Source organism: Esox lucius, chromosome 17 (genome assembly GCF_011004845.1).
Source record: "Esox lucius isolate fEsoLuc1 chromosome 17, fEsoLuc1.pri, whole genome shotgun sequence".
Classification (NCBI taxonomy): Eukaryota; Metazoa; Chordata; class Actinopteri; order Esociformes; family Esocidae; genus Esox; species Esox lucius.
In genome coordinates, this window is record NC_047585.1 from 11,315,113 (window position 1) to 11,426,450 (window position 111,338).

At 40.0% G+C, this 111,338-nt stretch overlaps 4 protein-coding genes and 1 long non-coding RNA gene across 8 annotated transcripts; 3 read left to right on the forward strand and 2 right to left on the reverse strand.

Annotated features, from left to right (window-relative positions):
* The first annotated feature begins 19,882 nt into the window (after positions 1-19,882).
* On the forward strand, positions 19,883-32,833 carry tspan2a (tetraspanin 2a). Of its 2 annotated transcripts, XM_010866553.4 has the most exons (8): positions 19,883-20,120; positions 22,213-22,312; positions 29,609-29,706; positions 30,174-30,248; positions 30,353-30,448; positions 30,535-30,600; positions 31,255-31,338; positions 31,556-32,833. In XM_010866553.4, the coding sequence occupies exons 1-8, from the start codon at positions 20,052-20,054 to the stop codon at positions 31,619-31,621; spliced, it is 654 nt and encodes a 217-aa protein (XP_010864855.2). In that variant the 5' UTR covers positions 19,883-20,051; the 3' UTR covers positions 31,622-32,833. The 2 variants fall into 2 exon arrangements, with proteins under 2 accessions (XP_010864855.2, XP_019900014.2); XM_020044455.3 differs by lacking the exon at positions 22,213-22,312.
* A 1,005-nt stretch (positions 32,834-33,838) lies between these two features.
* slc25a55a (solute carrier family 25 member 55a) lies at positions 33,839-38,659 on the reverse strand. Of its 2 annotated transcripts, none has more exons than XM_010866555.3 (10): positions 38,546-38,659; positions 37,576-37,696; positions 37,231-37,356; positions 36,431-36,486; positions 35,220-35,310; positions 34,992-35,110; positions 34,685-34,874; positions 34,405-34,559; positions 34,218-34,293; positions 33,839-34,117 (listed from the first exon to the last, which is right to left on the reverse strand). In XM_010866555.3, exons 2-10 carry the CDS (start codon positions 37,596-37,598, stop codon positions 33,958-33,960), a joined length of 996 nt encoding a protein of 331 aa, XP_010864857.2. In that variant the 5' UTR covers positions 37,599-37,696; positions 38,546-38,659; the 3' UTR covers positions 33,839-33,957. The 2 variants fall into 2 exon arrangements, with proteins under 2 accessions (XP_010864857.2, XP_010864856.2); XM_010866554.3 differs by having other exon boundaries at positions 34,685-34,877.
* A 2,528-nt stretch (positions 38,660-41,187) lies between these two features.
* Positions 41,188-42,751, reverse strand: tshba (thyroid stimulating hormone subunit beta a). Its single transcript, XM_010866556.3, has 3 exons — positions 42,695-42,751; positions 42,351-42,545; positions 41,188-41,876 (listed from the first exon to the last, which is right to left on the reverse strand). The coding sequence occupies exons 2-3, from the start codon at positions 42,507-42,509 to the stop codon at positions 41,595-41,597; spliced, it is 441 nt and encodes a 146-aa protein (XP_010864858.2). The 5' UTR covers positions 42,510-42,545; positions 42,695-42,751; the 3' UTR covers positions 41,188-41,594.
* A 2,236-nt stretch (positions 42,752-44,987) lies between these two features.
* On the forward strand, positions 44,988-84,077 carry slc5a8l (solute carrier family 5 member 8, like). Its single transcript, XM_029114177.2, has 15 exons — positions 44,988-46,212; positions 47,134-47,199; positions 47,482-47,533; positions 47,833-47,900; positions 48,298-48,452; positions 48,548-48,688; positions 48,797-48,926; positions 79,916-80,004; positions 80,270-80,382; positions 80,541-80,608; positions 80,691-80,777; positions 81,018-81,211; positions 81,530-81,639; positions 82,739-82,824; positions 82,937-84,077. Exons 1-15 carry the CDS (start codon positions 45,856-45,858, stop codon positions 83,060-83,062), a joined length of 1,842 nt encoding a protein of 613 aa, XP_028970010.1. The 5' UTR covers positions 44,988-45,855; the 3' UTR covers positions 83,063-84,077.
* A 1,105-nt stretch (positions 84,078-85,182) lies between these two features.
* LOC105023675 lies at positions 85,183-92,135 on the forward strand. 2 transcript variants are annotated; one of them, XR_828990.3, is made up of 5 exons: positions 85,183-85,261; positions 86,488-86,539; positions 86,819-87,108; positions 90,980-91,065; positions 92,094-92,135. It is a non-coding gene; the product is annotated as an uncharacterized LOC105023675 (long non-coding RNA). The 2 variants fall into 2 exon arrangements; XR_828989.3 differs by having other exon boundaries at positions 87,022-87,108.
* The last annotated feature ends 19,203 nt before the right edge of the window (positions 92,136-111,338 follow it).

The following is a 111,338-nucleotide window of genomic DNA, read 5'->3' on the forward strand; positions in this document are numbered from 1 at the left end:
GCACTGATAATGGGCTAATATTATGTTGACTCAGTCACATTTTAGTAAAAATAGATATATTGCATAGTACAAACCAATAGAAAAAACGCATTCAAGATTCTTCTCATGCAAGGGTGACATTGTTTGGTTGACATTTATTCTGGAGACAGTCCTGAAACAGTTGTGTGGCAGCACATCAGCACACCTCAAAGAGACCAATGCTTAACATTATGCCTACAAACAAACCTGACTTAGACTCAGTGGACTCTCAGGAACATGCTGGGGGGAGTGGGTGAAAGCATGTATATTTTGGGCTCCTAAAGGTTCAGCGTTAAAGTCCAAGCCTTGCAGTAGACAGCAGCTACATCTCTGATGCAGGGCCTTAAAGCCTGATTGCGGCATTCTGATTGTGTCTGGATATCTCAAAGAGGGTTGTGCAAATTGGCTTAGCACTATCCAGAGTGGATGGGGTGAATGTGGGACAGGTTAGCCTCGCCATGTCCCTCTTCAGATATTCAGTGTGCTGGGTCGGCAAGCTCAGTTGCAGATGTAGGTCAGAAAACGGGCTCACTTTGGGGCACGTCCTTTCCAGGAAATGAGCACCAGCAGAGTGACAATGTCTTCAAACCTGCTATACCTGCTGGGACATAACTGCACATTGGATTTCACAATGTTCGGGAATGAAGAAAACAGGGTTAAACTTTCAACTGCATGAATAAGAAAATTAATGTCAGCCTAAAAATTCTCATGTTTTCTTAAGATTTCTTAAGACACTTCAAGACCTTGATGTTTTAATTAGTTTGTAGCTCTAACCGTATTTATTTTTGTGACATGGTAACATTGTGAAATAGAGCCCGCTGACCCTGAAATAATTTATTTGTAGCTCTGGCGGTGAGAGTCATGACAACAAGCATGTTACCTAGGCTGTTAAAATTCAGAAAACGGTTCAGTTTGGGTAATACAGACATTTTCAAATTTTTTGTCTTCTCCGGAAACCTTTCTGCCTGATCAAACACCACATTCCACAAGTCCCTACTACAAGTACTTTTACATTGAAAAAACTGTAATACATACAGGGGCCCTAAAACTCCAAATAAAATTACAAATTACGACCATCTAAAAACAAATCATAAGCTATGAAAAATAACTGCAGGAAAAAATAAGTTATGTATTTGTTAGTTTCTAGCTCCAACTGACTGATTATTAATTATTAAGGTAATAGGGAAATAAAGCCTGGTGACCCTGAACAAATGTGTATGTAGCTCTGGCTGTGAAAGTCACAGCCAAAATCCATGAAAGCATGTTCCCTAGGCTCTGAAAATTCTGAATGAGGTTTGTTTTGGTTACAACAAAAGTTTTCACAATTTTTGCCTTCTCCAGAAAAGTTTTAGTCTGATCAAACGCCACATTCCACAAGTCTCTACAACAAGCACACAGAGAGCTATTTACAACAAGACGTGATGATGTCTCACTGTCTCGCAGACACTCGACTTCTGGGAGCATTTAGGGTGAAGCCTTTAGAAGGTTATTGCATAAAAGTGTTTTATGGGAATACAGATGAATAGAAACATGTGGCATAATTTTTGAGGTGCCCTGGTCAGCATTTTAGCCCATGCCTTCAATGAGATTTCTATCTCATACTTCAGAACAAATGTAGTTCTGTTTTTTCCACAGAATCTCCGTTTGAAGAAGAATGAACAAGGCATTCCTTAAATTAAAAAGTCACTGTAGATAAAATGTGTCTTAGAGTGAATCTTCCGGAAAGCTTCGTAACTCACGTGGCGCTTTATTTTACCTCCATGGGCTGACTTTCCCGAAAGCCACAGTGAGTTTCTGCCATGGAAAAAAATCAACAATGGATAGAAATAACATGGAGACAATCTTTAAGGTGGCGTGTTGGCTGCAAAGCTTTCAGAAAACTGATTCCAGAACACATTTTTTCCACTTTTTATTTTGGTTGAAAGCTTTTGTAGCTAGCGTTGCACAATTATTCCACCCATGACAATATTATTACTATCATTTTATTCATGACTGAAACAAGTCGATCCTTTCAGGAAACCCCACACAGTTCTAAAGACACAAGCACTTTTATTGTGGTCCAGCTGTCCTGGCCAGGTCTGGGCTCGGAATATCCTCCTGGCTGCGTGAAGCCTTTACACAAGATAAAATCTCAGCTGGATAGCAATCCATCCACCTCCAGGCTGTGAGCCCAGGTTCTGGGCAGGTCGGGTGTAAACACAGACAAAGGTAATGTTGACCATGGGAAAATGAAGTCATATCTGTGGATAATACCACAACACTTGTTTGTAGGTTGAGAAAAATACTTGTTTTATATGTATGAGTGTTCTGTGCACATAAAAACCCATGACATTTGTTCGACATGTATTCATCTAGCATTGAAGCCTGTGATTAATTTTAGTCAAGTGTTGCCTAATCCTAAGCTGGAATGAACATACTGCTCCGGAAAAAATTAAGAGACCACTGCACATTTTTCTTTCCTTTCCACATGAGTCCAAAAGAAATGTTTTGAGTGAGGAACAGAGAAGTTCTAATTAAAAGACCACTGCAAATGGAGCACTTCTGTTCCTCACTCAAAACTTTCCTTTTCAACTTTTTTGGAAAGGAAAGTAAAAGGTGCAGTCATCTCTTTTTTTTCCGGAGCTATGTACATCCATCCATCCATCATCTTCCGCTTATCCGGGGCCGGGTCGCGGAGGCAGCAGTCTAAGCAGGGATGCCCAGACTTCCCTCTCCCCAGACACTTCCTCCAGCTCTTCCGGGGGGACACCGAGGCATTCCCAGGCCAGCCGGGAGACATAGTCCCTCCAGCGTGTCCTAGGTCTTCCCCGGGGTCTCCTGTGTGTCCTAGGTCTCCTCCCGGGTGACCGAGCTTCTCACCCTATCTCTAAGGGATCGCCCAGCCACCCTGCGGAGAAAGCTCATTTCGGCCGCCTGTATCCGGGATCTTGTCCTTTCGGTCATGACCCAAAGCTCATGACCATAGGTGAGAGTAGGAACGTAGATTGACTGGTAAATCGAGAGCTTCGCCTTGCGGCTCAGCTCTTTCTTCACCATGACAGACCGATACATCGACTGCATTACTGCAGAAGCTGCACCGATCCGTCAAGCAAATTTTTTTGTCCATTAAAATAATATAAAATTGATCACAATACATGGTAAACATTGTAATGTTGTAAATGGCTGTTGTAGCTGTAAATAGATGATATATATATATATATATATATATATATATGTATATCTGTATAGGGGTACCGAGGCCCATTATCAGCCATCATTACTCCCGTGTTCCAATGGCACGTTGTGTTTGCTAATCTAAGTTTATCATTTAAAAAGGTTAAATGATGATTAGAAAACCCTTTTGCAATCATGTTAGCACAGCTGTAAACTTTTGTTTGTTTTTCAATTGAATTGTTCACATTATAGGTCACATTAAAAGTGGAAAAAGTTCTGAAATTATTTATCTTTGTCTCATTCTCTTACGTCACAGGAACCTGGCATTTTAACAGGGGTGTGTAGACTTTTTAGATCCACTGTATTTAGGGAAGAAGCAGTCTGCTGGTATTCTGTCTATAATGGAGTGGCCAGCACAGTCACAGGATCCCCAACCTAATAAGCTGTTGTGGGAGCAGCTTGACTATATGGCACGTAAGAAGTTCCCATCAAGCCAATCCAACTTGTGGGAAGTGCTTCAGGAAGCATGGGGTGCAATCTCTTCAGATTAACTCAACAAAATTACAAAATGCCAAAGGTCTTCAAGACTGTATTTGCTACAAATGGAGGATTATTTGATGAAAGCAAAGGAAACAATTGTTATTTCAATTAAAAATCATTATTTCTGTCAAGGATTATTTTTCCTATGCATTTTGTTGTATTTCCTATTCAAACTAATTTCATGTATGTTTTCATAAAAAACAAATATATTTCTAAGAGACCTGAAACTTCTGAATGGTGGTGTGCATCTGGGTCCCTGGGACCTGAGGCATGCTGATGTAATGATCTTAGAATTTGTAGAAGTTAAAGTTAGACAGGACACTGATCCCAAAGCCAGAAATATATGGCCAGAAAAGCATTGGTGTACCATCACATTGTTTCTGGGTGGCTTGTTATGTTAATGTGAAAGGAAATAGAAGTTATGTTTGGAATATGTAAATAAGTAACACCTGGTGAAAATGCAGTCAAAGTTTCGCTAGTAAAGTGTCTCTGTTCTACAGTATAACCTGAAATAAGGTGTCTTGAATGCAACTCCTAGTTCCCATCAACAGTGACTGTAGCTGGATGAATTTTAGGCACTGTGCTGCATTTGAATTACATTCTACGTATTATCATCCCAATGAGATGTTTAAAAGTTTAATATTTTAAGGGACTTTTCATAGCTCATAAAGAGCTTAACTCTGACAAAAGATTTGCCTATGTTCGATAGGAGACAGCAAACTACACATCAACACTGCCCTCTTATGTACTTTATGAAGAACAACAATCTTCCAGATGTTCGGACTAAGACGGACCACACCATCACATTTATACGGTCATAGACCACTGGCAAGATTCAGGTATATCACGAAAGGACAGGTAAAGACAACTACAAACCCTCAAAGTTTTAACTATATGCCATGATTTATTTCAGGGAATATTGAAAAAGACTTAACCCTGCGGTCTTGGATTTCCTTCCAAGCCAACCTAAAACCCTGGATGAGTCCCTATAGGAATTTAAAAGGATAAATTGAAGTACACATTTTTGAGACGTTTGAGTTGTCAACTTATGTTACTAGTTGCATTGTCTTTTGTAAGTAAACATGTTGTTTCACTTCCCATGTACCAACTCACTCACCACACACATGCCGTTAAGTATTTGTGCTGTTGCCAGTCTCTTCTGTCAGTCTTGTTTGTTTGTACATTTTGGTATTACTATTACCCCAGCTACATTCCCACAGGAGAGCCTCTTGCCAGGTTTTCCTTGTAGAGTTTGTTCTTAGTTGACATGGTTACATTTTTAAAATGGGTCTATTGTTAACAAACCCAGCAAACAGTTGCTAATGAACACTGGCCTGCTTTTGTAGAGACATCTCTGTCAAAATAAAATCTTCCAAAAACATGTTTTAACATGATACAGATGGTGTTGGAATGATACATGATACAAGGATATAGAATAGGTAAAGACAACAGACAAGTTGAGGATTTGGTCTAATCACTCTGACTGTATTCCCCTTCTTAAACATTTATATACTGTTGACTTGATAGTTTGTATAGTTTTCATGATTTACATTTTTAAAAGGTAGTGACATAATTAGTACTGTGTTAGTAGTGTTAGGTGGGTGCATTGTAACAGTGCAGAGGAGTGGTTGTCAAGGTATGTCCAAATGTCTAATCAATGTCTTTAGTGGTGAAACAGAGAGGCATGTCCCAGGCTGGAGACACTAACAGGATTGTAACTCCCTAATGAATGGTGTAAAATACTGCTCTTTCTTTGCTCTTAATTTTTTGCTTGATTTCCACACAAACATGTTAAACACTATTTGAAATAACAATGAGGTTGGCCTTAACTGGAATTGTGTATGAATTTGAATTGTGAATCATTATTTTGACTTACAAAAGAAAACTCTGAAGAAAAAATGAAATTTCTTTACTCAGCTTACCTTTCTTTTAGAAGCTTTAGGGTGTCATACATTGTCAAACAAATATCCTCTTTGAAAAGAGACGGTACAAAAGAGTGTTTTATGTTTGTAGCTTCAACTATTGGTCCTAGTGTCAGTTTTGTAGGAAACATTTCTAGAAAGACAATGAAGTAATTTGTTTGTAGCTCCGGGTATCACAGTCAAAAACCACAAACACTTGAGTCTTCTCTGTTTTATAGCTCAAAAGAAAATACATTTTTAATCTAGAATAAAGATACAAATAATATTCATAAGCACAATCATGGTTTTGGTAAAAAATCTCAAGTCCTGTATATAAACTACACTACAAATGCAAGCACTGACCATCCATGATACACAGTATAAAATATTTTGTTACATCAACATTATTTACAAACATAGTTGAAAAAGCTATTTTTCTAGGTTCCAGTTGAAGAATATATGGATATATTCAGTCAAAGACATATTTGCTTCCTTCCTTGTAAAATTCAACAAAAGTGAAGGCAAAAAAGAAACAACAAAAAACACATGCTCTTATTAGTGGCATAAACATAAGAGGGAGCTGTGTGAAGTAGTCAATCAAGCACCTTTCCGGTGTCATCTTTTTGCCACTTTATCTGAAAACAAACATTTCTTTTTTGGGTTATAGCAGGGTTTTTCCTGTCTCAAAATTAGGCAAAGGTGGTAACCCCACCCCCGCACTCCAACGCACACACATCTGTGATATACTGTACAAATCTGTCCTGTTGTCCATGTCCACTTGAGCAACTAATGCACCCTGCAATGTGCTCCTTAATAGCAATCAAAATACAAGCAATACATCTATTCTTTACATATTAAAATGTTACAGATTTTATATATTTTTTTAGACCTTTCCTAAACCCCCAAACACATTGACTCCACAATGCTTCCATCATACAGAGCATATCATTCCCTATTCATTATGTTTGTGCCACCTGAAAACATTTAGCCATTGAGCATCAAAACTATGTTTATTAGAAGATCTAGGAATCACATATAACATTAAATCACGCATCAAGCTAAATAATTAATCACAGTCAATATTATTGTTGTCAATTTTCATTGTTATAATACGTTCTTGTTAATTTGACTTGTATCAGAGCTGAATATATTACAGCCTTGTTCCTTAGTTTTTTCCCCATTCTTGCCTTGACATCACGTCATTCGACTCCATTCAGGTGTACTAGGCTCTGTTGCTTGTAGCATCTTCACATTCTTATATTTATATTGTTAGTGACTTAGAAATTTTAATTTTATATTTTACAATTGGGTCCTGTATGCATGGCCGCCAGATCATTGCCTGTAAACCATGAATACTCAACAAAGAAACCTCTCAAACGTTACTTTCTGTATACAACCCAATTTGTAAATCGACCCACCTAAGCCCATTAAGAATAGCCCAGTTGTGGGGAAGCCTATCTATCTGGCAACTCTGCCAGTATGAAAGATATTTCCTCTTACAGTATGGTCACATTCGCTGCAGTATTTTGCTGATAGCTAATTTAGTGTATTGACCGCAAAACTATGTTTTGCAACTCAAATGATTTTTCTTGAGCTGTTTTTACTATTTTACATTTGTGCCTTTGTTTTAAAGTTAATCTTAGTTTAGATGTTCTCTATATGTTTATGGGTTGTTTTGCTGCTTTTATTTTTTATATGCTTTGGTCTGTCTAGCGGCTGTTTAAATGTGCTATATAAATAAATGAACTTGAACTTGAACATGATGGAACCTCCACCAAGTTTTACTGTGGGTAGCAAGTGTTTTTCTTGGAACGCTGTGTTCTTTTGCCGCCATGCATAACGCCCCTTGTTTTGACCAAATAACTCAATCTTTGTTTCATCAGTCCACAGCACCTTATTCCAAAATGAAGTTGGCTTGTCCAAATGTACTTTTGCATACCTCAAGCGACTCTGCTGGTGGCGTGTGCAGAAAAGGCTTCTTCCGCATCACTCTCCCGTACAGCTTCTCCTTGTGCGAAGTGCACTGAATTGTTGAACGATGCACAGTGACACCATCTGCAGCAAGATGATGTTGTAGGTTTTTGAAGGTGGTCTGTGGGCTGTTTTTGACCGTTCTCACCATCCTTCGCCTTTGCCTCTCCCAAATTTTACTTGGCCTGCAACTTCTGGCCTTAACAAGAACTGTGCCTGTGGTCTTCCATTTCCTCACTATGTTCCTGACAGTGGACACTGACAGCTTAAATCTCTGCGATAGCTTTTTGTAGCTTTCCCCTAAACCATAATGTTGAATAATCTTTGTTGTTAGGTCATTTGAGAGTTGTTTTGAGGCCCCCATGTTGCCACGCTTTGTAGGAGAGTCAAAGAGAACAACAACTTGTAATTGGCCACCTGAAATACCTTTTCTCATGATTGGATGCACTTGTCTATGAAGTTCAAGTCTTAATGAGCTCACCAAACCAATTGTGTGTTCCAATTAACCAGTGCTAAGTAGTTACAGGTATTCAAATCAACTAAATGACAAAGGTGCCCACATTTTTGCATAGCCTATTTTTAACATCTGATTTAATTTCATACAACTTAATATTGCTACACTAAAACTCTTTGTCTGGGAAATACTCCAGTACTCAGCTTTTATTAGAAAATGAATAGCATGCCACTGTGATAATTTTCTGTGACGACAGAGTAAATTATTTTGCAGCCTCAGAGGGGTGCCGAAACTATTTCATACCACTGTACATACACTATTGACATAATTTGAGTCAATTGCAGTTGTACCTTTGGATGTATTTTAAGGCCTACCTTCAAACTCAGTGCTTCCACAGGTCTGGTTCAACCATGGGAGCAATTTTCAAATGGCTGAAGGAACGTGGTACTGACTGCAGGTTGCCACTGCACATGGGGACAAAGATTGAATGTTTTGGAAAATGTCCTTTGGTCACATGTAACAAAAATGTAACTGTTTGGACATAATGACCATTGTTATAGTTGGAGGAAAAAGGGGGAGGCTTGCAACCCTAAGATCACCATCCCAGCCGTGAAGCATGGGGTGGCAGCATCATGTTGTGGGGGTGCTTTGCTGCAGGAGGGACGGGAACATTTTTGGGCAGAACTGAAAAAGTGTGTGTGAGCAGGGAGGCCTACAACCTGACTTGGTTACACCAATTCTGTGAGGAGGAATAGACCAGAAGTCACCCAACGTATAATGGGAATCTTGTAGAAGGCTACCTGAAAAGTTTGACCCAATTTAAACAGTTTAAAGGCAATGCTACCAAATACTAATTGAGTGTATGTAGACTTCTGACACATTGGGAATGGGATGCAATAAAATATAAGATTAAATAAATCATTCTCCCTACTATAATTCTGACATTTCACATTCTTAAAATAAAGTGGTAATCCTAACTGACCTAAGACAGGGAATTCTTACTAGGATTTAATGTCAGGAATTGTGAACAACTGAATTTAAATGTATTTGGCTAAGGTATATATAAACCTCCGACTTCAACTGTATATTGAGGATCATAATCAGGGTAGGGATATAGTCAGGGTGGTGGAATCAGAGTAGATAAAATCTAAAGATACCACTACACTTTCTGCTTGATTTGTGTTGGATCAAGTCCACCAGTTAACACAGAAAAGCAAGCTACCCAGCAGATCATCCTCTAGCGTATTGTATAACATGGTAAACAGCTTAAAAACCAAAACAAACAAGAAAATGCTGTCTATACAGATTAGTAATACAGTGGGGAGAACAAATATTTGATAAACTGCCGATTTTGCAGGTTTTCCCACTTACAAAGTATGTAGAAGTGTAAATCATAGGTACTCTTCAACTGTGAGTGACGGAATCTGAAACAGAAATCCAGAAAATCACATGATTTCTAAGTAATTATTTTTGCATTTTATTGCATGACATAAGTATTTGATACATCAGAAAAGCAGAACTCAATATTTTGTACAGAAACCTTTGTTTGCAATTACAGAGCTCATATGTTTCCTGTAGTTCTTGACCATGTTTGCACTGCAGCAGGGATTTTGGCCCATTCCTCCATACAGACCTTCTCCAGATCCTTCAGGTTTCGGGGCTGTCGCTGGGCAATACGGACCTTCAGCTCCCTCCAAAGATCTTTTATTGGGTTCAGGTCTGGAGACTGGCTAGGCCACTCAAGGACCTTGAGATGCTTCTTACGGAGCCACTCCTTAGTTGTCCTGGCTGTGTGTTTCGGGTCGTTGTCATGCTGGAAGACCCAGCCACGACCCATCTTCAATGCTCTTACTGAGGGAAGGAGGTTGTTGGCCAAGATCTCACGATACATGGCCCCATCCATCCTCCCCTCAATACGGTGCAGTCGTCCTGTCCCCTTTGCAGAAAAGCATCCCCCAAAGAAGGATGTTTCCACCTCCATGCTTCATGGTTGGGATGGTGTTCTTGGGGTTGTACTCATCCTTCTTCTTCCTCCCAACACGGCAAGTGGAGTTTAGACCAAAAAGCTCTATTTTTGTCTCATCAGACCACATGACCTTCTCCCATTCCTCCTCTGAATCATCTAGATGGTCATTGGCAAACTTCAGACAGGCCTGGACATGCGCTGGCTTGAGCAGGGGGACCTTGCGTGCGCTGCAGGATTTTAATCCATGACGGCGTAGTGTGTTACTAATTGTTTTCTTTGAGACTGTGGTCCCAGCTCTTTTCAGGTCATTGACCAGGTCCTGCCATGTAGTTCTGGGCTGATCCCTCACCTTCTTCATGATCATTGATGCCCCACGAGGTGAGATCTTGCATGGAGCCCCAGACTGAGGGCGATTTGCCGTCATCTTGAATTTCTTCCATTTTCTAATAATTGCGCCAACAATTGTTGCCTTCTCACCAAGCTGCTTGCCTGTTGTCCTGTAGCCCATCCCAGCCTTGTGCAGGTCTACAATTTTATCCCTGATGTCCTTACACAGCTGTCTGGTCTTTGCCATTGTGGAGAGGTTGGAGTCTGTTTGATTGAGTGTGTGGACAGGTGTCTTTTATACAGGTAATGAGTGGAGAACAGGAGGGCTTCTTAAAGAAAAACTAACAGGTCTGTGAGAGCCGGAATTCTTACTGGTTGGTAGGTGATCAAATACTTATGTCATGCAATAAAATGCAAATTTATTATTTATAAATCATCCAATGTGATTTTCTGGATTTTTGTTTTAGATTTCGTCTCTCACAGTGGAAGTGTACCTATGATAAACATTACAGACCTCTACATGCTTTGTACATAGGAAAACCTGCAAAATCAGCAGTGTATCAAATACTTGTTCTCCCCACTGTGCATCTTATGTAAGCAGCAATCTTTCCATTGGTTTAAATGTAACACATACTGCTATGTAACCAACCTCACACACTGTAGTGGGATGTGAAGGTTAAACCTTCTACATGCTATCGATTCTAAAAGCTGTCTGGATGTTGTTATTGGCTCCAAACAGAAATGAAATAGAAGTAAAATCATGCTGCCACTAAACAGTTTTTTAAAAGGATGTATAAAAACAGGGGGCACCAGGAGGGCATTTCCCACCATAGAGGCATCCCATGAGAGCATATTGTCTTGCATGTAGGAGCACTTACAGACCAACACATTTTCTAGCATATAGGGAGGACACTGCCATTCCAATGGAGAAACTGTGATGCAGTGCCCTCTAGGGTGCCCCTATTTGTGAGGAAATGTGGTTAAGTGCCCTCCAAGGTGCAAAAAAACATGATGAAGTGCTCTCTGGGTGCCCGTCCAGTGGAGAAAACATTATCCAGTGGGACACTGTAGAGAGCACTTTATCATGTTTTATCTACCATGGGGGCATCCAAGAGGGTACTTTATCATGTTTTATCTACCATGGGGGCATCCAAGAGGGTACTTTATCATGTTTTATTTACCATGGGGGCATCCAAGAGGGCACTTTTGATGCACTTTTTTCTGACATGGGGCACCAGGGGGGCGATCACAAAGCACAGTCAGGGCAATAAACAAAATACCACAAAGCACAGTCAGGGCAATAAACTAAAGTTGTGTGCAAAGGTATGGAAAAGTTGCAAATTTGCATATTGTCCTCACACAAAAAAGATAGATTGTGAGGGAGGCAAAAAATCCAAGGCTCACAGTTTAAGAACTGCAGTCTGGTGGAATCTTGGAGTTAACAAGTCTCAAAATCATCTTTTAGATGCCACATCCATGTCAACAAGCTCTGTGGAAGGTTTTCACAACAGAAATCTTTACTGAACCTAACCCACAAATTGCACACCCTGAACTTGGCCAAGTGTTTTTGGAACAACAATTGGAATCATGTGTTGTGGTCTGATGAGAAAGAATGTAACTTTTAACATTGGCATATTTGGCGACAAAATGTGACTGCATAGAAAAAGCATCTTATACCCACAGTAAAAATGGTGGTGGTTAGTTGACGCTTTGGGCCGTTTTGCAACTAGTGGTCCAAGGGCTCTGGTTAAGATCATGGCATAATTTATTCCACCAACTCCCAGGGTGTTTTAGTCCAAAACCTGATTGCCTCTGCAAAGAGATTGAGATGTGGTGAATGAACCTTTCAACAAAGTAATGACCCAAAACACGCATCAAAATCAATGCAGAAATGGTGGCAGGACCACAGAACCAGTGTTTTACAATGGCCATCTCAGTCTCCAGACATGAATACCGTTGAAAGCATATGGCCTGAACTGAAGAAGGCAGTCCGAACTGCAAAATATATTTCAGTGATTTAGGTCAAGATATTGCTTTAAATATTACAGTCTGGCATGTGTTATTTAATAGCTGTGTTCGGTCCATCATATTTTATGATCACTGTGTGTGGCCTGGAACTACAAAAAAAAAGACCATAAAGAAAGGCTGTTTGAGTATTTGGGAGCACAAGTGTGTAGGCGCATACAAGAATACATAAATAAATAACAGTTACATGCATGGACTAGGCACATAAAAATCAGTTTGCACTATGCATGCAGAGAGAATAGACTTAGATGAGAATTGAACAGATGCCTATTTCTGGTTTCCCTGATTTCCAGTTGTTCACATTGCCTGTGGCTGATACATTAGCACTCCTCCCAGAAGGTTTCGGTTATGTTTCTTGGGAGGATGAAACTGCCAGATAGTGATGTTGTATTTAAGAATTGTAAAACTAGATTTGTACAAGCAAAGAATATTAGTCAGTCTTAACAGAGGTGTTTGTAAGTTTGCAGATTTAATTTCATGCTTTCGCTTTGGTTTTATGTTGGACTTTTTTACAATCACACCAATTTATGTATGGACATTCTTACGATCACAACAATACGTACACTTAACCTTTTGGCTCCATATGGTCAAAGATCCCACAAAAGGTTTGTGTCAACCTTGTCAGACTTAGGCTCAGTGCTGTCATCTCAAATGTGCGGTTCATGCAAGACGACCAAAAATGTAAATACATGCAAGACGACCAGAAATTTTCAATTAAATACAGTTGTGCTCAAAAGTTTGCATACCCTTGGAGAATTGATTATATATGTACCATTTGTAAATAAAACATGAGTGAACAGGCAAAACACATATTTTATTTCTTATGGGATTCACATTCAACTGTAGGTCTTAACAGAATGGTACAATCATAGAACAAAACATGGCAACAAAGAAAAAAATCTACTGACCCGTGTTTATAAGTCTGCATACCCTTAGTTCTAAATATTTTCTGCTGTAACCACTGGAGGGTCACCTTGGCCTTGTGCTTAGGGTCATTGTTGTGCTGGAAAGTCCAAAAGCGTCCCATGTGCAGCTTTCATGCAGAAGAATGCAAATTGTCTGCCATTATTTTCTAATAACATGCTGAATTCATCTTGCCATAAATTATTTTCAATTTTTACAAGATTTCCCATGCCTTTAGAGCTCACACACCCCCAAAACAACAGTGAGCCACCACCATGCTTCACAGTGGTGATGGTATTCTATTCACTATAGGCCTTGTTGAACACTCTCCAAACAAAGCGCTTATGGTTGTGACCATAAAGCTCTATTTTGTTCTCGTCACTCTAAATTACAGTGTAGCTGTGAAGCGTGTCAAGGTGTTGTCGGGCATATTGTAACCAGGCTTTTTTGGCATTGGTGCAGTAAAGGCTTCTTTCTGGCAACTCGACCATGCAGCTCATTTTTGTATTGTCGTATTTTGCTCCTTTAAACAATCACACCATCTTTTTCCATAGCAGCCTGGATTTTTCCTGAGGTTACCTGTGGATTTTTTTTTGTATCCCGAATTCTTCTGGCAGTTTTGGCTGAAATCTTTCTTGGTCTACCTGACTTTGGCTTGGTATCAAGGGATCCACGAATATTCCACTTTTTATTAAGTAATTGAACAGTACTGACTGGCATTTGCAAGGCTTTTGATATATTTTTATATCCTTTTCTATTTTCATAAAGTTCCATTACCTTGTTACACACGTCTTTTGAAAGTTATTTTCTGCTCCCCATGTCTCAGTATGAAGTCTGCTCAGTGCAATTCACCCTGAATTGCCATTTTCACCTGTGTGTGTTACCTTCTGTGTCTGTAACAAGGCCAAACATTCAAGGGTAAGTAAACTTTTGATCAGGGACATTTGGGTGATTTCTGTTATCATTATGATTTAAAAAGGAGCCAAACAACAATTTGACAATAAATGGCTTCATGTGATCGCTATCCTTAAATAAAAGATGCATGATCACTCATATTTTAAAAATAAATTCAAAAAATTCACAATTTCTGCCAAGGTATACAAACTTATGAACACAACTGTATATTGTTCATCATTAATGGTGCCTTCACAGATGTGCAAATCACCCATGCCATGTGCACTAATGCACCCTGAAACCATCACAGATGCAGGCATTTGAACTTTACGCTGATAACAAGTCAAATTGTCCATCTCCTTTTTAGCCCCGGAGGACGTAGCGTCCACGATTTCCAAGCATTTCAAATTTAGATTTGTCAGACCACAGGACAGTTTTCCACACCTCAGTCCATCTTAAATAAGTTCAGGACCAGAGAAGGCAGCGGCGGCTCTGGATCTTGTTTATATATGGTTTCTCCATTGCATGGTAGAGTTTTAACTTGCTTTTTTGGATTCAGCGACATACTGTGTTCACAGATCATTGTTTTTGGAGGTGTTCCTGAGCCCATGCAATGATGTCCACTACATTATCCTTTCACTTTCTACAGCAATTGGTGTCCTCAGTTCCCAACACAGAGTACTGATAAAAGAAGAGGTAATGCAACATGGTGGTAAACATGCCCCTGCCCCAACAGGTTTTTAAAAAAATGTGTTGCTGGCATCAAATTCAAAATGGGTATATATTTTTTCATTAACATTTCACAGTTTCAACATTTGATATGTTATCTTAGTACTCTTTTCTGTTGAATATAGAGTTTAAATGATTTGCACTTCATTGCACTCTGTTTTTCTTTACACATTTACAAGGTTGTAGCAAAAAAGTTTCATATTCATGGAATTAAGTAAGCTACTACATTTAACCTTTGGAAATAGTCTGTGAACTTCGTCCTTTTACTGCTTCCAGCTAATTGTTCCATCTGTGGCGTTCAAAAATCCACCCTCATGAAAAAAACATCCCATCATGTTCCAAGTCGAAATTTCAGTTGGCTAGATAGTTTTCTTTGACTCTGGCAAGTGACCACATAAAAGAACCATTTCACAGAAAGTTAGCTAAGGTTAGCACAGCTACATAAATAATTTACTTGCTTAGTTAGCAAACATCAGTTTAAATATACTAGAATACCACATCTCTTGGAATGGCTGCATAGATAGATAGTAATATACTGAAATTTGCATTATTTACATTAAATGAAACTTAGCAAATTAGTTGGGTACTGTCCAAAAGATGACCATTGACACCTTGAAGAAGGAGGGCAAGACACAAAAGGTCATAGCTAAAGAGGCTGGCTGATCACAGAGCCCTGTGTCCAATCACATTAATAGAGAGGCAAAGGGAAGGAAAAGATGTGGTAGAAAAAAGCTTACGAGCAATAGGGATAACCGCACCCTGGAGAGGATTGTGAAACAAAACCCATTCAAATATGTGGGGGAGATTCACATGTGGGGGAGAGTGGACTGCAGCTGGAGTCAGTGCTTCAAGAACCACCACACACAGATGTATGCAAGACATGGGTTTCAGCTGTCGAATTCCTTGTGTCAAGCCACTCTTGAACAAGACACAGCATAAGCGTCTCCCCTGGGCTAAAGACAAAAAGGACTGGACTGCTGCTGAGTTATGTTCTCTGATTAAAGTACATTTTGCATTTCCTTTGGAAATCAAGGTCCCAGAGTCTGGAGGAAGAGAGGAGAGGCACAGAATCCACGTTGCTTGAAGTCCAGTGTAAAGTTTCCACAGTCAGTGATGGTTTGAGGTGCCATGTCATCTGCTGGTGTTGGTCCACTGTGTTTTCTGAGGTCCAAGGTCAACGCAGCCGTCTACCAGGAAGTTTTAGAGCACTTCATGCTTCCTGGTGCTGACCAACTTTATGGAGATGCAGATTTCATTTTCCAACAGGACTTGGCACCTGCACATAGTGGCAAAGCTACCAGTAACTGGTTTAAGGACCAGGGTATCCCTGTTCTTAATTAGCCAGCAATTGCCTGACCTTAACCCTATAAAAAATCTATGGGGTATTGTGAAGAGGAAGATGCGATACGCCAGACCCAACAATGCAGAAGAGCTGAAGGCCGCTATCAGAGCAACCTGGGCTCTCATAACACCTGAGCAGTGCCACAGACTGATCGACTCCATGCCACACCGCATTGCTGCAGTAATTCAGGCAAAAGAAGCCCCAACTAAGTATTGAGTGCTGTACATGCTCATACTTTTCATGTTCATACTTTTCAGTTGGCCAACATTTCTAAAAATCCTTTTTTTGTATTAGTCTTAAGTAATATTCTAATTTTCTGAGATACTGAATTTGGGATGAAGAGTCCATCCTCTCTCAAGGAGTGTGGTTCCAGAGCCCAAGCCGTGCGTAGAGGTGATCCCGACTACATCTCAGGCTCCTTCCCCGCCAGCGAGGTGACGTTCCACATCCCTAGAGCTAGTTTCCGTGTCCAGGGATCGGGTCGTCTAGGCCCCCGCCTTCGACTGCCGCCCGATCCTCTCTGCACCGACCCCTTATGGTCCCTCCTGTGGGTGGTGAGCCCACGGGAAGGCGGCCCCACGTCGCTCGTTCGGGCTGAGCCCGGCCGGGCCCCATGGGGAAAGGCCCGGCCACCAGGCGTTCGCGTACGAGCCCCAACCCCGGGCCTGGCTCCAGGGTGGGGCCCCGGCTGCGCCATACCGGGCGACGTCACGGAACTCAAGAACATTTTCATCATTAAGGGGTGTTTTGAACTTGGGATGGTGGAGAGTGCTTGCCTCAAGTGGAGGAGTTTAAGTATCTAGGGATCTTGTTCACGAGTGAGGGAAGGATGGAACGGGAGATTGACAGACGGATCGGTGCAGCTTCTGCATTAATGCGGTCGATGTATCGGTCTGTCGTGGTGAAGAAAGAGCTGAGCCTCAAGGCGAAGCTCTCTATTTACCGGTCAATCTACGTTCTTACTCTCACCTATGGTCATGAGCTTTGGGTCATGACCGAAAGGACAAGATCCCGGATACAGGCGGCCGAAATGAGTGAGAAGCTCGGTCACCCGGGAGGAGCTTGGAGTAGAGCCGCTGCTCCTCCACATCGAGAGGGGTCAGCTGAGGTGGCTTGGGCATCTGTTTCGGATGCCTCCGGAACGCCTTCCTGGGAAGGTGTTCCGGGCCCGTCCCACCGGGAGGAGACCCCGGGGAAGACCTAGGACACGCTGGAGGGACTATGTCTCCCGGCTGGCCGGGGAACGCCTCGGTGTCCCCCCAGAAGAGCTGGAGGAAGTGTCTGGGGAGAGGGAAGTCTGGGCATCTCTGCTTAGACTGCTGCCCCCGTGACCCGGCCCCGGATGAAGCGGAAGAAGATGAATGAAAAAAGGATGAATGAATTTGGGATTTTCATTAGTTGTCAGTTATAATCATCACAATTAAAAGAAATAAACATTTGAAATATATCAGTCTGTGTGTAATGAATGAATATAATATACAAGTTTCACTTTTTGAATGAAATTATTGAAATAAATCAACTTTTTGATGATATTCTAATTATATGACCAGCACCTGTAGTACACTCAATGTACTGACGTCATACCCATACATCACACCTAGCGTTGAACCGTGAGTGAAACCAGGATGTCCCCAAACTGACCAATGGCAAACATCAGTGGGCGTAACTTAATTTTCCGGAAGTCCCATATTAACTGACCAATGGCGAACATCTGTGGGCGTATCTTAATATTCAGGAACCCCCATACTAAATAACGCCCCCGACTTGTGGTCTGCAGATATTCCATATTGTGCATTTTTGCGCTTCTGCAGATACCTGTTATACCCGTTCTGGGACGTCCGTATAAATACAGCGCACTCTATGGCGCTGAAACTAGTATATTTTAGAACAGTGCCTGGTGTGAAGTTACGAACGCGTTAAGATCTCCAAACTTGCTTTCAGTGACCATAGATTGGAGCACATGATTGTAAATTCAGCGCATAATAACGCCTGTTGTATTTAAAATTTTAACTGCTGCTCATTGGAAGTACCAGAGCTCAGCTCCCCCAAGTTTCCATTCTGACCTCAGCTGAGTTCAGCCATGTTCCTTCAAAATGTAACCCTTGATTGTAGGGGAGCCTATTGTTTTAAAACATACATTTTCCTGAAAATAAAAGTTTGAGAAATTATTGTATTTTCAATTTTGCTCAATTTAATAAACGATGCTAGGAGCCTAAATCTTGAGTTGGCAAAACCATTGGATGAAAATGTATTTCAAGTGAGGATATACCAGAGTTTGAAAGAGCATTCTGCCATACAGTCGGCAGAGGTTGCTGTTTACCTCTCCACAGCCCAACTAACTGGTTATTAGTATTGGGTGGAGATAGCTGCGACCTTTGCTGACACAAATTAATAAATGAATACCCCAACACCTAATTCCAACGGACAGTATGTCCAAACATAAGATATTTGGGAAACTAGTCTCTGCCCCAGAGGAAACTGTAATCCATGTTTCAGTTCTCTTTAAACAGCTATTACAAGCTAATTTAAGCAACTACTAGCTAAAAGCCTATGGAAGTTGTCGCCATGAGAGCGGATTTTATTGACCATATCACCTTAAGTAGCATGAAAGCAAATATATTGTCGATTTTAAGGGATTTTGAAATAAAATAAAAATTACATGCCCTGATGACCGCATTGATTTTTAGATGGCGTTGGCTTATGTTTCCAAACAATTGTTAGGCTTTTAAAATAAAACTGAACCCTTGACTATAGAATTTATTCAGTGAGGAAGCATATAATTAATATGGGGAAAAAGTCAAATCAACTTAAGCTGTCAGGTAATTTGTCAGAATCAAATCCATTTTTATCTTTCTAACTTATTTCCTCAAATTGTTTTCTCAGTGAATGTCATCTTTTATATTTGATGGAAATTCAATACCCAATTGTTTGATTCATCAAAACATGTTCAACCACATTGTGTCCTACCATTTAATATGAGTTGGTGAGCAACATTTCTTTACAGCAGACTCAACCTTGAGTGAAGATGAGTTCATGACAGTGTTTTGGGCATAATGAAGTATTTATGGGACTATTTCCATATTAAACAGATTATATGATTGTAGATAAAAGACCATAGGAAACTATGCCTCAAAATTGTTTATAATTAAGATGTGTTTTAATATATTAATATAGATGTGTTTTTGTCATTAGAACTATAGCATCTTGCTGTAGGTATCTTAGTCTTGCTTACTTTTGGCATAATGCACTCCGTCTTGAGTAAATAGTTGTTAGAGTAAACATTTGCACTCTAAGTTTCTGGAAGCAGGAACTGTAAACATCATCTGCTATTGAACCTAAGCCAGGTGTATGCAAAATGGCAATGTATTCAGTGACACTGCTGAATTTGAAGAATATTAAGCTTATAATAAACATTTCACATATCTAAGCGTACAATAACAAATGGAACTTAATCAGTATCACTAACGTGTAGCCTAGTGGTAGGTCTGTAACAAGAAACAAAAACAATGTAACAAAAGAGATGTAAAATGGCAACGTGTTGATATGAAACGTTGATTGGCTACTAGCCTTTTTTAACTTAATTGGGGTGCAGTATTTTCGCCACGGGGTATTTGATTAACCTCAATACCATCCACAAACCAATGACTGAGGTGGGAGGTTCCAAACGCTGAGTCTCACCAATGTTGTAGTTTGAGATTGCAGCGCGGGGAGTGTGGTTGATGTCCAAAGACCAAGTCCAATCATTTCTAACCGAAACCGAGTCTCACGGTGTTCCTTTCATCCTTTAATTGATTCGATTAGAAACTGATTCAAATACATTTTGAAATCATGAGTAAAGTTCAAGGTGGGATGAAATGCGTGAAATATCTGCTATTAATTTTCAACCTCATATTCTGGGTGAGTGTGGATTCTTTATCGATCTGTCAATAAAACATGGTTGTTTTTATAATGATTGCTTATTAATTGCTCATGGTATTTGCAGCAAGTGTCTCTCATATACTGGTTGTATCTGTATTAATTGTATATTCTTCTGTCAGTCGGGACAGAAAGTAGCTACATTTCCTCTAGGTCTGTGCAATATCGTTCGTTTTTGGATTTCTATCAACGTTGGCTAATCGTTATCTCATAGTCTTAGCCTACTTTGGTGGCTGGAATTCTTAACAAACCTCTCTTCACGCTTTCTCTCACACTATTTGACACTGACAGACGCGAGGATAGGTATGCCCGGGAGCACAGATACTAATCAACGTATTCGTTATATTGTGTGTAGCCACATGTCTTCGAGGAGGTTATATGGTAAAACCTATTATGAGCTGTCGCTTTACTGTAGATAACTGTCATTCTAAGCTCCATTTTTTTTTTTTGCTGGACTGAATTCATCTGAAAAGTTCAGTGTGGACAAAAAGGGTGAATTAACCTCCACATAAAATGTTATCTGAGTTATTAGTGTGAGGGTTCATGTAATGGTACGATTTAACAGCTACAGAAGCATGCACAAGATTGTTGTAGACAGTAGACGCTTCTGATTTATACACCCCTTAGCCTCTTGAACTTGTCACAGAACTGCACTTTGTTTCTATACTTCCAACATAGTTACATTGGCGTACCACATTTCCTATCCCCTTCCGCGAACAATTTGTCATTGTTACGTGACTTTCTATCAGCCTTTTCCGTGGGAAACTTGTTTTGGCGTCAACATAATGTTGTCTGTTGTTGTTGTTGTTGTTTTAGAATAAATTATGTCCACAGGCCCTGCAAGTTCTGAGAATATCATGGTTGCCCACAGTTAAACATTTTACCCAAATAATATAGGGAACAATCAATGCTCTCAGCTGTACCGACACAATTGTTTTTTTACAAAAAAAACTTAACAGTTTTAAAACCAGTTTTAGCATTGTTTTCCAAACATCAAACTTTTTGACCAATTTGAAACAGTTCTGACTAAACAAATGCACAATTTTCTAATTATGATTGGAAGGCTATTACAGTTACTGCTACAGAACGTTGGGACCGGAGCTCAGAATGTGGGGACCAGAGCTATCTGCCATTTATAAGACAATTGGTTGTCCACAAATGAGTTGTGTCACTTTGTCAGACAGCAGCCCTTTGTGTCCGGTTAAAAGACAAAAAGCCACTACTGTACGGTGAGCCCAAGATTTTAGTTGGGAGAGGACATACTGTGGGCATGTGAGACTGGCACAGCTTGTGGCTGAAAACCACGGGTGGTCCTGTCTGGGTTTTAGCTGTGCGCACATAGATCAGTTTACCCACTGCTTATTACCATTTGAGGTTTCAACAGAACACTGACCTTAGTGACTGCTCTGACTGCCCCACAGGCCTAAGTCCCCAGTGGTTAAAAACATACTATTTAGCATTTACTAATTTATTACATCTAGTTAATCTTGTTATGTTGTAATAATAAAATAGATTTTACAAGGTGTATGGATTTTATTAGGACCCTGTGGACACAGGGGTTTAGGATGTTGTGAAGCTAATTCATTTCAAATTCACTTTTCATTGTTATGAGAACAGCCTTTTCTTTATGTTTTTCTTTCAGAAGGCAACTTTTTTTAGTGTTGAGTGTTCACCCAATCCTCTACAAAGAGCCAGGCAGCGCATGTGACATTGTCACATGGAGTCACGGCAGACACCACCTTGTGTTATTGGGTTTTGATCAATTGGCTGTTCTGGCAAAGGACTCATGGTGACTAATGCTGTGTGACATCTTCACACACACACTAGTCGGTCCGTACAGCATCTTTAGTATGCAACATGAATGCTTTAGAAAAAGGGTCTGTCTGACAAAATGTACATTTGTGTCAAATATTACATTTTGCGCCAAATGGGTTTATTGATTTCCAATGTGGTGTGCCAGGGTATATTGCCTGTGTTGATGATTCATTAATTCATTTATTTCTGTAATAGTTTTTTCAAGGAATATTGGGTGTATGGAAATGCCTGATATCTTGTATCCTTTTCTTCCTCCCAGCTGTCTGGCTCATTGGTGTTGGCCTTGGGATTATGGCTGAGGTTTGATCCAGAGACAGTCCAGCTTTTGAATGGTGAAGCTCCAGATACATTCTTTATAGGTGAGGCTAGTTCATGGGTATACCTACCCTCCACACAAGCTCTATTGGGTTAACTATACTAAACTTGGTTATCAGTCATAGTCAGTATGGCATAAAGACAGTGTTGCAAAATTCTGACATCTACTCTGTTTGACAAAGCTTTAGCAAATGACTGAACACGGCCCAGTGACGTAAAACGTTAACTAGTAGTTTTCTAGTAGTCTACGTTATTAAATGTGTGGGTATCTTCCTACTTTTTTGAACCCGACTATTAATGAACCTGCTATTGTTCATTTCCCATAGGAACCTGCAAACCATGACATGAACATTTAATAATGGTTGAGAGGTCATTCTAATATGAGTCTGCACCTAAAGAGGGTCCCTTTGCAGGCCATAATCCTAGGTTTATTCTTGCAACAACAAACACATTTCCCACAAGCTCCCTGAAATGAAGGTGCACAGCGGGACGTTTCTCCCAACCGTCCAATAAATTGAAAAGTTAAATATCATATAATAACATATGTTCCCTCAAGTCCCAATCAATATATAAGCCATTGTCTGTTCAAAGAGCAAATCCTCTGTTACAAGTGACCTCTCAACATTCAGTGTGAGGTAGACTTCAAATCAGTGATCTGTTCAATTTAGCTTCTCGCTCAATAGGGCTTCTACATTGACATGAGTTGAATGCAGCCTATTCTTGTTACTCTCTTTTACTTGCATGACCTAAAATGGTGACTTCACTTGATCAGCTCTTCACAATGCTTTCACCCAGTTGGCTGCTGCTCCCATTGGGCGGGCTCTGAGGCTACTGTCTCCTAGCAACCACCACTCCCATCAGCCAGAGGAGTCATGATATCATCAAACATTGCATCATTCATTGCACATTGTGATACTGGGATCTGATGCCTCTCTTCAATGACGGTTATATTAAATGTAGTTGCATTAGACCTGGGTATTGCCCAACCCTTGTGGGTTTGTGTGTGTTATCTAATGGCATAATGTTTGCAATGTAAATGGGAATGATGACACTATGTCGTTGGTTTAGGCTTTTTATGAAAATGTCACACCAGCTATTGACATAATCTATGGAATTGTGTCGCTGAATGTGGTATACTTAATGTACAGTATATGGATCCCCTGTCCTTTTGCAAACAAATGAAGCAAGCATTGGAAACCCTGTAGCATATATTGTAATTTGACCCCTGGAACTTTCTGCCAAATTGAAGCAAAGTTAAAACTAGTAAAATGCAATGCACATTAAAGGGACATTTAGATTTTACAACCATGTTAAATGGCTCCTCACCTTGAAAGTAGTTTATGGGTCAAGAGAAATGTTAATCCATGGTTTTATATACAAACATCAGAAAAGATTAGCCACTGCTGTCCTATCCAAGAATCTATAGAATCAACGTGAGCATGTTCTTTTTTTATTTTTTAAGGGCCAAATAACCTTTCAGTAACATCAAACCAAATATGGAGTTGTTTTCAAGTGATTCTGAGATTTTATCAAATGTACACATGGACACTGCAGCTAAGAGGATAAAATCAATGAACAACAATATATTTAAATATAGAACAGCAGCAGAATTAATACATATAACTCAAAACTGTATTGGTTGCATCCATAATTGTTTGTCAGGATCAATCCCATCCCATTACGAAAACACCATATCATAGCACCTATATTGAACGTGCTTTGTCCTTATTCCTAGGAAGGCTTGGGAACAATATACAGTTGGGTCTGGAAATAATTGGACACAAATTTTGTTATTCTGTCTGTTTGTATATATTCACATTTAAATAATGAATATGGGCTTAAAGTGCAGTCTATCAGCTTTAATGTAAGGGTATTCACATCCAAATTGGAGGAAGGGTTTAGGAATTACTGCTCTTTAATATGCAGCCCCCTCTTTTTCAAGGGACCAAAAGTAATTGGACAGTTGACTCAAAAGCTGTTTCATGGACAGGTGTGGACTATTCCGTTGTTATTTCTTCATCAATTAAGCAGGTAAAATGTCTGGAGTTGATTCCAGGTGTGGCATTCACATTTGGAAGCTGTTGCTGTGAACCCACAACTTGCAGTCAAAGGAGCTCTCAATGCAAATGAAAAAGGCCATCCTTAGGCTGCAAAAAAACATCCATCAGACAGCTAGCAGGAACATTAGGAGTGGCCAAATCCACCGTTTGGTACATTCTGAGGGAAAACAAATGCACTAGTGAGCTATGCAACATAAAACGGCCTGGACATCCATGGAAGATAACAGTGGTGGATGATCGTAGGATCCTTACCATAATAAAGAGAAACCCCTTCACAACATCAAGCCAAGTGAAGAACACTCTCCAGGATGTAGGACTACAGAGGGTTCACCACAAAGTGTAAATCATTCATAAGCCTCAAGAATAGAAAGCCTAGATTTTGCCAAAAAACAGCCCAGTTCTGGAACAGCATTCATTGGACAGATGGAACTAAGATCAACCTATACCTGTATAGGTATGGAGAAGGCTTGGAACGGTTCGTGATCCGAAAGCATACCACATCATCTGTAAAACATGGTGGAGACAGTATGATGACATGGGCATGCATGGCTTCCAGTGGCACTGGGTCACTAGTGTTTATTAATGATGTGACAGAAGACAGAAGCAGCCAGATGAATTCTGAAGTGTATAAGGATATACAGTATCTCACAAAAGTGAGTACACCCCCCACATTTTTGCAAATATTTGATTATATCTTTTCATGTGACAACACTGAAGAAAAGACACTTTGCTACAATGTAAAGTAGTGAATGTACAGCTTGTATAACAGTGTAAATTCGCTGTCCCCTCAAAATAACACAACACACAGACATTAATGTCCAGACCACAGGCAACAAAAGTGAGTACACCCCTAAGTGAAAATGTCCAAATTGTGCCCAATTAGCCATTTTCACTCCCTGGTGTCATGTGACCTGTTAGTGTTACAAGGTCTCAGGTGTGAATGGGTATCACAAAGGAAGAAACCCCAGTGTTTGTTGATGTCCATGCATTCCAGACTTCAAGCAGTCATTGCCTGCAAAGGATTCTCGACTAAGTATTAAAAACAACATTTTATTTATGTGTTATTGTCCAATTACATTTGAGGCCATGAAATAAGGGCTGTGTATGAAAATGGTTGCAATTCCTAAACGTTTCATATAATGTTTATGTTCAACCCCTTGAATTAACGCGGAAAGTCTGCACTTCAATTGTATCTCAGTTGTTTAATTTCAAACCCATTGTTGTGGCGTACAGAGCCAAAATTCTGAAAACTGTCAGTGTCCAAATATTTCCGGACCTAACTGTACATTATCTTTGGAAAGCCTCATAGCAGTACTCATACTGCCACTGTACAGAGGAAACCTGACCAGACGGAACATTGAGAGTTGCTATATAGGGGCAAGGTGGCAGCATTCCCTAGGGATGATTCACTTTCCATTCTGTCACCTCTGTTCCTCTGTATCTATGTAAGCTGAGACAGGACCGTGGGGGAGCAGCCAGATTCTACCGAATGAGCCGGCTTTCAAGCTAAACACCGGAACATTTCCACTCCCCACTGATAACATCCAACAATAGGAACAGTGTAGAAGTGCTTAGGTATTGCAGCCGTCTTGAAGCAACGCTTTTACATGTGTTTGGGTGGTGTTGCCGGATTTGTTTAAAGCAAGGTGCCTGTTTTGTCCCATGGTGTTTTCCAGAGCCTGAGCAGCAGATGAGTCTGCTCTCACGTTTCTAGTTTCCTCCCCCAGCCGCGGCAGGGCTGCTTCGGTTCACCTCCAGTCTTTTATTTTTTATTTAGCAACGAAAACAACCTCCTTGCAGCACAGATCCCCATGTGGTTTAATTAGGCAGCCATAGATGTTCCTGCCTGTGCAGCCGACTAGTCTCTGAATCCGTTGTCAGGAGGGATTTGCCTGGTGTAACGTTATGCTCTTGAGACACTCCCTGTTCCCCTGTCTCAGGGCAGGGCAGGTAGCAAGGGCTTGGCCCAAGGGGCTATGGGGGAGCGCCACAGGGGGGGTGAGGTGACATTGTCCTAGGCCCAGTCATAGTGCTGTGGTGACTGTGACACTAAAGCAGATAATGCCCCGGCAGAGCCTAGTTTCTGTCAGGCTTTCTTATGTGTCCAGAGGGGTATGTCGCTCAGGCAGGTGTATGAACAGGTAATGTATATGACACTGGACAATGTTTATAGATGAACATTGTGGGAAATCAATATTTTTTTCAGTTAATGCATTTACCACACACACTAATTCAAAGTGACTTACTGTAGTGAGTGCATACATTTTAATACTGGTTTTATACTGTTCCCTCCCCCATTCCCTCCCCCGGAATGGAACCCACAACCCTGATGTTGCAAGCACCACGCATTACTGACTGAGCAACCCGGAAGCACATGTACTGTAGAGGTACATCTCATAACAGTAAATTCATTTGGATGGCCTTACAGAGAAACACATTGTTGCAAATTCAGAAGCACTGGCTTTGTTTAGCAACAAATGGCTATTCAGGGTTTGCAAAATGTATTCAAAACAACCAAGAGTCACTTTGAATATTGTTCAGTGACGAGTTTGAACATCAAAAAACTGGAGGGGAGTTCAACCGGGCCGTGCTTGCAAGAAAGCCTTCTAACATGAAGCAACGGGGGGTGTTCACAGTTTAAGCAAAATTGTAAATTTTTTCACGGTAGATGTCAGAGACTGACAGACATTTAGAGGAAACAGCTACATTAAGTTATTTCATCCAATGGTGGCAACGTCAACTATTGAAGTGAGGGGTGTACTTTCCCCCCTGGGAAGTCGCATTTCAGTAGATATTCTATTGCGTAAATGATTTCACAATTACATTTGTTTTGTGTGATTTGTTAAATTGGTTTACCATTATTGTTAGAAATCAGCCGTTTCGTATAGTGGTTGTAATAATTATCGCAAACCCGTTTGTCAAGGGAGAGAGAAAGTATATTATTTATTGCAGCATTAGAAAGTCTTGTTCCTGAGGTGACGGACATCTCATCTCACTCAATCTCTTCTCACTGTAATGTTGGTTACAAGCTGATATATACATTGAAGGGTGTGTCTACCTAGCAAAGATCAGGTTTCCAAGACCGTAACCCCCATGCCAAATGGTCAATGTAAAACATTCCTGGGGTTAGTAGAGCAAAACCTACAGAGAGATAATCTAAACAGAGAGGTTTCTGTTGTTCTCATTATCTAGGCACATTCACCTACAATGAAACGTACATTCACATTGTAATTGTTAATGCTCAGATTCCACATTACCTACAAATGTGATTTGAATTTAGCTTAGATATTAATGTCTAAATATGTAACAAGATAAATGAAACATGTTCCATGGGGAGAACTTTTCCATGTTACTGCACTATGAAGTTAAATTATTATCATCAGCTTTTATTTTTTGTACACATTCCTCTAAATTCGGGGTGCCAAAACTTTAGGACAGATAAAAATGATCTCAAATAAACGCTTATTTAAAGACATTTATGTCATTTATGACTTTATTGAAAGAGATTTGTCTTTTAAGAGAACTGGGTGTGGTTTGAATCCATGCTGCAGCAGTACATGTACACCAGAGACCGGAGCCTGGACTACTTTGTCATTGCCGAAGACACATCTTTTTACTCGGGCTTTTACTCGGGCTTTTACTCGAGCTGGCACTAAATGTCTTTGCTGCTCTGTTGTCTGTGTCTTATGTGTATCTATGTTAATTCTTTACCTGTAAACTTCATATATTTTGCATACTTTATTTTGTCCTGTACAGCACTTTGGTCAACGACAGTTGTTCTAAATGTGCTTTATAAATAAAGTTGACATTGACATTGAAACAACTGAGGCCACATATACTGTTGGTTTAGAAAGCCACCACAGACTTTTCTAAATTTATTTTTGTTGCCTTACAGACTGAAATGAAAACATCAAAATCTGACTTTATTTACTCACAGTAACCCACAATATCCAAGTAATACATTTTTTTATTAAACACTCCTGTAAAATTCCCTATTTGGATAAGTGAACACCCCCTTGAGTTTATACTTGGTGGAACCTCCCTGTGCTTGAATTACAGCTGAGTCTCTTTGAAATATTGTGCAATATTTTCCCATTCTTACATGCATAATTGTTAAGTCGGGGCTCTGGCTAGGCCACTCAAGGACATTAATCTTGTCCTTCAGCCCCTGTTCGGTTGCTTTCAGTGTGCTTTGGGTCATTGTCATGTGTCTTTGCGATGAAGTCCCGAGGCTCATTCATAGTTATCATTGGCTTCTTGGTAGCCTCACTGATCAATTTACTGCTTGCCCGGTCATCCAGTTTGGAGGGACAGCCTGATCTATACAAGTCCTGGGTGGTGCTGTACCCCTTCCACCTCTTAGTGATGGCCAAAAATGTGCTCCAAGAATGTTTCAAAATTGGTGGGATATCCTTTGCAAGCAATTACCTAAAACCATCTTCAGTTGTTTTTGGTTTTCAGGTCTTTTTGCCTTCCTAATAACTATGGCACAAAACTGTTTGGGGTCATTGGCTTGCTGTGATGAAGCACCATCCAATGAGTTTGGAGGGATTTGCTTGTACTTTATCAGTCATTGTTTCTTTACAATTACTAATTCTGTAGCTGCTGTTAGCTGTTGGGTAAATATGAAGGCAAGTGAACCAGTAAATGAGGAAAAGTGAACCAGTGGCAGCTTTAGAAGTCCAAATCATTAGAACCCTCCAACATATTCCACAAGTGTTATGCTGCAGATCCTGAAAAGTGTTCCTGATAGGTCTGACATTTATTTATTTATATTTTTCATTATGGTGTGCATTAATTTGTCAACCACCGTAGAGGTCTTTTGTAGATCAGACCTGAAATACCAGAAATATCTGTCAAGCCAAATTTCCCAATACTTTTTGGTACCCTGAAATAAGGAGGAATGTGTATAAAACAGTGACACAAGTTTTTGTTGTTCTGTTTGGAGTTTGTTTGCATCCTCGTTTTGAGCTGTCAATGTCTAGTTTAGATCCCAAGTATTGATTTTTGCATTTGGAGTCTGTTATTTTGTCAGACAACAAAAGGACCAAAGATGGGTTAATGCAAGTCAAGATGACAATCATGATATGCATAAATACATATGGACTGTATGGTTTACTTTAACCTAATTGCCAAATTTCAAATCCATCTCAAAGAGAAATGCTTAACTAATTACAGAGGGCAATGTAGATTTTTGCATAGTATGTTCCATTTGCCTAATGCTGCCACCTTCTGTTGATTCACTGAAATGCATCCTGCCCATCTGTGTTTTTCCGTTAGCCGTGTACATCCTGATTGGTGCAGGTGGGATCATGATGCTGGTGGGATTCTTTGGTTGCTGTGGAACTTTGAAGGAGTCACAGTGTCTCCTCGCCTCGGTAGGTAATTATTGGGAGTTTTACAGACCTAGAGGCACCCAGACTCCGGTTCCTTGCACAGGATATCAAAAGCGGGTCACCTGTTGTCTCGTTCCATTAACATTGTGCTTATTAAATTGACTGAGAACATGTTTTCATTCACTGAAACAAACCTGGGAGGAGTTAGGATTTACACCCTTGCTCAGGGACAGAATCACAGATGTTTTACTTTGTTGGCTCAGGGATTCAATTTAGTCTTTTGGTTGCTTGTCAGATGCTCTCACTTATGATACCTGCGGTCCCCTCATTGTACATTTCATAGCTCACGTGTCAATGGAATGGAATTATAACAAAGTCCAACCCAACTGTGTTGGATGAACACAGGACCTCTCTTGCATAAGCAAACCAGCATACTAGCAAAACTAAGCTGCTATTTACCATATGTGCAGGGGACTGATTGGATGAAAACTGCCCTCTGTGTTTTGTAGTTCTTTGCCTGCCTTATCGTTATCTTCGGTGCAGAGGTTGCTGCTGGTGTGTTTGGATTCATGAACAAAGAGAAGGTAAATCTACTGCAATCAATGTTCTGATAATTGGTCAAACTTTAATGAAAGGCAACCCCTTGTTCATACTACAATCTCCAACAAATTTTAAATCTATGTTTTAGATCATCGATGATGTTCAAAAGTTCTACAGTGAATCTATCATGGAAAGCTCTGAAAGTTCCAACCGCACGGCCATAGTGGCCAATTACCACACTGTGGTGAGTAAAACAGCATTTTCTACTGCTCACATTGTCGATGTGTTTCTGGATAATTATGTATATATATATCTATTTTTTTTTTGTAGCTAAATTGCTGTAGTGACTCCACGTCTAACCTTTCTCTGTGTACTGATGCTGAGGATGACACCAAGGTACGGCTTGTCTTTGTTCTTCCTCTGTGCAGTATCATATTTCCCTCTAGGTGGCAGTGTAACACCACTCACACTAGTTTTTCTCCTGCTCACTGCAATTACTGCAGGCTTATTAAGGGTACATATTACAATAACACAACACCAGTCTAATCTAGAGTTCAGGTGGGCTACGCGCCTCCGCAAACAAAGGATAGGAGGGATGCTCAACAACAGGGACAAAAAATCTACGAAAGTACTATGGAAAACTACCAAAAAGGCCTAGTTTGAGGCAAGGGTTAGTTGGAGCACACAACAAAACAGGCAGGAATCAATCTTTTTGTAGTATATATGAATAGGAATCAATCCATGATAGTATATATGAAGTGACTGACTTTTCGATGTCCAGCTGGTGTCTTCCTCAGAGTAATGTGGCCATTGTATATGGACTGCTATTTATAGCCTAGTGGCCTAAAGAGACAACACCTGTGACATTTACTTATCTAATCTAGTTATAGGTACGGTAACATCAGGGATGATGTAGGCTCTACTTGGCCCTAAATGTACTCTTATTTGTAAAGAATAGTGAATGGTTGGATGAATAATGTAATACTAATAATATTCATTGTTGTCATTGCTGTAAGTCTCATTTTTCTATATGCTATTTGTGTTTCAAAGGACTGTCTCGTTGCGATAATGGACTTTTTCAATGAAAAGCTCAACATTATTGGTTATGTGGGGATTGGTGTAGCAGGTGTCATGGTAAGGCTCCATTACATTGTCTTATATGGTATTTTAGCATTTATTAGGATTCCCATTTGCTGCTGCTGAGGGAGTGGCTACTCTTGTTATGATTTGTTTTGTGTGTCGCCGAGTAACACACAGAAATCTGATAAAGATTTTGGTCCAACTTGGTCCAATTCCACTGCATTACTAGCTTATACTTGACTAATATTGATTTTTGTCGTTTTTTCCTCAGATCATTGGTATGATTTTCAGCATGGTCCTCTGCTGTGCAATTCGCAACAACAGGGAGGTGATCTAGAAACACCCAGACACTTTCAGCCCTGCAGGCTGACAGACTCACCAGCCCTGCCCAATCACAATGCCTAAACAGTGAGGGGTTTATCAAATGTGGGCTGGAGGATTGGGGAGCTTTCTTTTAACACTAAAGGTACAAGTCCAGGGGTCCTTTGGTAATTCGGGTGTGAGAGCACATAACCAAAATATCACCATGACATCCCCTGGACTGAGGCCTAACCTGTGTGGAGCCAGTAGACCGGATCACCTCATTCCCCTTTGGCATTTCTGTTACTTAAATAACTGGTTCTCCTCCAAACATTTGGCTCTCTACTCTGAGAAATACATTTCTATTTTCTGCATTCCCTTCTAACGCTGCTAGTGTTCCACGAAGATGTTAAGTTTCCCACATTGCTAGGAATTGGATGGCTGAGGAGCATTGTTGTAAATATGTTTTTGCTGCTGTTTTTAACAGTATTTATTTATTTGAGGTCATTGAAAACCTAAGCTTAAGAGGTCAATTGTGTGTTTAGTGCTACTATAGTCACCAGTTGTGTGGTTGTTGAAATTACAGTTAGATAACTTCTCCAGTCTTTTAAATAACTGTTGTTGAAACTTGCACCTTTGAAGCATCTTAAATGCCTAATAGACATGCCCAAACAATATATTCTCACTGCAGCTGCATATGCTATTATTTCTAACAACCTGTATTTCTTCCCTTAAAAGCCCCATCTGCAAATGACTGCTCTGTCAGAAGTAGTTGAAGTGTGGGCCTAAAATCCTAAAAGAGCCAGTTTCAACTTGACTGACATTCCAAATTACTGTTATCCTCAATATTTCTCGGTCAGGGAGGCAGCTACATTTTATGACATGCTGTACTGTCATCCTGTAATTGTCTCCCCTTCTAAAGTGTAGATTATTCAGGTATTTGTCCTGTAGGCATTCAAAGTGAGAACTGTTTCAGCAAGTCAGGATTTTGTTCAGTCTGTATCTTGGGGGTTTAGGGTTACAGCTCAAATTCAATAAAAGCTGCGTGTGCCTGCTCAAACAGGTCTGTACATTAATTGGGCAATCTGTCACTTTAGTGATACAGACCTTGCTGTATATATCGTTTAAATTGTTTTATATAGTCACAGACCATGATGTAGATTCAGGTTTTACTAAGGTCAAAGAACACTGAATGCATGTTCATTTTTTTAGCGGTTTCTTAATTCTGTATAATAAACGGTAACAAGAACTCTTCCTATTCTTTGTTAATAAGTGATTGCCTGAGAGAACTTAAAATTAAGACCATTCAACAGAGAGCAAAACACATTTAAAATGTTTATTTGATAGACACACAACACATACAGAACTAGACATAAAACCTGATGTAACAGTCATTTCCTGTGTTTGATGACTTGAAATGATTCAGTTTGGGAGGCTGTCCACTTTGATGCAGTAATGCTTCAAAAAAAATGTCCATTGTCTAAAATAAGTCAGATGCATAACATTCATGGGTATATTAAACCAGTTAATTCAATTTAAATTGTGACCTACTGTAAAAATGAATTAATAGAACAGGTTAACTTATATACTGCATCATGTGAATGACTCAAGTTTTAAGAATGTAAAACACTGATTTAACATGGGTAGCTAACCATCAAATGTTATAGCCCTTATGTGGTTGGTCCCTTGACATCAATCAAGACCTGGGTGGAATATCATAGGTATTTAAAACAAGGTTAACACAAAAGCTGCTTTTAGTCCTTTGGCCTCATCCATTAACCACAGTAAAATGAACAACTCAATCAACTTAATTCACATGAGTGAATCTGAACTACTGATGGCTCGTCAGGATTTACACTTTGAATTGACTATAGAATCTTGAATTCCACACCATTGCTCTCAACAGCACAAGTGAAATAGTAACTTATCAAAAATAAATGATCCAGACAAACAAAATTAATGAAAAATGCAAACTGTGAAAAAGTGGTAGGCTGTGTTGAAGTGGTCCCTGCCTCTACACCCTCACAGAGGGAGCGAACCAGGAGAGACTTCTCCAGCCAGCACCACTGCTGCAGTTCAGTCCCCAGTTCAGCAAACTGACACTTTTAAGTGCAAATGTTGGTCACAGCCCATTAAATAAGCCAGGGAACCATTTGGAGGAAGTGAAGTACAGTCGTTAGACCATACAGGAAGAACAGAGTTATTTTTCTTCTGCCTTTTCTAGGCACCAAAGCCACTGACACCTCAGTCATGCTTTTTTTTTTTTCTTCTCTTGTGGTAACCTACTGATGCTGTATAGCTGCCAGTCTTGTCTTTGCGGATATGCATCCGGTGTGAGAGACTCCCACAAACAGCCAGACGGTGCCCCCCATCTCACACAAACAGGTAGTTGAGTGGTGACTGGTCCAATATGAACTCTCCAATGCCGATGAAGTACATAACTTGTGCGATGCCGAAGAGAGGGGCGATGACCAACGCCCTGCAGCCTGCTCCCTTCAGGAAGGCTGAGGGTCCCTCCTTATGCATTATCTTCCTGCAGAGACAAAATAAAACACTCATTACATCAGCTAATGCCAGTAGACCTCACAAAAGAGCAAGCCAAAAGGTGGACATGAAAATGGGTGACTCCATACCTGACGCAGTCAACCACACCGTTGTAGCTCTCCTCAGTCACACCTTTATTTAGAGACTGCAGTCTTGTTTTCACAACTGAAATAGAAAGCAGGAACTTAGTTTCCGCAGAAACTAGAGCCGTTTACAAAAATACACAGCACTAGGCAAAGTACAAATTGATCACAAAACGAGTGATTCCCAACTCACCATCACAGGGGTTGACAGCCACGGCGGCGGTGGAGCCGGCCAGGCAGCCAGAAAGGAAAGCCCAGTAGAAGGGAGCCGCTTCGTCTTGAGAGGGCTGGCCCAGCCGGTTTAGGTGGGCAAACAATGGGAAGTAAACCACAGAGAAGGGAACGTCCCTGAAATGCAAGAAAACAAGTCTCTTCAAGTACTATGTTCTTGTTTAATTCACGCCAGCCCCATCCACACGTAAAAAATATATATCAGGCCTTTGAATTTATACGAACATGTAACAAGGGCTCACCTCATAAGGGTGGCCCCAAGGCCTTTATAAAGACCCTGGATGCCCTTTGTGTGCAGGAGCTCTCGGGCTATCTGGGTGGCAGACACCGCCCTGACGGCAGAGCTGGGCCCCACATTGTAGGACCTGCTCAGCACTGTGTTGGCGGCTACAAGCTTTGTAGTGGACATTATGGCTGGCTTTCTCTGCTGAGCTGCTGAGGGTAAGACAAGGGAAATTAATACACTTGAACAAAAGGCATTTGCCTGTTGCTGTAATCCTGTGTTTTACACCATCTACTCACAGCCCAGATGATAGTGTACTTGCTTACCTAGCCTTCCTGCGTCCTGAAGTTGAATCTTGAGCATTTCCATAGGAGTTGTAATGATAACCTGACACATGCCGGCCCCGCAACCAGCCAACATCTCCTTAAACACGGTCAAGCCCTTCCTGCTTGAGGAATCAAAAGATTAGAAATCATGTGGGATTGAATGGTCTGAATGATTACATAAGTCTAAATCGAATGTCTTCAATAGTTAAAGTGTAAATGGTAACGTGCCCATTTTTGTTGAGATGCTGCCGGAAGAAGTCATTTGCGGCTAGTTTGATGGCCTTCTCAGGGGTGACCAAGGTCAGATTGACAGCAGCGCCTAAAGACAAAACACATTTACCATCAGTCCAAGGTTAAGAACAACGAGGAACACGGCAACATGAGTAACTTCAAGACAACATGAGTAACACGGTAAACAGAAGAACAAGTCAAACTAGAAGAACAGGAGAGGAGACCAGAGGACACTGAAGGGGATGCAGAGAGAATGGAGTTACACAATTCTATTGGAAGGGGCAACTTTAAGATGTAGGCTAGTCTACACACCAGAGGGAAATGGATACATGAGAATGAGCGTAGCCTTAGCCGCTACTACAGGACAAAATGCTTTCCCAAGAACACCAAACAGCAATGGTCATAAATATTAGTGGAAAAACAGAGTGGTTACAAGCATTAGTGAGGACAAAGTAGAGTTGAAAGGAAAAAGAATGTTCACATATGTAAGAAAGGAAGGAAGAAAATATGTAACAGGTAAGACAAATATACAATGTTTGCCTAATTGAAATACAGTAGTGCAGTGTTGTAAGAACCATTAAATGATTTGCCTCCAGCGTGGCTGCGCCATATCGGCTAGCCTCTCAATATCCCAGGGGGACCCAAGTCTGTAATATGAAAAACACAGATGCAAAAAACAAGCACACAAGTGGAGCCTGTAAAACGAGCTCCAACCTCCTCTCCACATACACTATGTACAGTCAGTTGCTCATCATAAATGTGCCAGTGCTCCAAACAGTATTCCGCAAATGTAGTAACTAATTTCACTGAACATTGGATAGTGTGTGACCAATTAAAGGAGACCATTTCCTTTTGAAAAGGATTTGTGAATTGTCAACTGGCATTCATTCAACTGAAATAAAAACAATATTTGCAAAGGATGTAAATGCACATCACACTCAGTACACTAGTGACACAATGTTGAAGACAACATTGGACTGTCTCTCAAAATCAGTAATGAGCAACTACTCCATTCATTGTTTGAACAGCAACTTGACTGCTTTAACTCTAGGTGAATAATAAATCCCAATGAGCTTTTGCAACAAAAAAAAAATATTTAAAAAAACCCACATCTAGACCATCTTCGTTTGCAATGTCCCTAATAAACCCATTTGACTAGCTACATGCTATAACCACAGATACAACTACTACTAAAAATGAACTCTTACCTCTATACATCCCAAAAAATCCTTCTGATCGAACGGTTTTGACAAGGCAGTCCATCCTGAGAGAAAAGACATTTAATGAATGAATGTTTGATAACTAATAAGATTAAGAACCCAGTTCAACTACTGTAGATAAAGTGACAGTGAGAACTGAAGAGCATCAAGGGGCTTAGAATGGAGATAGCAGCTGAATGGGTGCACAGAGCAGATGGAAATTTCCACTCCACTCCCACATTCCCCTGGCTTACTCAACAGGGAAAAATGGGACAATGACGCGCCAGTCAGTCGCCAGACATGGGAGTTGAAGCCTGGCAGTAGTTTATGCTACAACAATGGCAACCGCGTTGTTTGAATTACAGCCCGAGGATTAACCGTGTTCTTACTTAATTACAGCCAAAAGAAAGCCATACATTGAAGTGTATTATTTTGGAATCACTTAAGTAGCACTTTAGCACACTAAATAGAATAATTCAGTGTTAAAATTGACTCATTTCCTACTCTAGGATACTTACAATAGATAATTGGAAACAGTTTTAGTACAGTGAAGATATTCTCTTAATCTGTCACATGAGTGAGTCCACATTAACACTGAATGATACATATTGCCATTTACATAATACTTAAACTATTTATTGATATGAGTGTTTACAAAATACACTTAAGTATACTGCTTTTTGGCTCCGGTATCCCATTCTACATTAGGACACTTCACATATATATTTAGTAATGTAACGAAGTACCATAAATAAATTGAATTGCCAATAATTAAATGACATGAAGGCAAAAAAGCATGAACAACATACATGTTTTTGTAGACCTGCTGGCCTTGCCTCTGATTCTGTAGCCTGGTCTTTACCAGGTCAATGGGAAATACACAGGTGACTCCCACAATGCCAGCAATACCACCGTTAATCAGTTTAGCAGGAAGGCTGAGAAAAAAGAAAACTGGTTGAGGTTTACAGAGTGACCACAAAAAAGCAAAAACACAGATGCCCCTTTGAAAACAGTGTACTTCTGTTGTTAATAAAACTAAACAAGAAAACCCCAATATAGGCCTACCCAAAAAACTGAATTGAGAATAAAAGACACAGAACTGCAGGTTGTACAGTAAGAGGAACTTTAGAGAAAACACCACAAAGGGACAGTACCTGATCTGCTGCTGGGGTGCCATGGTTGTAGTAGATGTAGAACAGAGCAGTAAGATTGTAGTAAGTGGTGAGAAGAGTATCAGCCAGGAGATCAAGTGACAATGAGCTGCTGTGCAGAGTTCTGGAGGAGAAGAGCAGGGGGGTTATATATAGACAAGCCTATCAGAAACTTGATTACACATGCCACATTATACCAAATGAACACAAAGCCTGTCCTACACACAAACATGCTTTTGGATAAATCTACGCCTACTCACACATCAAAAGGTCAAGAGGGTATAACGTACTAAGCTTACACAATGGCTCTTACTACGTCACTCACGTGGGCGTGTAGCTAAATACCACATGCCTATAACCGGAACTCATGAGACTAAGGCATCATCAGCTCGGTGTCTACGATTAAGCAGCATTCCGGATAGGGCTGGGTTTGAACACGATTTAACTCCAGTAACTTTCCTAGTTATGTTACGCCCCTCATTTTGTGCGGCTCAAATAAAAAAAAAAAATTTCACTTACATTTACAAAGATTCAACCTCATTTTTTTATTGACGATATTTAACATTGTTTTAATTACTAACTACAACCAAGTCACTAACGTTAACTACAGAAAATCTAAAAATTAACGACAGCTATAGTACAGTTCCGTAACTAGTTATCGAAAGTAGCTACAGTAGTTAGCTTGTAAGCTAACATTTACCGGAAACGAGTCATTAAAACTGTTACTTCTAACTACTGTAGTGTTACAAACGGCAGTTTAAAACGCAACGTTAACTTATTACAAGTAACGACATTGTTTCGCGAACTCGTAGTCTAATTAGTAACGTCGTTGGCGCTAATTAGCTGGCTAGCTACAGTTGCGAACTTCTGCAATTATTTCAATAAATATTGCATTGATATAAAATAAGCAATTGTGGCATGCTACATCAATACATGTAGTGGGTTCAGAGTTACATTAGCAAATTATACTCACTTCACGAAAATATCAGATAAGCGTTAGAAAAGCAACCGCAGGTTCAGCCTTACTCACTTCGGATTTTTTGCCTTCTAACAATACTGGAAATTTCCATTCAATTTTATCTAAAGGAGGGGCTAAACGCTGAAAGTACATTTCCAATCCATCCAATCGTTGTTTGTAGAATTACATTGGACTCACACGCTCCTCCCCCGCTATTGTTCGGGACAGAAGAAATATAGAAAAGACAAGATATAAATGTCATTGGTTAATGAATAGCCGAACAAATATAATGCTCCCGCCCAGTAGACGATCGACCTATTGCGTTCATATTATCAAACTGTGTCATGCTGTTGCTTAACCGAAAGTAATGGGCGTTTCGAGTCTTTTCGGTGAGTTGGCACTTCTGGCTCCGTTCACATGAAGAGGAAGGCTTATTTGGTTCCCGAACGGCTTGGTTAAAACATTTTACATATAACCCCAAAACCAAATAAAACTACATCTCCAATGTAAAAATGAAAACTTTGGCTAGAATTGTGTTGCAGTGTGAAATACCTGTTCAAAATGGTTAACATCAAACCTGTCCAAACTATTAGATTATGTATTTTTACTGATGTTAACAAATGCATGTGGTGCACAAAGATCTGTAGTGCAGATCTCCAATCTTTAATTCATATTTTTGTCATTTATCTTTGAAAGAAGTGTTGTTGATGCAAAAAAAAAAAAAATGAAATCATGGAGTCAAATGAACGGTTCCTTTCACCAATGTGATTTGATTACCAACGTTCACCAAAAAGAGCCGTTTAAAAAGAGCCGTTTGTTTGCGAGCCACCCATCACTACTAACGAATCGTCACATCTCTTGTAAAATACATTTTAGGGTATCGAGAAGCAAATATGTTCAATGGTAAAAAAATACTCTAAGTGGAGGATGTGACTATAAAATATCACATAACTGTGGTGATTATTCTTAAATTGTGCTAATTGTTTTTCTAAGGCTAATTGACTCCACTTCAGTCCTCATCCTCCTTATCCCAGAATGACAATAACATTGACTAAGTACCAGAAAACCCCCTGACTTGCAGTATTGTAATGATCAGTTGGTTTCCAATGTAATTTCAGCAGTACAAATATTTTGTCATAACCACAGTACAATATATGGTCTCAAATACATGGATTTCAGCCAATCAGGGTAAACATTTCCATTCGGGAACACAACCAAAACAAAACTACACAGGTTTGTTTGAATGCCCATAGCTAACACAATTCTCTCTGAAAGAATGCTGAGAAGGCAGATTCCATTTTGAACGATTTGCTTTATTCATTACTGTATCAGGGCTTTGCTCTTCAAAACACTACTCAATCTGGTAAGTCAGCTAGACAATTGACATCATTGTCATTTGATTATTTAAGAGTAAATCAGGTCAACAGTATCATATTCCAGTTTGTACAAAGTAAATTGGAATGCAAATAGAAAACAAAAACACGTATAATCCACTTGTCTTATTGTATTTCTTTAATATTATAGTGAAGCACAGCATCTATCAATCAAACAAATGTTTTTCATAAAGGCCTTTTTAAATCAGCAACTGTCACCAAGTGCTTATACAGAAACCCAGCCTAGAATGGCCACTGCATGCTAATATTAAGGCTTTTCCTAACCACAAGGAAAAAAGTCAATGAGTCATGAATTGTCAATGATCCTTTCAATTTTAGTTATCCAGTAGGATCAAAATGCAATTTTAAGGTAGTGGTAATGTAATAGTAGCACGATTCAAATGACCTCTCTGTATACATGTGTACTGTAGCTCACTTGCTGAGAGTATGGTCCTTGCAACGGCAGGATTGTGGGTTCAGTACTCATGCGGGGTAATATATATATTTTTTGGGTCATGTGCTAAATTACTTAAATGTGAATTAATCTTTTGTGGTGTTGAAGTTATTGCTGGCTGATATTACATTTTAGTGGTCATTTCCAGTCTATGCCTCCCCATCACTCCCACAGCACTGTAACTCCCCTCTGTGAGCCATGTCAATGTGAAAACAAGGGAGTCAAAATTATTTTCACTGTTTCCCCCTGTGAACAACTTAATTATATACCCAGGCTGTCTCCCCAAACACTTAATAATTTTACGACCACATGATCCTCCTGTTATTAAATTCTACAAGACCAACGTTTTCACTGGGAGCACTTTGGATATGATGTACACCGATAAAACTTTATGAAATCCCATACAATTATGTACATTACACTATAAAGATAAGGTTCATCTGAGATTCTCATTGTTGCTTGAAGAATCTTTAGGTTTTAGGCACTGACAAGAGCCCCAAAAAATGTGGGGTTTATACTGATAATAAAAAAAGTATATAATCATGTACGTGAGTGCACTTGCTGAAATAAAATCAACAGTAGTTTGTAACACTGTTGTTTATACTTTTTGAGACAGAACTTTGTTTCAAGGTTTTTAGAATTTAGAATGTTTTGGTTTTCCATCATACTAGATGTTTCAAATAGATTTACCATTTATCCTCACATGAACAGGATTACCAGATTACCAGGATAACAGAGGTGAAGTCAGGAAATAATTGCCAAGGTCTTGTGAGTCACCATGTTATTGCCATCAGTGCCTGTAGTGTATGTGTTGAGTGTGACGGCATGCTACGTTCCTGTGCAGTATGTGATTAATTCAGATTAGTGACAACTATTCACAGACTTCAGCTTTAATCACAACTCATTCATAGTATTGGTTCTCCACAAACAAATAGCTCAGTGACTAAATGGTCAGGACATGCAACAAGGGATAAACCCTCTAGGTAGATAAATACCAAGATAATCCGCGATTGTAAGCGAAACAGTAACAAATAAAGCACAGTCACGTATTTAACACAGAACGGGCAACCTGTAACCAGTATCCTCACTGTATCCACTACAAGCACATAAATACAGCGTTTACAACACGGATGTGGCCATATTGTTGCCACGAAGAATAGGCTATTTGAACAGACCATTCTTAATGCCACCTATATTGGTTACCATGGCCAACCTATCCGAGAATGGGAAAGCTTTGTCAGTTGGGGTGGATGTAGTTGTTCAGGCCAGCGTATGGGAAGACGTGTCTGAGTGGCTTTGAACACCTTGCGCCGTCTCCACTGCCAGCCTTGTGGGCGCACTCGTCACTGTTTGTGTTGCAGGTGCCACAGTGGCAGCTAAGGGCCACGGGGTAGGTGAACAGAGGGTCGGCACGGAGCGGGCAGCCAGGCAGTGTGACTGTACGATACTCCACTTTGTTGTAGGTACAGCCTCTCTGGATTAGGAACCGTGGTCCGGCCATCTCCTTCATGTTACTGTCCTAGTTATCACACACACAAACACACATGCTGAAGTAAGGTCTGCTGTGGCCCTGCATGGAGCTTGGAATGCCAAGGTTCACGATTAGATTTCCACTAGGTGCCAGTATTAAAAAATCTGAAAATGTAGGCACTCACTACTGTATGTTACTCAGGATAACAGTGCCTGCCGAATTTTGTGTAATGCTAACATGCCAAAATGTTTATTATTAATACATACATATATATATTTTTTATACTTATATTTTAACATTTATTCTCCATTGCAAAACATAATATGCTATCATTTATTCATCCTACTGCATTGTATGTACTGAACTTGTCTGAAGCTAGTAGTATGCTGAAATTATCTTTACCTTAGTTATACAATACAAAGGTAAAGAATAAAGCAAACATTTAGGTTGATAAAAACGGAAAATGTAATTAATTTATGCACTCCTTCAAAGGAATAATGTCACGATTAAAGCCTAACTTACCCGTGAATAGCAGAACCCCATACAAATGGTAGTGTTAATGGCCACACAGAAGTCACATTCTTGTTTCTCCACATATAGGGTGTATTCATTGGGCACACAAATGGTCACAGCTTGGCTGAACAGCAGGCAAAGACCACACATCACCACAGATGATTCCATTTTGCAAATAGCAACAACTTTCCGTCACACAAGAACCTGCGAGGAATAGAAATAAATAAATCAACCAATCAAACATTCTGCAGTTGGAAAAAAAATTAACAAAATCCTAACTAGTACATCTATGAAATCAATGATATCCAGTATATTTAAATAAAAATAAAACCATAGCATAACAGGAGCCACACCGATGTTCTTGACAGGTCAACTCTGCTCACTCAACTGGTAGATGTTACTACCTCCAGGTCTGATGATTCTGTTTCATTGGACCTGGTGGTCTTTATACTTGCAACCTAATCCACATTGACCCTCCAAGACCCTTATCTCCTATCTCTGACAGAGGGAAAGCAGAAAACTTCAGGCCACTTGTGAAAATTACATTAATTAATAATTGGCATCCTCTACAACTACTAAGTCCTACCAGGAAAGTGCTATAGGGTTATAACCTGTAATAACCTTACAATTACCTTGTTGTTTTGCATGCAAATTCTCTGCTGTAGTATGTGGCAGTCCCCACTGGAGGGCATTAGAGAAGCCGATTTCAAAGGAAGACAAAGAAAAAATAAGAGTTGGACTATTTTAAAAGAAATATACACATATTTTAAGTTACCAGTGGCTAAAGTTAGATTACATTTTTAATCACAGTTTGAAGAAAACTGAAGTATGGATTAATCTCAATTAAAGTTTTGAAAGAGTGAACTACTCCTTTAAGTACAGAATATGGAGTTCCACCAATACACCAAAAGAGAAAATTGCAGATGCAACCACAATTGTACATATTCACTTCTTTCAGAGCTATACATCCCACAGCACTCAAAGGCTAGACCTATTTTTATTTTATTTTGTTACATATCCTGTGGAAAACTACATCATAAAAAAGTGTGTTCTTGAAGTATGGTCGAACACGGCCATTTTTCCATTATTTATTGAAATTCACAGTTTAATGTTTTCATTTACTATGAAATTAAAACATTAAAAAATAAACAATTAACAGACAAACAAGGTATAATGGAATCATATTTAATGATCAAAGTCAAAGACTCATCAAAGTAGATAAACCCTGCATAAGGAACCAAAGATTAAAATGTTTTATTAATCGGTCCTTAAGACCTTCCAGTCTTCAGCAGTCCACTGGCAGTGCTTCATGGCCCAGACAAGCCTCTTCTTATTTTGCATACTGCCACTCAACTTTACATTTCCATTGTATTTGTTAATTGTCACTGGACCTGTCAAACCTGCAGCTCAAAGACTTCTCTTCACAGTTGAAACTGGGACTTGCTTAGTTCAACCAGTGTTCAGCTGTGCTCGAAACTGTTGTCTTGTGAGCCGCTTATGATGCAAACTGTTGACTCTCAGAAACTTGACTTCTGACTTATGATGGCAATATACTACTTCCTGCGGAACAATACCGTCCAAATAATGCATAAGATGGTGTAGTAACACAGTCTGTTCCAACACTGCTTTTAAAAAACACTACTAGTTCATTGGTTACAGTATACTAATATAACTTCTTTTTTTACCTAATCCTTTGCCAAAGTAAAGATGTGCATACCAAATTCTGGTCTTGCTACAATTAATTTCTAATAGAGATTATCCGTCTTTATTACATTGACTTTGGCCTATTAGCCTGATTAGGATCATAGATACAATAAGATTACATTGAACAAAATGAAACAAGTATACTTGTAGCAATGAAATAATAAATGAACAAGCTGTTCCGGGTTCCTCGGCAGTCATTTCAAAGCCAATGAAATGCATATATCTGTTCTCAATTTAATCTGGACTCTTAGATTACAGAACTGGTTACAATAGATCTTGTAGTCAACAATAACTAGCTTACATAGATTTCAGATGTCAAGTCCCCCAGTTCTATCAGGCTAAGGTATTTGATTTTAATTTTTCATGTTGTCTTATCCAGTCTAATCTGGTAACAGTTTCTTAACATTTCAGTACGTGGCATGTATGTCCAAATGCAATGTTCACTTTCTTGTTATTTTTACACATTCCAGGAAATGTAATAATCTACTTCTTCAATGGCAACAGATAACAAAGTTAACCAATATCCAGCAATCTAACAGCTTTACACCATGCCTCAATGAAGCTCCTTATCCAAGTGTTTTCATTTGAAGTTAATGATTTTAGGGACGATTATCCCAGGCTCTCAAAGGCGTGTGAAGTTTATTTTTTCCACAGGCCTACTGTATTCCTCCCATTTCAAACTGACATAGGGATAGTGAACAAAATCTAATAATAGTTCCGGTGGATTCAAAATCCTCTACCTTTTTTTTCACCCTACCAACAAGTGCTTAAAATATTTGAGGTTATTTAGTTTTTCTAAACTACTGGCTTGTGCAATGGATTTTTATTTTTTATTGGTGGCTGAACTATGACTGCAAGACTTGCTACAATGTGGCTTCTGTTTCAAAGCCGACTTTGTATCTCACCCATTCTAGCAAGTCAAATCATTGTGAAGGTTAGAGTGATATGCCTTGGAGTGCTGCAGGGTTTCTTTGTGCTAAAGCTTTGTCATGCATAGACAGGTACAATAGTGTCAGTCTGACCCTGCATGCTGTTCAAGTTTACAAGAACAAGACCAACAGTTAAAAAAAGTTTTTAATTGGCTGGAATCGGTCAAACACACTTGTCATGTCTGATATAAGGACCATTTCGTTTTACAATCTCAGAAGGCGGTGCGCCGGCACTTTTGTATGTTTTGTCGTTGCGTGATGATTAACTAACAGTGTATTTATGGTTAGCTGACACTAAGAGTAAATTCTTCAAAGCTTCTGTAGTGAAAAGTGGAGCACAAGGTATTTTTTTAACGGGAGGATGATCTACTGGTAGTTCTTTCAGCTTTGGTCAAACTCAAGTAAGGAAGGATTTAACGAATAGGAATATTGGACATTTGTTCTCAGGATCCTAGGGTATTTATATAAAGAAATGTATTTTCACTATGGACGTTAATTGTAAGTTCCAACAAACTGACATAATTTTAACACCTGATCTGTATTAATAATTGTTGACTCATAATTTATCTGCAATAATTTGGTTCTCTTTGAAAAAGCGTTTTTCTCAATCTTTCAAAAATAGTTTTCATTTCAAGGATTGACTTTGTACTTTCTTTTTAATGTAAATATCAGCGTGACACCTGTTCTGTAATTCAAACACCATTCGCATGCATCGAAAAAAATATTGTCCACTGAAAACAAAGGAAATTACATTTTAGCACAATTGCCAAGCAGTCAACCTGTGAAAAAAAGATTCGGACAACAAGTTACATTGGTTACATAGTAAAGGTTGACATTAGCTTTAGTCCCTCACTGATCGATCTCTGACGGACGTATTAACCATGGCAACGGGTACTGGGGGCCCCGTGGCACCGTTCTCTGTGTGGGACTATGTGGTGTTTGTGGGCACGGTCCTGGTGGCGGCAGGCATCGGCCTGTTCCAAGCCATCCGCGGTCGCAAGAACACTAGCAGCGATGAGTTCCTACTGGGGGGGCGTCAGATGACTGCTGTGCCCGTCGCCATGTCCCTCACTGCTAGTTTCATGTCTGGCATCACTGTAATTGGCACGCCGGCCGAGGCCTATCGGTTTGGGGCGGCCTTCTGGATCTTTGGCATTTCCTACGCCATTATGTCCACCATCACCGCTGAAGTCTTTGTTCCTCTCTTCTACCGGCTGGGCATCACCAGCACCTATGAGGTAATGAACCATACCTGGGTCATAAACAACACTGAAAACATTTGAGGTGCAACTAGCACACTGTTTATTTGGGGACTATTCTACTGGGTCCTCTGTACCAGTCAAACAACAAAGAGTATGGATATCATCTGAAAAGGGGATAGTGGATAGAACATAGGAGATAGTGGATAGAACATAGGAGGTAGTGGATAGAACATAGGAGGTAGGAGATAGAACATAGGAGGTAGTGGATAGAACATAGGAGGTAGGAGATAGAACATAGGAGGTATGGGATAGAACATAGGAGGTAGTGGATAGAACATAGGAGGTAGTGGATAGAACATAGGAGGTAGGAGATAGAACATAGGAGGTATGGGATAGAACATAGGAGGTAGGGGATAGAACATAGGAGGTAGGGGATAGAACATAGGAGGTAGGGGATAGAACATAGGAGGTAGGAGATAGAACATAGGAGGTAGGGGATAGAACATAGGAGGTAGGAGATAGAACATAGGAGGTAGGGGATAGAACATAGGAGGTAGGGGATAGAACATAGGAGGTAGGGCACAAGGAATAGGGTACAGGCCATAGGGAAACTTAGACAATAAATTAAAATGGATCAGCTGTGAGGAGACAATAAGAGTGGGTGTGTCATTGTATTTCAGGCTATTATTTATCAATAGTTCACATTACGTAGATTTTGATTGACTTACCTTGTATAAACAGAATGACATACTGCTGCGAAAGCAAATATACATTTACATATCAGATATATTTACCACTTGGGCAAAGCAACCATTTACAACCTCATAGAAAACAATGTTGAGCCTGTAGAGCTGCAGATTGACAAACTTTCTTTCTCAGTACTTCCTGACTAGGAACATATTATAGTATAGAAATTAAATAAACTAGTTTTGCCTAAAATGCTGCTTTTCTCTGCAGTATCTGGAGATGCGCTACAACATGTTGGTTCGCACTATTGGGACCTCCATGTACATCTTCCAAACGGTAAATATACAGTTCACATTGCTATATCATAAATAATGGGGAAAAATCGTACATTTAAAAAACGATGTTATGTGCATTATTATCATAAGGATATGGAAGAAATAATCCCCATAACACAAAAAAACTATTAATTAAAAACATTTGCAAAATCTGCTTTTCTCCCTTTTTCTCCCTACCTGCTGTTCTGAAGCCATCTGGTCATCCAAGCTAGATATTCTACCTTATGAATGTGCATCAAGCATATGTTTCCATCAATCAACTAATGGCTGTATTTGTTTCAAGGCCCTGTACACAGGAATGGTTATCTACGCCCCCGCGCTTGCTCTTAATCAAAGTAAGTAATGCTTCATGATTCACAAGAATATAATTAACTGTGTTTAGACTGAGGATCAATGGATATATTAGACAGATTTTACATTTTCCACTGATGAAATTGGTCTTTGATTTGACGATAAAAGTGAGGACTATCCAAATAAAGTATTACCATGATATTGTTTCATCAAAATGCTTAGGAACAGATTCAAACAACATCAGTATTGCTGGGCATGATTCATGTGTTTCTACTATATCTTCGTGGAAGAGGACTATTATTTGGTCAAGTCACGTCCACTGGTCTGTGAATGTGTGTTACAGTCACAGGGCTGGACCTCTGGGGAGTGCTGGTGGCAACTGGGGTTGTGTGCATCATCTACTGTACGCTGGTCAGTGGCTCATCTAAAATCCTTTTTAACATTTCCAGTCATTAAGAATCAATCCAGAGCAATTTAGGGATTATCTGTCAGGCTCAAGGAAGACAGATATTCCGGCATTCGATCAAGCAACCTTTCAAGTACTGATAACATGCTCTACCCACTAGGATACGCCACCCACACACCCAAAATCATCTCTTTCAGGTTATGACAATGTACACAATGACGTTTTGTAATCCCCCATGACTTGAGTGTCCTAGACAAACTCTATTCCCCAATTGCTCAGGTCCAGCAGGGGATTTCCTGGTCAGGTCATGTTTGGGAAACACACCAGAAACTACGCATGAACACATCTCGTGTGCATGAAAGGCAAACACATACTGACTCAGTGTTGGATTGGGGTTCACAGGGAGGTCTGAAAGCGGTGATATGGACAGATGTGTTCCAGATGCTCATCATGTTAGCAGGCTTTGTGGCCGTCATCGCCAGGGGGGCAGTCGTACAGGGGGGCCTGGGGAAGATCTGGGACGATTGTTACCAGGGAGGCAGGCTTGACGCATTTGAGTAAGTACAATGTCCGAAGTCCAAGTTTCAACACTATCACGTTATGAGCTTCCTCAAGATTCACCTGAGCTTCCACCTGTTATCTTCTTCTGCAGTTTTGATCCGGACCCTTTGAAGCGTCACACATTCTGGACCATCGTGGTCGGAGGCAGTTTAATGTGGGTGTCCATGTACTCCATCAACCAGTCCCAAGTTCAGCGTTACATCTCCTGCAGAACTTTAACTCAAGCCAAACTGTGAGTAGCTATCCCCTCCACAACGGTTTGGAGCCTTCATGGCATTTGGTAAAATCTGTAATTGAAGAATCACGTCATGTCATTCCGTTTGCTTTCTCCCTCCTTCAGGTCACTGTATGTCAACATGGTCGGTCTCTGGGTGACTGTGAGCTTAGCGGTGTTCTCCGGCCTCACCATGTATTCCATTTACAAGGACTGTGATCCACTCACTAATGGTGATGTAGGGGCGATTGATCAGGTACATCTAAAATTAACAAGTGTTAACATGGTGTGGAAGACAACTGTACATGGACACCATAGATAAAGCATAGCTTTGTTTAATGGTTTACATGCACATGGGAAAAACTCAGTTGCTAGCTGGGTTTCTCTAGCCAATATGGAATGAGATTATCCTTTGTATCAGGAAGGACAATAAAAGAGATAACTATCAATAACAGTGGTAAAAGAACAAAAGGAAAAGGTGTGTCATCCTGGCAGACACCTCCTCCCACCTAATCAAGTCGTAAAGATACTTAAGATAGTAAATAACTAAAGTACATTTCTTTTTTTGTTTAACACATTTTATTGATTTTTGCCAGTAAAAAGACAATTCTGAACAAAAAGCAGTTCAAATCTTGGCCGTACAAAAGTGCAGTACAAGTGGTATAGAACAGCAATAATCAAAACACCCACCCCACCCTCATCCAATCCGTCCATCCCAATCCCAACCCCATCCAGTCCAAACCCTACAGTCTTTCCTAAGAAATAGGCACATTAATATGTATAGTAAAGTATGTTACTATAAAGTAAATACCTACAAGCATAAACACAGTTTAAAAAATAAAAATAAATAAATAAAATAAATACATTCAAAAAATTTAAAAAGAAATTACAATTAAAAATGTAAATGCTGTAAATTAGAAATAAATAAATGCTAAATCACAAGGGTGAGAAAAGGGGAGATGAGGGGGGGCGGGGGGGGTCATCATCTAGTCAGTTTCCTGTATGGGTCTTTGTAAGCTCTCAAAGTATGTCATGAAGGGGGTCCAAGTCCTTTCAAAGCTCTGTATGGAGCCTTTCAGTGTGTATCTAATTTTCTCCAGTTTCAGGAAAAAAACAATGTCTCTCATCCATCTACTGAATGTGGGTGGTGTTTGTTCCTTCCACAGGAGTAATATCTGGCGTCTAGCAAGCAAAGAGGTGAATGCTATAACAGCATAAGCCCTGCCTTTAAGAGATTTAGTTTCTTGTGTAAAGCCAAATATGGCACATATTGGGTTTGGAGGGATGTCTATACCAAACATTTTGGAGTAGGCCTGAAATATGTCAGCCCAAAATGTATTGAGATGGGGGCAAGACCAGAACATATGTATGTGGTCAGCTGGCTGACTTTTACAATGGGGACAAGCAGGATCAGCACTAGGGAAAATCTTGGCCAGTTTAGCCCTGGTCCAGTGTACTCTAAAAGGATTTTAAGTTGAATTAGGCTGTGTCTGGCACAAGGAGAGGAGGTGAGTACTAGGCCAAGTGCTGCCTCCCATTGATCCTCTCTCATTGCTTCCCCAAAGTCATCCTCCCAGAGCTGTCTTATTCCTTGCAGCGAAAGGGGAGAAATGTTGCAGATATCATTATAAAGACTTGAAATTAAGCCTTTCCGATGCGGAGATAAAGAGAGGAAATTGTCTATTGTATTATCTGTTGGAAAGTATGGGAAGGAGGCAACATTACAAAATGTCTTACTTGGAGATATCTAAAGAAATTAGACTTTGGCAGATCGAATTTCTCAGAGAGTTGTGCAAATGACCCAAAGCTGCCCTCAATAAAGAGATTGGAAATAGATGTAATGCCTTGCGCTAGCAGTAGTTAGTGTAGGGTATATTGTGTCAGAATGGTGATTTATGGCCCTAGGGGGTGGGACTTCCATATTGATGTGACAGGTGGGCGGGACATCCGGTTTGCATGGGTGGGACTTCCGGTATGACGTATGTTAGGGTGGGACTTCCTGTATGACGTATGTTAGGGTGGGACTTCCGGTATGACGTAGGTTAGGGTGGGACTTCCGGTATGACGTATGCTAGGGTGGAACTTCAGGAGTGACGTATGCAAGTCCGGTGACTTTGTGATTTATGATTACATTGATGTGTCAGTGTTTGATGTTTTACAATGCCTGATGAGCAAACCAGACTAGTGTTATAACAGGTGGGCTATGTTTGATGATTAACAAATGGGGCTTAGGGTTCCGGAATGTTAAATTCCCAGGCAGTAAATAAGTGTTGTGTCAGCAGTAAGTTGTTTGGTGTACAGCAAATGGTGTTCGACAAATATAAAACCCGTGTTTTATGTTCTGACAAGTGTTGCAACAGCTGGCATACAAACGGTGTTTGTTAACCTTTCATGTTTTATGGGTTGACTGGCGGGGTATGTGTATTTAAACCACGCCGACATCGGGGTTGGTCATTCAGTCTTGCCTGAGCGAACTTACCTACACATTACATAACATGGAGGATTGTGCTGCTATCAATGTTTTGGGTGAAACACCGGTGAAAGCTAACAGCTTAAACGCAGCTCAGCGATTTGGTAAGAAATTGCAAATGGACCGCAGAGATGCAATCAACATGCCAGCCCCGAAGAAACCGATGCAGAGTTTAACCCGAATCCATCAATTACACCCGGATATGGTGGCACAGGAGTGGAAATTGGACGATGGTCGGATCGGGGGATACATCTTCAACCCAGAGCAACCGGAGGTTGCATTTTATGAATTACCCGAAGGCCAAGTGTTTAAGGCTGGTGTGACTGATCAAATGGTTTTTAATGGCAGTTTATGGGCCACCTTTCGAAAAGTGTTTTATTTGGGGCCAAAACAAGGCCCACATAATACAGTAGATGTACTGTTTAAAGTTGTCGATGGGCTGAAAGAGTATGACTCTGTCAGATTGGAGTTATTCCCGGAAAATATCGGCGTTAGTTTGTGACTGCGGACTGATCGACTGACCTAAGACCCCGAAGCCCCGCCTTAAGCCAACACCTTCATCAGCACAGCATAAAAACCGACAGACCGCCGGTGACATTCAAGCAGTCGTAAGAATTTACGAAACATGTCTCAAGATTACAACCAAGCGGTGATTGAAGAACCCAAGGCTGAGGACTGGCTGTGTGACGCCTGGGATGACAACGCTGAAGCCTTCTACGGAACCCCCGACCCAGACAGCTCGATTCCACCGGCATACCCGCAAGAAACTACCATTGGATTGACAGGGTTGGTGATCAACTAGGTCCTCTTAACCTGTCATACCTTTCAAATGCTAACAAGAGTTATCACAAAATGGACAAACACCTTGCACCAAAAATTTTAAAGATCATCAAAGCAACAATGGGTATGATTCTGGAAAACGTTGTTGGGGCTATTCTACACAAAGCATGCATCGGATGCGAAGTGGACCACCCGAGCCAGACAAGACATTCATGTCTCGAACCGCCTGAGTATTTTTTTGAGGCCCATTATGATGACATTGTGGCGACAGTTTTAACACCGCGACTGAAACATGTGTTGGTCAAGGCTTTGAACGCATCTGGTTTTCACACACCGATGACTGATGTTCACGAGGCCGCTGAGAACTTTCTGCACGAGCTCAAGTTGGAGCCGAACATCACACAGAGACTGAGTGAGAACAGGGATGAGTACATGGACAAATTTAATGAGGATGTTGTCTGCGACGCAGCGGGGTCATGGTTTGATGAAAGCAAAGAGTCTGTAGTCTAAGGCCGGGGCAGCTTCAGTTCTCATGTTCACATGTATATAAAGAAAGACTATGAGAAATCTGAATGTTTGTGTAACTTTTCTGAATGTATTGGTTGTGTAATTTCGAAAACTCAAATAAAACATTGTTAAACATGTATTAATTCTCATTATTGCTCGAACACTCTACGATGTCTGAACAGGTTATGAAAAGTATTTACTATGACCCGGCAAACCCTGGTGCTTATGTGGGTAGAGAGGGTTTGAAAAGAGCATACTTGGAAAAAACCGGGGAGAACCTCAAAAATGGTGAGGCCGATGACTGGCTGCTTGCCCAGGATACATACACGCTACACAGGCCTGTAGCTATACATTTTAAAAGAAATAGAGTTATTGTTCATGATATAAATTCACAATTTCAGCTGGATTTGGTTGACATGAGTGCTTACAGTGTGGAAAACGATAACATGAAATTTATGTTAACATGCATAGATGTATTAAGCAAATACGCATGGATTCGCGTGCTGAGAAATAAAAGCGCTATAGAGGTAAAGCAAGCATTTGAAGACATATTAAAAGAAGGAAGAACACCACAAAAAGTCCAAACGACAAGGGGAAGGAGTTTTTTAATTCACATTTTGAAATGTTGATGAAGAAGTACAACATAAAACATTTTGCTACAGGAAATGATGTCAAAGCGAGTATCATTGAGAGGTTTAATAAAACAATTAAATCACGAATGTGGAGGTATCTGACAGCAGCCAACACTCACCGCTATGTTGAGGTTATTCAAGATTTAGTTCGTGGGTACAACCATAGCTACCATCGGTCTATTAAGATGAAGCCTGCTGACGTTTGTGAAGAAAATGTTAGATTAGTTCTCAAGAACCTGTATGGCACAACATTAACGAGAAATGGTAATCAAAGCTACAAGTTCCAGGTTGGGGATACTGTGAGACTCTCAAAGCTGAGAGGTGCGTTTACAATAGGCTATGAAAAAGGGTACACAGATGAATATTTTACAATAACAGAATGCATTCCTCGGGTACCTCATGTATATAGAATAAAAGATTACGATGGTGATGTGATAGTTGGGACCTTTTATGAACAGGAATTGCTGAAAATAATCGTGGCCAAGGATAAAACTTTTAAAGTGGAAGCAGTTTTGAATGAGAAAGTACAGAAAGGGAGGAAAATGAGTCTTGTGAAGTGGCTTGGTTGGCCTGAGAAATTCAACAGCTGGATACCATCGGAACAAGTGGTTGACCTAGAAACTGGATAAAACTACAGGGTTTACAGGATCACGTCATTTACATTGACTGCGATCAGCATGGGTGACGGTGGCTTCTACATAACGATGTCTATCCAAGCAACACAAGTTCGTGCTATACCACTAAATTTGCCAAAGGTATAGATTTGAAAGGCGATTGGGAAGTATCTTTGATTGAGTTCCAATACCCGCATACGTGGAATACTTTTACACGGGGCGAAAACGCATTTGAACTACATGACTTGAAAAACAACAAAACTTGGAAATATGAACTCGACACCGGTTATTACAGCAGCATATTAAAACTAGTGATAGAGCTCAACAGTCATATAAAAACACATGGTTTATCGGTGGGGTACGATGAATTTAAAAATAGAGTGTTTCTAAAAGGTGAACCACAGTTTAGTTTGAAATTTAGCGCAAAACTGGAACAGATATTGGGGTTAAAACCAGGCGAGCGGTGGCCCGCCACATGGTACGGAACATACCCCACAGATATTCTGGCGGGGTTTAACACCCTATACATCTACACAGATATAATTGATTATCAATGTGTTGGTGACAGTCATGTCCCACTGCTGCGAACTGTACATATTACAAGGAGAAAGAATGAAGTTGTCACAGTGACGTACGACAAGCCACACTACGTACCTCTTAGTAAGAGACAATTTGATGAGATCTGTATTGAAGTAAAATCTGATCAAAACCAGCTGGTTTCATTTGTAGTGGGGAAGGTGATTGCAAAATTACACTTCAGACCCATCAAACAATCTTTTAGAGTTTAAGATGCAGCCGCAGAAGCTCTATGATGATCCTCAAAGGTATGTTGAATACTACACAACACAGGCCGGTAACGGTTTACCAGGGTATCATGGTAGCTCAGCAATGTATGGGGCCGGTCTAGGGGGGCCTTTTCCGAGGGCTTTTCCGGATGGCAATACCTTTGTTGAAGCGCGGGTTCTCCATAGCAAAACCACATCTGAAGAGTGCGGCTAGGAATATAGTCGGCGATGTTGTCAACAGTGTTATGTCACAACAAACAAAACAGCAGGATGGTTCTGGATTGATGGTTATGTCTCGAGGTGTTAGAAAGAGACCACCTGGTAGGCGGAGCCTACCCAAGAGTAAAAAACGCAAGAATGAGACAAAAACAAGAGCCAAGGTTAAAAGAGGACATACACCCCGGAGGACACTCAAAGGGAACACAACAAATCTGATTAAGAATATATTTTAGAGAGATGGCACTCCTACACCGTATGTCTGGCGAATGTATGAAGACAGAGTTGGATTTATTCACAGTTCCATTCACACAGACATCTATCGAGAAAAATACATACATTGAAATACCGACCCTATCAGCAATATCTGACGCAGCCCCTCTGGAGTTCTTTATTGCCGGGAATGGCGAAGACTACGTTGATCTAAACAATACTTTGCTGTACCTACGTGTAAAAGTCACTAAACCGGACGGAACTAATATTGATGCCGGAGCACGTGTTGGGGTTATCAACTATCCGATAGCCACCCTATTTTCACAAGTGGATGTCTCCTTGGGTGATCGTTTAATTAGCCAGAGTAGCAACACATACCCCTACCGAGCCGTTATAGAGAGCATTCTGAATTATGGATGTGATACATTAAAGACACAGTTTTCAGCTGGGTTGTTTTACAAGGATGCCGCAGGTCACATGGATGTTACGGACCCTGCAGGCGAGAACGATGGACTTACGAAAAGGGCAGCCTATTCGGCGGATAGCACAACATTTGAAATGATCGGCCCTGTTCATAGCGATATCTTCTTTCAAGAGAAACTTATGTTAAACAGCGTTGACATAAAGGTTAGGATGGTGCGCGGTAAAGATGAGTTCTGCCTTATGGGGGTCGGGGATGTGCGTTATCGTTTGCATATACTATCAGCATCACTATTTGTCAAGAAAGTGTCTGTTTCACCAGCCGTGAAACTTGGACACGCTCAAGCGCTACTCTCAACCAATGCCAAGTACCCAATTGAAAGAGTGTGTATGAAGACATTTAGTTTACCGGCTGGGGGTCGTGTTTGTAACCAGGAAAACCTATTTTTAGGACCTCTGCCAAAATGTATTGTAATCGGATTGGTGGACAATGACAGTTTTACCGGAAGTTACACAAAGAATCCATTTAATTTCAAACATTATAATTTGGAGTTTATGGCTATGTATGTAGATGGTCAGCAATTTCCTAGCAAACCATTCCAACCAAATTACACAACAGGGTCAGCAGTGCGTGAATTTTACCAATTGGCCTTAGCTTCAGGAAAACACCTAAAGGACCAAGCCTTGGCTATTGACAGGTCGGACTTCTTACACGGCTATGCCCTTTATGCATTCAACTGCGCGCCAGACGAGGAATGTGGTCAGCACATATCCTTGATCAAATCAGGGAATGTACGACTTGAGATGAGGTTCAGACAACCACTACCCCACACAATTAATTTAGTTGTTTATTCAATCTTTGACTCCATTATCGAAGTGTCAAACCGGCGACAAGTCATGGTTGACTACTATTAGGAGAACTGTGTGGAAATGAATACCGCAGAGTTGACCAGTGTGGTGAACCAATTTTCATCTAGGACCCATTTCTATGGTGTGCTGGCAAGTGACCAACTACCTAGGGTGCCTGTCCGAGATGTTGCATCAATGATGATTGTTAATACACACCCAAGCAATCACCCTGGGGAGCACTGGCTGGCTATTTACATAACGGATGATGGCATTGGAAGGTTTTATGACAGTTTTGGAAACCCCCCGGATTTTACATATTTTCCCAAGTCAATCAAGGCCTTTCTGAAAACCTGTGAGAATGTGGAATACAGTTCAAAACAAGTACAGGACCTGGTTTCAACCACGTGTGGACAGCATTGTTTGTTCTTTCTCTTTCTTATGACAAAAGGTCTGAGTTATAAAGATTTTATGTCTTTTTATGCTGATGATTTACGAGAAAAAGATTCCCTAGTCTCAAAGTTTGTAGCTAAGATGTACCAGAGTAAGCGTGATAAGCAAATGTTTAATTGCATACAACATGCTCAATCTTGTGAAACGTTTAATTTGTGCCATGGTTGTTGAAGAAATAGAAAAGCCAATCACGTGTATGTCAACTTTATTATTAAAAAATAAAAACATTTGTAAAACCACATCAATGTTTACATAATATTTTTCATACAACATTTATTCAAGATAAAACAAACATACAATGTATCACAAATCAAATAAAAACATTAAAATGGAAGCCATTTTGCGGGGTCCGTGGTATGAGATTCAAAGAAAGCTTTGGTTGTTTGAAAACCAGTTGCTGGTGGTGTGGCTAAATCATCCATTGTGTCACCAGACGTTTGTTTATACAAATTGATTTTACGTCTTACATGCGCATTTGGAATAGTTGTAAAAGGCATGTTGAGACATGCCATGGCCTCTAAAAACACACCCCACCCCAACGGTCTTCTGTCGTCAGCAATTTTATTGGTAGCTGTCACACTTTTAACAAGATCCAATAGGTGTGAGCCCTTGATTATCTCTCCTTTGAAAACAAATTCACCATTTGAATTCCATGAAGTCAAATCTTTAGACCTGTGCATTCTATTAAGAATATATTCAACATTCTTTCTACGCTTCACAGGCACATTATCCAAAATTTCATCAACAAGGTCAACATTTCGGTCAACAGTTTGCTTATTCTCAGTCACGTTTACTACAGCAGACCCGGTCTCAGACCCAGGTAGACTTAAAGTCAGGGTGTTTGTATCAAGCTCCCCCTGGCGCACAACAGTCAAAAATCTTTGTAAAATGGCAGAGTATCTTTTAGCTTTCTCATGTAAATCCATATCAGGCTTCAACAGTATATTGCGAATCGATGAGTCCAAATCATTCTCAACAGACTGTCTTACATCGGTGCTAGTCGTTTTGGATTCTCGCAGTTTTTCCAACTGATGTTGTGGCACCAGAAACATTTTCTGAGCATGCTCCATGTTGTTTAACCCTGTCTCGATGCAATTAGACTGGTTAAGAATGGAACTGCAACGCTTAGTAACGGCAGTAGAAAACCTCCAGATTGGTTGATGGTTTTTCTTTTCCGTGCAACTGAAGTGTTCTTTCTAGACATGTATATAATTTTGGCTTTTTGTCTCTTTACTTTTCGGAGCTGCGACTCGGTTAAGGGTATATTACCGCGCCTTAGATTAAGCGCTATTTCACAGAGTGATAGAATGAGGTCGGTGGATGCTGATTCTAAAATAACTTTTCGTTGACTTGCCGGTGCCTTAAATATCATTTTCAAAAGTGGTAAATTTCTACGAATGCGTTTAGACATGATCAAACTTTCTTAGGAACGTACATGACAGGCCAATCCCCTGAAAATAACCCTGTTCTCAGACGGTAGTCTTCTGGTGTTGTAGCTTTAAAGTCAATAAGTAAATAACCAAAAGGCGGATGTGTTGCATCTTTAAAACTCTCCATGAAGAATCGAGAAAGACCGGGGTATATCTGTCTGCCTAAAATACTAATCTGCTGATTGTCGCGGGGGTTTTTAAACAAGATGAGGTAGTTTGTGTTCAAATTAATAGTTCTACTAGATTTGCCTTTAACAAACATGTTTTGGACGAGGTAAATTGCACTCAGGTTACGGTGGTGTGAATATTGTGTGAAAACTCGCTCCATCTCCAAACTCTCTGATGCACTTTTCATTAAATCGTCAATAATTAAAAGGTTGTTTTTCTGAATCGGTAGCAGATTGTCATCACACAGCGATGTTGGTAGACCTTCTATGAAATGTATCTCCCTTACTTTCAACAGTTCGTCATACAGCGGTTGCCAACATGAATAAACCCAGACGATATTTTGAATTTCTTTGGAGAATACAACCTCTGCATTATCCAACAACATCTTTACAAAATATGTTTTACCAGAGTTACTGGGGCCACTAATGACACAGCTGAACGGGTGTTGTAGTCGCGGGTCAAAACCGCTATCCATCCTAGACTGTGGTTTAGTACCCATAAGGCCTTGTGCTGTAATCAGGGAGCAGTACACCCTTGTTGTACACAACTCTGAAACGCTTAGACACTACTCGGTTTTTCAACGTGAATGTTCTTTTATCTCTAGCAATTGTGTCTGCATTAGCAAGGACATGATCATCATCACCGCCCTCACCCCGTACAAAGTTGTCAACCAGTCGTGTCAGCGTCTCCAAATTAACAATGGTTGTGTTGTAGCTGTTGAGCGTAATGCCTTTTGCTTTGAGACAGGTCAGACCTTTAACAGTTTTGTAACCATATGTCTTTGGCCCACCACTAACAAATTGAGCTATGCTGTCACCATCCGGTAACTCATCGGTCAAGTCACCCAAGAACGGGTCCAGTGGGGGGACCCAATCCCCATGGCGTGTGACAAAGATCACGGAATCAGTGTCTGTGTAGAGTACACGTCTATCCAACTTTTCCAAGAGTGAATACAACTCGAGTCTAGCATAAGCTGTTGTGAACGCGGCAATAAATATGTTGCCGTTACGTGGTTTGATTGGTGTCTGTTTTGTGTAACGCCACTGTACCATCTGAGATGAACGAGAAATAACCAACATCTATTTCACTGGAAAAAAGGTAGTGGCTAAGCTCCTCCGGATCTGTAATTAACATTGTGTTCATAAGGTTAGTCCGCTCACCCATCTTACCCCAAAGACTATTCATTGCCAATTTAGCTAAAGATCGCCTAGCACTGTTTACAACAATGTTTTCCTTGTCAAGCTGCACACCCTCCTTTTCATGATATTCACGGATATACCGGTCTTTAGCCTCATCGTCAACCACAGATGGTGGGAAGCCACTAGCTTCCTGCTTGTGCTTCAGGAATGTTCTCATGTAATCTGCAAAAAGATCATCTGATGTCCTGGTGAAATTCCAGATTTCAAATATTTCCACAATGCGATAACCTTTCTCAACAGCTTTAACCAGCTCAATAGAAACCCAGGTACCGGTTAAAGATCTTTCTGAATCAGTATGTGAACAATCAGTTACCTGGTTTTCAGACTCTGCACATAATCTACACAATGGAAAGAACAGCTTACCGCCAACCCTGTGTGGTAAAACGGGGTGATAAAGGCCTTTCGGTGGACACACTGTAGCCTTAACAATACCAAAGTAAGTGTCTAGGGGTTTGAAATCTCGAAAGATTATGTCTGGATGCCCAATCGGAAAAGTCTTTGTCTTGTTGGAGAATGGGTAAAGACTACAGACATCGTTATACTGAATAGTCTCCCCTTCTCGAGCCTTAAACTTCAGATGAATCGCATTAGTACGACCACCAAAAAGAACATCCCGAGGGTCAAGGCACTCTGGAGCACCAAAGGTCTTCAAGAAAGCTTTGACATCTGCGGATGTGTTTTTAAGCCGGTTCCACTCACACTCCCTTATGTATTGAACATGTACGTTGTGTTGTTCTTTCAAAGCCTCTAGCTTTGTCAACCATTGCTGGTGCATCAACCCATACTGAATCTTTGTCATTGGATTGATGCTGGTTGAACAATGACACTTTGGGTGACCGTGCCAGAAACAACCTAGAAATTCATAGACCGTGCTAAAACCATCACGTTCAGCATATCCATCAACGTAGTAGGCACCGATTTTCACTTCAAACCCGTTCAGGGCGTGGTGTATTGATATATTCTTATCGGAGGCCACATATTCAAGCCACTGGATTGAGCTGTTTGAGAATGTCTTCTGACAACGGTTGTAGTTGTCTGAGGGGACCAATGCAATGGTGTCCTTGGTGAGGAATCTGTTGCAAAAGACTTTCATGCAAGCCGAAGCAATCGTAATTGACCGGAATGGGTCAACACCACAACACTCCAGGAACTCGAGTCTGTAGCGCATACAACCCTCTCTCAAGATGACCACATCATTCACGCTTGTAAGCCTTTATTTCATCCTGCATGACAAAGGGGTCTGCGGAAACAGTTGCATACCATTGCAAAAACTCATCTTTTTCTTTAGCCATCATGGTATTCACGCCATAGTAATGCGGTTCCGGATGGGGGCCAACATAGTTCTCATTCTCCTTGATGTTAAATTTGTAAGGAAAGTAGCCTTTTTTCGAATCCTTAAAACCCATAGCACGTGGCAAGGCTGACAGCTTCATAGGTAGAAAGCAATGACTATCAATGTATCTCTGATTGAATGTGCTGTCTGTAAAAATCATGAGCTTGCTACCATTAGCAATAAGTGTCGTGCCAATACCATTGTTAGCAAGGTACTGCATCAAGATGTAACCATCGAAACCTTTAGAGTTGTGTGCTATAAATGTGTAGTCATTATATTTCGGTTGCCTAAACTTTTGAAAAAAAGCAGTGACACAACCATCTCCGGCTGAACACCACATCTTGTTATCAAAGCTTATTGCACACACAAAATTTGCAGTGTGTACACCATTCACCGGATTGGCAATAGTCTCAAAATCATAAAATATGTAGCGCTCACTGGGGTCCTCGGGCTTGGAGGGTTTTATAAAACACTGATGATTCATTTCAAAAGCCAGATCCACATTACAATTGGGGCACATGTTAGCAATGCACCGATGTGCTTTATAGTTGGTAATACTGACATTGTAATAGCGACCACAATCGACACAGTATTTCTTCTGGTCACACCTGCTAACCCAACGATCCACACTTTTGTGGTGCTTCAAACGTTTATGCTGGCTATAACAAAAATCTGAATAACATATCCTTTTACAGTCAGGGCACTGCTTTGTGTTACGGGGTTGGGTATGACAATCTTCATGAAGACAGACACTACAGCTATGTTTACAACCATGATCACCACGTGTGTTGAAACCGGTATAGCACCAGTCACAAACATAAGACACACCCAGAAAACCCTTCAGATTCATGATACCGTAGAAATGGTTATCGTGTAAGTACATAAAGACAGTTCTAGGGTGGGTTTCCTTGTTGTTTTGAAACTTGGTAAAGTGACCATCCCGTGTTCGGTGAAAGACAACAATTTTACACCCTGTCATTTCTTCAAACCGAACAATATCTGTGAATGACACACATTCATCTAACGCTAAACCAGCCCCCTTATGTAGCTCACGACCACTAACCAGGGCCTCGGGATATGTGTACTGCGAGTTCAACATACCCATCAAACAAACAGAAAAACACGTAGAATCATTATTCACAGCCACATATAAATGTCTTCTTTTTTTATTGATAATCTGATCTATCAACAATGTTTGAGCTTTACGTCGTGGGGCACCAGTTCTAGTGATTCATCAATCATAAGCTCCGTATTACTCTGCATAACACTTTCAAGTAAATTACCAAACGTGCGTTCATTATATTCATCCGCTCTCATGGTCACATGTACGGGATCTATCAGAGATTCACCAATCAACTCAATCTGCAGACGATCACCGGGCCCTTGTACAAAGTCTGAGGCTCTAACAATCAAAGTATCCAAGCCTGCCATAATACTTGTGTAGAATGTGCCAAAATCACCAACTTCACCAGTATTTTGTAAATGTATCAACTGTCGTAATTCAACATTGTCAAACGCATTACGCTGTATAACTCTAACATCGCCATCACTGCACTGAGTTTGCATCAGAGAGCTCGAAGAAGTGTCAACTAGATCGTGTGAAAAATGGGGGCTACTAAGCTCGGTTAACAAGCCTTGTATCTGAGGATTATTGTGCGCATCGCTGTGTAACAAAGTAGCGGTTGGTTCATTTGTATTTTGGGGTATGGTCGATTGATTATTTGTAGAGGTTGTTGGCTGTTCCGTGTCTGGACTGTCGTTAGCATTATCTTTCGCCATTTCTCTGGTTTAACGTGTAAATAACAATCCACTTTTCAGATTTAAATATTCTAACTCAAACACACATTTACATACAGCGCAGTTTTGAAGAGTTGGCTGTATTACCTTCAGCTTTCAAGCCTGAAAGAAAACAAAAATCCCCTCACGCTGTGCAGCCACAAGGAAGGGTATCCGTAACTGACCCCATTGTGGTAATGTACTTTGTATCATCACCCGGCTGTCCTCAATCTGTTGGAATATATAATGTTGTACCAAGGGTCAGTATGCATAGTCATAATTGTTAATAACACTTTAGAACAAGACTAAAAATGTCTGTAAATAATTAAACTTACACAAAGTATCTGCTCAGGTTGTGTAAGATCACAGTCTAGCCACCCAGTCCAACTGACGCTGGTCACTTGAACTAAATACAAATAGGATTAACAAGCGTATACAGGTAATTAAAGCTGATTAACAATAATGTCAAAAGTCTACTTACCAAGATTTGGAGGTCCAAAAATGTGTTTACCAAACACGGTCGGTGTTCAAATCCGCTCAACCTAAACCGCAGATTTAAACAGGCAATATGAAAGACAGCTAAAAATGAATGGATTGCGCAATTGTAAAATTGATTTACAAATTCTTAAAAAGTTGCATCACAATTCAAATAAATTACTTCAAATAAAATAACTTGTACTTACAACAGAAACGATATACACCACGCTTGAAACAACCGCTGTCTTTTGTGGATGCTGCGGGGTTTAATTACTGTCTTCACATCGCAGCCGGGGCTCCTACAGCAAGTCACGCCTCTTAACTTTGTCATTGGTTACATGTCATCGTTCTTCATGTTAGATTCAAATTGATTTAGAACTATACATGCTGCAATGATACAAATTCAGGATAAAACTTAACTATTTAGTTCTGATATTTGTAGCCATTTGGCAACCAAATATATTGTTATATCCTGTCTGGTAGAACAGCCGTTCTCGTTAATTTTCGCGGCTCAGCCATGACATCACGTCATAGAATTGTATATATTAACGATAAACTCATCTGCTTACATATAAACGCTTGCTATTGTCACCATATCGCCATTAATCAGTTCAACATTTAACAAACATAGGACCATAATACAGCAATACAAAATCAGATTTCACGAGTTGTTCATTAAGAGAATGCAGCACATCTTCACCCGGAAGTGACAGCATAACCCCATACTAACACAAATACTATAGTATTTTTTTTAAACCAACGTTGCCTATTATTAAACATTTCTACCAATGTGTAGAAAACAATCTTGCGTTGATCTCTGTTGTACAATTTCAAAAAACGCCTTTACGAATGTTTTAATTACCTATCCTTACCTGTCAACGATTCCCCGTTGTTCATGCAAATTTATACGCGACCTTGCTGGTAACTTTGTAACGTTTTGCCATATAATGCAACTTAGCAGTTAATGCTGACTTAACCATTTTTATTACAAAACTCAACATTGCTCATACATACACTTGTTTTTATTTATAACAATATTTTAAAACCCCCCAACCGTTACACAATCCACCTTTGCGAAATGTGTGGTTGGCCCTGGGCCATGGATGTTCCTTCAAAATAAAAGCATTGCTCATGCGATGTTAATTTGCTGTAATGCTGTGTTGGACTACAAACCGTGAGACACGGGAAGGCTTCTAACCTGCATATACTACAGTTTGTATTAGTGGTTATTTAGGGACCATTACTACCGGGCAGATATAATCTTGAAGCCCAACTCTTGTTAAAATGAATATTGGGCTGAAAACTATCCGAACTCGTAAGTCCCGCCCCATCCCCTTCTTTATATCTTACAGAAAAACATGTCTCTCACATGTAACTCCGTGTTTGTGGAAAAACACCACATTGCAAAACATGGAAGTTTACATCTGTACCACAAGGCATTGGAACCCTGGCCTCCTTTTGTTTAACACCAAACACCTTACCGCCGACACAACAATTATTTACTGCCTGGGAATTTAACATTCCGGAACCCTAAGCCCCATTTGTTAATCATCAAACATAACCCACCTGTTATAACACTACTGCTAGCCATATCCCAAAGGCTGAGTCCAGGGTAGAGGGTGGGAAATTGTGACCAAATTCTGATTGAATTAAGAACAATGGGATTTGAGGAGAATTTGCCTAGTGGAGCAGGAGGAAAAGATGCACACAGCACAGAACGTAGGTGAACTGGGCTGCTTGTGCAGTCCAGGTGTACCCAGGGCTCACTCCTATCAGGTTGGTATTTTTCTGTCCAAAACAAAATTTTCTGAATATTACAAGCCCAGTAATAATAAATAAAGTTGGGTAGTGCTAAGCCCGCAAGTCCTTTGGGTCTCTCAAGAGACTGCCTTTTGATCCTGTGTGATTTACCATTCCAAATGAATGATGTTATGCTCTGGTCCAAGGTTTTGAAAAACTTTTTCCTTATTAAAATGGGAATGTTTCAGAAAAAATAAATACATTTTAATGAGGTTAGCGCAACCAATTACGGATAGTGGTAGATTCGACCATCTCATCATATCTTGTTTACATTTATCAAAAAGAGCACCAATGTTTTTAACAAACAGTGATGAAAAGGTGGGCGTGATCTCCACCCCAAGATATTTAAATCCTTTTTTAACTATTTTGAATGGAAAAGTAGTTGGGGGAATTTGGGTTGCAGTCTGATTGAGGGGAAACATCTCACTTTTCTGGAGATTAATTTTGTAACCAGATAGTTTCCCAAACTGATTTAAAATATTAACAATATGAGGAACAGAGGTCATAGGGTTAGATGTATACAGGAGTAAGTCATCGGCATAAAGAGATAATTAATGCGTAAGCCCACCTCTGCAGATTGTCTCAGGGCGATGGCTAGTGGCTCTATGGCTATAGCAAAGAGGAGAGGGGATAGGAGGCAGACCTGACGAGTACCTCTACCAAGGGAAAAGTATTCGGACTGCTGTCCATTGGTAACCACCACAGCCAGGGGTTGAGCATACAGAAGTTGAACCCAAGATATAAACGCATTGTCAAATCCGAATTGTTTCAGCACCAAGAAAAGATAGCGCACCTCAACTCTACTTGTAGTGACTCAGTCAAATGCTTTTTCAGCATCGAGTGAGATCACCATTTCAGGAACAGATGCTGAAGGGGAATACACAATGTTCAGCAGTCTTCTTAAGTTCGAGCTAGAATGTCTGTTTAAAATGAAACCAGTTTGATCAGTAGATATTATCCGAGGTAAGACCTTCTCCAATCGGCCAGCTAAAATTTTAGACAGAATCTTATAATCACCATTTAATAAGGAGATGGGACGATATGAAGCACATTGGAGGGGATCTTTACCTTTTTTTGGAATTAGTGTTATGGCAGCTTGGCGTAGAGTTGGTGGAAGCCGTCTAGATGACAATGATTCATTGAACATGGCTTGAAGCAGTGGAGAAAGTTCAGGTGCAAATTTTTTATAAAAGTCAGAGGTGAAGCCATCTGGTCCAGGCGTTTTATTGCTTTTTAGGGATTTAATAGCATCTAAGATCTCAGCAGAAAAAATATCTCCTCCTAATGAAGAACTGTGTTCAGATTGGATCAAGGGAAATGCAAGGTTGTTAAAGAAGCTGATTATTTGGGGAAAGTTTTCTTCAAATTCAGAGGTATAGAGGTCACTGTAATATTGTTTAAAGGCGCTACTAATCTCCAGGTGATCGGTCACAATTTCGTTATTTGTATTATAAACCTTAGGTATAAGGCGAGAAGAGGCAGTTTGACGGGCTTGTTGGGCTAAAAATTTGCCGGCCTTGTCACCTGATTCATAAGTATTATATCGGGCCCTTGTGAGTAGATATGTAGCCTTGTCTGTGGTGAGTGAGTCATATTCCGCTTGTAAGCGTAGTCTTTCTTTATAAAGAGATGGAGATGGGAATGACGAGTAACGTTCATCAATACTACCCAAAGCCTGAGAGATGTTGCCAAGTTTGGCCATTCTTATTTTTTTCATTCTGGACGAATATCCAATTATTTGTCCTTGAGAAAAGCTTTAAGAGTCTCCCATAAGATTGAATGGGATCTCTGGGGCGACATTGGTTTCTAAAAAATACTGAATCTGGGATGAGATTAAATTAATAAATTCCTCATCAGATAGTAGGAGTGGATTATGTCTCCAATGGCGTGAAGGTTTGAAACAATTAGGTAATGCCATTTGGAAGGAGAGTGCACCATGGTCTGAGACAGAAATAGTGTGATATTGACATGACTCTATATTTCCCAATAATATTTTATCTAAAAGAAAATAATCGATACAGGTGTAAGTATGATGGACCCTGGAGAAAAAAGATAAGCCTTTTTTTGTAGGATATTTAAACCTCCAGATGTCTGAAAGACCAGTCTTTGTACAGAATTCATTGACCATTTTGGCAGATTTACGAAGAGACTGGGGTGTATTGGAGGATCTATCCAATGTAGAGTTGAGAACGCAATTAAAGTCACCTCCTATTATCAGGTTGTATGTATTATGGTCAGGTATAGAAGAAAATAGTCTCTTAAAGAAAATGTGATCATCAAAATTTGGGCCATAGATATTGACAAGAATGACAGGGAGGGAGAATAACTGCCCAGTTACAATAATAAATCTCTATTACTCTATTACTATCAGCGATCACCTCCTCTGCCTGAAATGCAACATTTTTGTGTATAAGGATTGCTGTCCCCCTGGCTTTAGCATTAAACCGTGAGTGAAACAGCTATCCCACCCAGTTTAAGATAATTGACAGAATAATTTTTTATATGAGTTTCCTGTATAAAAGCAATTTCTGCCTGTAACTGTTGAAGATAAGACAATATTTTCTGTCTTTTCACTGTGTTATTCAGGCCCTTAGCATTAAGAGAGACACATTGGATAGAGCTAAAAAAGAAAAAGGGAATACAGTCCAACTAAAAGATGCAGGCCGCCATAGCCATCAATGGGATAGCGCCGTCTGGACTGCTTTGAAGCAATAATTAGTGTGGAAAGTACAAGAAAGAGAAGAGAAAAAAAATAAAACCACACTGTTGACTGACACGTCAATTGTGCCAACAGATCGGTGAAGTGGGCTAATATGGCAATCAGAGCTCGCTTACCAACATAAGTCCATAGACTGTAGCATTTAGCTTAGGCTACTCACCCTATTATAGGCCATTCAAAAAAAATGATGCGGTTTCTGTCTGTATGGAGCTATCCAGGTCCGGTTCAGCTGCACTTTTCAAAAATGAGGAGGCCTCGTCGGGTTAGAGGAAAATCCGCCTCTGCCCGTTCTTGTTGGTGACCTGGAGCTTGGCGGGGAATAGCATCCTGTAGGAGAGCCCAGCGTTTTTTAGCTGAGACTTAACTGGAACAAATGCAGCTCTCTTCCTAGAAACTTCAGCACTGAAGTATTGGTCCGCCAGTTGATTTTGCTTTTTAGTGGCCTTCTTCATGTTATAGGTTAAGTACAGCGTTTGCACAACTAATTGTGTAATATCAGACGGATATGACTAGGATTTTACCAGGATTTGAACAGAGTGATCCCAGTTTGCGACCTACTCCGCCATGCGTCAAACCGGAAGTCCTAAAGTATATTTCTTCCACAATTTGCCAAATTGAAAATTTTGTTCAGTTGGTCTAGGTTAATAACAACTAAACATAATATCAGTAACAGTACAAATGTTCATCTGGAAATGCTGCCAAGCTAATGTCTCTGATGATTCACTCAGTCATGGCTCTGGTGGTTCACTCCATCATATCCCGAGTCATGGCTCTGGTGGTTCACTCCATCATATCCTGAGTCATGACTCTGGTGGTTCACTCTATCCTATCCCGAGTCATGGCTCTGGTGGTTCACTCCATCCTATCCCTATCATGGCTCTGGAACGGGACCCTCCTGGACTGCCCTTTGGAATCAAACCCTCTGGGAGCGGAAGCTTCTTGCATTGGGAGACATGGGGCCAGGTTGCAATATACTGTCACTTTACATTAGAATTGCTAGTCCAAATCACCTGCTATGAACCACCCCACCTAGGAGAAAATTCCACCATCACATAGTCTTCAGCATTTCTGCCCAGGGACCTACAAAGGCTTTTCCGGGACAGCCTGTGCACTGGTGTGTAAGGCTGTCAACTCACTGGGCAGTACTCCATCAGCTTTGTGTTGTCCACACAGAGACTCCACCAGAGAGGGAGTGGGAAGTGGGGTGGAGTCAAGTACATGGGACAGAACATAAGTATCTCATGCAGAAATAGGCCAGTATTCACTGCAGCTATTGTACATCAAATGTAAACTACTACTAACATGTACCCCCAACTGGCATCTAGACAAAGTCAATGAGGATATTTGCCAAAGGTTGCCATGGGGCCAAATTATCCAAAAGGATCATTTCCAGAAGTCTGAAGAATAGCTGGTAACCCTGGGGAATACCAGTCTTTGACAATCTGTTACACCATTCTCCTCTTCAGCAATAAAGGTCAACCCATGCATCACTGTAAATACAGGAAATAAAGAATGAGGCAGAACCAATTTATCGGATGGATTACAGGTAAACGTACAGGCATAAAATTTGCCTGCAATACATTTGATACTAACAAAGCATTCTACATTTTGACACCAGAAGAAGTCAGCAAACCATGGTATCTCCAGACCATGCCAAAATCATGCAAAAAGCCAAATGCTTTTCATGAATTTGTGTAAATGTCAACACTAATATCCTCAGCTCAGATACAGGCTTGAGTGAGTGCAAATAGTTCTGCCTGCTATGCAGAATAATTAGGAGCAATTTAGTAGATTCAGCAACCTCAAAATCACTACAAGTAGCATAGGCTGATTCCAATAAACCATCAAGGCTTGGTTTACTACGGCATCCGGACAGACAATAGATGCCCTGATGAGTTATACAGATGTGCAGATTAAAGAGTAACCCTATAATCTGCCGATGCCAGTAAATGATTCCCCCTAGGCAAATACCAGATTCCCCTCTCCTACATTATTTTTCTCATCCAAACATGGGGGCTCTGTACCTTTAACTAATTTAAACATGTATAGGACCAAGTACACATCAGTTCAAGAATTTCCACAACACATCCACATAGCACATGAACTTGGGGTTTATTATGGGTGTCTTCTGTAAACCAGAGGGCTGTAATACGAAGGGAGTTCCACCTACCCAGTTTTAACTCTGAGTTATCATGGACAGTCAGGGTTGACAAACTCTGATCGCCTAAATTGGTGTTAAACAATATTACGACTGTGATTTACATGTTTGTTAGTTGACTCAGCGTTAACTCAATGGGAGTTTGTATGCGTTTGCCTAAAAGAGGCTAGGTTTTTGCACAATGGCTGGTGCTCAGTATTCTTCCCTGGAAGAATGCACGTTTATATTGTCCATTTAAAGAAAGGTTAATGGCTATATGTAACACCGTGGCAGCCAATAAAACCAGGGAGACTTGTTGGCAGTGCATTGCCGACAGAGGAAATTTGTAAGAGTGTTCTTGTCATATGTTCTCTATTTTGAGTTACAGACTCTTCTTTTACTAGTAGTAGGATTGAGATGCTAGGACAAGTAAAATAGTCTAAATATGTGAAAAAATAATTCAATTATGGCCTACACATGGGCTCCATCTCTGAAATTTACCCATTACTCACTGTTAATGATTCAAGATCTACTCCATAAAGCACCTAGGTTGTTGGACTACCTGTATGAAATGTATGATCAAATACCTGAATATTAATGTTGTGAAATGACTTCCTATTCACATAACCCCCCTCATGTTCTCCCAGGGGTGCTCTAATGGGGGTATGTGTACAGTCAATTGCACCAATCACCCTTGGGATTCCTATGGAAAGAAACGTGTTCTGTCGCCTATATATTCTAGGCCCAGCCAATCACTTGTGATTGCGTAAAAAGCTAATCTGATCTTTAGAACACTTAAATGGCCAGGGAACACAACAAATGCATCAAGCAGTTTAGTGAGAGCAAGCACCACTTGAGAACTGCACAGCATCGCAGATGAAATACATGAAATGTCCGCTTGCAAAGCAAGGCATAGTTCTCTGTTCAACAGTGATGGTATTACTCTGGCGAGTGGCACTGGATATGTCTGGCCCTATAATCCTGCAAAGATACGGAATTCCCTCAGATTAATATCTTTGTGAGATAACATCATTGGGGTGAACTAGAGGAGTTACAGTGGATATAAAAAGTCTACACACCCCTGTTAAAATGCCAGGTTTTTGTGATGTAAAAGAATGAGACAAAGATAAATCATGTCAGAACATTTCCACTTTTAATGTGACCTATAATGTGAACATTTCAATTGACAAACAAACTAAAATCTTCGAGGGGGAAAAACCCCTGATAATAACCTGGTTGCATAAGTGTGCACACCCTTAAACTAATTCTTTGTTGAAGCACCTTTTGATTTTATTACAGCATTCAGTCTTTATGCCTCTAACACCTATGGCGTCAAAACAGCAAGCTTGCAGAACATTTTGTGCTGCTACGCAATTACTCCGAAGGCATTGATTCTCCACAGATGTTGCATGTTGCTTTTATATAATGGAGAAGAGAAACTTTTTCGCTGAGCATATTTGGCGTCAAGTAGATACGTACGTTAAAATGACAAGATTTTTGATTTCCAGTTTGGCGGTCAATATATCATTAAAATATCCCATGTAATTATCTATGAAATAAAAAGGGGAACAATTCCGGTTTTACGTATTTTGTCTAACAGGCACACTGTGATAGACAGAGAAAACAATATTACAGAAACACTACAGACAGGACAGAATTGTCCAATCTGAACAGCCATTCAGTGGTCCTGGTGGTCAGGGTACAATAAGAGCAAAAGAGAACATAAGCAAAACTGAACAAGAAACCGGGCAAGCCTAGTTCAGCCGGCCCACAATAAAAAGAGATGACTGTTGTTGCCCCCCCTGGAGGTGAACCTCGGTCTCCCCCGTGAGAGGCTGGGTCTTTAATCACTACGCCAAAACCCTAAGCCACTCGTCCTTGTTTTCCCCCATGGCCCTGCAGTAAGCAAGGAAGCATGTTCATTTATATAGCACAATTCATACATAGAAGCAATTCAATGTGCTTTACAATGAAAAGAAAAATCTAAAAATGCAATAGAATAAAAAGAAAAACTGTCAGATTTTTCCTATTCTCTAACCACCCTCCAGGAGGACTCTCAACCCTGGTATCTCAATGCTTGCACTCCACCGCTAGGTTGAACCCATCAGTCCCTCCTCGAGATAATCTCTGCATCAGTGTCTTACCTGGCTATCTCCAGGGGGACATTTATGCCATGTCATTCTCAATGAATTACAGTTCCCAGAACTGTTTACTGCACCACCCCGGTATCTCAATCCTCACGCTCCAGCGCTTGGATAAATTCGTCAGTCCTTTTGTGAGATAATACCCTGCATCAATGTCTAAACAGCAGCACAAGAACTTGCATTATCCATCATCATTAGATTGTTACATTTACACAGAGGTTATTCCTCTGATAGCACCAGAACTTGCATTACAGAAAACTTTTTTTTTGGTAAAACAGAAAAATTGAATAAAAACGAAATAAAAACATAACTGAATAAAACATAGAATAAGAAAATAGAAATAGAATAAAAACACAATTAAAAAACATTGCTGCAATTCAATGTGCATTACAAAGAAAAAAATACAATAAAACATAATAATAAAACAAAATTGTGGTTAAGTTTAAGCAGTCAATCATAGGTGTGCGAAAAGAGTGTTTTCAAACTGGATTTTAAATTTGAAATGTTTGGGGCACATCTAAGATCTTCTGGTAGTTTATTCAAGTTGTGTGCTGCATAACTGCTAAACGCAGCTTCGTCATGTTTAGTTTGCACTCAGGGCTCTACTAGTTGACCTGAGTTCATGGATCTAAGAGCCCTGCTCGGATTATACTCTTCAAACATATCAGAAATGTTTTCGGGGCCTAAATCATTCAGTGATTTATAGACTAAAAGCACCACTTTAAAATCTATTCTGTAACTGACTGGAAGCCAGGGCAGAGATTTAAGAACTGGAGTGATGTGTTCTGTTCTCTTGGTCCTGGTTAACATTCTAGCAGCAGCATTCTGAATGAGCTGCAGCTGTTTTACAGTCTTTTGGGGAGTCCAGTTAAGAGGCCATTACAGTAGTCAACCCAACTAGAGATAAAAGAATGAATGAGCTTGTCCCTGTCTTTCTGGGACACCAAGCCCTTGATTCTGGCTATATTCTTAAGATGATAGAATTCTGTTTTGGTGACCGCTTTGATGTGACTGTTGAACGTGCGGTCTGAGTCTGTCAGAACACCAAGATTATGCACTTGGTCCATTGTTTTTAGGGCCCGAGAATCCAGCTCTTTAATAATACTAGTTCTCTTATTCATGTTGCTAAATACAATAATCTCTGTTTTATCTTGGTTTGATTGTAGACAATTTTGGTTCATCCAGGTATTTATGAGCTCTATACAGTGACAGTCTATTGAGCTGTCAAAGTTTGAGAGCCATATATAATTGAGTATCATCTGCATAGCTATGGTAGATAATGTTGTTGTTTTGTAGGGGTAGCATATAGAGATTGAACAGACTTGGTCCGAGAACTGATCCCTGGGGAAATCTGCATGTCATAGCCACCCTATCAGATTAATGTTTGCCAGTAGTGACAAAGTAATTCTGGACATCTAAATAAGACCTGAACCAATTAAGGACTGTTAAATTTTCCACCCTATCTAGAAGTTTTCTATGATCTACAGTGTCAAATGCAGCACTGAGATCTAATAGTACCAGAACTGTATTCAGGGAATTTATTACTCCCTTATCCGCCTTGAACGCAAAGTTCACCATTCATAAATGTTTTATTTTCGACGAGTCGAGGCGGGGCTGCAGCTGCACTTGCCGCAATCTGTCATGTTTTGGATCCCCGGTAGCTACAGTACTGTACAAAAACCAGTACTGTCATGTTTTCAGAATTATACCATTGATGGCCTCGATAGAGAGAGGATATTGGTTGCACCTACGCTATAGTTTGGTAGGGTCACCATTCATTTTAAAATGTTCAGCAGACAACCCCTTTCACCCATCACCAGAGTTTGCATCAGATCATGATCTCCGGTTGATAGTACAGATGCACGGCCAATGTCTTAGAGGCTATTGAAACAATGACACTTTTCAGTGTTAATAATGCATGTGTAGTCAGTCGATAGGAACGTTATTATGATTGCAACCTTATCCTTAGCATAGCTGTAAGGAACCGTCTAGTGAAAATAATCTGTTGTACAGTGACCACCTATAGGTTTTGGGGATTGAAGTCTCCTAGGAAACAGTAGGCCTATACAATTTGGATCAAGATCACAAGATCAGCGAAGACAGGGTCTGGAGATACTGCGTGACATGGAGGACATTATGTTTGATACATGCTGGAATGTCTAGATGAACCCTGTCCATTGCTGAAACTAGATTTGAACTTTACAAGTAAAGTTACTGGGGCTTGCTTCAAGCATGTCCATCTGGTCATGCTTCCAACTTGGACAAATGTATTAATTATTACAAATTGTACTCTTAATATGTTCACCTGGCACACCCAGAAGAGGACTGGTCACCCCTCTGAGCCTGGTTCCTCTCTAGGTTTCTTCCTAAATTTCGGCCTTCTTATCGAGTTTTTCCTAGCCACTGAAATTCAACACTACTGTTGTTTGCTCCTTGGGGTTTAAGGCTGGGTGTTTTGCAAAAGCACTTTGTGACAATTGCTGATGTACAAAAGGCTTTATAATTACATTTGATTGATTGACTGATTGATTGCCAACAGCTTTGCACACTATTTGCAATCTCTCTGGTACTGTATGTATTGTATATGAGACCCAAATGTATCTGAAAGGCAGGAGAATGCTCTATTTCCACCCAGGCCCACCACATTTTTTTTTACTTGTTTGTCAGTGATTGTTAACTTTTCACATGCATTTCGTTACCAGGTGAAGGGAGTTCAGTGCAATTCAGGGTTTATTTTCATTGTAAAGCACATTGAATTGCTTCTATGTATGATTTGTGCTATATAAATAAAGCTTTTCCAGCATCACATCTCCTTCTTGAGAACAGAGGACAAACTGTAATGTACTAATCTTTGAGTTACTACTCTACCTTATAAATGCTTGTGTGCACATATGGTAAACTTACTAAATAGTAAGGAAATTAGGGCTGCAACAACTAATCGATAAAAAAAAAAAAAAACTGAGGATCTCGTACAACGCTATGTACTACTCCCAGGGTAGCATATGGGACTTTTTGGTGGCCCCCAAGAGGTTTTAGAGAGCGCCAAAGGAAAATCACCAGAAACAAAATGAGAATAGCATTTCAAATGCTCTTGGAATGTGATTAATAGCAAGTTATCAAACAACTGTTGAACAAGCAGAACATAAACCAACGTCTGATCCTCTAACCGACGTAATTTTCCCATTTCAGTAATCTCGGTTTTTAAATCCTGTTAATACTTTCCCCTGTTAATAGACTCTGTGCAGCAGCGTAGTGAAGAACTTCCGCTTTTGTCTAGAAGTCAGTATTGCAGTTTCCGGTTTACTTACTAATACTCATTCGCATTAGTAAACACCTAAACTCACAACAAGATGAGTGATGCTGTTGTACGAAGAAAAAAAAAGAAATATAATGTATGTGACTCATTTAAGTTTCAAGGTACAAGTGGGGCATCATTTTAATCAGGAGAATGTCCTCTTTTTAATAAAATATGGCTTGTGCCATTCAATGACTTCAAACGCTAGACTAGAAATAGTCAGACAAGGCGATTTTTTATATACTTCCACATAACGCAGGTTTAAGCGCAATTAATACCATATAGGACCAGATGTTTACTTCCTATGCCAGTTATTCTTTTTCAGTTTCGTTGTGAAATTAGGTTACAGTAGTAAAATAAAAAAAGAGGAGACCTGTTTTGGTGCTTTTTTGAGGCTATGGAATTTTAAGCTTCATTCAGGTTAGAAGAGGCTGAATGAAGGTTCGTTTCAATTCACTTGCTATAGGGATGTGCTAGCGTTTCAGCTCAGCCAGCGTTCTTTTGCCATTTATGAGGCTAGGGTGAATTTTTGTGCGTTCTATTGTCCTGCCTAATACTACACTAAAAAGGAACACGTCGCTAACTAGCTTAGCCGATAGCCGGCTGGCACACCACAGTAAACTACTTACCCTCGTAGTTGTGCAGATAACTCGATAGGTAGAGTTTGAATCCCTTGTTCCGCTTGCTTGTTGGAGCAGGGGACCAGGCATCAACAATTCGATGGACATCACTAATGCTTATTTTAGGCAGGTCTTGGAGACATCTACTAAAAACTTTAATTTTGGGCGATGCTGGTGATTGCCTTAAGTAAACCGGAAAATGATATGCCAACATCTGGCTAAAGCGGAAGTTCGTCCACACGCTTGTGCAGAGCCTATACATACTACCGCGTGTGTAGTCACGTGACTCCGCCCTGTCCTGTCTCTGGCATGGAAGCAATATGCAGGAAAAATCAAACACTGAGTCAACATAGTTTCTTGTCCCAAAGAAAAACGCTGTAGTTTGTACACAGTTGGCTTCAATAAAGACCACACATAACAAAATGATGGCAAATGTAAACACTGCAGAAAAGCAGTTTCAGTGACCAAAGGTAAAACCACCAATCTGTTTCAACACTTGGTGCACAACAACGTTACCGAGTCTGAACAGTACATGGCTCAAAAAAAGAGAGAATGACAAGCGCCTAGCAACAAGTACCTCCACAAAGCAGCTGTCGATAACACAAGCATTTCCAAATGCTATACATTGTGAAAATGATTCAAGATGATGGAAAGAAATAACTGACGCCATTTGATGCTACATCGCAAAGGATATGGCTCCGATAGCTAGTGGAGCGCAGTGGGTTTAAACACATCGTTAAAACTCTCGACCCAAGATACACTGTGCCATCGCGACCATATTTTTCCTAAACTGCGCTGCCCAACATGTACAAAACATGTTGTAAAAAGGTAGCTGCCTGAAGAGAACCTCATGGCCATTACGACAGACAACGGCGTTAATGTTGTCAAAACTGCACAGCTCAACGGATGGACACTGCAACAGCATTTTGTACACAGGCTGCCTCTTGCAATCGGTAAGTGCACATCAGCTTAACATACACAATGCTATGATATTCAATAATTTAATTGGGGATATCTGAGTGGTGACTGGCTGCTATATTCTTTGTTTGTTTATGTGTCAAATGATAATGTCTATATGTTTTTATTACTATTTTATTCTCCTTTTCTTTTCTGTTCTGATGTTCTTGCTAAGCACTTTGTTACATGTGTTTAAAAAGGTGCTATATAAATAATATTTTACTTAAGCACATTAAAAAAATACTGTGACAACAGTAAAAAAAAATGTAAACGTTCATATAGCACCTTATGTGCTTACAATGTGCTTGATTTTAAATGTTACAATGTAAACTTAACATTACAAAACAAAGAAAAAGTAAAACAAAACAAAATTGTTCATTAATCCTAATCAAGGTAAAATGTTAATTAATTAACACAATCAAGATTTAGATTTAAGGTAATATCGTCCAGTCCTATAGACTACCGTGGCCTTGTCAGATCCTTTTATTTAGTTCTTAAAAAAGAGGGTGAAATGCTCTGAAGCAGGATGTGACCTCTGCAACTGACAGTCTCTCCCAAACCCACAAACTCAATCCCCTCCCCCTTCCAATGTTGTAATACAATAGTTTTTTTAAACCAGTTTTGTTAATGGAGTTTCATTTATTCAAGAATTATATACATTTTTGTTTATTAAATGGTCAGAAATAACAGGAAAATGCATAGATTTGTCATAAGGTAACTCATTGGCTTCACTGTACATGGACCAATCATGCTTACTAAAGTGCGTGTCACCCCCCAAAGGCCCATTCTGAGCCAGGTAAAACCCTGACTCCCTTTACAGAATAATGCAAACTGGCACTAACCAGAATATAAAGTAGAGTGGGAGGTCCCGATGCACAACTGAGTAAGAGGACAAATACATTAGAGTGTCTAGTTTGAGAAACAGACGCCTAACAGGTCCTCGACTGGCAGCTTCATTAAATAGCTCCCGCAAAACACCAGTCTCAATGTCAACAGTGAAGAGGCGATTCTGGGATGGTGGCCTTCTTGGCAGAGTTGCAATGAAAAAGCTATATCTCAGACTGGCCAATAAAAAGAAAAGATTAAGAAGGGCAAATGAACACAGACACTGGACAGAGGAAGAACAGATTATTTTTTTTATGGGCAGACAAATCTATGTTTGAGGTGTTCAGATCACAAATACGAACATTCGTGAGATGCAGACCAAATGAAAAGATGCTGGAGGAGTGCTGGATGCCATCTGTCAAGCGTGTTGGAGGCAATGTGATGGTCTGGGGGTGCTTTGGTGTTGGTGAAGTGGGAGATTTAGATGGTTAAAGAGGTCTTGAAGAAGGAAGGCTATTGCTCCATGTGCAACTCCATGCCATACCCAGTGGATGGCGCTTGATTGGGGACAATTTCCTTCTACAACAGAACAATGCCCAAAGCACAGCTCCAAACCATGAAGAAGGAGTATTTTGTTTATAACAGAGTGGCCAGCACAGTCACCGGATTTTAACCTTATTGAGCTGTTGTGGGAGTAGCTTGACCATATGGTACATAAATCCACATCAAGCCAATCCAAATTGTGGGAGGTGCTTCAGGAAGCATGGGCTGAAATCTCTTCAGATTACCTCAACAAAATGACAACTAGAATGCCAAAGGTCTGTAAGGCTGTCATTGCTGCAAAAGGAGGATTCTTTGGCGAAAGCAAAGTTTGAAGGACAAACAAGGACATTAAATATAAGTATTTCTAAACTTGTCAACGACTATATTTCCTATTCAAACTCATTTCATGTAGGTTTTTATGAAAAACAAGGACATTTCTAAGTGACCCCAAATTTTTTAACAGTAGTGTGTATATATCCACCAAATATATTGTGGATAATAATCCAAATATCAATTTAAGACAATTTTTTTTAACACTATTAATAAAATTGAATCTTTCAGCTGCTAACAATTAAATGTACAATTTATCCCAAACAGTAAAGAAATTGCTGTACATATTATCGACAACTGATAAAGAAACTAGCATATCATTTCTAACGGCCAATATAGTTATTAGTGTTAGAAACTTAATCCAACTGAAACATCAGCTGTTTACTTTCCACTACATCCTCTCTGCGGACAAACAAAACTGTGCCCTTACTTAAAGCATACATATATTTACATTGATTTTAAGAACATTTAATCCCTTTGCAGCAACACTACTGCCAGATAATGTTCCCTTATCCTTTACAGTTTAAATTAGCATAAAATTACTTTTATCAATTTATATTTATGATAGATTTATTACATAGCTCAATGTACAATTATCTGTTTAGAACAGAGACACATCTCCCCTACCTTATTTTTTACCTAGGCCAATATCTGCTTGGTGTGTCTCCCGGTAACAGAACTTAGCCAAACTCATCCAAAGCAGATAATTTCCTTTTTAGGCCTAAAACTCATTATTATTTTATTGAAGTAAGATTTATTTAGTTCATTGTCACATCCATTATAATTCATTGCACTCCAACATTTTTATTTAGAATCCCACATTACACAGGTACATTTTGGACAACGAGTTATCAAAAAAAGAAATGGAAAATCCCTTACCGTGATAATCTGTGTCGACTGTTTTCGAAGAATTGTACCCAATGGTCTCGTGTAGATTTAGGGTTCCTGTGGAAGGAATTTGTATATGGACAACAAGGATTGAAAAGTAAAGCTGAGTTCTTTAATAGTGTACATGCACATGGGAGAAAGTCAATTCCTAGCTGGGATCGTATGGTGTGGGATTCCTCTTTTATATCAGGAAGACAGTGAATGAGAAAACTATCAATGTCAGTGGTGAGAAGAACAAAATGAAAAGATATTTCATCCTGGCAGACAGGGTACTCCGATGACACCCCCTGTCACAAAGACCAAAAGGTTAACAAGAGAACATTTCTGGCCCAATCAAGTCATAAAGATCCTTAAGATAGCAAAGAACCTAAACAGGTCCACCAGCAAAGGCCACTATATTATCTTTTACAGATTTCACATCAAAAGAGTACAACCATAGGTCTAGGAACTATCATACTGTTTATGAGCAATTAAAGAAGGATAAGATAGTGAAGAGGTACTGTTCTGAGGAAGCAACAAGTATAAGTACATTTCTCCCACAATGGGCATGGAATACAGTGCTTTATGGACAGTGCTGCAACTGCCAGAAGTATGTCTGCTTCTTTCTCTCTCTAAAATACTCTCTGTCCGTCTATCTGTCTCTCTGTCTGTGTTTGTGGTTAAACAAGATGCTTCCATACCTGGTGATGGACATTCTGGCTGCTTATCCCGGAGTTCCTGGGTTGTTTGTGGCTGCAGCATACAGCGGCACCTTAAGGTGACTTTACCCCGGAGCGACTCAAACAGACAATGCCTGGTCACTTATTTTCTAGGTGGCAAAATTCTCAATGGAATTTCTCATTTAACCCCCAACCTCATTAACTCCTGTCCAGGGTCCCAAATAAGGACTGTGGTTTACATATTGACTATGGCTGCTCTACTCCAACAACAACATGCAATTCTTCACTACTGTCGACCCTTTCAATGCATGTGTTGGATCATGACTTTTACAGACAAATCCTTATCTGTTGTGTCCATTTCAGTACTGTGTCCTCCAGCATCAATGCACTGGTAGCTGTTACTGTAGAGGACTTTATCAGGCCAGTATGGAAGAACTTGACTGAGAAACAGCTGTCCTGGATTAACATGGGCCTCAGTGAGTTTCACCTAAAACACTGGAGAGGGAGGGAGAATGTGACAGAAGTGATCGGTTAGATTTCTTTGAAGTAAACGCTAACGTATTTTTACATGTAAATCAGTTTGACGTCACAATATGTGTATGGAGAATTGATTTACCTTCTGGTCCTACTCCAGGTGTTTTCTTTGGGTTTCTGTGTATTGGAATGGCTGGAGTAGCATCACTGATGGGGAGCATTCTGCAGGTAGGAAACCAATAATCAGCTCTATACCACCACCTGCTGTCTGGCAGCTTTACCTCTAGTTTCTAATATTTTCCTTTTTTAGGCAGCCCTGTCCATATTTGGAATGATCAGCGGACCACTTCTTGGACTTTACCTGTTAGGCATGTTCTGGCGCACTGCAAACGCTACAGTAGGTATCTCTAATCACATTTACATCAGTGTTTTAATTCACTGTCTTTTTTAATTTACTTAAACGGAAATCAGCATCTACACAACAGAAAATGATGAATGCAAAACGCAAGAATTCTGAAGACTACCACATTAGGGTTCATGTAAAGAAGTCCTGACAAACAAATGTGTGATGTTGACACACCATAATGACATTGAAATGTATATCCATGTTCTGAGACAGCTTCCCGTTGCCTTTCAGGGGGGACTTGTCGGTCTAGTTGTGGGCCTTGTTGTCACTCTCTGGGTGGGGATTGGAGGGCAGATATACCCACCTTTAGATGATAAGACCAAGCCCCTGCCAATCAGTGTGGCGGGCTGTAACCGCACACAGGACCTGAACTTCACCACCGTGACCCCATGGACCAGCCTAGCAACACTGACTCCCCTGCCCGAGTGAGTAAAGTAACTTTAAACTCAGTCTCCATTCACCTCGTGTACACAACTATTGACCTGAGTTCTGTTGTGCTTAATGGGCTTGGGATGTTAAACCAGTAAGCAAGCTCTTTTTGTTAAAGTCAGCCCGATATCACCAAACTACTCTACATTTAACATTCAACTCCTTTAGCAGACGCTCTTACAGTTAGTACATTGATCTTATGATAGTTAGGAGGGTCAACCCCTCAATTTAGTAGTAAATAGATCTTACCCAATCGGTAAAGTCAATGTGTAATCGGGGCTGAGATGAAGGTGCTCTTCCTCTCGTCGTCGCAGTTATCGTCCGGCCCTGGCAGACGAGTGGTACTCCCTGTCCTACCTGTACCTTAGTGTTCTGGGCACTTTGGTGACTGTGATTGTGGGCCTGGTGGTGAGTGCTATCACAGGTGAGGTTTCCTCCTTCAGCTCCCAGTGGTGGCCCCTTGATGCCCCAATTGTGTTGTTTTAAAACATATTTTATTGGTTCATAGTTTCTATTTAACATTCTGATGAAAGTGTGTTAAGTGTTTACATATAACAGTTTAAAAATATATTGTTAAATAAAAGCTTTTCAGTTACCTACAGTACTGATCTAGTCTCACAGAAGCTCTGGCTGCTGCCAAGGGAGAGCACTGCACCAATGTGGTAATAGGGATTTCATCATGACTTTTACAGCACACTTTTTCTTAAACTTCCTAAATCGCTTGAAATATTTATTGGACTGTGTCCTTATGCATGCAATTCTGTAACTCAGAGAAAGCAGGGTTGAGGTAGCACGAGTGCAGTGTCAGAGGGTTTCCCCCTCTTTGATAGAATGATATTCTCTGGGAAAGAATGCTATATATTACTGTAAGTCATGAATAGGTATCCTGTATTTTATCCTGAAGACATCCACTTGTTCCATGTTGCACACGCACACCATATTTCCCAAATACATATGGTATGCAGAACAACAACAATGAAGGACTAAACCTCTTAGTGGTGCATTTTATGTAAGATTCACAATACAACATGCTCCAACTTGCACTGTTGTAGCCCTTGTTCCCTATCAAGCTATTCAATATGGTAGTCAATGTATGAACTAGCTGTCAGCTGAACATATATCTGAACCATTCCCAAATTGTCCTTGGCATGGTGTCATGATAGCTAACAATCTGCGTCAACTGTACTGGGGCTAGCTAGAAAGATCTCAGTACTGGTAAGCTCTGTTTGATTTTGATTTTAGATGTGTGTTATGGATTTTAGATGAGAGAAATTCTCCTCCGGTACTGCTTCACTGAGTGATTATTAGACTTTTGACAGTGTGATTATCAGGAGATTGTCAAATGCTTCAAACTCAATTTAAGCTGATCTGCAGATATCTCAGAACATATTTCATAGTCAGCATTAATTGTCATTGTTTTTCCTTGTTGATGTCTTTGCCATTATATTGTGAGCTAAACCCATGCTTGCTACTGCCAGCATTACATATTACACTGTTAGTCTCCCTGTGTTGGGTTTGCCAAGGTGGTTGCAAGCAGGAGAAGCTACGCTCCGATCTCTTTGTAATAAGAAGTGATCTATTCTGCGCCGGTTGCGGCAAGGACCCAGAGGTAAAGCCCCTCCCTTCCTACACCTTCTCTTTCTCACACTATAAACTTAGACCTGTATTCATATTTGGTGAGTATTGGTATTCTAACTGGGTCCTGGTGTGGCCTTCCATAGGTATCGAATCTTGAAATCAATGAAAAGGCAGAGGCAGACCTAAAGAAGGGATCGGACAATGCTGGATTTGTAGACCCTCTGTTTAACCCCATTGAAAAGGTTATGGAGATGGGCACTAAGTTGTGATGTTACCATCAGTCTAACTACACCATCAGCTAGAGTGCCCCAAGAGAACAATTTGTTCTCTCAAGTTTGTGTCATTTGGCACAAAATTAATTGCTAAGTAAAGGAAGACCAAGAGTTTAATTAAATATAAAGATTAATGAAGAACTTTGTAACAAACTGATTTCTAAGAAATGCATTTTACATTGACATTTTTGTAATTTAGCGGATAATAATTTAGAGAGAGACATGCATTAAAGGAGGAATGTGTCTATTTTTTTTTGCATTTTCATTAGAGAAAATGTCCATAATATATCTGCATTAATAGTGGAATGAAAGTGTTATACAATGTTCTTTTCTCCCAGAAAAGACTTTGGGTCCCTTACAGCCTGCATGCAGATTGTATGGTTTCAACATTTCTTCCAACATTGTTATTAGGAGACAAGGTCGTCGTCTCCTTCAGCTCATTAAACAATAGCAGACGAGAGCATTGTAGTTGCTGATTGCTAAAGTTCTATACAATCCAAATTTATTTTCATACAAAAAAAATCAAGCAGAATAGTGCTGGGAATCCATGTGTAATCTATAAAATATCTTTCAACAATAAGTAAATATTGTTTTTATAGTTGTTTGAAGTTCGTTGACCCAATCTGAAACTGAAAGAGTAGCAGGAGTGTGAAGCAGGAAGGGTTGATTTGAATGTTTTAATACTTTTTACTTCAATTAATCTACAATCCAAAACAAGACCTAGATCTTGCTGTGCACATTACAGCCATGTAAAGCAACATTTTATTTAAGTATGTCTTATTTACATTTTTTATTAAATTCAAATGAAATGACTTGTCACTGCAAATAATGTACTTTTAATATTAAGCATTTTGATTATGTAAATCCATTGTGTTTTACAGATATGTCTTATACTAATTTTGGGAATATAAAGATTGTTCCGAAATGCATACCAGTTCATTAGCTTGTTTTACTTGGTTGTTTCATTTTTGCTTTGTTGTTTCATAAAAAGCTTGTTTGTAAATTAAGTTAGACACAAATGCATAATTATTAAAAATATATATTTCAAAACAAATGTGTTTTAAACCATTATGTAACTGAATCATGCTCCAGGGATTTTATTTCAATTAAAAGTTGGTCATCAAGTATCTAGGACAGGCACTTGGGGTGGGAGAGGTTAAGGCCTGCGTTTTTACCACATCTTTCAGTGATGGAAAAAACATTTATCAACCTTTTTCTTTGATGTAAAACAATGGCTAACATGGATGTTCTTCATCTAGATCAAGAAAGGTTTATTTAATGCACACATCTTTACTCACTGATTTCAAACGCTCTTCACTGAATGGCATGGGGCTGAAGAAGAGTAACACCTTGTTCCCTTCCTCAGTAAAAGGTAATGTACAAAATCCAAGGTCATTTACATAATCCGCAGTAGCGTGGTCTAGACTGAGACACATCAAACACACCTTGTGCGGACCCTTGACAGTGATATATAACCTGCATGAGCCAGGACACAGGCACAAAGCCAGAGGAGATCTGCAAGTCTTTTTGCAAACTTCTATAGTAATTATATTTTGATTTTTGTCTTTCATATTGTCTTATCCAGTCTAACCATAGTATCAGTTTTTTAACATTTCAGTACATGGCAGCCAGAAGTCCAGTCCTCATGCTATGTTCACTTTCTTGTTATTTTTACTCATTCTTGATTTTTTATTTTTTTACATTATATATTTACATATAACCAAAATAACTAATACTGAGCCATCCAAAAGCTTTACCATGTTTAAATTAAGTCCCTTATCTCCAAGTGTTCTCATTGATGTTAATGATTATAGGGAGGATTATCTCGGTCTCTTACAGACGTGGAGTTGTAACACATGACAGGGATATTTCTATCTATACTTACTGTACAGTGCATTCAGAAGCATTCAGACACCTTCACTTTTTCAACATTTTGTTACATTCCAGCCTTATTGTAAAATGGTTGTAAATTTATAAGAAAAAACTGAAATATCACATTTACAGTGGGGAGAACAAGTATTTGATACACTGCTGATTTTGCAGGTTTTCCTACTTACAAAGCATGTAGAAGTCAGTCATTTTTATCATAAGTACACTTCAACTGTGAGAGACAGAATCTAAAACAAACATCCACATGGTTAAGACCAAACCAGACATTGTCAAATCTTAGTGGAAGACTGGACACTCCAATTTACAGTAATATATATATATATATACATATTTTTCTTTTACTGTTGTTATTTATGTGATGGGAAGGTTAGTGGTGTACTACCATTTTCTGCATGACAAAGTGGCTTCCATTCCACTGACAGGCTGATGGGTATAACACACTTGTATAGGCAGATTTTTTTTTACAATGTCAGAAGGCGATGCCCCGACACTTCTCTGCAGTTTTGTTACATGATGATTAACTAACCTATGTATTTAGGGTAAGCCGATATTAAAAGTGAATTCTGCAATTCTTATATAGCGAGTAAAGAAGACTTACTGAATATTGGACAGCTGTTATTGGGATCCTAGGACATTTACATAAAGTCATTTCTTTCCTATTATAAGCTTGACACTACTTATTCATGTTGACTGACAAATTATCTGCAATCATGTTGTATTCTTTAAAGACAGAATATTTTCACATGAAGGATTAATTTTCTACCAAATGTAAATACCAGTGCAACACCTGCTCTTGAATTCACCTACAATTCATACAAATCTGAAACATTTTGTTAATTGAAAAAAAGAAAATTAAACATTAGCTAGCAGTCAACTTGTGAAAATATTTGGTAATGAGATGAGGCAATGACAGATACAGTTGTGAAATACTTGAAAGCATGCTGACTATTTTTGGAATGGAATATTGCACTGTGTCCATTATACAAGTCAAATAACAAAGTGCTAATGAAAATGTGTCAGCCTCACCCCAAAAATATGAATTCAGGAATAAGATTTTTTTCCAATTAAACAACCAGTTATGACTTTACCAAAACAGTGTTGAGACTGTAGAGCTGTAAATTGATACACTACTGAAAAGCCTACATATCTTTCCTTCCTGACTAGGAACATATTTAAAATGTGTAATTCATGTGTAAAAATCCTACAAAATGTTGCATTTCTCTGCGGTATGTGGACCCTCCATGTATCTGCCAAATAGTAAATATACAGTTCAAATTGCTATATAATCAATAATGGGACAAAAGCTTACCTTTTAGAAAAAGCTGTTATGTACATTATTATCATAAGGATATGGAAAAAAAATTATCTCCATGATACAAAACAATGAACGTTTGCACAATCTGCCCTTTTCCCCTTTTTCCCATGTCTGTTGTTCTGAAGCCATCTGGTCATCCAAGCTCGATTTTCTACCTAATGAACGTGCATCAAGCATATGTTTCCATCAATCAACTAATAGCTGTATTTGTTTCAAGGTCCTGTACACAGGAATGGTTATCAACGCCACTGCCCTTGGACTAAAACAAAGTAAGTCATTTGCAAACTATTTCTTTAACGTGTCTTCATCGATTCATAAGAAAAGTTTTTAATGTTTTCACTGAGGGTAAATAGGTAGTCAGGACTTGTTCTACAATATCCACTGATTAAATTGGTTAAGAATAGATGCAATCAATGGCCCAGAGGGGGATATACAATGTTGCTAATTGAAAACATCACACAGGATTCATGTTTATCTACTCTCTGTTCATGGAAGAGGACTATTATTTGGTCAAGTCCCATCCACTGGTCTGTGAATGTGTGTTACAGTCACAGGGCTGGACCTCTGGGGAGTGCGGGTGGCAACTGGGGTTGTGTGCATCATCTACTGTACGCTGGTATACTTTTTAAAATGTTTAATAATTTAGAATCTCTTATCCAGAACAACACTCGACTGTTCAGGGCAAACTCTAGTCATGTTCGGAAAACCCCCCAGAACCTATCTTTAAACACAGCATTTTTGTGCATATAAGGCAACAACATACTGCCTCCATGTTGGATTGAAGTTCACAGGGAGGTCTGAAGGTGATATGGACAGATGTGTTCCAGATGCTCATCAGGTAAGCAGACCTTACCGTCATGGCCGGGGCAAGGGCAGATCTGTGACGACTGTTGCCAGGGAGGCAGGCTTGATGCATTTGAATACAATGTCCAAAGTCCATGTTTTATCGCTGGCACATAAAGACATTTTCTACTGAAGTGTTTACTTATCTTCTTCTGTAGTTTTGCAAGTTACACTGCCAGAAATATGTTTTTCTTTCTCTCTCAAAAATTCTGTCTATCTCTCTGTGTGGTTAGATAGTGAAGAGGTAGTATTCTGAGAAAGCATTAAATAAGTATAAGACCTTTCTCCCACAATGGGCATGGACTACAGTGCTTTATGGAAAGTGCTACAACTGCCAGAAGTGTGTGTTGATTTCTTACTCTCTAAAATATTGTCTGTCTGTGGTTAAACAAGATGCTTCCATACAGTGTACGAAAGTATATTTTTGGTTCCCCTGCTAAGGGGACAGGTAGATGAAAAAATCCACCAGCCCAGCATATTTTTTACCGGCCAAAATAATAAACTGCCTTTGTGTCACAAAAAACAACTAATCACCACAGCTTCGGCATCATACTGTTGCCAGCTTCTTAAAACTCCTTTATCTACAAAACTCAATTTGATTCAGCCCCTCCCTATCTTAATAACATTTTAAAGCTAATTTCCTGAAATTCAATTTTTTTCCCCATGAAGCTGAGAACAATGGTTCTGCAAACATTGTATACACATTCAGCATTGTAGATGTAGCAGTATTCCTATATAATTATTGTGGCAACAAAATGGTCTGAGAATAGCCCATCAACAAAATTACATGTCACATTGTTTTGGATGTTTCACAGATATCCTTGTCTTATGAAATCAGTTTTCATAATTTCCTTTTCTAATGTAGACTTTGTAATGACTCCTGGTGGTGAATAGGGGATAGCAGGTACAATCTGAACTGGGCAGGTACAATTTGAAATGTTATTCAGGATCAAAACCACTTGCCCTATTTTCCTACAGGTTAAAAATCCCTAAATCAAATCCTTGCTCATCGCTGTACTCTCTGTTGGTTGAGTCACTGTCTCACTACTCTCTGGGCCACTCATCTCTCTGTTGGTTGAGTCACTGTCTCACTACTCTCTGGGCCACTCATCTCTCTGTTGGTTGAGTCACTGTCTCACTACTCTCTGGGCCACTCATCTCTCTGTTGGTTGAGTCACTGTCTCACTACTCTCTGGGCCACTCATCTCTCTGTTGGTTGAGTCACTGTCTCACTACTCTCTGGGCCACTCATCTCTCTGTTGGTTCAGTCACTGTCTCACTACTCTCTGGGTCACTCGTCTCTCTGTTGGGTCAATCACTGTCTCACTACTCTCTGGGCCACTCTGTCTCTCTGTTGGGTCAATCACTGTCTCACTACTCTCTGGGCCACTCTGTCTCTCTGTTGGGTCAATCACTGTCTCACTACTCTCTGGGCCACTCTGTCTCTCTGTTGGTTCAGTCACTGTCTCACTACTCTCTGGGCCACTCTGTCTCTCTGTTGGGTCAATCACTGTCTCACTACTCTCTGGGCCACTCTGTCTCTCTGTTGGGTCAATCACTGTCTCACTACTCTCTGGGCCACTCTGTCTCTCTGTTGGGTCAATCACTCTCTCACTACTCTCTGGGCCACTCTGTCTCTCTGTTGGGTCATTCACTGTCTCACTACTCTCTGGGCCACTCATCTCTCTGTTGGTTGAGTCACTGTCTCACTACTCTCTGGGCCACTCATCTCTCTGTTGGTTGAGTCACTGTCTCACTACTGTCTGGGTCACTCTGTCTCTCTGTTGGTTGAGTCACTGTCTCACTACTCTCTGGGTCACTCTGACAATGAAATGTTTAGGATTTCTGGTCACCTTGCTAACGTTGTTTCCATTCATGGCCTCTTACTCTGAGAGTTACGGTATTCACCCCATGTAAGAATTACGATACAGTGGGGAGAACAAGTATTTGATACACTGCAGATTTTGCAGGTTTTCCTACTTACAAAGCATGTAGAAGTCTGTAATTTTTATCATAAGTACACTTCAACTGTGACAGACAGAATCTAAAACAAAAATCACATTGTATGATTTTTAAATAATTAATTTGCATTTTATTGCATGACATAAGTATTTAATCACCTACCAACCAGTAAGAATTCCGGCTCTCACAGACCTGTTCGTTTTTCTTTAAGAAGCCCTCCTGCTCATTACCTGTATTAACTGCACCTGTTTGAACTTGTTACCAGTATAAAAGAGAGAGCTGTGTAAGGACATCAGGGATGAAATTGTAGACCTGCACAAGGCTGGGATGGGCTACAGGACAATAGACAAGCAGCTTGGTGAGAAGCCATCAACTGTTGGTGCAATTATTAGAAAATGGAAGAAGTTCAAGATGACAAGTCAATATCCCTCGGTCTGGGGCTCCATGCAAGGTCTCACCTCGTGGGGCATCAATGATCATGAGGAAGGTGAGGGATCAGCCCAGAACTTCACGACAGGACCGGGTCAATGACATGAAGAGAGCTGGGACCACAGTCTCAAAGAAAACCATTAGTAACACACTATGCCATCATGGATTACAATCCTGCAGCGCATGCAAGGTCCCCCTGCTCAAGCCAGCGCATGTCCAGGCCCGTCTGAAGTTGCCAATGACCATCTGGATGATACTGAGGAGGAATGGGAGAAGGTCATGTGGTCTGATGAGCTTTTTGGTCTAAACTGCACTCGCCGTGTTTGGAGGAAGAAGAAGGATGAGTACAACCCCAAGAACACCATCCCAACCGTGAAGCATGGAGGTGGAAACATCATTCTTTGTGGATGCTTTTCTGCAAAGGGGACAGGACGACTGCATCGTATTGAGGTGAGGATGGATGGGGCCATGTATCGCGAGATCTTTGCCAACAACCTCCTTCCCTCAGTAAGAGCATTGAAGATGGGTCTTGGCTGGCATTGACAGTGACCCGAAACACACAGCCAGGGCAACTAAGGAGTGGCTCCGTAAGAAGCATCTCAAGGTCCTGGAGTGGCCTAGCCAGTCTCCAGACCTGAACCCAATAGAAATTTTTTTGAGGGAGCTGAAAGTCTGTATTGCCAAGAAACAGCCCTGAAACCTGAAGGATCTGGAGGTCTGTATGGAGGAGTGGGCCAAAATCCCAGCTGCAGTGTGTGCAAACCTGGTCAAGAACTACAGGAAACGTATAATCTCTGTAATTGCAAACAAAGGTTTCTGTACCAAATATTAAGTTCTGCTTTTCTGATGTATCAAATGCTTATGTAATGCAGTAAAATGCAAATTAATTACTTTAAAACCATACAATGTGATTTTTTGGATTTTTATTTTAGATTCCGTCACTCACAGTTGAAGAGTACTTATGATAAAAATTACAGACTTCTACATGCTTTGTAAGTGGGAAACACTGCCGAGTTTGAAGGTTATCAAACACTTGTTCTCCCCACTCTATTTCGCCTTTTTCCATAGTTTTACAGAAAGAATATGACCACATTATCTATCTACCTGTCTAATCATTCACAAAATTAAAACGCAGGCAGCAGCATTACCATGACTAACTTTTAAACCTGCAGACAACGTAGCTAATAGACAATGATCAGCCCGTGAAATTTCCCTTGCTTCAAATATCCTCACCGTTTCACCGTCAGTACAGAAACTATTATCTTTCTACGGTGCTAGCTAGCAGCTACCAGATCCTGGCAATTCTGCCCAAGGTCAGAAGAACGAGTTTACGACCGGATTGGCTATCGAACGGCTAACGTCGCTCCATACTACTGTATTCCTTCAAAAATGTATGCATATTTTCTCATGTCCTCTGAGCCATCATGCCAGATTTTGTATTACATAACCATTTTGGTGCATTTGTCGCTTGGTAGGTGTTAATTTCGGACCCTGCTTCCATACCTGTTGATGGATATTCTGGCTGCTTATCCCGGAATTCCTGGGATGTTTGCAGGGTTGGGTAGGTTACTTTTTAAATGTAATTCGTTACAGTTACAAGTTACCTGTCCACATTTGTTATCAGTAATGTAACTTTTTGATGACTCAGATTCAGTAACGTAATCTGATTACTTTCATATTAGGAGGCATTAGAAAATATATGCCGATACCACGTCATGGAAACACTAAGTAAAAATGTGATGGTTGTGTCGCGTCTGGACGCATTAGTATAGAATATAGAACTCAGATTGGTAGAGCGGGAAGATGAAGATGTCCGCAATGACACAAGTATAATGCAAGCTCTGCTCTGCTAAATTGTCAAGAGGAGTAAAGGAGAAACACAAATTTAAAACCAGCAATTTGATAAAACATTGTTAGAAAAAACACAGCGCAGACTTGTAATGTTAGCAGCACAGAACCATAAAACAGCTCATTCCAACACTGGAGAAGCTAAATAAAATGTCCAGAGACAGTCTGCTTGGTAGAAAGAAAATAAAGAGCATAGCATGAAAACATTCAATGAATCGTGCACAGTTTATTATAACACAAACATCAGAGCAGAGCAACAACGTTCAGAATACCCAACTAGCTAGTGAGGTCAGAGAAAAGTTAATGGCTGTGTCTGTGCATGCGCACGTTTGTGTTGAACTGTGTGTAAGTAAGTGGCTGTCATAAAGGTAGCCATCGTCTGAGCGACAACCCTAAAGGTAAGAAGCTAGCTAGCTAACTGCCACAACCCGCTACAATGGATTAGCGTCATGCAGCAACAATATAAGACTTCAGATTTTCGTATTTGTCCTTCAAAATAAAAGACTGTGATCAGGGCCATTTGGGTGATTTCTTTTATCATTATGATTTAAAAAGGAGCCAAAAAAACTCTGTCACAATAAATGGCTTCATATTCACTATCCTTAAATAAAAAACAGTTTTCTGCGTGATCAGTCATGTTTTCAAAATCAATGCCAAAAATGCACAATTTCTGCCAGGGTATGCAATCTTATGAGCACAACTGTAGCTGGCCAATAACGGAATTTGCATTTTATCTCATAGGTTATGACCAGTGCCTTTGGAAAGGGTTTCTAAACCATTGCTTTCTACTTCAATGATTGGGTTCCATCTCTACATTACATGCCAAAGGTCTGTCAGATATTCAGCTGTTCCAATTAATCAAATAACCCTCGACCGTTCAGAATCTGTTTATCTAAACATAACCCAAAATCGAATGATCTATAAGCCTATTGTGTTATTTGTTTTCATGTTTTTAATTGCTTTCTAATTCATTCATTGCTTCAAAACATTGTTGAAAAATAAATGACAATTTCTCAAAAAGGGTATTGACATTATTGTATATAAAAATCTAAATATCCGTAGCTTTTCGAGCGTACACTAAATCTGAGGTAGTCTGATATTTTGCTCCACAACCACCAACATTGTCAAAACGTTGCAGAAACCCCCGCACGCAAATACGTTTTACCCGCACGAATGCAAATGAAAGAAACAAACTGTGATTATACACCTGCACTCTTAGCTTAAAGTCAATGTCGTCAGCAGGCAATGATAACCAGTGGATGCAATTTTCTGAAATGCAAAGCAAGCAGAATCAACTCCGTTTGGACGGAGTTGAGGTGGCTTTGTCAAATGCAAATCATCTTTCGGCAAAGTGCTGACTTCACTCCAGAACGACTCAGACAATGGCCTCATTCATGAAACGTGCGTACGATCAAATTTGATCATAGTGATCGTACGATCATTGACAGAGCTTGTATTCATCAATATTATCTTTATAGTATCCTTACGATCAAACTAACGTCTGATCGGGGTCCGTGTAAACCAACGTCAAAAAACAAGATAATGCTTGATTCGCTGTAAGACCATCATATCCCTCAAAACAACAATCGTAACAGCCCCAGTAACAAGTAACATGGTTCAGGGTAGAGCAGTTACCGTAATGATGGCAGAGCTTGCTCTTTTAAAGGACTCTGGGCTTAGACGCGAAAGTGTGCCGTAACTGCACAGATTTCGTCAAGGAGAATGACGAACGGTTAATTAGCAGTTTCAAGCTATCATTGATGTTGAAATCTGTCAAGGTTGCTGATCGCCACACCCGTTATTTATGCAGCATACGTCATACGTAAATACAGGAGCAGCATGTTCTCGCGTTCGCGGCTTTATCCGATTTATCAATCTGCGATGGCATTTACGCTCATATCGGCTAGGTGCGACAGTTTCATTAATCACATTTAGAGATGATCACAATTCTCTCCCAACGTTCGAATCTGAGATATTTTCTGAGTAGGTTTCATGAATGAGGGCCAATGTCTGGTCACACATTTTCTACGTGGCATAATTCTAAATTTAATTTCTCAATTAACCCCCTACCTCATTAACTCCCATCTTGAATAAGGACTGTGGTTTACATATTGAGTGTGGCTGCTTTACTAACAGCAACATGCAATTATTCACTACCTACTAACCTATCAGTGCATGTATTGCATTATTGTAAGGTCTGCCTCCAACTCTTGTCCTTGACTCTCCCACCAGGCTGGTGAACGCACTGCATTAACCCAATCCTTTGAATGCACCCCTCACAGCAGATCCAAATCACCTGAATACTAATAATCCAAATGCCACTCACTTGTGCTCTCCCTCTTCCCCTGACAGCCACTTTATAGCTTGGTAATTCACACCCTGTCCCTGTAAGGTATTGTTTGTGATATTGCAAAACTACTAAGCCTGTTTGATTAGTTATTCTGTGCTAGATAGTTTGAAAGTAATTTTCTGGTATCCTGACCCATGCCTGTCTGCCTGACCACATCTTTGGATTATCCCTTTTGGTACTTCTACCTCCTGTCTGCTTTGATATGTGGGTTACTGACCTTAAGTTTGCCCTTCCACTACGTACCTGCCGGTTCCTATACACTCACCTAAAGGATTATTAGGAACACCATACTAATACTGTGTTTGACCCCCTTTCGCCTTCAGAACTGCCTTAATTCTACGTGGCATTGATTCAACAAGGTGCTGAAAGCATTCTTTAGAAATGTTGGCCCATATTGATAGGATAGCATCTTGCAGTTGATGGAGATTTGTGGGATGCACATCCAGGGCATGAAGCTCCCGTTCCACCACATCCCAAAGATGCTCTATTGGGTTGAGATCTGGTGACTGTGGGGGCCATTTCAGTACAGTGAACTCATTGTCATGTTCAAGAAACCAATTTGAAATGATTTAAGCTTTGTGACATGGTGCATTATCCTGCTGGAAGTAGCCATCAGAGGATGGGTACATGGTGGTCATAAAGGGATGGACATGGTCAGAAACAATGCTCAAGTAGGCTGTGGCATTTAAACGATGCCCGATTGGCACTAAGGGGCCTAAAGTGTGCCAAGAAAACATCCCCCACACCATTACACCAACACCACCAGCCTGCACAGTGGTAACAAGGCATGATGGATCCATGTTCTCATTCTGTTTACGCCAAATTCTGACTCTACCATCTGAATGTCTCAACAGAAATCGAGACTCATCAGACCAGGCAACATTCTTCCAGCCTTCAAATGTCCAATTTTGGTGAGCTTGTGCAAATTGTAGCCTCTTTTCCCTATTTGTAGTGGAGATGAGTGGTACCCGGTGGGGTCTTCTGCTGTTGTAGCCCATCTGCCTCAAGGTTGTGCGTGTTGTGGCTTCACAAATGCTTTGCTGCATACCTCGGTTGTAACGAGTGGTTATTTCAGTCAAAGTTGCTCTTCTATCAGCTTGAATCAGTCGGCCCATTCTCCTCTGACCTCTAGCATCAACAAGGCATTTTCCAGCCCACAGGACTGCCGCAGCCCACAGGACTGCCGCATACTGGATGTTTTTCCCTTTTCACACCATTCTTTGTAATCCCTAGAAATGGTTGTGCGTGAAAATCCCAGTAACTGAGCAGATTGTGAAATACTCAGAGGGCCCGTCTGGCACCAAGAACCATGCCACGCTCAAAATTGCTTAAATCACCTTTCTTTCCCATTCTGACATTCAGTTTGGAGTTCAGGAGATTGTCTTGACCAGGACCAAACCCCTAAATGCATTGAAGCAACTGCCATGTGATTGGTTGATTAGATCATTGCATAAATGAGAAATTGAACAGGTGTTCCTAATAATCCTTTAGGTGAGTGTATACACTGCTCAAAAAAATAATTAAGGGAACACAATCACCTCAGTATAACACCAAGTCAATTAAACTTCACAAATATCAATCTGTACAGTTAAGAAGCATAAATGATTGTGAATCAGTGTCACCTGTTTTTGGTGCAAATTAAAGTGACAACAGGTTCACTCTAGAGGCATCAGCAAGACAACCCCCAAAAAGAGAAGGGTTTTGCAGGTGGTGAACACAATTGCTCTCCCTCTATCCTTTCTGACTGATTCTTCTCTAGTTTTGCGTTTTGCTAGTGTCCGTTTTGCAGGTAGTCACATTAGACTACCTGCAGCCCATTGGTTGCACAGCTAGTCCAACTCCTCCAGGATGGCACATCCATATACGTGCAGTCGCAAGAAGGTTTGCTGTGTCTCCCAGTCCAATCTCAAGAGCATGGAGGACATACCAGGAGACAAGCCGTTACACAAGGAAAGCAGGACAGGGCCGTAGAAGGGCATCAACCCAGAAGCAGGACCGGTATCTGCTCCTTTGTGAGAGGAGGAATAGGAGGAGCACTGCCAGAGCCCAACAAAATGACCTCCAGCGGGCTACTGGTTTGCATGTTTCTGACCAAACTGACCAAACAGACTCCATGAGGGTGGCATGAGAGCCCAACGTCCTCAAGTGGGACCTGTGCTCCCAGCCCTCCACCGTGCAGCTTGATTGGCAGTCACCAGAGAAAACCAGATTTGACAGGTGCGCCAAATGTGCCCTGTTCTCTTCACAGATTAGTGCAGGTTCACACTGAGCACATGTGACAGAGCTGAAAGAGTCTGGAGATGCTGTGGTGAATGTTATGCTGAATGCAATATCATCCAGCATTGACCAGTTTAGCGGTGGGTCAGTGATGGTCTTGGGAGACATATCATTGGAGGGTCGCACAGACCTTCACATGCTAGCCAACGGTACCCTGACTGCTGTTGGGTACCAGGATGAAATCCTCAGACCATCGTCAGACCTTATGCTGGTGCAGTGGGCCCTGGGTTCCTCCTGGTGCAGTAACAATGCCCAGCCTGAGTGTGTAGGTAGTTACTGAATGATTAAGGCATTGATGCCATTAACTGGCCCTCAAGTTCCCCAGACATTAATACAATTGAGAACCTCGTTATGTATCATATATCTGACACCGCCAAATGGCAGCACAGACTTTCCAAGAGCTCACTGATGCCCTGATCCAGGTGTGGTAGGAGATTTCCCAGGACACCATCCACCGTCTCATCAGGAGCATGCCCAGACATTGTTGGGAGTGCATACAGGCATGTGGGGGCCATACACACTACTGAGACACAATATGAGTTGCCGTGATGAAATTCACGCCAGTTGGAACAGCCTGTGATTTCAATTGTTTACTTAGATTTTCGGTGCGAGTTTGGATCCTGCCCTCAGTCGGTTGGTGATTTTGGTTTCCGTTGACCATTGTAATGTCATTTTGTTCTCAATGAATTACACAATGTACAGTGAAGATTTTGATCTTTAACATATTTTCCCAACATTTTCTTGAGCAGTGTATATTGTTGGATTATCGAAATAAACATATGCTTGGCTCCTGCCAACTCTCTCTGGGTGCATTAATTACAGTTTCTTTCAGACAAATCGTTACTACCTGCTGTGTCCATTTCAGTAGTGCATCCTCCACCATCAATGCACTGGTGGCTGTTGCTATGGAAGTTGATGATAGAAGAAAGTCTGCAACTTATAATGCTCCAACAAAGAAATGTAATAAGATAAAACGCGCAAATAGACAATGTTTCAATCCCAAACAGATCTTTATCTGGTCATACATGCCCAGTAAACCACTAGTGATGTGATGCTTGGCCCTCATGGTTCCAATCTGTTTGACACTCACTGCATCGGAACAATGTTCCGAAACACTCCTAGTCATGTGACACCGGGGGTCGAAAGACCACGTGTTGTTGAAAAAAACCTGTGTAGTTCTGTCACAAACAATTTACTGTCTCAGGTTTTGAAAACCAGGTGCAACCACGACAACAACTTTAAATGAGTAGTGTTACTTTGTTGCAAGTTTGCCAAGTTGGTAGTAACCTTAGGAATGTTCTACCATCTATGGCAGTTACTTTTTCAGTAGGCTACGCATCGTGACTTTTACTCAACATGTTATTACCAATGTCGGTGCCAAGGACACTAGTGAATTTCAGCAGTGGCTCAGAGGGTATTGTCAGGGACTTTCATGTGAATCTACATGAGTTCAAATCCTGGTTAATGTTTTCCAGTTGAAACATGACACTATTCTTTTTTAGTTATTTTAATTTATTTACTGCATCTTATTGCTCTGCCTTTATCATCCAAATCATTATAATGCATGCATTGTTAAAAAAAAGCATATGGGAAAGAAGTGATAGCTGTTCCAGGCTTTTGTGACACATTGTATCAGAACAATGTCCGTTTATCAATTCACGTTTTTGTCCGTTCTTGTTCTCGTGAACTCGTTTGACATCATCTTTTATGGCCCAAGTACTGTTTCAATCCAAAGAACGCAAGTTACCAAGAAAACCCAAAATGCCCGGATGCGCCTCTTTTATCGAGGATGCATGGGCTGGTGACTTGGCCAGCGAGAACGCATCTGATATCCCAGAAGTAATTTCAAGATGCCAGGAGCGCCAGACAAACTTCACAAATGTAAGGTGGCTATAGTCTCCATACAACCTTCTACCAGTCACATTCATAGTAATATTTTATTCAGGGACTGCTGAGGAGATTACAGCCTTCTTAGAGTGGAGGGGTCGAATGAGACCCTCTTCACTGGGAAGAGGAATTCTTGCCAAACTGAATGAGAGTGTAGAGATTATAAAGATTATAATTTTGGCAAATATTACAGGTTCACTTAAATACAAAAGAATCATCCTAGCCATGATAGTTCAGGTATGGTGCACATTGTGGTAGCAGGTGAGAAATAGGCAACTGTTGCTGCCAGCATTTCATGTAGAACACTAGTTTTCTCTAGTTTCTTTTTCACTAGTTTTTACTCAATAGTTGGAATTGTGGAATTGCCTAATGATCAGATTCCCTTAATAATTGCCATGTGAATTTATACTGTTCTTTGTGACAGTTTGTGACTTCCAGTCTAGCCCGAAGGTTGTAGCCAGACACCTCCTGCTCATCTGTGCCATCCTCTGGATTGTCACCCTCTTCCTCATGCTGAGGATGGTCCTCCACCTCCAAGATGTCATCCTTAGAGAGACAAAGGTTGTGGAGAATGTAGCAAGCCGCCACCACCTTGGGCACATACCAAGGACACACTTCCAGAGCCCTCAGTAAGATGGATCTCCAGTGGGTTTTCAGCATGCCAAACGTGTGCTCGATTACGCACCTTGCCTTGGTGTGGTGGCCGTTGAACTGGGCCTCATGGTGTAGAAATCATATACAGTTACATTATTTGGTAGTGTTATTTAAGACCACTACCAAGATCTGTTTTCATCATATATAAGTCTGTCTTTATTCAGTGTTGAAAACAAAGAGTACTTGGTAGTGAACTCAGACTTCTGGAGCCCACTGTGTGTTTGTGTGTGTTGGCAACCTTGGATTTCAGTCCAGTAAATATCCGAACCAGCTACAGGGTGTTGAAACGGGGTGATGACAGCCACAGGATGCTGCAGGCATGGATATCCACCAACTTCAGAAAATAATTCTGTTTGATTTTGTTCAATAAAGTGTTTTAGACCATTATTCCACATGGTGTTGTTTATAAATGTTCATAACTGAATTGTAAACACCATAACTCGTTGTGAAGTGGTTGATTGCCATTGCTATACTGTGTAATTTGTGGTCCAAGATGATTTCGACCTTTTAAAACTGTTTTGATTCAGCCTATGGAATTGGAAACAAGCAGTTGCCAATAGGAAACTCCATTAAACCATACTTCAGATGGTTGGGCTTTCCATTAAAGTTTTCAACTTAAGTAAAATGGTTTGGTTACTGTTCCATCACATTGAGAAAGACTAGTGCCAACATGATGTAGCCTTGCCATCCTCTGTCTCATTCTGGCCCTCTGGATCGGGTGCCTTTGCTCAGCGTCCTCCTATATATATATACATATATCTCTAACGGTTGTCTTGACAATCTTTTACCAGCTGCTTTTTAACGCTGGTAGCTCGTTAGTGTGCTTGTGAAATTCACGAGGTACCAGCGGGAAAAGGCTGAGGTAAAATATAGGCTAAATAGGGATTAGGTAGACAAATATATCTATATATAGAGGTACAGACACAGGAGCATCATAACACTTTTTACGTTAAATAGCATTTTAGTTAGGGTGACCACATTTTCAAACTCCCAAACCGGGACCCTAGTGTAACCGCACGTTAACGCGCACATGTATGCGCTTACGCACGCATGGTCATCATGCGTGATTTTGGTTGGTGGAGCAGGGGACGCTTTGATGAGAATTGTTGCATTGCTACGCAGTACTACCCAGTTGTTTGCTTGGCTTCGACTCCTATGTGGAAACATTACAAAATTGTGGGGAACTTATTGTGGTAGTGAATATTGGAAACCGGGGCATTTTAGTGTTTTACAGATATTTGTCATGAACAGGTGTTACGAAGAATTCAGTGACCGTGCGAATTCTGTGTGCCTGTCGAAAGTGCGCATATCGAATATTTATTTCTGTCAGGGGGAGCGTGTGATATCTCGTGCACTTGTTGCTCCTCCTCGCACCCTACATTGTCTTCCTTCTAAAAGGCGTCTGTTAACCTAAGCTTGTTTGCGCTGCAATATTAACCTTGTGATCTTTGCGATTCTGCATCCATAGATACGTTTTTTTTAAAACAGCAGCAGAAAGCAAGTATATTGTGTTGTTTAACATATGGGTGTAGTACTGTATTGTTGCAATGACAAATGCCATGTTTGCGTTAGCTAGCACAGCCAGTCAAAGTAACTGTGATATAGTTTGCCAATTCAATGTGTTGGACTTCTCTCAATATTAACAAGCTACCCATACGGAAAATGTATGTATTTAAAATATATTATTTTTATACATTTAATAAATGTATGTCAAGGTGTTCCAATTGGATTCCTTAAATATATTTAGAAAACATTTATTACTATACGAACCCGCAAATTACCGCTATCCTGTCGGGCGCCCTAAATACTGCTCCAAACAAGTTAGTAGTGGTTTTACCAAGGTCGCTGCAGTACATAAGAATATCTTGCTGACTGTAAGATGAAACGCATTTTGTAAATGAATTGCTAAGATGTATTTAAACAGCTAAAAGTGATGTTATCAATATGTCAGTAATTAACATTTTGAAAGTGTGGTTGTATATTCAGGCCTGCTGTGAAGTGATATCAAATATAACAAGCCTTACATCAATGTCATTTTGGACTGTGAACATTGTTTTATGGAGTATACTAAGCATGTACACCTCAAGGTGAAATACAAGTTTTTATAGTTCTGTACATTATTATCATTAAATATCATTAAATAGCAAGAATAAGCCTTAATTGTAGCATTTTGGGCTGTAATCAAATGATCCACCATTCTAACCCACCGTTATATGTAAAAAATTTATCCCGTTAGAGAATGTCAGGGAAATGTCTTAAACTGATGTATTCTTACTGATTAAAGGACTGGGTCACCATGTTTAGATAAGAAAAGGAATGTGGGAGAGGGGGATCTGGTATTTGTCTAAAGGGGCATCCTTGACTGGTATCAGCAGATTATAGGGTTACTCGTAAATCTGTATAACCCATCAGTGTCTATCTGTTGTTTGTCCAGATGCTTTAAGTCCTCCTCAAGGGTTGAGAAGGTTACCCAGGTGGGGTAGGACAACACGTCCCTTGTGTGAATCCTAGGATATGCGATAGAACAAAGGGAATGTGTTTTATTGACATAAGACAGATGGGCAGTATTTTACCACACCCCTTTTTCCCCTTTAAGTACTGACGATTGTCCTGTATTAATTTAGCGATTATTCACTGTTACTCTGTAACCTGTGTACTCTCTCCTTGCAAGAATAAAACTGTTTATTGTGCAACTGAGTTTTCCTCTGTCTTACCTACCATTTTCGTGAATTGTTTGGACTTGAGAAATTGCCATCACAAGAACTTGATGGGAAATTATTGCTTACATTATTAGAACATACACAAGCCTATGAGAAAGACCATGTGATCATAACAGGACCAAAAGGTAAATCAATCAATTAAATGTATTTATAAAGCCCTTTTACATCAGCAGTTATCACAAACTGCTTTTAATTAAAAATATATCTACAAATTTCAATCAATCATTTTATAAAGCCCTTTTTACATGAGCTGTTGTCACAAAGTGCTTTTACAAAACACCCGGCCTTAAACCCCAAGGAGCAAACAAACAAAATACATATTTCCACAAAAAATACATATTGTAATGAGACCATGTTTGTGAGTGAAATACATTTGGACAAACATTTTATGAATGTATACATTTTGAAATACATTTTGATACCTGAAATGTATTTTGAATCAGGTTGAAAGTTGGAACACTGTGTAATAATGCAACAATTAATAATGTTTGTCAATATAAAATTGCAGAGAGTTTGGGGATCTAATCATCCATGGTACATAATAGCATTAAAAGATTCAGAGAAATCTCTGTACTTAAGGGAAAGGCCCGAAAACCAGTATTGGATGGCCGTAATCTTTGGGCCCTAAGGCAGCACTGCATTAAAAACAGACACAATTCTGTAGTGGACATCACTTGGTGGGCTCAGGAACACTTTTGAAAACGATTGTCTGGGAACTCAGTACATTTCTGCATTAACAAATGCAAGTTAAAACTCTACCATGAAAAGAAGAAACCATATGTAAACAAGATCCAGAAACACAGCCGTCTTCTCTGGGCCCAAGCTTATTTATGATGGGCTGAGGCAAAGTGGAAAACTGTCCTGTGGTCTGTAAATACACTACATTTTAATTATTTTTGTGGTTCATGGACGCTGCATCCTCCAGGCTAAAGAGGAGAGGGAGCATCCAGGTGTGTATCAGTGCAGAGTTCAAAATCCAGCATCCATGATGGTACAGGGATGCATTAGTGCACATGGCATTGGTGACTTGAACATCTGTGAAGGAACCATTAATTCTGACCAATATGTACAGGTTTTGGAGAAACACATGCTGCCATCCAGATCAAGTCTTTTTCAGGGAAGGCCTTGCTTATTTCAGCAAGACAATGCCAAACCAAACTCTGCATGTATTACGAAAGCATGGCTCTGTAGTAAAATAGTCTTTGTGCAAAACTGTACTGACTGCAGTCCTGACCTGTAACCTATTGAAAACATTTGGCGCTTTATGAAATGAAAAATACAACAAAGGAGACTCCAAACTATTGAGCAGCTGAAATCCTATATCAAGCAAGAATGGTAAAACATATTACCTTCAAAGCTACAGCATTAGTGTCCTCAGTTCCCAAATGCTTACAGGTATTTTTAAAAGAAGAGGTGATGTAACACAGTGGTTTTTTGAAACATGTTGCTGGTATCAAATAAAAAATGGGCAAAAACAGTAACATTTCTCAGTTTTAACATTTTATATCTTGTATTTGTACTATTTTCAATTAAATATTGGGATAAAGGATTTACACATCTTTGCATTCCTTTTATATTTGCATTTTACACAGCCTTCCAGCATTTTTGGAATATATATATATATATATATATTTATCTTGCTTACTGGTAGCTGAATAATGTTAAATGTACAATAAATATTCACTGGAGCATATTTCATTCAAGAAAGAAATGGTGCCTTATTTCCGCAAGGCACCGGCCAAATCTGTGCCCCTATTTCAATAAAAATAGAAGGGACCTAAATTGACCAAATATAGACATATTGATACTCTCCCTCACCAACACATTCAATGTGTTTAATTCAATGTGGATAGCGTCTTCATTCATTAAAAAGGGGGATACCATTTCTGCCAGGCACCGGCGAAATGTGTCCCCCTGTCAATCAAAACACATAGCACTTAAATTTTCCAAATCTCTTACAGATATTGATTCTCTACCTTACCCACACATTCAATGTGTTTGATTCACTCTGGATAATATTTTCATTCATTAGAGAGGGGGACACCATGTCCACCAGGCAACGGCAAAATCTTTTTCCCCTTGTGAATCAAAATACATTGTACCTACCTTTTCCAGATCTCTTACATATGTGATTCTCTACCTTACCCACACATTAAATGTGTTTAATTCACTCTGGATAATATTATCATTCATTAAAGAGAGGGACACCTTGTCCGCCAGGCAACGGCAAAACCTGTGTCCCTCTGTCAATCAAAATACATAGTGCCTGGTGGTGTCCCCCACATTAATAAATGTATTCTATACTCCAGATTAAATTAAACACATTGAATTTGTTGGTAAGGTATAAAGTCAATAGCTGTGAAAGTTTAGGAAAATGTAGGTACTATGTACAGTATTTTGATTGACAGGGTGACACAGATTTTGCTGATGCCTGGTGGATATGGTGTCCCCCTCTTTAATGAAGGAAAATATCCTCCAGATTGAATTAAACCCATTGAATGTGTTGGTAAAATAGAGAATCAATAGCTCTGGGAGTTTAGGAAAATGTAGGTACTATGTATTTTGATTGACAAAGGGACACAGATTTCGCTGGTGCCTGGTAGAAATGGTGTCCCGCTCTTTAATCAATAAAAATATAGTCCAGATTGAGCTAAACCCATTGAATGTGTTGGTAAAGTAGAGACTCAATAGCTGTAGGAGTTTGGGAAATGTAGGTACTATGTATTTTGACTGACAGGGGGACAATGATTGACTGGCGAAAATGGTGTCCCACTCTTTAATGAATAAAAATATACTCCTGAACATATTCAATGTTGGTGAGAGATTTTTTGGACAATCTAGGTTGATTTACAACGAGGGGATTCGTCCAGTGACTGACTGCAATGGTGACCACTTTATTTTAGAAGATAGATGTATATTAATTTATTGCAATCACTATATTTTCAACGGGAGCTGATGAAGATTTTGTCTAAACTGGATTACAGGCTTAAAGACGTTATTCCATAGATTTTATTCTGAAATATATTAATAATATACACATATATACACACACATTTAACTTTATCCATATTTGCGGCACAGAAGTATAAAAACTGGTATTTCAGCCTGAGGCGTACATGCTAAGCTGCATAAAACAATGTTCACAGACCAATATGATGACTTGTTGCAACCAGCACCTTGAAAATGTACATCATTACTGAATCCGTAATGTTTAAATACATCATTTAGGTGTTGAAATACATTTAATCAAAGATATAAAGGTACAGTATTCTTGCTTCTGCAAAAAAAAACACCACCAACACAACGTTTATATAAAAAAAAATTGTATCCAAATTTTTAAGCAGTCAATTGCAACAGTTTGACATACAATGTATTCAGATAATATATTTAAAATGTTTTTACGTGTTGCTTGTCAATATAGAGAACAGTGAAACAAATTGAATTAGCTGGCTAACGTTAGATCACCAGTTGCTTTGACTGGCTGTGCTAGCTAATGCTAACATTGCATTTGTCATTGAAACAATACTACTTACACGTATGTTAACCAACAGAATATATTTTCCATTTTTTGTGGCTGTTGTAAAAAATGTAACCCATGGATCGCAAATACCACAAGATTATATTACAGAGCAAACGAGTTCAAATAACCAAATGCTTTCTGGAAACCCTTTTTGGAAGAAAGTCAGTGTCGGGAGCGAGAAGCCACAAGTGCACGAGATATCACACTTTCCCGCAGACAGAAGGGAATTTTAGAGGCGCATGCGCACTTTCGACAGGCACACTGAATTCTTCGTAACACCTGTACACCCAGCTTCAAACCGGGAGAATCCAGGGAAAACCGGGACGTCTGGTCACCCTAACTTTAGTACGCATCCTATGAAATGAGTGAAATGACAAACATTCGTTTTGAGTTTGTCTTTAACTGAAGGAGGAGCCTACATTAAACACAAAACTAATAAACAAACACAATACAGCAAAAGTGTGTCACATGTTGCGCCGATAATGCCAGTGTTTTCATGTCACTGCTTAAATTATCTGAGCCCAGGGTATTGCGCAATAGCCAAGCACACATGCATCTCAATCTAGATAGGTGCGTTCTCTGTCCTGGCGATCTTGCAAGACCATTCTCTCAAGGACACTTGGCAAGAATTTTCTACTCAAGGACACAAGTACGTTCTTAGCGTTCTTGGAATTGATAAACAGCCAATGTTATGAAACATTTATGGTCACATGACGGCAGGTGTTGAAACACTGTCACGGGATATTTAACGAAACCAGTAGTGTAGATTAAGTTTCGGAGACTTGACTGCCTCAGAGGCTTTGAACATTGAGATGGCAATACCAACAACTTTGAATGAGTTGTGTCAATTTGTTGCAAGAGAGAAATATGTGAGATTAATGAGAGATTGTGAGAGTTGTGTAACAATTGTTTGAAATTAATAGAAACTCGTAAAAGTGCTTGTTCCAAAACGCAGGTTTTCACATTTCTCCGTCTCTGGCGCTTGACCGCCCGTGTCAGTCGGTGCCGATACTTTCAAACAACAAACTATATTTAGCAACTAAACTGGAAACGTTTAATTCCAAATTACTTCAGAAATGAGATATGTCTGGCGTAGTGTCACTGACTACTGCGCAACACTTTCGTGGTTCAAATCTCTGGATTTTTGTTTTTCATTTAAAAACAATATTGTTGTTCAAATAATGTCTCATTACTGAAAAATTATATGAATATGAATGGAACCATTCTCAGCCGCCTTAATCATCCAAAACATTATGATGGATGAATGGTTAAATGTTAAGCAATCTGGAAAGGCAAAAGAAAAGCGGGATACGAACCCCACCTTTTACTTTCCCTTTTCAATTGGCACATGCGCCAAACTGCTGATCCACGAGATATTTTCTGTCTGAATGCGAAAATATGTCTGTATGAAGATTGACCATCTGATTTTTTCTTTCTAACCGGCAGATGTCACTGTCGAGTAAATGTTTCGAGCGTTTCGTAACTCTGCAAAAATGTTTTAATTGTCTCTGTGTTTCGGAACGCGTCATTCTGCCCATCACTATAAACCACACCCATATAAATAGACTAGGTGAAACCAGCTACAACCAATCAAAATGAAATTAAATGGTTATGCATACAAAGTCTACAGATATGGTAGATCCTAAACGATAAGGCCCTCCATAGAATGTATCCAAAACAAGACAGCGCTGTAAAAAAAGGAAATGTCCTTGTTTTCGAAAGGGAAGCAATTTTTATGTCCATTAAAATAACATCAAATTGACCAGAAATACAGTGTTTACATTGTTAATGTTGTAAATGACTATTGTTGGTGGAAATAGCTGATAATGGAATATGCACATAGGCGTACAGAGCCCTTTATCAGCAAACATCAGTCCTGTGTTCCGATAGCACACTGTGTTTGCAAATCCAAATTAATAATTTAAAAGGCTAATTGATCATTAGAAAACCCTTTTGCAATTATGTTAGCACAGCAGAAAACTGTTTTGCTAATTAAAGATGCAATAAAACTGGCCATCTTTAGACTGGTTGAGTATCTGCAGCATCAGCAATTGTGGGTTTGATTACAGGCTTAAAATGGTCAGAAACAACTTTCTTCTGAAAGAATCTGAAGATCTTGTACAATGCTATTTACTACTCCCTTCACAGAACAGCACAAACTGTCTCTAACCAGAATAAAAATGAGCTGGAGACCTCGGTGCACAAATGAGCAAGAGGACATACATTAGTGTCAAGTTTGAGAAAAAGATGCCTCACAGGTCCTCAACTGGCAGCTTCATTAAATACTACTCGCAAAACACCAGTCACAACATCAACAGTGAAGAGTTCCACAGTGAACTTTTGAATGGTAGTCTACCTTTACATGTAAATCTGTTTGTAATCATGATATGTGTATGGAGCGTTTACTTCTGGTCCTATTCTGTATTCCCAAGTTCAGGTGATGATATGGCTCCACAAGGCATGTGGATGAAGTTGATAATCCTAACCTTAAATCTGTACATCTTCCTGTGTTGGGTTTGTCTAGGTGTTTGTAAGCAGGAGAAGCTACACTCTGATTTCTTAGTAAAGGAAGTGATCTATTCTGTGCTAGTTGTGGCAAGAATCCAGAGATAAAGCCCCTCCACCCACCGCTTCTCGCTCTCCATCACTCTCACTCACTCTGTCTTCCTTCCCTACAAATCTTTCTTTCAAACTGTAGGCCTAGATCTGTGTACATACGGTGAGTGTATCTGTATGTCAACTGGATCTTGGTGTGGTCTTCCATAGGTATTGAATCTTGAGATCAGTGAAAAGGCTGATGCAGACATGAAGAAGGGATTTCTTTTCTGGATTTATAGACCTTTCAGTTTAACATTATGGAGATGGTTGTGAAAAATGTCACTAAATCGCGATGCTGCCATCAACCAACTACACCCACAACGAGTGATCCAAGAGGACAATTTGTTCTCTCACGTATACTTTATACGGTATGAAATGAACTGCTATGAAAAGGAAGTCCAAGCGAGTAATTACACAGGTAAAGTTTCTAGTTAAAATCTTTGTGTGAGACTGACAATTTATATTAACATTTTTGTGATTTATCAGACAATATTATCTAACCAACCAGCATCAAAGGAAAATTATGTAAAACCAATGCATTAGTGTCTTAAGAGAAATTATCCATAATATTTCTGAGATAATAGTGTAATTACAGTTTTACAGATTAAGCCTTTCATCAAGAAAGTCATTGGGTACATTAAGAAGTGCGTGCTGATTTTCCAACTTCTATTGTGAGATGAAAAAGCTGCCACATACTTTTCTTTCAAAACTGTCACAAGATCATCTTTTAGGTCATTGATGACACTTTTAGGTCATTGATGGACAATGCCAGAGTGGGTCAAGCTGTATTGTGCAATTTCCTGGTTATTGAAATTCAAGCTCAGTTCACAAAATGTCTGTTTTCATCAAAAACAAGCAGTAGATAGTGTAGGAAATCCCTATGCCATCTTTGAAGCTGGTTGACTAAGAGTGAAACTAAAACAGTAACGCGAGTGGGACGCAGGGAATGGTTGGTTAGAATGAAAATTGTTGTTTTCATTTCTTCATGTTTCTCATTTACGACAGCCAGAGGTGACAACCACATATCACAGTCAGTATGTATATTTTACCTCAATGGTAGATATCAGCACTCCACAACAAGATCTACAGTGGGTATAGAAAATATTCACCGCCCTTTAAAATAATCACATTTTGTTGCTTTGCAGCCTGAAATGAAGACAGACACAGTTTTTATTTCATTCAGCTGTATTTACTCAGTGCAACTTATTACATCCAAGTGAAAGATATAATCACTGAGTTGAAAAAAGGATCACCCCCTTGTGTCAGTATTTTGTTGAACCACCTTTTGCTTTAATTACAGCCTTTAGTCTGTTGGGATATGTCTCTACTAACTTCGCACATCTAGAAGTTGCAATTTTTGACCACTCTTCTTTGCAGAACTGCTCAAGTTCAGTTAAATTTCATGGTGACCGTTTGTGGACTGCTGTCTTCAAGTCATTCCACAGATTTTCAATGGGGTTTAAGTCAGGGCTTTGACTAGGCCATGCGAGGACATTCACCTTTTTCTCCTTCAACCACTGTGTGGTCAGTTTTGCTGTGTGCTTTGAGTAATTGTCATGTTGGAAGGTAAATCTTCTTCCCATTGACAACTTTCTGGCAGAGAACAGCAGATTTTCCTCAAGAATTTGACAGTATTTTGCCCCATCCATTTTTCCCTCTATCCTGACAAGTGCTCCAGTCCCTGCTGCAGAGAAACAACCCCATAACATGATATTACCACCTCCATGCTTTACTGTAGGAATGGTGTTATTTGGATGGTGAGCTGTATTGGATTTTCGTCAGACAAATCGTTTGGCGTTGAGACCAAATAATTCAATTTTAGTCTCATCTGACCATAACACCCTTTTCCACGTGGCCTTAGATTCTTCAAGGTGCGTTTTGGCAAAGCTTAGTCGTGACTGCATGTGGCTTTTCTTGAGTGGCTTTTTTCTTGCAACCCTCCCATACAAGCCACATTTGTGGAGAATTTGTGATATTGTTGTCAAATGCACACAGTGACCACTCTTTGTCATGAATTCCTGCAACTGCTTCAGAGTTGCTGTAGGCCTCTTGGTAGCCTCTCTGACCAGTTTCCTCCTGGCTTTTTCATCCAATTTCTTCCACTTCTTAATAATAGACTTCACTGTGCTTCTAGGCACTGATAAAGCCTTTGACATTTTTTTGTATCCATCTCCCGACTTGTGCCTGTCCACAACTTTATCAAGATTTATCAAGTTGATTGTTTTCTTGAGTTGCACTACCAAGGACTGAAATGCTTCAGGAAAAGCTTGTTTCATGCTGAGCTAATCAAAATGACCACAGCTGATCACAGTTGAATGTCAATTGGCTTTGTGTGCTATTGAGAAGGTGATTAACTACACCTGCTGGGGTTTACAAGTCATTTTTAAGAGGGGGGTGATTCTTTTTCCAACTCAGTGATTCAGTTTTTTTATTTGTCTTTTTTTCCCCTGACAAGTTGGTATTATATCTTTCACTTGTTGTTATAAGTTGTTATGAGTTGTAAATACAGCTGAATAAAACAAAAATTGTTTTTGTCCGTCTTCATTTCAGGCGGCAAAGCAACAAAATGTGATCATTTTAATGGGGGGTGATTCTTTTCTGTACCCACTGTAGATCATGCTGTGTCCATTACAGTCATGTGAAGCAAACATTTAATTTATATATTACTTGTGGAAGGACCTTCCCACAATATGTTTAAATAATCCCAAAACAATTTCATTTAAATTAAATGACACTACACATCATGTACTTGTAAAATCAAGCATTTTAATGAATTAAATCCTATTTTCTGTGTTTTACAAACATACTGTATCTTACAACATACATTTTGTGAATATAAAGATTGTGATGATACACAATACCTCTTTATTTGTTTGTTTGATTTGGATGATTCACAAAATGTTGTTTTCATAAAAAACATGGTTCAACACAATTGAGCTGGACACAAATCTATACTTCATTCTAAGGTATATTTCGAAACAGGTTTTGAATATTTTCGTAACTGCCTCATGCATGCATCACATGCATCTTTACAAAGTCTATCGTAGTCCTTGTGTCAACCTTAAGCTTGCCAAATTCCAACATAAATCTATTTGTTTGCCTGGGGCAAACAGGATTTTGTAGCCTGTTATACACAAAAATCAGGTAATTCAACAATTTATTCACCACTAAACAGCTCTAAAAAACATTGAGCAATGTCAAACAGCTCTCCAAAATGTTCAGCAATGTTAAACCGCTCTCCAAAAAGTTTAATCCTACACATACAGTGGTAATCTGACTAACTGTGTTCCCATGCCAACCAAGACAAGGAAGTGAGCCCAGACGAGGACTGCCCACTTCACCTGCAACAGAGACCTGAAACCAAGTATACTGTCTGTAGTCTACAGGGAGTAGACTAAGCAGCTGTGTCTATGGGAGGGAACACTGTCTGCTTGCCAAAGCAATAGACCAAGTTCCTGGTTTCACTCTCATGTGCCGTCTGTGTAAGGTAAGCTAAACCTTTTCTTTGAATATTAGCTGCTGAAAATTAAATGGTTTGGGTATAAGGAAAGCCAAAAACACTTTGGAAAAATAACACATTCATTATAGTTCATTTTCAGTTTCGCTCTCTAAGGTTTCAAAAGGCAGGTGCATCGCCATTGTTCAGGTTATTTTGATACAGTAGGCTCTTGGGTACCTACGATTCACAACATGTGTTGTTGAACCTAGTCATGAACCTATTATGATTATAATTCTTTATCAGGAAGACATATTTACTTATTGTATCTCTGTCAAATTCAAAATGTTCCAATACAAAGGCTGTTATACAGAGCAGGGCTAGCTGAATACAAAGGCAAAATCTGGTTCATGAGTCACATTAATGCTGTCCTTTGTGACTATGAAGAAAATATGAAGAAAATGCAGGACAAGTACTGGCTTGTATTGTTAGACAGGTGTGTGTTGTTTTGTAATAGAACACAGTCTGAAGGAATTTAGGTTAC

Excerpts from the sequence above, each read along its gene's own strand:
- tspan2a (XM_010866553.4), top strand. The coding sequence starts at position 20,052 with ATGAGTAAAGTTCAAGGTGGGATGAAATGCGTGAAATATCTGCTATTA. Across the intron at positions 22,313-29,608 it reads TCCAGATACATTCTTTATAG|CCGTGTACATCCTGATTGGT; the intron begins GTGAGGCTAGTT and ends TTTTTCCGTTAG. Across the intron at positions 30,449-30,534 it reads TGGCCAATTACCACACTGTG|CTAAATTGCTGTAGTGACTC; the intron begins GTGAGTAAAACA and ends TTTTTTTTGTAG.
- tshba (XM_010866556.3), bottom strand. The coding sequence starts at position 42,509 with ATGGAATCATCTGTGGTGATGTGTGGTCTTTGCCTGCTGTTCAGCCAA. Across the intron at positions 41,877-42,350 it reads TGGGGTTCTGCTATTCACGG|GACAGTAACATGAAGGAGAT; the intron begins GTAAGTTAGGCT and ends TGTGATAACTAG.
- slc5a8l (XM_029114177.2), top strand. The coding sequence starts at position 45,856 with ATGGCAACGGGTACTGGGGGCCCCGTGGCACCGTTCTCTGTGTGGGAC. Across the intron at positions 47,901-48,297 it reads GCATCATCTACTGTACGCTG|GGAGGTCTGAAAGCGGTGAT; the intron begins GTCAGTGGCTCA and ends TGGGGTTCACAG. Across the intron at positions 80,005-80,269 it reads GCATACAGCGGCACCTTAAG|TACTGTGTCCTCCAGCATCA; the intron begins GTGACTTTACCC and ends TGTCCATTTCAG.
- slc25a55a (XM_010866554.3), bottom strand. The coding sequence starts at position 37,598 with ATGGCACCCCAGCAGCAGATCAG. Across the intron at positions 35,311-36,430 it reads ATTTTTTGGGATGTATAGAG|GCGCTGCTGTCAATCTGACC; the intron begins GTAAGAGTTCAT and ends TTTTGTCTTTAG. Across the intron at positions 34,294-34,404 it reads GGCTGTCAACCCCTGTGATG|TTGTGAAAACAAGACTGCAG; the intron begins GTGAGTTGGGAA and ends TTTCTATTTCAG.